General features: G+C 34.3%; 19 protein-coding genes, 1 long non-coding RNA gene, 1 other non-coding gene and 2 pseudogenes across 30 annotated transcripts in view; 10 read left to right on the forward strand and 13 right to left on the reverse strand.

Annotated features, from left to right (window-relative positions):
• The window catches only part of LOC140969196 (transcription factor TGA9-like), a 5,867-nt pseudogene extending 5,182 nt beyond the window's left edge, over positions 1–685 (forward strand).
• Positions 686–4,029: 3,344 nt separating this feature from the next.
• LOC140969211 (uncharacterized) lies at positions 4,030–6,331 on the reverse strand. Of its 2 annotated transcripts, none has more exons than XM_073430483.1 (5): positions 6,140–6,326; positions 5,782–6,046; positions 5,268–5,479; positions 4,933–5,194; positions 4,030–4,627 (listed from the first exon to the last, which is right to left on the reverse strand). In XM_073430483.1, exons 2-5 carry the CDS (start codon positions 6,040–6,042, stop codon positions 4,301–4,303), a joined length of 1,062 nt encoding a protein of 353 aa, XP_073286584.1. In that variant the 5' UTR covers positions 6,043–6,046; positions 6,140–6,326; the 3' UTR covers positions 4,030–4,300. The 2 variants fall into 2 exon arrangements, with proteins under 2 accessions (XP_073286584.1, XP_073286582.1); XM_073430481.1 differs by having other exon boundaries at positions 4,031–4,627; positions 6,135–6,331.
• A 986-nt stretch (positions 6,332–7,317) lies between these two features.
• LOC140969197 (uncharacterized) lies at positions 7,318–11,820 on the reverse strand. Its single transcript, XM_073430471.1, has 4 exons — positions 11,710–11,820; positions 9,554–9,775; positions 8,554–8,786; positions 7,318–8,205 (listed from the first exon to the last, which is right to left on the reverse strand). Exons 1-4 carry the CDS (start codon positions 11,818–11,820, stop codon positions 8,190–8,192), a joined length of 582 nt encoding a protein of 193 aa, XP_073286572.1. The 3' UTR covers positions 7,318–8,189.
• Positions 11,821–14,089: 2,269 nt separating this feature from the next.
• LOC140969267 (CEN-like protein 2) lies at positions 14,090–16,460 on the forward strand. Its single transcript, XM_073430570.1, has 4 exons — positions 14,090–14,421; positions 14,522–14,583; positions 15,981–16,021; positions 16,119–16,460. Exons 1-4 carry the CDS (start codon positions 14,218–14,220, stop codon positions 16,337–16,339), a joined length of 528 nt encoding a protein of 175 aa, XP_073286671.1. The 5' UTR covers positions 14,090–14,217; the 3' UTR covers positions 16,340–16,460.
• A 5,219-nt stretch (positions 16,461–21,679) lies between these two features.
• Positions 21,680–23,138, reverse strand: LOC140969275 (beta-1,6-galactosyltransferase GALT29A-like). The gene has a single exon (XM_073430582.1). It carries the CDS (start codon positions 22,959–22,961, stop codon positions 21,780–21,782), a length of 1,182 nt encoding a protein of 393 aa, XP_073286683.1. The 5' UTR covers positions 22,962–23,138; the 3' UTR covers positions 21,680–21,779.
• Positions 23,139–26,644: 3,506 nt separating this feature from the next.
• Positions 26,645–29,849, reverse strand: LOC140969189 (uncharacterized). The gene is made up of 5 exons (XM_073430458.1): positions 29,522–29,849; positions 29,317–29,423; positions 28,137–28,632; positions 27,202–27,320; positions 26,645–27,084 (listed from the first exon to the last, which is right to left on the reverse strand). The coding sequence occupies exons 1-5, from the start codon at positions 29,768–29,770 to the stop codon at positions 26,886–26,888; spliced, it is 1,170 nt and encodes a 389-aa protein (XP_073286559.1). The 5' UTR covers positions 29,771–29,849; the 3' UTR covers positions 26,645–26,885.
• An 865-nt stretch (positions 29,850–30,714) lies between these two features.
• LOC140969239 (protein SUPPRESSOR OF K(+) TRANSPORT GROWTH DEFECT 1) lies at positions 30,715–35,240 on the forward strand. Its single transcript, XM_073430532.1, has 8 exons — positions 30,715–31,368; positions 31,542–31,647; positions 32,308–32,506; positions 33,395–33,463; positions 33,533–33,607; positions 33,699–33,797; positions 33,891–34,046; positions 34,855–35,240. Exons 1-8 carry the CDS (start codon positions 30,906–30,908, stop codon positions 34,978–34,980), a joined length of 1,293 nt encoding a protein of 430 aa, XP_073286633.1. The 5' UTR covers positions 30,715–30,905; the 3' UTR covers positions 34,981–35,240.
• Positions 35,241–35,938: 698 nt separating this feature from the next.
• Positions 35,939–39,983, reverse strand: LOC140969199 (uncharacterized). Its single transcript, XM_073430472.1, has 8 exons — positions 39,394–39,983; positions 39,034–39,112; positions 37,728–38,528; positions 37,431–37,610; positions 37,259–37,348; positions 36,853–37,104; positions 36,548–36,706; positions 35,939–36,319 (listed from the first exon to the last, which is right to left on the reverse strand). The coding sequence occupies exons 1-8, from the start codon at positions 39,815–39,817 to the stop codon at positions 36,307–36,309; spliced, it is 1,998 nt and encodes a 665-aa protein (XP_073286573.1). The 5' UTR covers positions 39,818–39,983; the 3' UTR covers positions 35,939–36,306.
• Positions 39,984–40,355: 372 nt separating this feature from the next.
• On the reverse strand, positions 40,356–42,889 carry LOC140969200 (pentatricopeptide repeat-containing protein At2g27610-like; annotated as a pseudogene).
• A 10,997-nt stretch (positions 42,890–53,886) lies between these two features.
• LOC140969220 (serine/threonine-protein kinase AGC1-5-like) lies at positions 53,887–57,617 on the reverse strand. Its single transcript, XM_073430496.1, has 2 exons — positions 56,901–57,617; positions 53,887–54,758 (listed from the first exon to the last, which is right to left on the reverse strand). Exons 1-2 carry the CDS (start codon positions 57,509–57,511, stop codon positions 53,960–53,962), a joined length of 1,410 nt encoding a protein of 469 aa, XP_073286597.1. The 5' UTR covers positions 57,512–57,617; the 3' UTR covers positions 53,887–53,959.
• Positions 57,618–60,666: 3,049 nt separating this feature from the next.
• LOC140969252 (histone deacetylase 9) lies at positions 60,667–67,204 on the reverse strand. 3 transcript variants are annotated; one of them, XM_073430551.1, is made up of 14 exons: positions 66,938–67,204; positions 66,731–66,843; positions 66,529–66,646; positions 65,272–65,346; positions 64,973–65,192; positions 64,176–64,239; positions 63,446–63,538; positions 63,255–63,363; positions 63,048–63,097; positions 62,881–62,971; positions 61,830–61,900; positions 61,504–61,602; positions 60,932–60,998; positions 60,667–60,818 (listed from the first exon to the last, which is right to left on the reverse strand). In XM_073430551.1, the coding sequence occupies exons 1-14, from the start codon at positions 66,972–66,974 to the stop codon at positions 60,733–60,735; spliced, it is 1,293 nt and encodes a 430-aa protein (XP_073286652.1). In that variant the 5' UTR covers positions 66,975–67,204; the 3' UTR covers positions 60,667–60,732. The 3 variants fall into 3 exon arrangements, with proteins under 3 accessions (XP_073286652.1, XP_073286654.1, XP_073286653.1); XM_073430553.1 differs by having other exon boundaries at positions 66,787–66,843; positions 66,938–67,203; XM_073430552.1 differs by lacking the exons at positions 60,667–60,818; positions 60,932–60,998; positions 61,504–61,602; positions 61,830–61,900 and adding an exon at positions 61,907–62,341.
• A 513-nt stretch (positions 67,205–67,717) lies between these two features.
• On the forward strand, positions 67,718–69,146 carry LOC140969201 (pleiotropic drug resistance protein 2-like). The gene is made up of 5 exons (XM_073430473.1): positions 67,718–67,771; positions 67,836–68,017; positions 68,172–68,591; positions 68,770–68,930; positions 69,040–69,146. Exons 1-5 carry the CDS (start codon positions 67,718–67,720, stop codon positions 69,144–69,146), a joined length of 924 nt encoding a protein of 307 aa, XP_073286574.1.
• Positions 69,147–71,286: 2,140 nt separating this feature from the next.
• Positions 71,287–71,977, reverse strand: LOC140969202 (ethylene-responsive transcription factor ERF024-like). Its single transcript, XM_073430475.1, has one exon. The coding sequence runs from the start codon at positions 71,975–71,977 to the stop codon at positions 71,324–71,326; it is 654 nt and encodes a 217-aa protein (XP_073286576.1). The 3' UTR covers positions 71,287–71,323.
• Positions 71,978–78,509: 6,532 nt separating this feature from the next.
• Positions 78,510–80,180, forward strand: LOC140969212 (arogenate dehydratase 1-like). Its single transcript, XM_073430484.1, has one exon. The coding sequence runs from the start codon at positions 78,640–78,642 to the stop codon at positions 79,957–79,959; it is 1,320 nt and encodes a 439-aa protein (XP_073286585.1). The 5' UTR covers positions 78,510–78,639; the 3' UTR covers positions 79,960–80,180.
• A 6,224-nt stretch (positions 80,181–86,404) lies between these two features.
• LOC140969264 (uncharacterized) lies at positions 86,405–87,255 on the forward strand. Its single transcript, XR_012173908.1, has 3 exons — positions 86,405–86,640; positions 86,845–86,921; positions 87,026–87,255. It is a non-coding gene; the product is annotated as an uncharacterized lncRNA (long non-coding RNA).
• A 712-nt stretch (positions 87,256–87,967) lies between these two features.
• Positions 87,968–97,192, reverse strand: LOC140969285 (DNA glycosylase/AP lyase ROS1-like). 3 transcript variants are annotated; one of them, XM_073430597.1, is made up of 22 exons: positions 97,144–97,192; positions 96,966–97,045; positions 96,739–96,883; positions 95,710–96,339; positions 94,651–95,625; positions 94,231–94,566; positions 93,183–93,273; positions 91,668–93,096; positions 91,485–91,564; positions 91,282–91,366; positions 91,109–91,200; positions 90,968–91,036; positions 90,816–90,852; positions 90,638–90,720; positions 89,569–90,000; positions 89,436–89,472; positions 89,269–89,326; positions 88,953–89,056; positions 88,784–88,849; positions 88,576–88,690; positions 88,443–88,481; positions 87,968–88,341 (listed from the first exon to the last, which is right to left on the reverse strand). In XM_073430597.1, exons 2-22 carry the CDS (start codon positions 97,026–97,028, stop codon positions 88,241–88,243), a joined length of 5,067 nt encoding a protein of 1,688 aa, XP_073286698.1. In that variant the 5' UTR covers positions 97,029–97,045; positions 97,144–97,192; the 3' UTR covers positions 87,968–88,240. The 3 variants fall into 3 exon arrangements, with proteins under 3 accessions (XP_073286698.1, XP_073286699.1, XP_073286697.1); XM_073430598.1 differs by having other exon boundaries at positions 95,710–96,279; positions 96,966–97,190; XM_073430596.1 differs by having other exon boundaries at positions 96,966–97,190.
• A 957-nt stretch (positions 97,193–98,149) lies between these two features.
• On the forward strand, positions 98,150–99,611 carry LOC140969213 (floral homeotic protein APETALA 2-like). The gene is made up of 4 exons (XM_073430485.1): positions 98,150–98,231; positions 98,347–98,391; positions 98,487–98,590; positions 99,085–99,611. Exons 1-4 carry the CDS (start codon positions 98,209–98,211, stop codon positions 99,216–99,218), a joined length of 306 nt encoding a protein of 101 aa, XP_073286586.1. The 5' UTR covers positions 98,150–98,208; the 3' UTR covers positions 99,219–99,611.
• Positions 99,612–104,369: 4,758 nt separating this feature from the next.
• On the forward strand, positions 104,370–105,429 carry LOC140969288 (uncharacterized). Its single transcript, XM_073430601.1, has 2 exons — positions 104,370–104,935; positions 105,055–105,429. Exons 1-2 carry the CDS (start codon positions 104,533–104,535, stop codon positions 105,243–105,245), a joined length of 594 nt encoding a protein of 197 aa, XP_073286702.1. The 5' UTR covers positions 104,370–104,532; the 3' UTR covers positions 105,246–105,429.
• A 1,661-nt stretch (positions 105,430–107,090) lies between these two features.
• LOC140969233 (splicing factor U2af small subunit B-like) lies at positions 107,091–111,080 on the reverse strand. 4 transcript variants are annotated; one of them, XR_012173905.1, is made up of 6 exons: positions 110,729–111,080; positions 109,433–109,519; positions 109,276–109,357; positions 108,988–109,114; positions 108,441–108,893; positions 107,091–107,367 (listed from the first exon to the last, which is right to left on the reverse strand). XR_012173905.1 is itself a non-coding variant. In XM_073430527.1 (6 exons), the coding sequence occupies exons 1-5, from the start codon at positions 110,963–110,965 to the stop codon at positions 108,506–108,508; spliced, it is 921 nt and encodes a 306-aa protein (XP_073286628.1). In that variant the 5' UTR covers positions 110,966–111,080; the 3' UTR covers positions 107,091–107,383; positions 108,458–108,505. The 4 variants fall into 4 exon arrangements, 3 of the variants coding, with proteins under 3 accessions (XP_073286628.1, XP_073286627.1, XP_073286626.1); XM_073430527.1 differs by having other exon boundaries at positions 107,091–107,383; positions 108,458–108,893; XM_073430526.1 differs by having other exon boundaries at positions 107,091–108,384; positions 108,458–108,893.
• An 87-nt stretch (positions 111,081–111,167) lies between these two features.
• TRNAL-UAA (transfer RNA leucine (anticodon UAA)) lies at positions 111,168–111,250 on the forward strand. Its single transcript has one exon. It is a non-coding gene; the product is annotated as a tRNA-Leu (tRNA).
• Positions 111,251–113,313: 2,063 nt separating this feature from the next.
• LOC140969215 (glucomannan 4-beta-mannosyltransferase 2-like) lies at positions 113,314–117,918 on the reverse strand. The gene is made up of 9 exons (XM_073430490.1): positions 117,361–117,918; positions 117,146–117,244; positions 116,022–116,274; positions 115,034–115,144; positions 114,548–114,684; positions 114,354–114,467; positions 114,058–114,257; positions 113,748–113,951; positions 113,314–113,662 (listed from the first exon to the last, which is right to left on the reverse strand). Exons 1-9 carry the CDS (start codon positions 117,688–117,690, stop codon positions 113,503–113,505), a joined length of 1,608 nt encoding a protein of 535 aa, XP_073286591.1. The 5' UTR covers positions 117,691–117,918; the 3' UTR covers positions 113,314–113,502.
• A 4,202-nt stretch (positions 117,919–122,120) lies between these two features.
• Positions 122,121–132,879, forward strand: LOC140969255 (DDT domain-containing protein PTM-like). 2 transcript variants are annotated; one of them, XM_073430558.1, is made up of 10 exons: positions 122,121–122,280; positions 122,460–123,497; positions 123,881–124,579; positions 124,767–125,943; positions 126,326–126,617; positions 126,770–126,894; positions 127,039–127,490; positions 127,580–127,608; positions 129,494–129,970; positions 130,086–132,879. In XM_073430558.1, the coding sequence occupies exons 2-10, from the start codon at positions 122,674–122,676 to the stop codon at positions 131,126–131,128; spliced, it is 5,118 nt and encodes a 1,705-aa protein (XP_073286659.1). In that variant the 5' UTR covers positions 122,121–122,280; positions 122,460–122,673; the 3' UTR covers positions 131,129–132,879. The 2 variants fall into 2 exon arrangements, with proteins under 2 accessions (XP_073286659.1, XP_073286660.1); XM_073430559.1 differs by having other exon boundaries at positions 122,122–122,280; positions 122,606–123,497.
• A 5,260-nt stretch (positions 132,880–138,139) lies between these two features.
• Positions 138,140–139,212, reverse strand: part of LOC140969221 (uncharacterized) — a 2,905-nt gene continuing 1,832 nt past the window's right edge. Inside the window, exons 3-5 of the mRNA XM_073430497.1 lie at positions 138,880–139,114; positions 138,720–138,777; positions 138,140–138,355 (exon numbers count right to left, since the gene is read on the reverse strand). Of these exons, the coding sequence (XP_073286598.1) occupies positions 138,740–138,777; positions 138,880–139,114 (273 nt within the window). The 3' untranslated portion in view covers positions 138,140–138,355; positions 138,720–138,739. The remainder of the gene's footprint in view (positions 138,356–138,719; positions 138,778–138,879; positions 139,115–139,212) is intronic.

The raw sequence follows: 139,212 nt of genomic DNA on the forward strand, positions 1-139,212 counted from the left end.
TGGACCAACTACACAAATCTTTACTCCAAACCATTGCCAACTCTTCTCTTAATGACAGCATGCATCACATGGTTATCGCGTTGGGCAAACTCTCCAATCTCGAAGGATTCGTTCGCCAGGTACGTAAACATATTTTATTCTATGCCTGATTCCACAGTATCTTATGATATGATAAAAACTTATACAACTTTCATTAATTTTGTTATAGGCTGATAATTTAAGACAACAGTCTCTTCATCAGCTGCGTCGGATATTAACCGTTCGACAAGCAGCGCGATGCTTCCTTGTGATCGGGGAGTACTACGGTCGATTGCGAGCTCTTAGTTCTTTGTGGGCTTCTCGTCCTAGAGAGTATGATTACCTTATACACGTATAACTATTAGTATCATTTTTCATGTATGATTCAAATACTAATTTAGCATATGATACAAAATTAATGATATATTTTCAGGAGTTTGGTCACGGATGCAGATAATTCTTGCCAAATGACCATGGAGTTACAATCTTCACATAACCAATTCTCAAACTTCTGATATATATATTGATGTCTTCCACAGAATATCTAGCTAGGGTTTCTTGTCTTTTACAGGAGAGAGGCCAGGGTTTCTTGCTTTATTTATTATCTGTAGCTTTTGTAATACAATATATATTAATTATGATATTGTAAATTAATTTAATTTAATTTCATTTAATGTGCATTAATTAGTTGAAAGTCTTCCTCTATATGTATAAGGGAAAGATAAAATATTTTTATTAAAAATGCGAATCATCAAAAATTATTTTGAAAGTTTAGAAATGTATATTTGATTANGATTTTTAAGATTCTAAATTTTATCAATACACATTTCTAGATTTTTTTTAATTAGTAACAAAAAAATACCGTACATCATAGAATTAAACTCACACAATTTGTACATTACATGATTACTAGTATGAAACTAATAGCCCAAATAACAATAGTTAAAAGTTCAAACTATTGAACTATTTGATCTCTTTCAATTTTTTTTGAAAGTAGATCATATGCATTATTTCAGAATATTTTGATTTATAATGCTAAGTAATCAAGTTGGTATATCACCAGAACACCATTCAACGTAAGAAAAAGCATTAGAAGCTTCACGAGCCATCCGATGAGCAACCGGTTGGCCGATCTCGGCATATGGTTGATAGATAAGAAATCATCCGACTTCAGTATGTTGAGTATGTCGATTGTGAGTACTCCACTAGGACCCAGGTCAACTAGAGAGCTGTTAATGGCTTGTACAACATGTATCGAATCTGAGAAAACATTAACAACGTAAAAACCTAGATTCAAACAAAACTCCATACCGAACCTGATGACACATAACTCCGCGCCTTTCACCGATCTCGGATGATGAATAACGCGATCCGAAGCACCCAAAACTCTACTTTTATTAACATATACACTTGTGATATCAACATAATTAGAGATATAATTAATAATATATTTTGCTTTCATCAGTGTTACAATTAATTTTCAATTTTTTTAAAATGCTTTTGAGAATAAGTGATACACGTCTTCGCATTTTCAAATCCACAACTTTCTTCTCATTCTCTTAACTCGTTTGTTCACTCAGATTCTGTCAATGATATTTCTTTCTAAATCATAATAAAGTTCAAGTATTGTTCAGCTCGTCCGTGTCAGACTTTGTGCTAAATTATTGCTAGTATCAATGTTGTATCTTGTAAAACAATCCACTACAAGAAAAATGATTTTCCGCAGCACTTCATCAACAGCGTGCATTTAAAGCACGCTGCAAATACTACTTTCCACGGCGTGCACCCATACGTGCGTTGTTAATAGTGTTGCACTTGAAAGAAATAACGGCGTGAAGTAAAAGCACGCTGCGGATAGTATTATTAACGGCGTGCATTAAAAGCACGCTGCGGGTAACCTATGCAATTTTCGCAGCGCACAATAAAGGCACGCCGTAAATAGTATTATTAATAGCGTGCATGTTTATGTGCGCTGTTAAAAGTAAATCATTTTTTTAAAAAAAAAATCGTGTTTAGATATTAACGGAGTACATTAATTGCACGCCGTCAATAGTATTATTCACCGCATGCATATTATTAGCACGCTGCGGAAAATGGGTTCGAATTTTTAAATTAGCAAAACCGTCGCTAATTTAATATTTGCGACGGTTTATAAATAGATCGGCGACGGTTTCTTTTTTACCGTCGCTAATGGCGTAAATCAGCGACATTTTCATATAAAGCCGTCGCTATATGCGACAGTTCTATTTTAACCGTCGCTAATAGCGATGGTCTAAAAGACAACCGTCGCTAATAGTCACAAATTATCTATAAATATCCGATTTCCATTACATTTTCCTCCACACTAGTTTACAATACTTCGAATTTTCTCTTTTATACGATTTTGATTTCGATTTAAGTACCTTTTTTGTTTCAATTTTGATTAATTTTTTAACTGTTGGTTATCAAACTTGTATTATAGTTTTTTTTAAAATTTTTTAAACTATAAAAGTAAATTTTTTTTTTACTAAAATTTTAGCGACGGGTTTTGAACCGTCGCTACATTAGCGACGGTGTTGTAACTGTCGCTACATTTAAACACCGTCGCTAAATTCGCAACGGTTAATATACCGTCGCTAATGTAGCGACGGCTTCTTCGGTTAATAACCGTCGCTAGGTAGCGATGGTTTTATTTGCAACTTTGCAGCGTGCTGCAGAAAGCTATTTTTGTTGTAGTGATCGTACACATTGAACTTCGAAGCACCGTTGGAGAAGACAAATATGTTTTAAGGAAACTGTAAAATATTACAAGCATCAATTTGATTTCAGTTTTCCTTTAATTTTACATCTGCAGGATTCGTGTGCATTAGTTCCAATATCTTATGAAATTTAAGTTATTGTATTATTCACTATGTTGTAATTTACAATTGTAATATCAGTTCATCCAAAACCATTATTTCAAGTATATATCAATTCCTCCAACATGCAGTTGCATAATATCACTGCATGCATAGGCTAGCTAGCACCTCATAAGCATTGGTCTTATGATTATGATGAATGTAACGTCTCAAATTCGACGACTGTCCCCACTGTACCAATTAAGATGAGTCTTTTCAGCGTGCTTATGTTCTTACTCACACACGTCCTAGGAAACTTCTCATGAGATCACCCATATCAGAATTGACCCAAGTCAAGTATGCTTAATTTTGGAGTTCTTATGTGACGAACTCCCGACAAGAAGATGTGTCTTATTGATATGAGTAGTATCTTTCAAATCTTTTAAGCACTCCTCAACTGCACAGTTTCATACTTGAACAATTTTTGGAATCCATCTCATTCCGGTATGGGATCGGTTCAATCATGTTCTCTTCGTCTAGAAGCCTACCAGATGTCGCTAATTGTCCGTGCAACCTCATAGCACCGACGATCACTCCCCTCCCTCATCGGTCCGGAGCGCCACAATGAAGATATGTTGAAAGATGCAACATAAAAGGGAAATCAAAATGAAAAAAAAAACTACGGTTCTTGTATATGTTTTGTTAATAAAGTTTTCATGACATAATATACTAGAAAAATTCTATAGATTATGATACAATGTGTGTATAATAAAATACATTTGCAGCAAAGAAATAATAATACGTTTGACTCCGACTCTCTTGGTTTCTTCTAAAGTCAAGACTTCATTCGTAAGTTAATCAAGCTCGAGTTAAGTTTGTGTTTGATACGAGGTTCGAGCTTTCGACATATCTTGTGTTTGGTTCATTTACAATCAAAAGATTTCATTTTTTAGGTCACGAGTCTCTGGTCTAGTTGCATCTTTGTCCCAAAAAAAGGATTAGATTTCAGGCCTGATATAAACAAACAGACTTCATCTTAAACAACAGTCTCAATATCCTCATTGACATTAGAAACTTCAGTTTCGCCTTGAAATAAAGTATATAAATAAATAAAATTTGAGGTCAACTACCATGGACAACGTACTTGATTGATACATTCAATTCGGTTCATCTTCTCAAAGGACCTACCAAATGAATAAACAAGGGTGATTTCATTCTCAAATTCATAGTTTCTTGAAACAAATGCCAAAATGTCACTCTCTTATTCACACTTGTGGGTCAAACTCGATTACAAGTTCATGAATCTCAATGAACTACAACAAGAACGACCAATAAATTAGCCGAGTGAAACAATTTTACAGTATGGGTGGCGGATAAGAAAAGAATTACAAATTTTAAAAAATTCTATTTACGAGCAACTGCCTTATCTGCCTTCTGAGTGCATCACCGAGCGCGAATGGAAGAACTTAGTCCTCTGTTTGAGGTCTATACAACGGAGGATCTTCGCCAAACACCAGAGACCTTAAAATGGCTTCACAGACTACACCATCATACACCAGTAAATGCCCTCCATCCGGCACTTCATGATACCGAATCCATGACAACTTTTTGGAGACGTATCTTTGCAACTGGTATGGTACGACCTTGTCCTCACGGCCTTGCCAGATATGCACCATGCTTTCCTTTTGAGGGCATGGATTGCGTATGTCCATTGGATCAAACTCCCATTTGCCAAAAGCAACGATAAAGTCACGACGTAGGGAGTCAAATACAACTCGATTCCTCAACTTGTTCTGCATAATGCAAGAAGATATGTCATAATCGATGAATAGTCCTGTTAAGAATGCATAATTTAAGTACTTTAAGTCTGATAGAAGAGTTGAATTCAAAAGATAACAGGGGTGGATCCAGGAATTCAGAAGGGAGAAGGGGCATAGCAGAGGAAGGTGAGGGTCACTAAATATATTTTGAGGGGGAAAATGACGGTTTACTAAAAAATTACAATCAATATTTGAAAAAACTGAGCATAAATTCAACAAGTGATCCATTAGAAACGCAGCTTTCACCCTTAACGAAATCAAATCCAAGAGAAAATTACCCTACTAAGCAATTGGTACCCTGGTGAGTGCTTCAACACCTCTAAATCTTTATTGCTAAAAAATTGTGTGTTGCGGTCAAGGATAGTCGAGGATGGAAAAAGTTTCTGAGTTAGCCACCAATGCAATAATCCAGGAGAGTGTCTCGCAACAAAAACAGCCCATTTCGAAAGACCCTTGCGGTAATCGTCCTTTGTAAGATCACTCGGAAGAGATGGCCACTTATAATTTATGTGCGGAACAACAAGTGCAGCACCTGCTAATCTGGTAAAATTGAAAGAAAGAAAAAGAATGAGAACCCATATTGGAACATAGAAGCGACTTCTCGAAATATTACCGGTCGGGTATTCGTTTGAGGCAACTCCAGGTAGGGTAACATCCAAGGGAGACTCCAAGAACATAGAATTTGGATCCCAATTGTAGCTTATCAGCTAATTCCTCGATGTCAGATGCTTCACTCTTTAATGATCTTTTCGGGTTTGGATCACTTTCACCATATCCGGCTCGGTCAAATAGCAAAAGGCATATGCCCAACTCATCTAAAAGTTCCTGAATACAGAAGCAACACCAGGCATTCGTATTCTCACAAAACCAAGTTCCTTATCAACATATTGTTAGAAACTGTCTTCTGTAACCAACAAAATCAAACTTGAAACTTCGAAAGTCTGGACTATGAAAACCTCTACAAGCCAGCAGGATTAGAATTGAGGATCGAACAAGACTTCGAAATAAACAAGAAATACCATCTTGATGAACCATACTAGGATTGCACAAAGGGTTTAAAATTTTAATTCAAATCACAGAAAAAGAAGAAGAAACAATTAATCAAGAAAGGACTGAAAATTCTTTACTTGGGAAGCCATGAAGTTCATGTCTTTGGAGCTCCCAAAACCATGAATTACAACGATTCTGAAAGTGGACTTGTTCTTGGGCACTCCTCTTTCTTTATAAGCCAAGAATCTCCCATCACTTAATCTAATTCTTTGTGAATTCATGATATGCAAATCAGCTCCCGAGGAATCGTCGGCGACCACAGGAAAATCAGGCCGTGTCGGCCGCTTTGATAACCCCAAACATCCCATCATCAAATTAAACAATTCCCTAAACACCATTCTTCTGCAAAACACAAAAAATAGAGATCTTGAAATAATTCATCTGGGCAATAAAAAAAAAAAACCAACAATCAGATTCGAAATGGGATCACCTTACAAAAGAATATCAGGATAACTGCTGATTGATTTTCAAGTTTGAAGTCTGCAGATATTTGGAAATGTAGTAGAATGAGACTCACTTGCTCTTCTTCTGCTCAACTGGTGCCCCTTTGGAATTATTACAGTCTTGCTTGCTTCTAGCTTCGATGCTGGCACACGGGCCCTGCTGGCACACGGGCAGTGCCCGTATGCCAGCATCAATGGCCCAAATCAATTGCACACCCATCGGGTAGCTACCCGAAGGAGCATCGAATTTTTCGGTTGAAATATTCCTCTTTTGACACAAATAAATTAAGGTAGAAATATTCGGTTAATTAAAATTTCGTATATGTTTTTTATTTTTAAAGTATTTTTCTTTATTCTTTTTTTTTAAATTAATAACATGAGCCGTGCTGTATTTCAATTACAAATTTTGAAAAAAAAAGGTTATATTTTAATAAATAAATTTATTTTATATATTTTTAGATTAAAAAAAATGATAAATCGAATAACATTTAAGTATTGCAATTGTTAATTTATTTTATATGATTTATTTTTTTTATCAAAACGGAAAAAGAAAAAAATTTTGAGATAAAATTTTCAAATCCCTGCCCCATCACTTTAGAGCAAATTTTTGTTTAAAAAAAGTTATTATACTATACTTTGGTAATAAATGAAGTTTTTGTATTATTTAAATAAAAAAATCTTATATTATGCTAGTTAATTATTTGCCCGATTGCTAATTTTTTTATGTATATATTCTTTTCATTTTTTTTAAATCGCTATTTCGAAATGAAGAAACTAAATTGATTATATTTGCACTTTAATCTTCAAATTTATTTTATATTTCTTAAACAGTAATATTTTACATGCAAAACAGTCAATTTTTGCTTAAAGTGTTTTCTTTTTTAATATATTTTTAATTTAAAATCATATTCCCACATGTTGTTTAATAAATATCTTGACGAAAATTTAGAAAGAATTCATTAATTAAGTCTCAATACGACAATTTAAGATAATTTAGATAATCATGTTTAGATAATAATTAGTACGAGTGCAAACTCAACTTCTTGATTCAATTATATAATCATACATATAACAATTAAATTATTTATAATAATTTAGTGGTTAATTAGCTAGATAAATGACATGTCAAAAAGAGTTCAAAATCATCATAATATTTCCTTTTTAATTTTTCCCAACACTTTTTTCCTCCTATACAAAATTCTCTATTTATGGATTAATATGAAAAAAATAGAATATGAAACCAAGCATCATAAGCTACATGTAGACCGTAACAATGTAAGATACTCACCAAGCATTATCTAATGATTAAATAAAGAGTACCAAATGCAAATGTGACTGGCAAAGTTTAGCTTTTTGGATCAATTTTATTTTTATGGCTTATATGTGAATAATTATGTGTGTGGGTTGTCTATTAAGTTAAGCTCAAAATTAAAGTGATCAATTAATGTTTCGGGTTATTGGGCTTTAATGTATCTAATGGGTTGTGGACCTTTAATGTGTAGAGACATAAGTGTAATTTCTGTTTTTATGATGGGCTAAAACAGAAATATTAGAAGATAAAGATAATCATTATCTATATATATGGGTCATGGTCCCCAGATCTCGCGTTATCACTTTCACTATTCTCTCCCCCATTAAGAAAATAGTTCTGAAGAGAAAATTAAAGGATTCTCTCAAGGAAAGAGCTCGTAGATCTGGAAGATCAAGACACGTTCTAAAGAATTCAGGATTATGGCTTCATGTACGCTTCCGCTTAAGTTTTCAAGTCAAATTCTTGATGATTTAGCATCATGGATTCTACGGTTTATGGGTTTTCCCAACATACCTCACCCTCCATTGGAGCTTGGACAACTGTTTTATAATCTCTAAGTCTGAGCGGCTGAAAATGTCCATCTTTTCCTTCCATGATACTGATCGAGGGGAACCATTTTTGAGTCATCCACCAGTACAACATCCATGGAGCATAATGCACAACTCGAAATGTCCATTGATCTTGTATAAGCAACGACCCTAAGCCTTCTTTTGATAAACAAGCAACGACCCTAAGCTCCGAACAACCTACAAATATGGATCTTAAGCACATAGTAATAAGCATTGATAATGTAATATGTATTCTACATCGGTTTGTGGCATTAAATTGATAAGGTTTATATGACTGCATGATGAATGCCTTAGCACCTTGCATTCATCATGTTTGTAAATTAAATAGGAATATGAAATATTTCACATTAGAGTCTATTGAGTGGACATTACTTTCCCGGCCACAACTTGTCCGGGCAAGTCACATATGACATCAGAAGAATACAAAAGGTTGTATTTATGAAAATTATGAATGTGAAATGGACCAAGAATTGGAATTGTAAACGAAGTTAAAGGGATGGAAAACCACTATTTGTACTTGCATACCTATGTGGGATGTATTTTAGGCAGCTGTAAACAGGATACGCTCCAATGGACATGCCAATCAAGTAAAATTTGGGTCCAAGTCGCAAGCCGTCAACAAGTTCTTGAATATCAAATGCTTCACTTCGTATTGACCGTTTAGGATTTGGGTCGCTTTCTCCATAACCCGCACGATCAAATGACAGGATATAAATTCGGAACTCATAGATATAAATTCGGAACTCTTTTATGAGTTCCTGGAAATGAGGAAACAACAAAATTTCTTGATGGTGAGTAAAGTTACACTTGTAACAGCTCAACCTTTCAAAATATTAAGTAAGAATAATGTGGTATGCAGTCATTTTTAGAGGCATTAAAATTTAACGTACCTCGTCTCTACCAGCTTAACATTTTAGATGAGGTAGCGTTAAAAATAGGGAGTTGATATTTACAATCCATTTTGTGTTATCTACACTCCAATTCATATGTAAAATATGTGTCAAATTTATTCACAAATGGAGTCCAAATAACAAAAAATGAAGTGTAAATATCAACTCTCTTAAAAATATTATTGGGAAAATATAGATCAAAAGGATAGATTATTTCAACTTAAGTGTTACGCAAATGAAATACTTCCTTGTCTAACTCTTTCACCAACACTTGTAGATATGTACCAAATGAATTCCATTTTGAAGAGAAAATAATAATGTCAACGAGTAAAAAATAGTTGATACAGGATCCACAAGGATTTCATAAACTCAGGAGGTCCAGTGGTGAAACAAAGGGAAATGGATTGAGTTCAGGGGATAATGTCAAGAAAAAATCATGCTAAATAACAGAAAATGATTCACTTATACTCTCAAGAAAGGATGGTTCAAGAAAGTAAAGAAATTCTGAAGTGTGCCTATCAAGATAATAAAACAGTCTTTTATACAAATAAACACATTCTCTCAGAAAATATTTCAAAAGTTGTCCTGTTAATCAATTCATAAAAGCATTGAAACTTGAGAGAGAATTCTCTAACCTCGGATACGGCTAAACGGAAGTCTTTAGAGTCATCAAAGCCATGAGTAATGACAATCTTGTACTTGGCTTCTTCTTTTGAAACACCCCTCTCCTTATACGCCAAATGTCTCCCATCACTAAGTTTGATCCTTGGTGATGTCACGTAAGGACCACCAGGTGAGCCGCATATTTTGGAGGGGGAGCTCTTAGTGAAAGATAAGCATATCCCAGAAAACACCCCCTACTGCAACTCTCAAGGCAATCATACTGGAAAACATATATGAGCAAGAGGTAAAACAAGTTATAATAACAAGATGTGCACGATAAATCAACAAAATAGAGACATTGGAGAAGGAGGTCGTTTTTCATATTGAAATCAAAATCAGAAACTGTTAACAGCTAATGCAGAACTATTTTACAGCTGCAAAACCATGCTTAGCTCAAGGGATAAGCTCAACAATCTCCCATGGCCGAAAATTACTCATGTAGTTTTCTCACAGTTATTAAAGGCGCAAATGTGCTCCATAGGCCATAGCCCTTGCTTAAGGGCTAAGGCTCAAAGTGAAGCACATTGAGTAATAATATTTAAAATTTAAAAGAACAAAGAAAATTATGTCAAATGCATATAATATATAATTAGAACGCCCTTGAACAAGAACAGAGAAAATATTCTTTTAGAATACAAGCAAACACATATGATTATTACATTAAATTTCAATTAAAATACACAATCGTGGATCATCTAAGGTGCACCAAGCTTGTTCCCCAGTAAAGGGGCCGAGTCTTGGCATGTCATTAGGTGCAACGGCTTGGTCTCACTTCACCTTGAGCCAAGACGCATACCTTGTAGTCTTTTAATAACCATGGCAGCTTGTGTGTTAAACTAGGCAACATAAGCTTGGAACCTCAAACCCAGACACAGAAGGTTTTGATCAGATGTTTTTTGAAGTCCAATGTCTGAATTTTGCGCTTCCAACAAGCATTTCTCAAGAATTTAGCTTGTCGCCATTGTGCAAACTTGTATCTTAAGTGTGATCGAAAGACACACAGGTAAAAGTACAGGGAAATTTAGCGGATTGAAAATTTTCAGACATAATCTACTCAAATTTTAAACATTGTCCTATGCTGAGGGATACATGGTTATACGATTCCTTAGTTTTTAGACTCGTCTTATACTTGGTACCATGTCGAGAAGATCGTGGAAAAATCAAAGTCAAATAACAAAATTTTAACAAAAATTGTGTCACTAAGCACATCTATCTAACTTTTCATAAGGTTCTCGACATAATCAACAGCAAATACACTACATGTTAGAATATATTCACCTACAATTGAGAACAATTTGGCATATTAAGTATTCAAGTCCGTAGAAGTATGAGCATAGTGATTTATGGTCTTAATTCATTTTGCGCAAATAACTATCAGATCGATTCAATTCGGCTGTAAAAAAAGGTTCTTTAAGTAATAAGAGTCCATCACAATAAAAGACGAACCAAAAAACAAACTTGAACTTAAAGGGAACAACAAAGAATCAAACACAACAAAGAAATGATTAAAAAATTTCTCCGAAAACCGAGAAATCAGAAAATCCAGAGAAACCCACTAAAGCGCAGATCGGAGAAACGAAAAGGAAGAAAGAAAACTAACTCGAAGATAATTTAAAAGCTTTCCTTCCCCCTTGATTGGATTTCCTCGTATGGGCCCTAGATGATGCAGCTGATACTCTCTTGGTCTGCTTTCCTGCCATTATTCATAGATAGTACGAGGGAGACGAACTCCCAGTGTTGTTTTCGATGTCGGGCTCCCTACACCGTCAAAAATCAGACGTGGGATAGGATCGAAGCAACCGTTGCTCCGCCGTGGATAAGAGGTGGGACAGACTACAACTTGGTCATCTCCATTGTCGTGGCAGCAAAAATATCAAATTTCGATATTACATCTTTACAACAAAGTGAGAGATAATTTCACATAGGTAATTGTGAAAGGATTATGGCACAGATAAAATGGTTCTAATTGGAAAATCTGTCTTATATATCATACATTTTAGAACACGGGAAATAGAAACTGAAGAGTGATGCTGAAAGAAGAAACAAACGGAGCTATATATAGATGTTCGAATCTTCTGCAGTTTATAAGCAAGATAAAGTTACACGTTTATGTATTATGTCGAATTACCTTAAAGATGGGTTCACACAATGTCGAATTATAGATCATCAAATGGCCAGCATTGGGGACGTCGTGGTAATGAATCCATGGAATTTTTTGAGGTACATAGCGAATATTCATATCGAAATGAATAAACTTATCTTAATATCATCGCCAAATATGAACTGAGCCCTCTTGATTTGGAAAAGGATTAGTGATATCTATGGGATCGAATTCCCAGTTTCCAAAACCGACCATCTATGTCTCGATACAAACACTTGTATACACCTTGTTGTCGTATTTGTGAGGAACCTGAAAATCCACATATTTAGTGGCATAAAAACGTGGTTTAATAGCTAATTAATCATGATTTTATGGCCATAAAAACGTGGCTTAGTGGCTGAATAGTCATTGAGTAATGAATTGTGATACATGAGATCATGACATGTAGTGGGGTATCTTACCAACTCTCTATAAAAAGATACCAATTACCACACATAAATCACATTTCACAAGCTTGAAATATCTCATATTCGGAAAGTAATTCAACAACAAAAACACTCGAGCAACACATGCATTGTTAGGATTCGAATTAAAAGTGGTAAGGAAATTTCTGAAACTTGATAAGAAAAAATAAGGCTCGATCCGCTAGGTTATAATAACCAATATACGGCCTCATCCCCTTAGATGAGTAACAATTAGGGACTGGTCAGTTAATCATAGATAAGAAGATGAATAATATTTCTTTGTATAAGTTGGTACTCCAATTACAATATATTTTGATACCTTTTTTCGAATTTTATTTGTCTCATGTATTGATTCATGTTGCGACATGGAACATTTTGAACTCAAATTGTATGTCACCTTTGAACTCAAATTGTATATATATTTGTCTCATATTTTTGACATTTCACATACTAATTATTTCTCCAAACACTCATCTTCTTACTTCTCTCCCCATATAAGGGCGAAGATCAAGTGGAAGAAGATGAACAACACATGTTTTGAGGTTTGTTATCAAGTTCGAGACATGAAGTTTCAAGCATCGATTTTAGTTTTAATTTTAGTTTTATTTTCCTTTATGTTATTTATCGCTTCCGCAATTGTGCTATGCACTGTAAAGGCAGTTCTGATTATGTAATAGACTGACTTTTGGCTATTTCATATACTACGTGGCTTGTTGTTTTACGATTTTAATTGTTAATAATGCCGATGGCGCGTCTCGATTTCGGGACGTGACAGTACTTTCTCCTGGAAATGACAAATGATAGGTACCATGGTCATCAAATATTCTAAAATATGTCTAAAGGAGGTTTTTCAAACAGAAAATCTATGGAATTTTTATGGAAAATGCAGCATTTTTAATAACGTTGGGACAAGTACTACTAGACCTCGAGCTCTCGTTTTGTTCTCTATATATGCTTTGATGTGAAAAAATAAAATATGAAAACCAAGCATTACAAGGAAGAAATTGAAAAAATAAATGCGATCAAACTTACTTTTTACATAAACCGGATTTACTATATACATCGGTTCGCTAATTTTTATAATATTTTTATTCTTTATGAACATTAGTGAATTTGTACTAATTTTATATCGTCACAGATTTTTAATTTGGTTGTAAAAAAAATTAATAATTAGTGACATAATTTCAAATTCGGTTCCAGTATTTCATTTTAAAAGGGCAATTCATCTTTCAAGATTCCTTACTCGTTATTCCGAGATTGCAGCATTCCTTATATAAAAAAATTTTAAAAAAAGAAAAAAATTTCAAATTCACTTGTTGCACGTTATGCAACTTGAAATACATCAGTCAAATATTTGCAAAATCAAATCTATCAATTCAAATACAATATTGAATTTTGTCTATTCAAACAAGTTATGAAATTTGAAATCCATAATCTCAAATTCAATAATTCATGAAGCTCAACCTACAATTTAATTATCACTTCTAATTCTTGAAATGATCACCTCCCATCATTACATATATTATATTTAAACATATGTAGCAACGCAAATGTAGTCTTGGAACTAAAGGTTGAGAAAACCCATTTTACCTTTAAAAAAAAAGGAAAAGAAAAGGAAAGAAAACCCATTAATTGGAGAATAATCCTTTTTTACCTTAAATACTAAAGATCATAAACCTTTTCTGCAAATTCCCATTTGCCTTTGATTTCCCTTTTAAAATTTTAAGTAAGAAAGGTAGATAAAGCAAGAATCTAGCTCCTCCAATGTCAAATCATCCTTTATTTACATATAAATTTTACTTTTACTTTCAAGAGTTTACTAGCTATCTTAAAGAACATACTTGTTCTCTGGTTACATGCCAGACAATTATTACTAAGCCCATTGTATATACATGGAAACTAATATACTTTATAAATGTGTTCCACTGGCTTAATTTGAAATTACCTAAAAGTTTCTCAATTAGTAGGGTTCTTTCTTGTTGCCACTATAAATACATGGGCTTTGCTATTCCATTCTCCGAAAAGCAAAAATCATCTGAAGTAAGAAATTTTCTCTTGAGATACATATTTTATGGCAAAAATGTCATCAGATCCTCTGGTAATCGGTAGAGTGATCGGAGATGTTGTCGATGATTTCTACCCCAGTGTGAAGATGTCGGTGACGTACAACTCGAACAAGCATGTGTACAACGGGTATGAGCACTACCCTTCCACAGTTACTTCTAAACCTAGGGTTGAAGTTGATGGAGGCGACATGAGATCATTCTTCACCCTGGTAAATATTGGGTTTTTTTTTTTGGCTATTTATAATTATAATTTCAGTTAATCTTGTCAAGCTTGCTTGTTAAATTCTTGATGGTTTATTTTTGTTTCAGATCATGACGGATCCTGATGTTCCAGGACCAAGTGATCCTTATCTCAGAGAACATTTACACTGGTATGCTTAATAATATCATAAATGGATAATATGTTTGAAAATATAATGTTCCCAAACTTAAAAAAATAAAATAAAATATGTAGTACTTATTAGGTCGGGGACACGTAAAAAATTAAATATTCAGTAAGTATAACAGATTTGTAGTAATTCTTTTTTCGATCCGCCGTAAATTGTGGTATATACGATTCTCCGGCCACGAAGTTAACTATGTACTGTTCATCCCAGCTGATATTATGATTTATGAATCAAAGAATCTATTTTTATTCAGGTTATCGATGAGCATAACCTGATTTTGTTAGGGTTATGATCAGTATGCAAAAATATATGGAACATCAAAGATTTAATTTTTGACTTTTCGGATTCCGATATCACGCTTACATCGGTGAACTGGTGAATATAAGATCTAGTCGGTCATGAATTCATCAAGTATTTTGAAATTTAGTAGTTCAATTATTGTTAGAAATTGGGTATTGACTCTGAATTGAAGTTCAGCTATATATTCATTGCATTTCATCTTTACTAGTTAGTGTTTGTGATATATTATTTTAAATTCTTCTCGACTTCTACGTATAATTTCCAAACATTTCATTCGTTAGAATTTTGAAACCACTTAAAATAAGTTATTGCAAACACTACCTTAATTTTTTTCCATATATATTCAACAAACAGATTCTAAAAGTTCACTTGTGCGTGCATATCGATCAACTTAACTTTTAACATATTAATCAACACAAAATAAAATACTAGGTTGCGTTTATTTTCCATGATAAGCTAATATTATGAAAAATAATAATTATTCATCACTTCTTTGGTTCAAAAGAAGCCTATTTATCCAAACCAAGGATGCTCTTTTTATCTTCATACGAATATTATTAATCTCATCGAATCAAAAAATCAATACGAAACATGTAATATGCAAGTCTAACTCTAAAAAATATCATGTTTGAAGGGTTAAATGTAATTACAACATATATTCCAATAACGCCTGATTGTCTTAAGCCAAGGGAGTAAACAAAATATAATACGGGAAAATTGTATTTTTGGTCATATATTTGAGTATTGATAATTTTTGTTTCTCGTATTGTTAAATTTCAATCTTAATATGTTATCTTTGTTTGTTAATAATTTTAACTTTTTTTTTTTGATATGACACCGATACAATACTAACTTGTGTAAATCGCATCAGTATTCCCGTCGACGAATGAAGAATAAAATTAGATATATATCAATTTGTGATCCTATTTAAATAATTTGCAGTATAAGGGCATATTTTGACACACATCCAGATCAACGAACACAGCTTACAACGCCAATTATTCATACCACATTATATGTTCGCACATGTTTATCTTGACCACACCACTGACAGATATAACTTGATTTGACTAAATTCACAGGATAGTTACAGACATCCCAGGAACCACGGATTCCTCGTTTGGTATGCGAAAACCCATTTGATTAATGTTAATATTTATTAATTAGCAATATAAATTAATAATGATCAAGAAAATAATAATTAAAATAATAAAAAACAGGGAAAGAAGCAGTAAGCTACGAAATGCCGAGGCCGAACATCGGAATCCACAGGTTTATATTCCTGCTGTTCAAGCAGAAGAAGAGACAATCGGTGATGAAACCGCCGATCTGTAGGGACGGATTCAATACGAGGAGGTTTGCTGAGGAGAATGAATTGGGTCTTCCTGTTGCCGCTGTCTTCTTCAATTGCCAGCGGGAAACTGCTGCAAGAAAACGTTAGCGGCTTCCTAGGTTTTCACTGGAATATCATTTATTGCAAAATGGGTTTCAAGAATCAATGGCGGATCGTCTTGTACTAAGTGATTTTGAGTTGCAGGATTTTAATGGAGAAAATAAAATAATTCTTCTCTCCATGAGCCGATAATTATTAATATTATGGTGATATCTGTTTGTAAAGTTTTTATAATATATAATAATTGGATTGTACTTATTTTATTTTTTAAATTTAATTTACAAGAAAAAGAGAGATGATAGATTAAAAAAACATATTTGATCAAAATTATAATTAAATCACATTAAACTTAAAACTCGCAATTTTATTGATGATAATCGTCATTGCAAGTTTAATCAACCAAGACAGAAATTCACCATTCATAAATGAAGGGAAAGAAGAAGCAAAACAAATTATCTATGACTGATATAAGGCATGTAACTATCAGGCGATCTAAAAACATGAAAGAAATCTGAAACCACATGTTTCTGCATGATTTTTCAATCAGACCAAACCTTTTTAAATGAATGTTTAATTTCAGCAGTATTAATTTTATATCCTATTATATATATGCTATATATAATGTGATCACTTGGTTTTAAAATACTTAAGTCAAAATTTCAAATACGTGGAACCTAAATTTATGTAATCCAAGAAATCATGTTCATTTAAAACTAAGATTAAAATTTAGGCTATAGGTGAAGAAAATAAACATTTTAAACTACACATGATATACTTTACAGAAGAAAGTTGACCTGGAAATAATAATTGGCACAATGAAGATTATCCTTACAAAAAAGCACTAGTTTAATTTGATTGATTTTTTCGGTACAATAATTATCTCCGAAAACAAATCAATCGAAACATGATGTTTGGACTGATCTATACGGTTTAAAAAATTCGAGTCGCGTTATTATCAACAATTATATATATATAATAAGAAACTATTAAGAAAACCAAAAGACAAAATTTTTTTATTTTTTTGTAAAAAATAGGGGTCAACTAAAAATTATCTATGACTGATATAAGGCATGTAACTACTTTGAAATCACGATTTTTTTTTTAAAAAAAGTAAGTAATCAAGTATACACACATATAGTCATATAGATCTATGCTTCTATGTATAGTATGACATCTCTAACTACTTTAAGCCATGCCTGCCATTTTAATCGAATATTATTCGTACAAAAAATCCCACTTATTAATTACCTTTTATTGTTAGGATTATCTTAGAGTTCCGTTGAATGTGACAGCAGATAGTAGAGTATTTTAGGTAATTTTAATTGTCTGTTATCTACAAGATTACTTGTATAACCAAAGGATAAAAAGTACACAGAAAATGTTGCTATGATCACCCTAAGGTTTCTGTTTGAATTGCATGCATTTTCAATTATCACAGCGGATTCGAAGGCTTTTTTAACGTTAAATTTGCTGTGAGAAGAGGACAATTGATTCGCCAATTAGTGTGGTTGTTTGGCTAAAGGATTTGGATGAGACTGATGTATACATTTTTGTAAGGGTTCGTTGCTTTGAAACGACTGAAACCGAATCTTATTAAGTATATACGGTGTAGTCTCGAGGAGATTTTGCGATTATATATATATATATATATATATACACACAAGACACTCACCCCCGAATTATTTTGTAAATGTTGTTTTATCTAAAATATTTATATATTTGGCCATATTTTTAGGTTCATCCACCGAAATATTTAACAAATATTTCTATTTAAATAATTTTTTTGAAAATTTTTGTTTAAATAATTATATTACCCCTCAATAAAAATTCTTTCATTTTTATATAATTTTACAAATAAGATAAATAAATAAATAAAATAAAAAGATAAAAACAAAATATAAATCGTAACAAATTTACCTAATTATCCTATATTTATCTTCCTTTTTTTTTTCCAAATATATTCTCTCATTGATGCTATCTTTAAATTCATGTCTTTAAGTTTTTTAAGGTGCTAACATTTTATTTTTTAATATCTCCACTTAATTTATTTTTATAAAAACTAGTAAATTACAAATATATATTGAAAACGTTCACGAGTTTGAAATTATAAAAAGTCGAACACAATTTAAAATAGTTAAGCATAATAAATAAATGGATAATTTGTGATTTTATATATACATTTTGTACTCTAATTTTTATATTCTCAATTGGATTGAAATAATTAAAATATTATTATTTTTACTCAAACTTAAATATTGTAAAACCTGTCGTGGATAAAACATCGACAACTTTGATACTATATCTTATAGCTCCTCTGTCTAGGCAATTTATTTAAAAACTAAAGTTTTTTTTATTGTACTAAATAATTTTTTTATAATTAGGTTTTTTGTTCAGAAACATAATAGTAGTTGTTATCAACTTTTATATTTTCTATACATATTTTTTAAAAAAAAAAAAATTTCGCCCCCCATGATCGAATTTTCCGGTTGTTATCAATTAAAAAAAAACATAATAGTAGTTGTTATCAATTAAAGTTTTTTTCTAATAGGAGTGTTGATGTGACATTGTAATACACGTAGGAGCTACGAAAGCACCACGTTAAAACCGTTTCAACATCACATTGAAAAAGAATTAAAAATCAATGTCACATCAAGAAAAAAAGAATAAATTTGCAACAAAAAAAATCAAACGAAGATATCATATTAAGCCTGAAATTTGATTAAAATTGATGTTAAAAAGCATATATGATTAAGAACAACATATACAAATTTCCTTTCATCATAGTTTCAAAGAAATGGTAATTAAACTATTTATAAAAACCATATTATAGAGGCTGACATACTTTTTGAGCCTATCCAGAGGCAAAGACTAGTGTGTGTTATTTTTTCAAACTAGCTTGTATGGGGCTCTAGGACAAACCAATGGTGGAACTTATTTGAAAGTTTCAAGAATATCTAGACTAGGATAAATAATTTGATTTAACTTCCCTGTTGACCAACCATGTTAGGGACCAAATTAAAGTTATCGACCATTTAAAATTCAAACATTGATAATTCAATATGACATGAGTGATCAGCAGAAATCCTAAAATTTTTTTTTTCAATCATTTACTTTATCATGAAATTAAATAGAGAGCCCAATTAAGTCCGAAACAATTCTAAATATGTAGTGTTTGGAAAGTTATAAATTTTTAGTATTGCGAGTTATCGTTGAGTTACACAACAAGTTGTATCATTAGTTCAAAATTAGTAGACTCAGTAACAAAATTAAAAAGAACATAAAACATGCATATTATATTTTAAAAAAAAAGATATAAATTTTTTTATCTTTACTGGAGTGATTATTATTCAGAATGATTCGTTCTCAAATCACACTAGTACTGCTACATTCAATGATTGGAATCTTATCCAACCTTGTTCAAAGCGAACATAAAATGACTCAAACTACAACTGCCGAATTCGAAACAAAACATGCATGCACAGTGTCCTTTCTACGTACGTACACACCTAACACTTGGGAAGATAGAATCACAACAGTTCCAACCGTAGCTGTCGTGTTTGACAGAGAAGTGACCAAGTACAAGACACCCTCCTTCATTTATCGACAAGTATTTAGGGATTAAACAAAGAATTATCCATTGATCTGTCTTTTCTTGGATCGACAGGACTCAACACCAAGACCTAAATGTATAGCTTCAATCAAATGTTCTCAAATATCTACCATGGTGTGAATCTCTTTTTTTAAACAGGGACATTCAACTTTTGCATGCATGCTTTATTCATAAAACTGGGATATGGAGCAGATATATAGCTAGCTAGACTAAACTTATTTCCTTTTTTACAAGAGAATGTGGCTAATATGTATAGAATCATTATATATGATGCCAAGAAGTAGTGGACACAGATGAATTTTCCTTTCCTTCTTCTTCCACCTTTCTGTTTTCAGCTCCTTCATGCTCTTGGAGGATTCGATTTTAAGGCCGAGAATTTTAACGAGTGTGTATAAATGGTGATTATTTTATGATCCGACTGCTATAATAAAGCTAATAAATACAATAATACAATGAGTGACTCGAATTCTGGATATTATTCGTCGCATATATCACTTATCCCCGCCTTCTTGGGACGGATATCAGCACTAGGTGCAACGAGGACTAATTAGAATAATTGACCGAGCCATGAGCTCCTCGATCATGTAAATATCCAATCTCCCGATCCATGGAGAAAGAGGCATCAAGGAAGCTTCTCAAGTAAATCTCCAAGCTCACAAGCAGCTCGGCTCGGCTCGGCTCGGCTCGACTCCTTGCAATACAACTAATCTCCTCAACAAGAACCCCAACCCCCACCCAAATAGAAAACATACCCATGAATTCTTTGGAGTTGGTAACTGCTTTTCAGACTTCTGATTAATAATCTAAACATGCCTTTGCATAATAAGTTCTAGTTCTATCAGGTTAAATTACCCAACAATTTTATGATTGTAACCTAAGTCCCGAACCCAATTGGGCTTAAATAAGATTGGATCCTTTCGTATGAAAGAGCTGGCCTGATCATAATTAGGCCGCTTTCATTGTTCATTTGCACTTCCTTGTATCCTAATTAATATTTCTTCCAATGAACAACTTTCTACCTTCCCTTTATTTTCTGCAAAATATTTTATATTTTGACACATTTAGTTTTTTATTTATTTATTTTTAACCAAATCATTTCATTATTTGACTTCGTCGTATAATATTTATTTAGTGCCACCTCGTTATTTATCAACTTCGTATCAAAATTGATTTTCAAGAATAGAGCGTCCAAACTCTCAAGGGAGAACGAAATAATCTAAAAATGATGTATAGTTTCAACCTTTTGAGTTAACATATCTTGTCTTGTAATAAAGAAGCAGAGAGACACCTTTGATCTTTTGGTACAACAAGTCAACAATAAAACCATATGACCAATTTCACAGCAAAGTTATGAAATATTGTTCTTTAAAACAAGATAAATTAGTGCACTTAACTAAAATAAATCATTCTACTTCAATAATTATTCTACCTTATTAATTATCGCCATTACACTAACTAATTGCAAAAGATCTTACGGAAAAATCAACCCTGATTAAAATAAACAAAATTTTGTCCATACACTCCTCTACTCGAGTCCATACTTAATTATTATTACATGCCAAAAACTATCGTTTAAGTACGCAATGTGTGCACGGAACCGTTAAATAACATAACATCCTCACTATATATCAAAGTTTGTTAGTTTGAGGATGATTTGATCTTCGTAAAGATTAATATTAACAATTCAAGAACATCGAAACAAGCGAAAAGGGCGGCTTCAGGCTTGTAAAGTATATTTCTTCATTTTCAACTTCTTTAGTTACAATGAAACAATATATATTATCGTTACAACTTTAGTTCTTTCCCTATGTACGTAGTTGCACGATCGGAGCTGGCGTAATAATAAAAAAAAAGTAAAGAAATTAATCCTACAAAATTTTAGTGATACATTTCAACAGAAGGAAACTTGAATTCATCGGACATGAAAGGGATAGCCTCTGGTCTTTTCATTAAATCCTCGTAAAAATCATATTCTGCATCGTAATCGTGTAGCGAAAGCTCGGCCTTCTGATTCGTATGGTAATGATGTCTAGATGAATTAGATTTCCCAAACCCAAAAATACTAACCTTCTCACAAGTTCCCACAGCAAGCATGATCGCTTGCATACCCGAAGAGTAGTGGAATTCGAGTGCATCGTGAGCGGCCCCCCATTCACCACAACCCTTTCCGGTTGTCTCCACGAACCGTTTCAACGAGTAATACTTCACAATCCTGGCACACAACATATCAAATCTTGGATCTGTAACAACCAGAGGCGCCTTATGCGAAGCATTGCACACCAAGAAATCGAAACAGTGAACCGGTTGACATATATACATAACTATAGGCACTCTCTCGCCGTAAGGATGGCAAAAACAATCTGCCCAGCTAGCACATGAATGTAATATGTTACTATTGATGAAAGATACACTCGTTTTCACCCCAACGTTACGCTCATAACCCACAGTTCTCGCGTTGTTTAGCCGAATAACAATCTCGTGACTATCGATCAGCTTACCATGATCACTCCTCAACAAAATCCCACTATTTCCCACCACAGCACAACTCTTGTATCTCTTTCTCGAACCCTTTGTTCCACTATACTCCTCAACAGCAACCTTTGCATAATTAGCAAAATCCAACATTGTATCCAAATGAAGCCTTCTATTCCTCCACCAACCACTCAAATACTTCCTAAAAGTTAACCACAGACGATTAAACTCCGGAGAATGGAGCTCCGATGGAGTCCCTCTAGACGATTTATGCCTCAAATCAATACGGTACCTACCAAAAGACAGAAAATTAGACCTCTCTTGGCCACGGTTTCCGAAACTCCCATCCAACAAATCCTCAACCTCTTGTTTCACACGAGCCTCCCCACTTTCAATAGCAGCATATTTCAAAAGGGTTTCGTTAAAGACTGGTTTTTGAGGGATTCTAGCTGGTGAGATTTCATATTTCAGCTGAAAGGCACCGCCATTAAAGTGGAGCACTGCCTGGATGGTGAGAGTGGCGGCCACCACTATCAGCATCAAAGTGATGTAATGAGACCGCAGTCCGGTCTTGGCTGAGCTGTACATTAATGGGTCGTTGAGAAACTATCAACGAAAAAATCAATCTCAAAATCTCTTTACAGATTATGTGCAAGAATTTGGAGGAAATAAGAAGAGTCTTGTTCTGATTCATGTTGAACAAGGATTTAAAGAAGAATAGAAACAAATGCGCATTGGATTTGGATACGAACTGCAAAATTGAAAGTGAAACAACAGAAGGAACTGGTGCAAATGTATATTGGTGGAGTTGGATCCGAGGTCCATAGAGGCATTCAGAAACTACAACGAACATGGGAAATATTAGAAATTAATTATAATTAATGTTTTTAGTCATTAATTACTGTGTTTTGGTGTGTGATTTTGAGTTTCCAACTGATTTCTTTTAATTTGGAACCATACTGAAGAATTAGCGGAAATTTGAATTTTAAAATACATAAATAATTGCAATTTATAGGTGTATTTAGGACAGCATTTGGAATCTACGTACAATATTATTCAATATTCATCTTTCTGACCAGGTCAAATAAAGAAACAGAAACAACATCATCGGCTTTCTCGAAGTGTATGTGACACACCTTGACAAGGAAAATTATTATAATTAGGTCCCTAAAAAAAGGATTATCAGGTAACATAAAAATTAACATCACCGGCATCGAAAGTGATCTAGATCAATTTGGAGATTTTTTTTAGTTAAATGACCCGAGATAATATTTATTTTTGTGAGAAACACAGTCGAAACGTGACGTTTAAACTGCTATATAATTTAAAAAAATTTAAGTTCACAAGTGGGCAGGTGAATATATATTGGAATGAGGCATATAGGGTAGCTAGCGCCTAGCAATCTCTGTTATTAACGCCTCCCTAATGAACATGCATATATGTCCATTTGCACCTCATTTATTTAGGGGTAATTATCTTTTTTCGTCCCCATCGCATCGTTTGTATCAAAAACCATTTTGATTTTTCTTTGTTAAAAAATAATTGGACGGTTTTATTCCGCAATCAAAGTTTATAAATTGAACCTGCAGACAATTTTATTCATTAAATTTTAATTTCTTTATTTAAATAGTATTTTTACTATGAAACACATGTTATATGTGTACATATTTACATTTATATATTATTTCAAGTTTTAAGTCAGTGAATGTTTCCATTGAATCTGAGATTAACCATTTCAATTTAACATTTCTCATCGTTTTACCTAATTTGAAATAAATATATACATAGAATTTACGCTATTGCGTCTTGTCAAAAGTTATACAAGATGGTATAATTGTGTCACTTAAATATTGTAAAAGATAAAGCTTTAGTTTCCTAACCAATATTTCTTTACCTCTCTCCACGGTTTTGATTTCGGTTTTAAATAGTTCCGATCGAGTAAATAAATTTATTTAAATTTTAAATTATGATACCCGCGTCAAAAGAAAACAAAGATCAGCTAGATAAGTAATTATATTTACGTCACAAAAAAAAAATCTTATGTGAGACTGTCTCACGAATCAATTTTGTGAGACAGATCTCTTAGTGAAACAGATCTCATACCCAACCCGACCGATGAAAATCTATTATTTTTAATAGATCTAATGTATAACAGTCTTACAAAACGATGAAGTGAAAATTTATTTTTTTACATACAAAAATAATTTCACATAAGTAAAGTGCGGTAGGAGATCTGTCTCACAAAATTGAGCAGTGAGACGGTCTTATAGTAGTTTTGTGTTTGTTTTTATGTCAAATATTACTTTTCACTCAAAATACGAATCATATTGACTTATTTCACGGATATTGTGAAATCGTCTCGTGAGATCCTCATCTTAGCTTCATAGGGTGGTTGCCGGCTAAGCCTATAAGTGTGGTTGCTTGTGTATTAAAATTACAAAAAATTAATATGTTTATGTCTCACAAGTTACTGGTCTCTAATCCGACCCGATCCATGAAAAATTATTATTCTTATGTCAAAATTATTATTTTTCATAAGTATAAACTGAGTCGATATATCTCAAAATATAAATTCATGAAATATCTCGCATAAGACTTACTAAATTAATTAATGTGTACATCACCACCGTTAATTGTATTCCCATGGTGTATTGATATTTGATAAGACTCATTGTGCATATTTACAATTATTTGACGTATATGTTAGATATTGTGATGTTTTGAAGGGAAATATAGCTTGGTAGGCGGCTGTCGATTAAAATTTATTATATTTGAGATCGAACGTGTGTGGAATTTGAAAAAAAAATTTAAAATAAGTTCTGTGTGGGTCGATGGAAGGCTGATGTTTTTCAGACATGCACCAACCTAGAAAGTTATCCTAATTTGTTTTGTTTTGTTTTGTTTTATCTTCTGAAATCCCTACCTTGAAAGGAGGAATCTTTCTAAAAACTTCACACTTAACATTTGATAAACTCTAACCGAGGTGGAAATATTTGGTGAAGGCTTTGGAAAAATAATATACTCATTTGACCATTACAAAAATAAAGAAATTCTGAGTACATTTTCCCAGCTTAACATTTGATTCTCTCTTTATGAAACGTTGACATCTAAAAACTTATATTCACGTTCCCATTTGATTACGACTAGCCAATCAAATTCAGTAAAGAAAGAGTTGCCAAACGATAGGCAAACTTTTCATAGCCGTATTTGAAAACTCGACCGATGGATGCAAAAGAGAAATCAAAATGAACTTTTGCAAGTATGTCCATCTTTGAGTTTGAGCGAGGCATTTGAATAGTATCATATCAAACAATGGTGTACATTGGATTGGAAGTTTTGGCTGAGTGGAAATTTGTCTAACGAAATTGAAACTAATCGCTGAAGTAGGTCTGATAATGTATCACATAACATCATTTACGTCTGCTACATTATTTCGGAAGCGTCAACATTTCCCACAACTCCAATGTAAAGAAGAGTCGGGCAAAATTTAAAATACAAAAAAGTGTTGCACATGAAAATTTAATCCATATTGTTTGAGAAGGAACGTTTGGTCTCCTTCACCCCGAGGCTCGATTTACCAGGTGTTCCAGTCTCACCAATTGCGAGAATTTTGGTATCTTAATGTCATCCATGTAAGTATAAGTGCATGGGTTGAGACTGGAACCAGAAATGATACACAAGAGGACCACTCCACAACTCTTTCAAGTGTTCAGCATTAATCCCATCATGTGCTCAATGGAGCCAAAATCAAATACATAAGCCAACGTTTTCCAAACATCATGCGCATTCATTGCTTGCAAAGTCAGGCTACAGCAAATCACAATTATTTCCCTTGAGAAACAACTCGAGATAATAATGCTAAATCGGGCATCACTACAAAACAAGCCATAAAAAATACATCTTCAAGCTAGAGTCTTAACACAGCTAGCACACACGCTAAAAGTGTAAGAAAGGGTGTCGCGTCGAGTGTTCAGTAAGGGAACATGATTTCAAGAGTGTTGTTTGGTGGTGAACTGGTGATCACACGAAGTATAACACAGCACAATTTATGTCCAAGTTACAGAATCAAATCTGCACAACAGCCATCAATTAGTGCAAGTAACATAATAACTCTTTTACCCTTTTAGCAACCAATACACCGTAACTGATTAGTATGGTTAGTCAGAGGAACTAAGTTTTCTTGATTACCTAGTTTCTACTCGACTCTACCCCTAGATATCCTGTACACGTACATTCATCTGGGCAAATCAAGTCTTGAAAAACTAAAACAAAAAAAATAAAACAAGGAAATCGTGTTACCAGCTTTCTTTAGTTCAACACTGAAAGAACATCAATATAAGGTGTCATGTGATGAAATTATGCCATAACTAACCAGTACATAAGGTAAACACCCCGGTCTATTAATCCAAAAGGAAATAAAATTCGGTGTATAACAATCTTCAATTAAATTTTCTTTGATGACCAAGACAACGACGGGAATTGCCTGATTTTTGTGCAGGATTTCAGAAGTAACTATGCAACACCCACAATATACGCATTCCATGCATCTTGTTGTTTGAAACTCGTAGCCTCTTCATACTTAACATCTCTTCCAACGGAGAAGCCATCTGAGCATCTAATTTGTTCACTGTCGGGCATATTGCGAATCCATACGTGAACGGCACGAAACCCAGCCTCTTCCAAACAATCCTTCACTTCAGGCAGGGACCATCTAGAAAACATCGTGATTAAATTATGCATGTTTTGTCAAGAAAGTGACTATAAAAAAAGGCATTGAAGATTTATAAGAAAATTTATACAACAGGTGGACAAGGACGGTCGAGCTTACAGTCTCCAGCTATAGCTAAAAGCATGCCGCAGCTTTTTCTGCTGCTTTTGGAGATGGAAGTGGAGACTGATTCTTGTTTTCCTCTGAATGATGTCAAATTCAGCTTGCTCCCAAACATACTGCAAAAATATTTGATAGCATCAACAATCATTACGGAATGGTGGTGAAATGCTGTAAAATATTACAGGATTCAGAACTTGAAATCGTTTGTTTGTCGAGAATATTTATGTGAAGTGGTAAAGTGCAGCAAGATTCAAGAATGCTATAATGGAAAAAACAGCACATAGACGAGTAATTGGTGAGTCTTTAAACAACAAATCCTGGTTTCCCACTGGGACAAAACACAAAAATGTTGATGCTTCAAAATCCAACTACACCACTACAAAACCACGCGATAATAGGTTTTACTGCGGTAAGTGTTTTTTCAAGGTTTAAAATGAATTAAAATGCATTACACGGAGACTTGAGAACTCAAATTTAAGGGAAAAGAGCTACAATCCAAAAATTTTAATCCTTTCGAGTAGATGGATTTCTTTACATCCTCTGAATTTTGGATGCCTTTTGCTCTTTCCTAAAATATCTTCTTGGGCATGCAAGTCATTAGGGAGTACTCATATCTTCTATTTACATGATGGATGATCGAATGAGAAGATATCTACGACAAAAATCAAAACAAATTCCAATTAATTCAGTACCCCAACCACATTTCGGTAGCTCATTGATTATTATTTTGTCTTCAGAGCTTAAAAAGATGCCAAAAGCACTGAAGTTTTCATGTTCTGATAATTCTACAGAGGGAAAGAATATTTCTGACTTTACGATAGTAATTTTAATAACATTAAATATAATGTTGCAATAAATATCACATAAAAGGAATATTCAGCCCATATGCAACGACGTGCCACTAAAATGTAGAACTTTGTAGCATAAGATACCGTAAAATTCGGAAATCTTCTCTGCAGCCTCAGTTCATTTTCTGATGAGGTACCTCCATATAAATCCATCACAAATATTCCACCTTTGTTACTCAGAGCATGAAGTGCATACTTGAAGTACAAAATCAGCTCTTTGCGGCTATGCAGACAGCAGCAACTATAGTTGAAAGCACACACTATATCTCTTCCTGGCAACTGAGTATCTTTCATGGATTGAGTAGCCTCAGGCCTTCCCTCCGACAAAAAATTTTCGGTGCAGATCAATGAATCACTTCCATCACCTTTCGATCTAGTATTCTTGATAATCTCGTCGTGATCAAAGTTGATCAATTTTGAAGCAAGTGGTTGCAAAACGTTTCCATGAAACAGTGTTATCCTAGAGCAGATATCAGCCCCGATTCTATTAACATTGTTCTCCATGCACCAATTCAGCGCTTCGAGATCCAAATCTAATCCTACAGCAGTTCGCCTAGCATCACCGTGAATCCATTCTACACTGTTCAATAAAATAGGTAAAAAGGGTACGTCCTTAAGTAAGTATAACATTGCATTCATAAGCCATAAACAATACTCAAATATGGGCTGACAAAGCTTTGAAGGAATTAATACAAGTTTTTAAGAAGACGGTAACCTGTACTAACCTAAATTGATAATTGTGTGATCTGCTTGCATGGAGACCAGACACCGAAATTAGTTTGTCAAATTATTTTTCATAAGACTGATTGGAGTAATTTCCTATTTTCCAATTCTACATTTTAGCTTCAATAAAAAAATTGTTTCCTATCTTAACCAAATAAAAGGGAAGACAAGGAGTTCGTTTTGTCTTCCACAAAAGTTTCCATAAAAACTACAACCTTAAAGGAAATGGTGGACAATAAACGAGAAATGAAATCAAAGCCCTCTCCATTTATAGAATCGCATCAACCTGACCGATCAAGAGAACAATTTATTGAAACATAACATGTAGACGGACATTGAAGTAAGAAGCATGTCATTGTATTAATCCGGATGACCAAACCAAACGACAGACTCTTTGTTTTCTTGGGATTAAATAAAGAATGCAATTTCCCCCACAATAACAGAATGATAAAATAATAATCAACTACACGCAAGAGCAATTCGGAATTATAAAAAGAAGGAATAAAAAGAAAGAAAGAAAAGGGGCCAGTATTATAAATACCTCAAAAGGGCAGTTCCACAGAAGTCTTCCTGGAGATGGAGGGGAACCCTTCCACCCACATACATCAGAAAGAACTTCTGCAAATAGCTTATATCCCCTTTGGGTGACTGCATTTGCAAGAAATACATATAAAACAATTAGTCCCATTCATATGCAAGATTTCACTAAATAGAAACATAGATAAACACTAAACTAAGTTGTAAACCTGCACAGATTGTTGATAAAGCAAGAACTTTGAAGGCGTGTCATCATTATTTGATGGGATTTCTTCTGTCTCCGTTTGTTTTTCTTGGGATTCTTGATCAGAATCGGAGAGAGTAGTTTTCTGAAGAGTTGAAGTCTGCGGGCTTAGTGGGCAGCCTTGGATTTCTTCATCGTCGTCTTCATTAACAGTGTACGAGGTTCTTCTTCCCCTGCGGTGGTCGTGGCTTTGCTTCTTGCCGTGTTTCCCCATTTCCCGGCAGCCGCGGGCGAACGCAGCTGAGATGAGTAATATAGGAAATTTTGGACCCAACCAGTGGAAATTACACGCAATCAAAGATTTTAACCAATTTCTTTAAAAAAATTATTGTTATTATTAAAATATATCTTAATTATGCGTGTAAATGAATAAATTAAAATAAGGTACAAATTTGTGTGAGACGGTCTCACGAGTCGTATTTTATGAGACAGATCTCTTATTTGGGTCATCCATGAAAAAGTATTTACTTTTTATGCTAAAAGTATTACTTTTTATTGTGAATATCGATAGGATTGACCCGTCTCACAGATAAATATTCGTGAGACCGTCTCACAAGAGACTTATTTTAAAATAGAGGCTATTTTTAAAAATTTCTTCATCAACAAATAAAACATGGATGTTGACTTCGTCTCAATATATTTTTCAAAAGTTTTAAATTAGTTAATGGTTAATTCTTTTGTTTAAACTTATAAGATTATTTTAGATTTCTTATTTCACGATTTGAAAAATACAATTAGTAACACCAAAACGGAGGTAATGATTGCTAAGAACAATCTTTTTCTTTACTTAGTTACTATATAATATTAATATTGTTTCTGAGAAAATTAAAGCACGAAAATAAGATGCAAATGTGTTAGTGTCTTCATCTATTCAACACATGACATGTGTGTTGATTGGTAAATCGTGTTCACTCATCTATATATCATGGTTGAATAAATGATCATTTATTCATTTAGTACATATATTGTATCGAGTGGATATTATCCATAGAAATAACATCAACAAAACCGAATAGTGTACGGTGAGTTGAATTTACATACAAATAAAAGTATAAAACCAAGGAGTCTAAACATGCATTATTTTATGGTCAAGCAACAATTGAGTCTTACGCGGCCAACAAAAGCGTGTTCCATTCCCTGTCTAAAAGCAGAATCGTGTCGATTTAGCATCAATTTCTCTACAATTCAACCCCAAGCAAAAATTGAGATCAACCAATTGATCAAAAATATCAACCCTCAAATTATCGATTTTCTTCCGATCCGCCTATTCCCGCTCCTTCCGATCCACGAAATCGCGCAGGAGAGCGTAAAATCATATGTACATGTATCAATATTCCTGATCGGAGACGATGTATAGCAATTTCAAAGAACAAGCGATCGAGTATGTGCGACAGGCAGTGGCGGAAGACAATGCTGGAAACTATGCCAAAGCCTTCCCTCTGTATATGAACGCTTTAGAGTATTTCAAAACCCATCTCAAGTACGAAAAGAATCCTAAAATCAAGGAAGCCATCACGCAGAAGTTTACCGAGTACTTGCGGCGGGCTGAGGAGATACGGGCCGTGCTCGACGAGGGCGGGTCGGGCCCGGCGTCGAACGGTGATGCTGCGGTGGCTACCCGGCCGAAAACCAAGAAAGATGGGAATGATGGGGAGGATGGGGACAAGGAGAAGCTGCGTGCTGGGTTGAGTTCTGCTATAATTAGGGAGAAGCCGAATGTTAAGTGGAATGATGTCGCGGGATTGGAGAGCGCGAAGCAGGCTTTGCAGGAGGCAGTGATTCTTCCTGTGAAGTTCCCACAATTCTTTACTGGTATAATTTTATCCTTTGTGCACCTTTCTATTTTGTTTTTTGTTTTTTCTCTTTACTGGTCATAGAGTTGAATTTTTGAGCTAATGCAAAGAACTAAAGAAGTTTATCTGGTTAGCATATCATTTCATACTTGAGTTTGAGTTTTTACTGAAATTACTGTCCTGTGCTTTTAGGCAAGAGGCGTCCGTGGAGGGCTTTTCTTTTATATGGTCCACCTGGAACAGGAAAGTCATACTTGGCCAAGGCTGTTGCAACTGAAGCTGATTCAACCTTTTTCAGGTAACTTGTCTATCTTCAATGGCGCAAGAATTTTGTAGATATGTATTTAATAATTTAATTCCGTCAGCTCTACATTTGCATATGGTAAACTCTTTTAGATAAACTTATCATTTATCGATTATTCGCGCTTCCAGTCTTATAAAGTCAAAATGTTAATATACTTTCTGCCTGTTGGATATGTTTTCCCTGTAAAGGGTTCTACTGCTTCATTTTGCAGTTGCTTGATCTGATTCTTATCTTGTTGTGTTTATTGATGTTCTAACTTTGAAAAGATGACACGAATTCATTTGACAAAACTATTATCTTGTTTTTTTATCTTTATCTGTTTGAAATCTCAATATGTATTTAATTCCTTCAACTCTTCTATTGCATATGGTAAACTCTTATAGATAAACCCACCATTTATCGATTGTGAGTTCATCCAGTCTTCTGATGTAAAAATGTTAATGTACTTTCTGCCTGTTGCTGTTGGATATTATTTCCCTGAAAGGATCTACTGCTTCATGTTTGTTTTGTTTGATATGTTTCTTGTATTGTTGTGTTTGTTGCTGTTCTAACTTTGAAGAATATGCCAACTGCTGAGTACATTTATATCACATTATTAACTATTGGGTACTTGGGCCTTAAAATTGGTGCATGCCAACTGCTGTTCTTTCCCAGTGTTTCTTCTTCAGACTTGGTTTCGAAATGGATGGGTGAAAGTGAGAAGCTTGTCTCCAACCTTTTCCAAATGGCTCGTGAAAGTGCTCCCTCTATCATATTCGTTGATGAAATAGATTCCTTGTGTGGCCAGCGTGGAGAAGGAAATGAGAGTGAAGCTTCAAGACGTATTAAAACAGAGTTGTTGGTGCAGATGCAGGTAATATTTGTGACAAACAATGAGAGTCACATCTTAATTTCTCTTGCAACTTGAAGAAAAGATATACGCAGCAATTTCTTCTGTCTATTCTATCTACACTTATTGGATGTTATGCTTGAACTGCTAATTTGTTATTCCTTTTTATTCTATCCTCTTCCAGTTCAAGTGAGTATGTCTGAATTAGCCAATTTGGGTTTCATATATTGAAAGATTTCTTTATTTGTTCTATGCATTTGAAAGTTTTTATATGCTGTTGTTTGAGAGTTGCTGTGCAATTGGATATTCTTTCTTAGTTGGCCCTTTGCATTGGATGATGTTCATGCACACCAACATTTAATGGAACATGAATTTTAAGACTTTTATCAATATTTTGTCTGCTACTTTCAATATCATTTGTGAATTGGGGGTTTTGACCTGCTTTCCAACAGTAGACCAATTTGGTTTGTTTGTTCACGCACAGGATTTGGTTATACCTGCCAAAACTTGATTGAATTTGGTGTTAAAAATCACAAAAGAAGATAGCATGCACTTTTGTAGTGGAATATGCTTGTCTTACGTTTGCCCTCGCTTATTGGGTCAAAGTGTGTTTGTGATGATATCTGTATCATACTATCATTACAAAAATAATCATATAGAAACATTTTCTGTTTGAAAAAAAAGAAAGAAAAGATGATCCCCAACTTGAAAGGCAGTTTAATATTACTTCATTAACTGTTGATTTGAAATCCTGGGACTGCCATTTATATTGAGGTACTGAAACAATTTGTTTTGCCATCCCTGGTCCTTGTTTGTGTTTTTAACCCTGGGCTTGGTGTCACTGATAATTCTTTTTTATGAAGAGAACTTGGATTGCTTACGATTTTATTCCTATCTAATGGCAATCATTAGGGTGTAGGCCACAATGATGATAAAGTTCTTGTTCTTGCTGCCACAAATACTCCTTATGCTCTTGACCAGGTAACATTTAGTGAAAAGTGAGTAGAATTTCTTTATCTAATAAATTTAGGCTAACTATGTATTTTGTAGGCTGTTAGGCGACGATTTGACAAGCGGATATATATACCTCTACCAGATCTGAAGGCACGACAACACATGTTCAAAGTAGGGTATCTCTTTTCATTTGTGCGGAGAAGGAATTGAATAAAAAATTATATGTCAATGTCGTCTCATATGTATTATTGCTGTTATGAAGGTGCATCTAGGAGATACTCCACATAACTTATCTGAAAGTGACTTTGAAGTCCTAGCTCGTAAAACCGAAGGCTTTTCTGGTTCAGATATTTCTGTTTGTGTAAGTGCAAATGGCTTTATCCACTGATTTTAATGATTGAATGGCTCATTTTGTCTTCTCCACACCTGTTGGCTTTTTCATGGCTATGAATAGGTTAAAGATGTTTTATTTGAGCCTGTACGTAAAACACAAGATGCTATGTTCTTTATCAAAGCTTCTAATGGTACCTGGATGCCATGTGGACCCAAGCAACCAGGTGCTGTCCAGATAACCATGCAGGAGCTTGCTGCACAAGGACTTGCTGCGAAGGTATTAATTTGGTCTTATGCAGATTCTTTATATTCTTGACCGAAGTCGATGTTTTTTTACCTGTGGAGTTTCTCTTTCTTTTTATCGTGCATTTCGTGCGAATGTGCTTTGTTAATTACTCTGCTCTGGGTAAATGTTCATAGTGCATGAAACAAGCATTTAGCTCTTGTATGGTCACAAGGAGTTAGTTACTCTAGATTATGTATCTTGTGGAGTCAAATATATGTAACAGAAATAGGACATAGAAATCAATGCACGAGGTGAAAGTAGACAAGGGTGTGATTCTATTGGAGTTTATTGAGTGTAAAATTATGCACAATTGAATATAAGAGAAGCTACTGTCATGTTCATGGCATTGGAGAGTTAAGGATGACATGGAGAATGATTATGCACTGAATTAACCGCCATGGTACTGGTGATTGGGAATAAAAAAATAGCTAGATGATAAGCTCTTATTTTACCGGGGGCTGAGGTATCCCATAAACTTATAACGTATAGTATAACATAGTATAACATGGTGGTAAACTTTTATACCTTGGTCTCAAGTAATCCATGGCTTTTGTATTCAATGCTCAACATTAAAACCTGACTTAATTTTATTACAGGATAGAACAATAACTTATTTCTTCTGCATGCAAGGTAGTCGCAGTAGTGCCTCTACTGAGATTCGTGATTAGCAGCTTAACATGTCTCAACTCTGATTGATACCTGTATAGAGATTAGCAACCAAGTGTGTCTTAATTCCGATTGATTCCTTTGTAGTCATTAGCATCTAATTGCTTCGCAATTCTGGTTCATGCCTTTGTAGATTATCCCTCCTCCCATTTCAAAAACAGACTTTGACAAGGTTCTAGCGAGACAAAGACCAACAGTTAGTAAATCTGATCTTGAAGTGCATGAACGATTCACAAAGGAGTTTGGTGAAGAAGGTTGATGAACTTGATGTGCTTACTATTCAACGTGTTGGTGTAATTCGTATGTTGTGTTTTTCAATGGGCTCTGTCATAAACCCCTTCAAGTGGGATGGAATTTGACACGCTATTGTTTCGTCAATGTTTGGCAGGAAATGAGCCTACACTTACAAATTGCATGTAATTATTAGTGCACGCTACATGAAAATGATATTCGGCACTTGTGTATTCCCATGCAATTCTTATTGCATTTATGAAACATTTGCTTCATTAAGGCTTCTCATACCTCATCTGTTTACATTATACAGTAAAATTCATCTTGTGTCGCATAGAAAAAACTAGGTTCCATGACGACATTCTAGTTTTACCCACAGTTTTAACCGGGATAAATCTTCAAGTGCGATGAAGAAGGAATCATTCCAGGGAAGAAAAAAAAGCTATCCGATAATTTTTCAACGAATATAAGTTTTAACACACGAATATGAAGTTGTAGTCTTTCTGAGTGATAATTTTGATCAACAATCTGTTTCTGACTCTTCCGTTGCTAGGTTTTTTCCTGATGTTTGTGAGGAATTTTGGTAAGGCAGCAGTTACGTTACTTGGTGCACAGTAGTTTGAATGGCAGAAACAAAATTTGTTATTGTTTTGGTCTGGAATATGGGCATTCGGGGTACTACTGATAGAGAAACGAGAACAAATTATATTTGTTATGATTATAAATTTTTTTTACCCAAGTTTTAAACTAAAGTTAACCATCAACTAATTTTAATTTAACTGTTAAAAAAATGAGTTCTTTCTAGATGAGCTCATCTTATTTTCTCTATTCTTTTATGATTTATAACGTTAAAACATTTTTTGTATACCGAAATCAAGTCATTTAAGATTAATCTAACACCATATAAAACCAGCAAAGGAGGTATCGTCTTCGGGGCATTGACATGGACAGATGGAATCCATGTGGTAAGAAGTCCGATTGGTCTCAACGTAGCATCCTTGTAAAAATCATTATATGCAGGAGTACATAACAAATCATGGTACATGAATCACTTCAAACCAAAATTGAATGGATAAAACATCCCGTTAACCTTATTAATTCATGAGCAAATAGCCTCTAATCATTCATTTGTAGTTTGATTTCTTGGAGCCTTAAACTTAAAAAATTGTACTGATGATGACAGGATCAAATCGATGGTAATTGCATTAAACGCAACCTCGTGTGTTGCGAGAGTGGAGCAACTCAGCCCATAATGTGCAGTACCTTCATTTCGTTACACTATCCATAAGATATTCTTCATCTTAACTGCTCAAATTTGTTCGATCGAATGCTCCAGCTGGACTTTTGATTCACTTCAGTTTCGGTCCCTGCTCATGACCAGATCCATTTCTCACAATCGTGACAGATATTTTTTAGAAAATATTTGGTACATTATAGTAACCAGAAATTATTACTGCAGGAGATGCTAAACTAACAATATAATATAGATATTGAGATCACCATTACAATATTTGAATAGATTTCATCTAAAAAATTGTTGCTCCCCCATTCTCAAATTGAGTTATCGTCACAATGATAGTATTACAATTCATTACCTCTTCATGGATGACAATAAAACACCCTGCAGTGACTTGTATGATTGTGGATACCAACTGTTTGAAAGCTCCAAACCTCTAACCAATTCTTGTAGTTGAGATGAAAACATGTATACTTCTTCATCAGCTTCATTCTTGCCCCCCCATCCATCCACACCACTGTGCATGAACACATTATCAGTTTGATTACTTCATGATATACTTGTTTTTATCTCTTACATGTAACATATACATACTTGGACCCTACAAATCGGAGGTGGATTAACTACCTGAGAAAATGCAACACCAGAGGTGGATTAACTTACCTGGAATCAATTTCCATGCCATTACTACAGGTAGAGAACAGTACTTTGATAGTAGGGTACATCAACAGGTTAGCAACTGGTTCCCCCGGGTGCACACAGCATCCAGTACAGCACCACGTATTTGGATTCAGGAGAGTTATTCGCAAAACTGGGGATTTAGTTTGTATGTCTCTAACAATAGTCAGGAATGATAATTCATCTTCTGCACTTTCCAGTAACTGGCGAGCAAACATCTTCTCCAGAGTGTAGTTCCTGTTAGCAGGTTAAGTTTTGCATTAATTACTTATTGATAATTAACCTCAAGACAAGGGTTTTGTTAAAAAAGGATTAAAAAGAAAAGGCAAAGGAAAGTCGATGGAACTACAATCACAAGGTTCAATAAAACTCTAATACTGTCACTGGTCACTTTTCTGTTTTCCATACATAAATTAAACTTTTCCCTCCAATTTGTGCAACCCTCAACCTCCATTTTCGCTCAGGATTACAATGTTGATTGCTGAATTATCCTTCCATATGTCCCAATGACAGGTCTCCATCAACATCCTCAGAGGGTTTAGAGCATGTTCATCGAGCAACATTATATAGGCAGGTAGGTCTTCACAGAATCCAATTGTATCAAAGTCTGAATATGGCCGATCAAGATTATTACACAGTAATTTAGACACCATACTTGGAAAGAGACCGCATGGTAACAACAGATCAAACAAGCAATAAGCTTTTTGGAATGAACCATCACATATGATGTATGATACGTCATGCTGATCCAGGTGATACAATAAAAAATGAGGTTAATTTTGACGTGAAAGCCGAATATAAATTATAAGATGATGATGTGCATCCATAAAAGGAGTAAATTTTTAACCTTTGGTGCTCACCTGAATGTATCATGGAATCCACTTGAGAGCAAGCAAGTTGAAATACAGCATTTGAACAATCGAATACCACCATCCAATGATGCATGATCCTCAAAGCATGGATATGATCCAACAAGAGAGGAGCATCGAGGGCAACAGAAGTTGGTCCACTTTATGTTTTTTGAAAGGGAAGAAGATTTAACAATGAAACCATCCCCAAGAAAACCGTCAAGAAACACTTTCTGATTTTCAAGAAGTTCATCATACACTCCATTTAAAGAGGGACAACATCCTGTATCACAGCTACCCATCTGATATTTTACATCAGCAAAATGTCCATTCATCAGTGCTTCCTTTTCTTTGATCTGCAGTGCAGGAGAGGTGCATGATAAACTATCCTTATTGGATACATTTCTAGAAGGCTTGTGTTTTGAGTCGGTCACATCTATTTCCATGGAATGAAGAAAATTTGTGCTATCATCACTGTTTGAGGCCTCCACATTTTGATTCCCACATTTTGCATGTCCTTGCGTGCTAAACCCATTTATAAAAACTCTATCACAGCCACTATAACCTGTCGAATTTAGCTCAGGCTCACAATGCAGTCTGGCCATCGCATCAGAGAACCCGCATCCCAGAACATCATTTTTGCTTAAAAGAACAGATGTCTCATTCAATAGGCATACACCAGCTGCGCAGGTATACGATTTTGCGTATTCTGTCACGAGTTTCTCACCTACACCGCCAAATGAGCAACAACAAGACCCAAACCAATTGTCAGCAACATCTCGCCAGTTAATAGATGGCATTTCATCAAAGCATCTGTGAAATTACAGGTGTCAACTCAATCTGGACCAAAATCATCACAGTTAAATCGCATTAGTTGAGAATGTGAAAATACAAGCTCAGCAATATATCAAGTTGAATTCATTTTTCATGACCTAAGGCCATCAATCTTGGTCTTTCATGTTCCTGTTTGGAAGATAGTTCTCTAGGGTAGTGAAGAGATCTTGAATGTTTTGGAGCTTCTTTTTTTTTTTTTTGAAAGGTATGTTTTGGATCTTTTAAAAAATGTTTTCAAAATTTATAAAATAAAAAATATTATTTTATAAGATAATCCTCAATTAGTTTAAATAGAATGAGCTCCTGGAGCACTTAAATCGACGCACTACCATCAATTTTTTAGGACAAAAAATATGGTCGATTAACCTTAGATGCCAATTACTTTATTGATTTGTGATGATACGGAATATCAAACTTGAAAATGAAGCATCTTTAAATTAGGAAAACGAATTAATCAATACATCATATTTCAAAGAAAGGCTACCTGATGCCCTTTGTAAGCTTGGTCGAGCAACTTCTGCAGTAGAAATGAACCTCCTCCATGCCCGATAACTTTTTCAAATCTGAAACAAAATAATAAAAAAAATTATTCGTAAATTTTTTTTAAAAAAATATATATATATAATAGTCAGGTCGAAAGAGAGAGATTTTCTTGTTCTTTCTCAACAAATAATTCCTGCACTTGGAATATTTGAGGCAAACCATTACAGATTACATGTAAAAGAAAAGAAGATGTGTGCCGCTGGAACTAACCGAGTTATCAGAAACAAGATCAATAATCACAATACACACACACACACACACACACACACATATTGACGAACCAATTTTGGTAATTACTTGCCAGTATTCACACAAAGCTCACGAGGTTCATCCGTGCTTTCCCCAGAATCAACGATTGCATCAAAATCAGAAACGAGTGGATGGTTCACGGGGAGCAACAAAACGAGCTTAACCTCGATGTGGTCTTCGAATGTCCTGAAATGGATAGGTGATTCCTGGTCAATCAAAACCCGAGGAACAGGAACGTGAACTGAGGTTCCCTTTTCTGCTTCTTGACTTTCGGAAAACGACATCTTTAGTAGTAATTGTTCGGTAAAAAGGTTAAATTTGAGGTTTCTGCAATGAATGGAGGGCTTGGTGTTTGAATTAAACAAAAGTAAACGAAGCGTCGGGGAGTGCGACTGGGATTCCCACGTGAACCGCCAACCACTAGGGTTATCAGAGGCGGCGGTAAGAGGTCCATCGGCCGATGAGGATGGTGGCATTTTCCTAGTTTCGTGTTCCCTACGTTGACCAAGATCGGCGCGGTGTTTAAGGGCATCTCATTCTCAGTCGAAAGGTATGAAGAACGGGTACCATATCCGAACCAACCTGTTTGGGTCGGGTTTGGTTAAGGTTAAATGGGTAATCGGTTTTGTATTCGGAAAGTATGAGTCGAATAACATGTTTTATAATATCCGACCCATTTAGGTTTTTATTATCTATAGCCTTTTTTTATTTTCGGCATCAAACAACCTCTTTTGATTTTGTTTTTTATACGGAAATTTATGGTTTATATATGCATCTTAAGTGATTCCAAAAAATCTTTATAACACTACAACTTCTTTATTTAATTCTCTTATATTCCTAATAATTATTTTCCTCAAATGCGATCATTTTGTTTTTCAACAACTAAAATTTTAATATCTCAAAAAAATTTCATGGTTTTCTTCATATGAAACACAACATCGGACTGATAGATGTTATAATTTGAGACACCGGGTTCAAGATCTTATTGGCAAACAACTTCTGAAGTTTGAAATCTTATTGACAAAGAACCACAGGAAGAGAAGCCGAGTGTGATGCAATAGCCAGTATCTCACTGTGCTGAGAAAGGATGGCTTCTTTTTGTTCCTCTTCAATATATATATCATGGAGAACATAATTTGTGTCTGGCTGATATCCAGCATCCCTCAAAAGAATACTTCATTCTTCCAGCTTCATATAAATGCCATCTGATAAAGGATGTGAAACATTACCAGCCATGAATGCATAGGTCTTGTTCTTCACTTCAATCTGGCCAGCTCAAACCTGTTTCCTTTTTAACTTGTCTATCATCCATCAATTTTTCACTTTCGCCCTGTCTCTCCAGTGACCAGATGCAGCAGATAAATTAGCAAGCAAGACATAAGCGGCTGACTCCTGGGGTTGACGTGAGATTAGCTTTCTGGCGGCAAATTCACCTAGCTCTTAGTTTCGATGAACTCTACATGCAGCCAACAGTGTATGCCAAACAGTTGCACTTGAAGGAAAGAGCATTCTGTTGACAAGAGCCATAGCTTTATCCAGCAACCCAGCTCGGCCATATCGATCGGTCCCATGCACGAATAGATCGATCTCCATTGTTGGAGGGATGTGAAGTTTTTTATATCATCATGTCAAAGAATATTTGACCTTCATGCACTAGTCCTGTGTGATTACTGGCAGAAATAACACCAATAAACGTAATTTCATCCATTTCCAAGTTTCTACTTTGCATTTCCTCAAATACCTTCAATGTTTTTCCCCATAACCATGTTGTAAGTACCCTGAGATTATCGAGTGCCAAGAGACTTAAGTCTCTTTCGTGCTGCCTCTTGAAGACTTCATTAGCACTCTCGATATCTCCCTTTTTTGCAATGGTTACCAGGGCACCACTGACAATCACCGCATTATTACAGCAAAATTTTCATTGAGCTTGAATGAAACTGTTTACCTTGTTGTGGAGCTGCTCTGGGCATAGCACAATATGCATTGATTATGCTAGAGAAGGTAATCCGGACATAACACAATCTTATAATAATTCTAATGTTCGAAAAGTGATTTGAATAACAAAATCTTGTAATAATTCTAATGTTCGAAAAGTGATTCGAATAAACAAAGTTAAAATATAAAAAGTTTCTCTATGCTTGTATACATTGATTTGTTAATTAAAATCAAGTTAAATTTTAGTCTAGTAATTTTATTTCCGAGCTGCACTCAAAAAACCAAAAACTTATACTTAATAATATATTTTAGCATAGACTAAGTTAAATAATAATTATTATTATAATATATATACAAAATTAAATTAAATATATGCATGTTAGGAAAAATGGAGCCGGGCCGGAGCCGTTTGGGTTGGCTCCGTTAGCAGACCAAGCAACAACATCCTTCTTTCCTATTTGTTCAAATATTTTAGTGGCTTCACTGTTCTTTTGCATCTTAACATAAGCATCAAGCAAAGCTGCTCCAACTGAAGGTGAATTTTTTATAATAAACTTGAAACAAAGCGTTATTTGAAAGAGCTGCTAGCTAGCATTAATTGTTGAATAATTGAATGGTTTGGTCTAACACCTTGGCTTCTCATTTGGTGAAGCGGCATTCTGCAAGTATCCTCCAATAATTGCAGTCCATGAAACCATCCTCAGCTGATAATATCTTAAAGGCATCATCCATCCACCTTACTAACTTTCACATAGGAAACCGTAAGAGCAGTTCTGATATAATCATGAAACTCGAAGCCACTCTTGACAAATTGAGAATGGAGCTGTCTCAAAAAATCCAGTTCTTTCAGATTAGCACACAACTTAATAGGTTGATTCTGTAAAATTTACACATGCTAGATGGAGCATCCCAAGAGATTCTAACTCAAAACCCATTCACAAAAAGACATGAAATCATCCCATTCCAAGAAATTGCATCTCTGTACTTCATACCATCAAACACGTGTTTAGCCTCCCTAATTAAACCACATTTATTATAGAGATTGACCAAAGAGTTTTCCACAACTCTGTTTGTATCAAAACTATTGAATTATTGTATTAAAGAAACATGTATTTAAGAATTAATGAGACTGTGTAGGGTTTTGAGTAAATTAAAGGAGGGCAGGATGCTAAAATTATTTTTAAAAAAATAAATATTTCTTAATTAAATAAGTGTAAGGGAAGGAGTTGAAAGGAGCCAGGTGGGGCTCGCACCCACCGCCCCCGGCTCCATTTTCGTGCGTTCGATACAGAAGAAAATGGATGATCGACGAACTTTTGATTGATATATATGGATAAGTCGATGTAGTTTACAATCATGATGGAAAAAAAACGACAAGATTACTTTTGTTACCCACTTGGTGTCATGGGCAGCGTCACCTTTCATAGCACTCTGGATCCGTTTCAATTATCGACATGCAAATTGATTGGATCAATTAACAAGATGTGGAAGTTATTTTTCTTACGAGAATTAAGGGTTAGGGGGATTTTTTTTATAAAAAAAAGTGGATAACTCAGACTCGCAAACCTTAGGAAGCTGGTTAGTCGATGAGGGTGGGGTTGTGCTGTAACCATGGCCGGCTCCAAGGGGAGGCAGGCTAGGCGGCTGCCTATGCCTCCCTTGGTTGGGGCCTCTAATTTTTTTTTTTAAAAAAAATTTTTTTTTTTATCTTTTGGTTTTTGCATTTAAAATTTCATTGGTGCTCTCAATTATTTTGTTGAAATTTTTGTTAACTTTTTTGTATTTTTGTTTCTTTTTTTTTTTCTTCTCGTAAAAAATCAACTTTCTTCTTGAAAATTCTCCATCGTTAAATTGCTTTACTCTTGTGAGTTAAGTTTCTTAGGTCGCGTCAGCTATCATTCTCTTTTTTCATTGAATGTGATATTTCTTGTCTTTTTTATGTAATGTCGTTGGTGTTTTTTTAATTGATTTGGTTTTTTGTTTTCTGGATTCTAGAATTTTGTAATTTGTTTATTCGCCTCTTGGGTTGATTTTTACTCAATTTGATCATATATATTTCTGGCATATGTTAAATTTTAAATTATAATTTATATTTGTTTTGTGACAAAAATCGATTATTTAAACTTCTTTAGTTTGATGATTCTTATTCTATTTGTGATGTACATAATATATTTATATATGACTCGTGAGATTAGGCCTAAAAAATTCATTGAGTTATTTTTTAGTTTTAGTTTTTTGTTCTCTTTCAAGACAATTGTTTATGTCATTCTTTTTAATTGCAAGAATTTTGAATTTTGATTATTAAATGAATTTATTGTGTCGATCATTTTTTTGTTGGGAGGTTTGCCAATAAATAAAAGAAATGTTTAATCTTATAGTGTGTTTATATCTAAATCTCGCATCAGCAATCAATCTTTGTTAGTATTTAAATTATATTTTGTATTGATGATAATATGTATAATTAATTATCAGCTCGTACATAATATTTTTATTTTTAATAAAAAAAATTATACAAGACATTATATTCTCTTAAAAATTAGCCTAGGGAAATGGCAGAGCCATGATTATTAATATACTCGGGTTAATATTTTAAACCCTTAAATCTCTTAATTTTTTAAATTAAGTTAGCCAAGAAAATGTCACATTAATTCAAAATTAATATATATAAAAAATTAAAAAATTGGGCCACACGGGATATCTAGCTCCGCCACTAACCTAGAGAATCCAATTTTCTGAAGACGACACTGGTTGTAACAATCTGTATTCTCATAAATCATAAATCTGAGTCAATTTTTTCCTGCTAAGTGTGTATTCGATTTGAGTCTAGCTCAATTAGTATAGCTTGGGTAAAATGGTACCCAAGCTCAACAGAGTAAAAAAAAATTTCATCTCGAGCTCGATTTAAATAACTTCGGAATAATTTGCGCTTGAACTCGAAGGCTCAAATATCAAGATCAACATCAATGAAGATTGAGATATTCCTTTTTCTTGGAGCATCAATCAAAATAAAGTTCAAACTTTGTTGTCTTCATGCTCGATCGAGTAATATTTTTTTCTTATTTATTATTTTTAAATATTAACTATTATTCCGAATAATATTATACTCATAATTCATCATTATTCATATATTTAACGATTAAATTTATAGAAATTGTTGACTATTTACAAACGCAAAACAACAAAATAGGACGAATTAGTATTTAGTAAAGAGTTGACATGTCACGCCCCGAAATCGAGACGTGTCATCGGCGTTGTTTAACAATTTAAAACCGTATAACAACAAGCCACGTAGTACATCAAATAGCCAAAAGCCAGTCTATTACATAAATCAATAATCGTCTTTACAATGCGATTAAAACGAAATGCGGAAGCGTATAACACGATAATATAACTAAGAGACAATGATAAGACTGGTCTTGAATTGGATTGACTTCATCACCATCCCCAAAAGTATTCTTGTTCTTTATCTTCGATTTGTTTCTCGTTCTTATCTGGAGGTGGGAATGTAAGGGGTGAGTACTTGGGAAATACTCAGTAAATGGGGGCCGATCGGGCATAACGAATATCAAGGTTATAATTATACGAATACATTATTATAATCTCAATCTTAAGCATGTTGAATCGAATATGAACAAGATACAAACATAGCACTGAAAATCATCTCCTTTTTCATGGTTTACTGATCAGTCCCCTATATGTTACTCCTCTAAGGGGCGAGGCCAAAAGAACGGTTATTATAACCCACCGCATCAGGGCCTTAAACAAAACATATCAAATATCGGAATTTCCTTGCCATTTCTAATTCGAATCATTACAGTGCATTTCAAAGATTTCAAACATGCTTTCAAATATTATAACGAATATCAATCAACAAATTGTTCAAAGATTTTCATAACAAATAGGAACGAATATATCATGCCGATCGAATTTCAAGAAACATACTTAATTTATTTTTTGAGCAAATGTGGACATACTTACGAAGAACAAGTATGTCGATATATATATCAAGTAGTACACTCATGAAATGCAAGTGTACGTAAAAGTATAACAAAAACCCACTTACAAAGAAATATATATAGCAAAAGCCCACTTACTTGATGATAATCTTCAAAGATTTGAGGGAAAGACAACTAAAATTCGAACACGAAAGCTGCTGGACTGCGTCGAACCGGACAAGAATTATGCTACTGCGATGCTTCGAAAATGGACAAGAATGAGTTGCTGAAATTTTCAGAATGTTGTGAATGTTTTGTGCCTTCTTTTTGGTCATCATGCATGGTATTTATAGGCTCATGGAAGGGAGGTGAAAAAGCTCTCATTCAAGGCCATTACATCCATGTTTATGGCCTTCTTGATGGCCTTAAACACCATTAACATGTTGTTATGTCTCTTCAAATTCCTCCTTGAATTCATGGCTTGAAAATGTGGTTTAAAGGCTTGGCTTTGTGGCTCTTCAAATGTGGCTCTTCAAATTCTTAATGTGGCTCTTCAAATTCTTTGGTCTTCACATCCTTCCCACCTTATGAGGAGTTTCGTCCTCGAAACTTGGCTATACTCGATCTTCAAAGAGATTCGGATATTGTTCTCGCATCATTCCTTCCAACTCCCAAGTAGCTTCTTTTTCGGTGTGATTGGACCATTGTACTTTGACATATGGAATAGTTCGTCGTCTCAATACTTGTTCTTTGTTACCCACAATTCGGATTGGAATTTCTTCGTACTTCAGCTCCTCATTTAGCTTGCCCTCAACCAGAAGTGGTCCAGCCTCCAGAATATGACTTGGATCGGAAATATATTTCCTTAGCTGCGAAACGTGGAAAACATTGTGGATTCTTGACATATCAGGTGGAAGTGCTATTTTATAAGCAAGTGTTCCCACTTTCTCTAAGATTTCAAAAGGTCCGACGTATCTAGGATTCAATTTCCCAGTTTTATTGAACCGCATCACACCCTTCATGGGTGACACTTTCACATATGCTTTTTCACCCACTTCAAATTCCACGGGTCTTCTTTTCAGGTCAGCCCAGCTTTTCTGTCGATCCTGTGCAGTTTTCAGTCTCTCTTTGATCATAGCAACTTTATCCACTGTTTCTTGGATCAGTTCGGGTCCAACCATGGCTTTTTCCCCTACTTCATCCCAATATAGTGGCGATCGACACTTTCGTCCATACAGAGCTTCGTACGGTGCCATTCCAATACTGCTGTGATAACTATTATTGTATGCGAACTCGATTAAGGACAGATGTTCGCTCCAATTACCATTGAAGTCTAGAGCACACGCTCTCAGCATGTCCTCCAAAGTTTGTATTGTCCTCTCAGTTTGGCCGTCCGTTTGAGGGTGATATGCCGTACTAAGAGTAACTTTTGTCCCCATAGCTTTTTGAAAGCTCTTCCAAAAACGGGATGCAAACCTCGGATCTCTGTCTGATAGTATGCTAACTGGAACTCCGTGTAACCGTACGATATTATTCATGTACAAGGTGGCCAGTTTATCCAGATTATAGTTCATGCAGACAGGTAAGAAATGCGCAGATTTTGTGAGTCTATCTACGATTACCCATATACCATCATAGCTTTGTCTAGACCTTGGTAAACCGACTACAAAGTCCATGGAAATATGTTCCCATTTCCATTCCGGGATTTCCAAAGGTTGAAGAAGTCCACCAGGTCTCTGGTGTTCTGCCTTGACTTGTTGGCACACGTGACACTTGGAGACAAACATTGCAACGTCCTTTTTCATTCCACTCCACCAGAAGTTTTTCTTCAAATCTTTATACATTTTGGTACTGCCGGGGTGGACTGAAAATTTTGACTTGTGTGCTTCAGACATTACTTCCTGTCGAAGATTTTCAATGTCAGGTACACACAATCGTCCTTTCATCCACACAACTCCTTTGTCATCTGTCTGAATATCTGGTGATTTTCCTTCTTCAGCTTGTTGTTTCAGTTTCATCAAAGTGGGGTCTCGATCTTGACTTATTTTGATTGTTTCCCGGAGGCACGGTTGTGCTGAAAGTGACGCTAGTATTACCTTGCCCATATTCTTCCGACTCAAAGCGTCAGCTACCTTGTTTGCCTTGCCCGGATGATAGCTTATTGTCAAATCGTAATCCTTCAGGAGTTCAATCCATCGTCTCTGCCGCATATTTAGTTCTTTTTGAGTGAACAAATACTTGAGACTTTGGTGATCAGTGAAAATCTCACACTTGGCTCCATAGAGATAATGTCTCCATATTTTTAGTGCGAACACCACTGCAGCTAGTTCGAGGTCATGCGTCGGATAGTTGTGCTCATATGGTTTCAGTTGCCTTGAAGCGTAGGCGATCACCCTTCCATCTTGCATGAGCACACATCCTAAACCTCCTTTAGAAGCATCACTGTAGATGGTGAAGTTTTTTCCTTCAGATGGCAATACCAATACCGGAGTAGAGGCAAGTTTCTTCTTCAAGGTCTCGAAACTTTGCTCACATTCTTCACTCCATTGAAACTTAGAGTTCTTTTGTGTGAGTTTAGTGAGGGGTATGGCTATTGAAGAGAATCCTTCAACAAATTTTCGATAATAGCCCGCTAATCCCAAGAAGCTTCGAATTTCTGCCACATTCTTTGGTCTCGACCAATCCATGATTGCTTCTACCTTCTTAGGGTCCACAGACACTCCTGCTGCTGATATTATGTGTCCCAAGAATGTGACGCTCTTTAGCCAGAATTCGCATTTCCTGAACTTGGCGTACAGTTCCTTTTCTCTAAGCGTCTGGAGGGTGAGACGAAGATGTTCTTTGTGGTCCTCCTCACTTGACGAATATACAAGAATATCGTCGATGAATACCACAACGAACTTGTCAAGAAACGGTTTGAACACCCTATTCATGAGATCCATGAATGCTGCCGGAGCGTTTGTCAACCCGAACGGCATTACGATGAACTCATAGTGCCCATACCTTGTTCTGAAGGCTGTCTTCGGAATATCGTCTGTTTTGACCTTTAGTTGGTGGTAGCCTGACCTTAAGTCGAGCTTGGAAAAGACTGTAGCTCCTTTGAGTTGGTCAAACAAGTCATCTATCCTTGGAAGCGGGTACTTATTCTTGATTGTGATCTTATTCAGTTCCCTGTAATCAATACACAATCTCATGCTTCCGTCTTTTTTCTTCACAAATAGGACAGGAGCTCCCCATGGTGATGCGCTTGGTCGGATTTGCTTCTTATCCAACAATTCTTGAAGTTGTTTTTTGAGTTCTTTCAACTCTGCTGGAGCCATTCGGTACGGTGCTTTTGAGATTGGTGTAGCATTGGGTACTAAATTAATCTCAAATTCCACTTCGCGGTCAGGGATTGTGCCAGGGAGTTCTTCAGGAAAGACATCCGGAAACTCTTGTACTACCGGAATCTTTTCTAGTGCAAGTGTGGTTCCTTCCTTTACCTCGCTTAACATAGCCAGGTAAACTTCTTCTCCACTTTTCATGGCTTTCCAAGTCTGGGAAGCAGATAGTAAGGATTCATGTTTCTTGACTTTGCCATAGTAAACGATTTCTTCTTGGTTCGGAGCCCTTAGTTTGACGTTCTTCAGGCGGCAGTCTACAATTGCGTGATTCTTTGATAGCCAATTCATTCCCAGAATGGCGTCGAACTCCACCATGTTTAGTTGAATCAATTCAGCTTGAAATATGTGCTCATTGATACCGATATTACAATCTTTGTGCACCCTATGAGTTTCAATTGTCTTACTTGTGGGAGTTGCTACTCTAAATGGTTCAACAAGTACCTCAGGTATAAGCCTTAATTTCTTAGTGAACCTCTTAGATATGAACGAATGAGTGGCACCACAATCAAACAATACATAAGCTGGCATTTCATTGATTAGAATGGTACCTGCCACGACATCGTTTGAGTCATCTGCCTCTTTATGAGTCATTGCAAACACACGAGCGTTGGGCTTATTTTCCTTCGGCTTGTTGGAGGTAGTATCACTATTTGACCATGTCCCTTTCTTCGGCTCGGGACAATCAGCAATTCGATGTCCCAATTTCCCACAATTGAAGCATGCACCAGTTTTTCTACGGCATTCCCCAGAATGGCGGTTATTGCAGATAGGACACATCTTGGCCTCTTGATATGTTGGACTGGACGAAGCGCCCTTGAAAGTCCCACTGGACTGATTTGGTCTTTTGAACGGTTGTTTCCCTTGAAAAGATTGTCCAGAATGAGGTCGCTTATTCTTGTTCTCATCCTCCCGGCGTTTGATGTCTGTCTCTGCTCTTATTGCTGCGCCCATTAGATCAGCAAAGCTCGTAGGTTGATAAACTGCTAAAGCTGACTGAATACGGCTGCTCAAACCACGCTTGAACCGATGCATTTTCAAAGTATCATCAGCCATGATAGTGGGTGCATAGGTTCCAAGGGAGTTGAACTTTGAAGTATACTCCATCACAGACATATCCATAGTTTGAGCGAAATTTTCAAATTCACTCAACTTCTGTAATCTCACTTCAGCCGGATAGTACTGTTTCAGGAATACCTCTCGGAATTGTTGCCATGTGATTGGTCCATTTGCTGTCACAGCTGGTGAGACTGTCTCCCACCATTTGGCTGCTTTTTCTTCTAAAAATGGTGTCACCACATCCACCTTGAACTCGTTGGGAATCTCGAGTAGGCGGAGTTGGGTCTCAATATTTTTGATCCAGTTTTGGGCAACTTCAGGGTCCGGGTCTCCTTTGAATGTTTGAGCTCGATTCTTTCGGAGAGACTCGTAGTGGTACTTGACCCCCTGTGCTGGAGGTCCTGGTGGTGGCGGATTGCCATTGGCGTTTGTGTTTCCCAACCCTTGGATGGTGGTGGCCACAATAGTTGCTATGGCCATTAAATCAGCTTGACTTAGGCCCAATCCTGGTGGTGGTGGCGGAGGTAGGTTCTCTTCATTGTCGGTGTTATTACGGTTGTTATTGCGATTTCCGTAGCGTGGGTTGCGGTTGTTTCGTACTGGTCTCCCGTCCATGTCCTACAAGTGTACAAGTTTCTAAGATATTCGTTTGCTAACATATATCAATGAGTCAAACATGAAATGAAATCGACCACTGATAAAACCAAATAAACTCTTTATTGATTCAAATGAAAAGGGAAAACAATACAAATCCAAGTTTTAGGAAGCACAAAAGAAGAGAAAATTCATGAGAAATCAAATGGATTATAAATCCTTATTACAACCAGTCGTGACACTAATTCCTCAATCATCTAAAATCTCGCCATCTCCTACTGCTTCGTCTTCCATTGGCTCTTCTATTGGTTCCATTTCAGGTTCCAAGTCGATAAGGGCATCCTGAAGTTGTTGAATCTGATTTTGTAAGTGTTCGTTATGCATAGTCAGATGCTGCACCGAATCTTGTAGTTCTTGAATGACCAATGCATCTTGCTGATGTCGTTGGACTGCTATAAAAGAGGTCTGTTCCAAGAGAGCCTGGAGATGAGCTTTCTGTTCCTCTAGCTCGTTCTTTTCTTCTTGTAGAGTATGTAAAGTTGCAATCAGTTTCCCGTTGTCTTTCTGTTCTCGGGCGAGAGATGCTCGAAGATCCTTAATGATGGTATCCTTGTCAGGGACGGGTATAACACTCATGCGAGCCGTGGTCCGAATGCGAGGCATAGAAGAATTTGAAGCCATTTCCTGAAATAAAACAAATGGAAAGGCTTACAAAATGATAAGGTCGTGAATAAACATCAAACGGTAACTTTAATAGTCATCTCATTCGAGATTTGATTCAGAAAGGGTTCAAAGATGGAAAATTCGAGAATTGACGTATGGTTTGAAGACTATACGTCGAGCTCAATACAGAATAATTAATGGAATCGAATTCTTGAGTTTCGGAAGTCACAATTTTCAAATATAAGATTGGGGTGGACATGAATGACTAAGTTTTTGCCAAAATCTAACTTCGTCAAACTTTGTCCTTCGAAATCTCCAGCCGGATTATGAACCTGGCGGCTCTGATACCACTTAAATGTCACGCCCCGAAATCGAGACGTGTCATCGGCGTTGTTTAACAATTTAAAACCGTATAACAACAAGCCACGTAGTACATCAAATAGCCAAAAGCCAGTCTATTACATAAATCAATAATCGTCTTTACAATGCGATTAAAACGAAATGCGGAAGCGTATAACACGATAATATAACTAAGAGACAATGATAAGACTGGTCTTGAATTGGATTGACTTCATCACCATCCCCAAAAGTATTCTTGTTCTTTATCTTCGATTTGTTTCTCGTTCTTATCTGGAGGTGGGAATGTAAGGGGTGAGTACTTGGGAAATACTCAGTAAATGGGGGCCGATCGGGCATAACGAATATCAAGGTTATAATTATACGAATACATTATTATAATCTCAATCTTAAGTATGTTGAATCGAATATGAACAATATACAAACATAGCACTGAAAATCATCTCCTTTTTCATGGTTTACTGATCAGTCCCCTATATGTTACTCCTCTAAGGGGCGAGGCCAAAAGAACGGTTATTATATCCCACCGCATCAGGGCCTTAAACAAAGCATATCAAATATCGGAATTTCCTTGCCATTTCTAATTCGAATCATTACAGTGCATTTCAAATATTTCAAACATGCTTTCAAATATTATAACGAATATCAATCAACAAAATGTTCAAGGATTTTCATAACAATTAGGAACGAATATATCATGCCGATCGAATTTCAAGAAACATACTTAATTTATTTTTGAGCAAATGTGGACATACTTACGAAGAACAAGTATGTCGATATATATATCAAGTAGTACACTCATGAAATGCAAGTGTACGTAAAAGTATAACAAAAACCCACTTACAAAGAAATATATATAGCAAAAGCCCACTTACTTGATGATAATCTTCAAAGATTTGAGGGAAAGACAACTAAAATTCGAACACGAAAGCTGCTGGACTGCGTCGAACCGGACAAGAATTATGCTACTGCGATGCTTCGAAAATGGACAAGAATGAGTTGCTGAAATTTTCAGAATGTTGTGAATGTTTTGTGCCTTCTTTTTGGTCATCATGCATGGTATTTATAGGCTCATGGAAGGGAGGTGAAAAAGCTCTCATTCAAGGCCATTACATCCATGTTTATGGCCTTCTTGATGGCCTTAAACACCATTAACATGTTGTTATGTCTCTTCAAATTCCTCCTTGAATTCATGGCTTGAAAATGTGGTTTAAAGGCTTGGCTTTGTGGCTCTTCAAATGTGGCTCTTCAAATTCTTAATGTGGCTCTTCAAATTCTTTGGTCTTGACTTGACACCTTAGGCAGGGCCCTCGGACATACCCTCATTGACAAAGTGCATACTTGATGGGACCCCAAAGCCCAACTCTCTTAGTTATAGAGAACTCGTAATTATTGTTTATTCAATAGAAATCTATCATTAAAAAGAATCGTTAAATCGCTAGAATGGATACCTTATTTGAAGTTTATTAGGAAACATGTGAGTGAAAATATAAACACGTTGGAATAATTTGTATTGATACAGTCAAGACCGTCGTCAAATTCGAGTCTTACATATTCAATATCGTTTTTGGTATATGTATTGCATTAAAACAATATATAATTTTTTATTACACTAAAAAATTATATATAAATCTGATGTTGATGGTTCCACTAAATCCTCTATTGCATCAAACCCCATCTACCATATCATCGAGAATAAACAATAAAGCAAAAGAGGAATCTTGAAATCCAAACAAAAACCAACATATCCCAATTGCTATTATTGCAAAATCTTTAGAAGAATGGAGTTGATGAAATCAAATGATAACATTGTGATGAACTCAACCCCACATTCTTCCTCCAAATGTACACAAAATCACGTGGGGAGGGATAGCTTTGCTTGTTTGCTTTCCACCAAAAGATCTTAGCTTATGCCATAGATGTTGGCTTTGATTATTTACATGTGTATTGTCGAGATCTCTCAAATAAATTGTAAGGCATTGACTTTTAAGGGATAAGAAACTAAAACTTGAGGCCTTAAATCAATTCCATTAGGAAACTTTCTCGTCGATCCCCCCCCCAAACCCTTTCACTATTATTGCAAGAAAGCAATGGCTACAAAACAATTTCATACAATCTGTGTGGAATTTCGACTGTATATATATATATATATATATTTCGATCGTCAAGTTAAAGCCATGCATTAAAGATTTGGTAAAAAATAATATAATGAAAGCGATTGTTTTTTGTTTTCTTTCATTTTGATCCACGCTTGAGTTTCGCAATTTACTTAATGGGATAGATGTTTAGGTTCACTTTTGTTGTTGGCTTGACATATTTGTCCACAAATATTTGTGAAAGCACTCTTGTGAATTTCATTTTGATAGTCTATCCACAAGAAAATGGTGGAGCCATGGACCTTATCAATTGGCTTGACATATAATATGTATGTAAGTATATATGAAGTGATGAGAAAATACATTAATATACAATCTTAAAACAATTTCAAATGTTTCCAACAATCAATGGTCTTAGGAGGCTAATTTTCAACATGTTTTGTTCCTCTAGAAATCATATTATATTTGAAAACATGATTTTTTTTTTTAAAAAAAAAAAATCAAATTTACATATATATATGATGAAAAAACATCTCCCACTGGAGTATAATAAATTATAAATAAAATCTTCTCAACAATCATAATTACATTTAATTTGACTAGTAATAGTCCACAGGAGGTTCAGGGCAACATTCATCAGATAGAAAATCTTTGCTAAATGGAGGAGGAACAAAAGGTGGACTTGTGCATCTCAACAATGCCCAATTCACTCCTTGGAAAAATGGGTGGTGTTTGATGGCTGATGCACCCATGGTCGATCCCATCCGTCGCACCGGATCCTTTACGAGCAATTGCGATATCAGTTCCTTGGCTGCAGCCGGAATAGCAACCTCTTTTGGGAACTCAAGCGCTCTAGCGATTATATTAGCCAGCGTTATCTCGTGGTCCATCCCACGAAAAGGCGTCACACCGTAAAACAACTCGAATATGAATACCCCCAGTGTCCACCAGTCCACTGGACTACCATGCCCTTCTCCCGACACTATCTCCGGTGCCAGGTACTCGTGCGTCCCGACAAACGACATCGAACGAACATCGATGGGCTCAGCCACAAACTCGGGACCCATGTGGCGGGTGGACTTCTTTTTGCGCTTGCGCTTGAGATGGAAGCATGATGCGGCGGGAACTATACAACTGGGAAGAATACATGAGGTCGAGCTGAAGGAAGGTGGGTCGATGGTGTACTCATTTGATGGTGCGGCATTTGGAATATTTTGGCCGGAAAATACTTGAGCAGGGGTGGATGTTGAGTCGTCGCATCTTAGCGAGAGGTCGAAATCGGTAAGCATTATATGGCCGTCGGATCGAACTAACACGTTTTCGGGCTTAAGATCGCGATATACAATCCCCATCATGTGTAGGTACTCTAGAGCTACCACAACCTCAGATGCATAAAACCTGTCAACAACATAAGATTTGATCATACATATAACTTGTATTTTAAACTAAACTCGCTGCTCTTTCCGTGGACCAAAAGTCGGCACGCTTGAAAAGGGGTGTCATTTCGGGTGAGTTGGGTCTGGTTGAGCAATAATACTATTCAAAAATTTCTCAACCGAACCCGAACAAACCCAAAAACGCTTAACCCGATCAACCCGATTAACCCAATTTTGAATTTTTTAAAATTGTTTTTAAAGAAAATTAAATAAAATTCAAAAAAAATTATTTTAATTTAAACACATAATAACAAAATCTCTCTCATATATATGATTTAAATTTGAAATTTTAATTGTAAAAAAATAAAGTATATTCATTAAATCAAATAAACAATTGTTTAAAAAATAAAATGTTCAAAATAAATATTAAATTATGAAAATTTATGATATAAATATACAATTAATATTTTTTCAGACATACAATATATAAAAATGTAGGCAATATTTATTAATTATATTTTTAAAAAAAACAAAATTTAAAATGACCCGGGTTGATCCGAACTCAACCCAACACGATCATTTTTTTGGGTCAGCTATCAGGTACAATCCGATCTGACCCGAATCCGAAAACCTCACACTCAAACCTGATTTTTTTCTAGTTGGAACCATGATTTTGACCCTCTTATTTTTTAACCTTAACTTAATTCTTGGTGTCGAAACAAAGACTGATCGAGTAAAGAGTGAGAACTAAGTCCAAAATTACGTTCAATCATCCTCCTTTAATTAATGTAGTTAAATTCCTATATTTTGTCATTGTTTTTCAAGTTCTATGGGCTATATTGACACTACTTCCCCTTGCCAAACTTGGCATCAACCAGGCTTAAATAGCTATCAAGAAATCAAATCGAGTAGGGACACAAGGAGAATGGTGAAAATGCTGAGTCAATTTCAAGGAATCCCCAAATTCCGCATAAGTTAGCGGAACACATTTCATGTGGTATATATATATGACTTCGCCTTTGTGATGGGTAAAAATGAGCGAGAAATAATCACAGGCCACGTGCATTAGATGATGAATCCGAAAATGTCAACCATAATATATTATAGTAATAATAATATTTTCGCCTTTTCATAATATAATCATAATTACATTATTATTAATAATATGATAACAATAATCGTCAAAACTCTAGAAAACAAGGGAAGTCCTTAAATGAAGCTATTTTATGCTTATATTTACTATTTTATATATAGTAGTAATTTCAATAGGGAAGTTTTAAAATTCTTTAGATGTATAATCTTAGTCAAAAATTTATATCTAAAGGATCATAGAAATCTCTCATAACATAGATCGGGCTTTAGCCCAATGATCTCTCCCAGATTAGCTGGCTCCCTCATCAGGTTTGATTAAAAAAAAAAAAGAAATTTCTCATAATAATTACAAATTTTTTTCATAATGAATTGCTCATTACTCTTATGTTGAATTAGTATATTAATATGAACTAAATGCACGTAACGTGTGCTTTTAATGCACAATGTGGTTGCACGAAGAAATTCTACTTAAATATAATTAACTTCGGGAAAAAATGGTTTACGGTATTTGTTCATATTTCGATATATATTTTTACGTTGTTTAATCATTAATTTTCTCTTAAAAATTGAAACAGAAAGCAAAAAAATGTTTATATATTAAAATTAGAGAAAAAATTTGAAATTATATAGTATAATAATAATATTTCTAATAAAAAAAATATTTATTGAATTTTTAATAATAATATGAAGATGGATAGAGAAGCCAGAGAGCTTGAGCGTCTCTCACCAACCGAACAGAAAATACAGTAAATTTCAGTTTCTCCATTAATTTAAAAACTGTGAACCCATCAATGGAAAATGGAAGGAAAGGTCCCCCATTAATGGGCAACGCCTCCGCCAGGTGTTGGCCCCACATCTCAACCATCACCCGTCACTCTCCCAACTTTCAATTTCAAAGTCGAACTCGAATTTTTTTGAAACATTCCACTTATTAATGGCGATTGGATGGACAAATCTTGATGGGTTTTTAGTGTAATTAACGATCGGACTTAGATTTTTACTCCTCGGATCAATCTATGATCAGTGCATGCTTGCTGGAATTGATAAAGTAATGGAGGATATGGTGGCGTACCTTACGGCGGATTCGGGGAAGCGTTTACACGGTTGGAGCTGGCGGAGGACATGGAGATCTCCGCCGGGGCAGAATTCCGTCATGAGGCACGACCATTTCGGAGAATCGAGGGAGGAATAGAGCGTCGGCAGAAACGGATGGTCCAACATTTCGAGGATTTCCTTCTCCGTTCTCGCTCGGCCCTCCTTGTTACGGCTCGCAATCTCCCTCTTGTCCATCACTTTCGCCGCGAAGAGAGCCGTGGATTTGGATTTAGTAGGCTCCGCCCCGGATGATGCCAGGGCCGTCGGAGTAGGAGGAGGAGGTGGAGATTTAAGCTCGGCTAAGTAGACTGAGCCGATATCTCCCGCGCCGAGGCGGTGGAGGAAGCGTAGGTCGACGAGGGAGAGACAAGGGAAGCGGCGGATGGAGTCCCAGCAAGGGTCCCCGGAGGGTGCTATGGAGGAGGAATGGAGCTTGAGGGCGGTGGAGAGAGGGAAATGGGAGGATGCGGAGGTCCAGTCGGAGCCGGAGCTGGTGGAGCGGTGAATATCGGTGGCGGTGGTGGTTGTGGTGGAGTTGAAGCTCATGCTCTGGAGGTCGTCGGCGATATCGTCCACCCATGGCTCCATTAACAATGGGTTCTTGGGTAACGTGGGGCTGTGTGAGTGAGGAGGATTGAGTTGGAAATATAAAAGGGTGCATCGAGCCCGGGATTCATGTTTTTGTCTCCAATTTTCTGAATTTTTTTATTTTAATATATCTTGGTAATTGATATTTTTATTTTATTTAAATTAATAAACTTAACTAGTTACAAAATGTCCCTATTTATTTTTCTAAAAAAAATTAAAACAAAAAATGTCCCTATTGATACATGATGTATTGCATTATTGAAGCAAATCTTCTTTTTTATGAGACGATCTCAATTTTGTTAGATGAATCTTTTATTCAGGTTATCAATGAAAAAACATTACATTTTATGTCAAAAATATTATTTTTTATTGTAAATATAGATATGATTGACACGTATTATAAATAAAGATCTGTCAGACCGTCTCACAAGATACCTACTCTATTACCTATGAGTGAGTTAAAAATTTACTGAATCATCTATATTTTCTCCTTGCTTGATTGGTACTAGATTGAGCAATGTGGATGCTTTCGGTTGAGAAAATTTTGGAAATTAAAGCTATAGAAAACCCCATACATTTGGTGTGTATCAACAAGAAAATATGTTTTGGTGAGTATCAACAAGAATAGATTACTGCATCCTTCTTTTCCAAATCTTCCGTCCCTCAATTGACCATAAAATCATTTATTTGTTAATTCCCCAAATTTGAGTTTCCTAATCTAAACATACAATTTTCGGGGTGTAACGTTCGTTCTACGTCAAAGACAAAATAAGCGCATAACAAGGAGAATCAGTTCAAATCATCATCTCCACACACACGCAGTCTCCTTAGATGATTTGCATAAAGATGCATGCTTTTATAGACAATAATAAGCAGCAAACATTACTTTCTAAGCCGGCGGAAAAAGCAGCAGCGGCCACAAATCCATCTTCAATTCTCATCCTGCATGTATTTCTCGGCTAACAGCTTTAATCCAAACAACCCAGAGTCCACCAGTTGCAGCACATATCAACCCTTTACTTCCGGTTATCTTCCACGCGGTAATCGAAACAGGAGAAACAACTATCCTTCCAACAATGAGGCTCCACGTGAGCATCTGCAGCAAAGGTACCCCCATATCATGCTAGGAATTAGATCGACGGTAGTCCCCTCCATCATTCTCATCATAAAAGTCTGTTCATCATCCGTTTGCCTATACGCCGTAAGATCCATAACAAAGTAAAGCCTTTCTAAAATTTCACACAGCAACTCGGAGATACCATTCTGCGACGCGGAGAAATTCTTCATAAACCGTGGTTACAATTTACAAATAGAAAAACATTCCACAACACAGAGTATGGGCATCATATGTTAAATAAACATCTCCAGAACTTTGATCCGTTCCGGCAAACCATTAATTTCACATGGTAGAAAAAGGAAGGAAGCTTACCAGTTCATAATAGTGAAAGCGGGAGATTTGACAAAAAAAAATATGAGGCCTTTCGGAGCACGGATCGGGGGACTATTTGGTGTATGGGCTTGTTTGTCTTGTAAGTTTGGAAGCAATTTGGGCCTTACCTTAAAATGGGCGTGGATTGTTTTGATTTTGGGCCATACTATACGTGATATTGATATTCAAATTCCTCGCAAAAATTAAATATTAAATAATAATAATAATAATAATAATAATAATAAATAAATAAATAAATAAATAAATAAAATTTGTTCACAACATGTGACAAAATCGTGGCTTTAATTTTTTTATAATAATCCGGGATTTGAAACCTCGAAAGAAGGCTAGAATCCGAGGTTAGAATTTTCAGATTCTATTTTAAGAGTATTTACGTTTAAAAAAACATATTTCTTAATAAAACCATACAAAAAATCTACGCAAACGACTTTTTTTTTTAAAATATATTTCCTGACCCAGTAAAGAAAAATGTATAGCAACAACTGCGAAATTAAGTTTATATGAATCACTTGAATTGAGAGAAAAATGATTTGCCAATTTTTTTAAAAAAACATTTGACAAATTAATCAATCATCGAAATGAAATAATAATGGGTATTTTCATATTTCATGATTGAAGGGTGGATATATGTTTTATTTTCCAAACATCTTCGGAAGGCAAATTTTCATTTCAAAGCATCGTTTTCTTTAATTTTCAAATTTATGATTATATGTATTGAAAACTCCGAATATCGGTGGATTGACTGATGANGGGGAAGTTGGTCATTTAGATACAAAAATGAGTGGAAGTGAAACACAATTGATTTTGGCTTTAAAAAAATATAATAATAACAATAATAATCACGTTAATTATTATTAATCTATTTGAAATCGTTACTTTACATTTCCACTACTTAATTCAAACATATTCCATTCTGATATCTTTTAGAATTTTGCAAAATTAAGCCATTTACTATGGTTTGGGAAAATATTGGAAATATGTTTTACGTATATACACATAGGAGGTCGAAAAGAAAATTCAACACATATCGAAATTTAAATTTAAGATTGTGTTTGGATGATGGTTTTGTTTCTTTGTAATTTTCATGTTTTAAATACTTATATTTTAGTTTTATTAGCTAGCTTCAACTGTTTGTTTGTTTTTTTTTATTTTAGCCATTTTTCATATTAATGTTGACACGATGTTACTTATTGAAAACATATATTAAGCATGTAAACACTTTCACCGGAAAAAAAAACTAACATTGCAAAATAATTAATAATAATCTATAATTGAAATTTGGTTAATTAAAATATTAAAATCGAAAAGAAACTATTATAATTTATACATTACAAAATGTCCATGCATGCTCAGCACATAAATTAATAACACGTGAACATTAATATATTTTGAAATCAAAACGTCAATAATGATGAAAAAAACATCGACACTGAAATGTGGAGTGGTTGGGGGCAAATTTAGCCTTAATGTAACTCCAATCATTCTCAAGACTCAGATGCTAATTCTAAATACTAATTTTAATTAATAATTTATCTATATAATATGATATTATTATGAAAGAGACCAACGTAAAAACTAATTTGGTCTATAAAATATATAATTTTTTTTAAAAAAAAATATCCTTCTCCATAGTGATCATATTTTTATGAAAATTACTCAAACAAAAAAAATTGATGGGAAACAATTATCCAACATTACCGTGCATGGTTTATCCAAAAATAAGACAGCACTCTCGATGCATAAAAATAATCAGAACAAGCAATAGGCCTTCTCACGCATCATCCATTATCTGATCATTGTCATTGTCGCCTTCATAATATTCATCGTCTCGCTGGATTTGCTTGTCTCGTGTTTGTCCTAGAATGACATTACAGTCCAGTACAACGTTGCCACATTTAGTATGTTGATAAAATTATATTAATAAACGAATGATCAAACTCTATTTTCCAACAGTACAGGCAATTACTTACGGTGAATACGTTTGTCGGGATTCTGCGCATCTTCATCGATATCAGGGATGTAAAAATCAGGCGGCACCTACAACAAGTTATACAGATTTGAGGAAACCCTCGAATGATTAAACAGTCATAACAAATACCATCCATCTATTAAATGGTTCAAAATGCAGTTTTATCCATCAGGTATCAAGTGCTTCTATGATCTGAAAAAAAATGAAGATGGTTTGGAAACTGCAACTAGAGATAAACTATGCTTTGTCAGATAAAGATAGATCACATTGAATATTAAAATCTATCACTCTTTCGCAGTAGGCAGACTATGTGATACCTCACCCTAGTTGATAAATAATTACTTACAAAATGTGGTTATTAAATACAAAAAAATTGTCTAATAAAAGTAATGAGGTAGTCAAAGAAATAAATCACATACTCCAGTTCAGAAAGAAATAGCAAAAGCTACGAGCATAGTGTGCTCTTCAACACATTAAGAATAAGAAGTTACTAACACCGGTAAAATCATTAATAAATTTAACTTGAAAAAATAACAGTAGTATTGAGTTCTAAGAAATTGTCAGTCTGCTTACCTCATGCATTTGTACACCAGGTGCGTGTTGGATAGAGCTAAGATTTTCACAAACTTGCTGTCTGATTGAGTTGAGATACGATTTAGTATTCATATTCTCCTGTTCGATCAAAAAATTTTCATATAAGATATGAAAAACCACAACGCCATTGCTTCCTTATTCGAACCACAATGCACATTTCTTGGATCAACAAAAACGTGGTTGAGACAGTACATAACACAAACTTAAAAGTTATATTTATTAAAGCTTCATGTATTAGCTAGTACAAGTCGATCAAGCAAGTAGCATGTGATGTATGAATAAATTAGAACAGTCAGTTTACTCACCATGTGCCCACTTGGAGATTTCAATGAGTAATCTGGTGCAAAATATTTGATATAATCATTTTCTGGGATCTCTGTGAAATTGAAAATACAGTTATTTGGAAAAGATAGCGAAGTTCTGCCCAGCAGTAAAAAGACAAGATGATGATGGCTCAGTGAACTGTGTCTCGCAAAAGCGTACGCATTTCAGAGGCTAGGCATAGGCATAGGCATGCTACAATAACATATGTTAGCATAAAGCAACAGAATAAAGAAGAAATAGGTATGAAGTCGCTAAAAATGAGAAGGGACGGTTAGTGCTATAAAAGTGAACAAAGTTCATCAAAAGATGACTAAATGATGTTTCTACAAAATAATCAAGCTCAACCAATAATAATTTCCATGTGGTAAAGAGCAAGTAGGTTGCATCTGTGAGATCAGCAAGTCAAATTTACGGAACTCCAAGTATAGCACGGCTACTTGTCTGCGGACCAAGACATTGTCAAGAATCAAGATACAACTAGGGAGAAACCATTCTGCATATGCCCAGCAGAGGAAGAGAAAGAATGAATACATTTGACATGTCAGTTTCAGCAAAAGAAACATGAACGTGAATAAATTAGGTCCTTGCGTTATATGATGCCACAGAAGAATATGATGGCATTTGGTTGCACTTTCAACTCGATTTAACTACATTCAATTTCAAAGTGATGTATCACTTTTTCTCAGTACTTAGATATACAGTTTAGAAGTCAATATGATATGTGATCAAGTAATATTGTTTTAACGATTGAGTGATAAAGGCTAAATAAAAGAATCATTGTTTGGAAATCATATGTGATTATGTATCAACTGTATTTTGAATATTTGATTTATCGTTTGCCACTCAGAAAAAAGAATTCGATAGAATATTTTGAAAAAAAAAATTTGAGTGAAACATTTTGAATAATTGGTCAAACTTTTAATTGAATTCATTTGAGCTGGACGACCGTGAGGATCTAAGAGGTCATCCGCACTTCAAAAATACAAGTAAACAAATACAAGAATTAAAATAAAGCAAAATCCATAGACATACCATTAGGGAGCTCCACGCCTAGAAGAACTCCAGTCTCCACTGTCCAACATCTAGCAACATTCTCTTTAGTGTATCCTCCACCTCCAGTTACCTGTAAGAAGAAAACATTTTATAATCAACCTGAAGTCCCTATAGAACCACAAAATTTATTCTAAGCACAAACCTACCAGCAAAGGCAAATTAAGCTGCTTCACAAACTTAACACAAGCGGCATGGCCTGTTGAAATAATTCAATACAACTAGTAAATACCGAAATAAATTGCCAATTTGGCGAGGAAAATGTAACCCATAAGATAGAACACAAAACAAAATCATAATTGAAAATAAACAAAACAGGGTAAGAACAAAAACTGTTTCAATTACAAGCAGAGCACCATCAATCGAAAGGTTGAAGCAGCCCAATCGATCCCCAGCAAGTGAATCTGCTCCACATTGAAGAACAATTGCTCCAGGAACATAGCAGTCCGTAACCTTCGTTATAACCTGTAGCATTACATATTAGAAACCTCAAATTTATCAATTCCTAAAAAGGAACTTCTCATGACTAAAGTTTATAAAATGTCACCGTCTTGAAGAGACGTAAAAAGCTGCCATCATCTATTCCATCCTTGAGAGGGACATTTATAGCATAAAATTTGCCTTCTCTCTCCCCTACATCCTTCAAAATTATTTCAACAAATGCATTAAACTTCTTTAATAACAGCATACAAATCTTAAATTGGCTAAAGGAATCACTGAAAGTATCCTAAAATCTTTAAAATCCCTCTATGGACTACTAAGCCAATGGATACACACACACACACACACACAGTCTACAAGCTTCCACGAGTCACATTGGGGCAATTAATTTGATACTCGGAATTAATATTCCAATTCAAACCTAAGGATAATACACATTCAGGTATACACAAAATGACATAAATATTTTTATTTTATACCATTACAGATTCTGCAGACAAGCCTTGAAAACACCCATTTTACATTTAATCTGCAAGAGTGTGGGTGTGTTTTAAATATAGAAGGCATATTTCATTTTATCTACGCTGGTCAGGCTCGCACCCAAGATTTAATCGTGGTAGACAACAGATGAAAATGTGAGCAATGACCGAACATAGCCAGGTATTTAGAGTACCAGAGACACTAACTAGATGAAGAACAAATGGAAATATCTTCTGTGGAACTAAATTATCTAATTTTTTAAAATACATCGCATTCAGTGCATTGCGTATATTTCGCTGAACAAAATGTCTGCGCATTAAAGGGAACACCCAAAGCTCAAACCCTAGAGGAAGTACCTTAACATCACCTGTTCCAGGAAAGAACAAATCTCCGTATTTGTGAAAACTAACGGTCATTACCCTGCATGTCGCAAGTTTAATTGAAATACCAAAAAAGGCAATGAGACAAATAACAGGTCATAGCTAAATTGGAGCATTAAGTTTCCCAAAGATGCCAACTGTTATCCTAGAGAGCCTAAACAGTAAACAAAAATGTTTGAAGCAACTCAAGTAACAGATATCTAAGGTTTACATCAAATTTGGACACGCATCATGTTATGGCAATAGTAGTTTTCAAAAGCACAAGTGTGCCCGAACAGAAATCAATGCCAGGCCCTTGTAACATTTCCAGAAACACCCAAAAACAAAGGTAACTGAAAAGATATACAGAGGCGCTAGGAGTATAAAGTATCAACTGCAACTATTGTATACTGCCACTTCATTGTTGATTATTCTTCTCTGAATTGTTGGGTTATACATATTTACTAAAGAATAACAAATCATAGCAGAAGCAGAGAAAATAGAACTCATCAGGAGAATGTCTTCATTCTCAATTCTTTACTTATCTTGTTAGCTCATCTTCCCTCAATTCACAAGGCATTTACTATTCATAAAAAAATCATACTATTTCACATGGCCAACATGCTACATTGGCACCAACAGCGTTAATGGCATGGCACTCGTCCGTCAATAAAAAAATCGCCTGACGAGGCCATCTTCTCTTCAACTGTATTATGCATGAAACATTCAACATTCATAAGGTATACATGTTGTCAGCATCTTCATTTGTAATGTTTACATGACTGTCTTAATACCTGTCAGTAAAATAAAAGGCTTCTTCAACCCCGTCACCATGATGCACATCAATATCAATATACAGCACGCGGGCATGATACTTCAACAGCTCCAAAATTCCCAAAACCAAGTCATTGATGTAACAAAATCCAGATGCCTCACACTTTTTGGCATGGTGCAAGCCACCAGCCCAATTTATGGCAACGTCACAGAGCTTATTATTTAATCTTCGGGCAGCATCTGCCACAAAAATCAACCAGGATCAGTGAGGTTTGTTCAACCTCAAACTCTGGGTGGAGGACAATTACCATAGGATTACCTATAGTTCCACCAGCATAAATTTGGCAAAACTCAAAAAGGTTGTCAAAGACTGGACAATCTTCTCCAAGATTATCTACGGGAGAAAAAACTAGTAAGTGGACAAATTAACACTAAGCAAAGCTATTTTATGAATTAAAATCAGGCAGAAAACTTGTAATGTGAAAGGTAAGCAATTATTCAGAAGTTTTTGTACCATGAATTAGGAAATCAAAGAGCGTGTTGACTTGTGTAAGCTAATATTAGTTTTCTGTTGCATCCCCCAATTATAAGAACAATCAGTAATATCTCATTTTTATTTCCTTGAATAAACTTTCCCTTCTTTTAACATTTTTAGTATCATCATTACTTTTGACTAAATTTTTCATCACTTTAAAAATATTTTATTATTTATCAAATAAGGTCTGACATGATTTGATACAAATAACAAATTTATTCCCCCGAAACAATGAAACATTCATTTTATTTACCCCAAATATTTCCCCAACGCTAATGAAACAAACCTGTTATGTCCTAACCTCAAAAACCAGCTAAGTAAATAATAATTATGCAGTAGTCATCCAACTATGATAGTATGAAAAATTCCGGCTGTGGACATTAAGAATTCTAGATAGAGGATGTGAAATCAAAAACTCAACTTTTCAGCAGCTGCTTAAAATATTAATCTAATTGTTGATTTCAGAAGTTTTTTCATTGAAGATAAATGATATGAATCCAATATAGGTGTTCCTAAACACTGATTATAACACTTCTCCAATGGGACCTTATCTCAAATTCTCCCTAAAAAAGAAAACCCACGACTCTTAATGCAATTTACTTACTCCATTGTTTTTAACCTCTGTCGATTAACTTGGTCACTCACAAATGCTAAGTAGAAGATGACAATAAAATTAAGGGGAACATTTTGTTAATATGACTTGTAGAAGTGCGCATCAGTTCCAAATATATGATGGAGAAATTAGAAAAATAATGCATTAAAATAACAAAACATTAAAACACGAGAAATATTGTCTGTGTAAAATCCAAAAGCTATGACACAGACAAAATGCACATGTAAGTTATATTTCTCAAAGTCATGAATATTATGTGAATGTAACTCAATCTGGAATATGTATATGTAAATCCCACTTCCTAAGGTTTCCTCAAAAACAAATAAGACAGCATAGTTTTCATAACCACAAAATGACGATGCCTTTCGATTATTTCAAGGTCTGCTACATTTGAATACAATAAAACCAATACAAATCTAAATACTCACATTTTGTCATTTCATTCAAGAACAAATTTTGAGTGTCCGGAGTGATTCGCTGCAGAAACTCCACATAATCAGGAGAATGAAACTGAGCTAGCTCTACTGGGTATCCTTTGTGAGGCCTCTGAATATTAAGACAAAATTTGAGCAGCATAAACCAAGAAAATAACATATACAAGCTAAAATTAGTTGAAATGTTGCAACGAACATAAATTTCCATCTTCTTATGGAGCTCATAAGCGAGAACCAAATGGTGAGTCATACATAACCGGTGCGGCTTCATAGGGTGATTCGGCCCAAAGTACACGTTGCCCACATCCCCTGCAGTTCAAATGATTGGGTAAGTCCATTTCATGTCTTCAAAACAAATACACATCAACGCATGAAAGAAGAAAATGAGAAAAGAAGCAGAAACCGTCATAGAAATAGGAGATTCTGTCCTTGCTGCGCATGCTAGAGTGACGCCTGGTCCGTGGAGCACACTGATTAGAGAGTGATGCCTTTATTCACCAATATTTCTTCGACAAAAAGTAGAATTTCGCTACTTCTCAGGCAGAAAATTGAAGAGACATTAAAAAATCATTTCTCTTGCAAAAACAAAAACCCTAGTCGATTTAGGAATGAGGGTTTCGGCAAGTGTATCCATGATTTCTCATACAGTTTAATTCCTAACTTATTAGAGAGGAAATAAATAAACTAGTGCTATATAAACAAAGTTAAAATACCATAAAACCTTTTATGAAAAATAAATAATGATGTGCAATCTTATGTTTTTCAAATTTCAGCAAAATTTATTTTTAAAAATAAAAATTTTCAATAAAAAAAATCAAATATATATATATATATATTTTTTGTGTAAAAAATTATATCGTTAAATAAAAACAATAGTATTAGCGAATTGATATTTATATTTATTGTAATTTATTTGTTTGTTATGTTCGAGAAACTTAATTATTTTAAATTAAGTAAATGACACGAAGATAAATAATTACATTTTTAAGAAATTATTAAATTTAGTGTAAGGGATTTAACTTTAACAATTAATAGTATAGACATGTATAAAAACTGAGTTAGTCTGCCCAAAAAATATTCTATAAAGATAGGATATGTGCTGACTTTATGGTAGGAGACGAAATGAGAAGGGGGAATTTCAGGCGGACAGAAGAAACGTGTTTCCACAACAAATTTAGGTGAAATGTTGGTACGACTGGCAAAAGCGTTCTTCATGGATGAAATATCAACAGGATTGGTTAGCTCCACGACTTTCCAAATCGTCAAGTTTATGAAACAAATGGTTCATATCTTTACTGCAGCCGGCTCCTGAAACATACGAACTGTTCGATGATGTAATCCTTCTTTCAGATGGTCAGATTGTTTATGAGGGTGCTCGTGAAGATGTGCACCATTTTTTCGTGTACATGGGATTCAAATGTCCTGAAAGAAAGGGAATTGTATATTTTCTTCAAGAAGTTACTTCGAAGAACGATCAAAATCAGTACTGGTGCAGAAACAGTCAACCTTATCATTATATATCCATACCTGAGTTTTCCCAGGCTTTCACTTCTTTTCGAACGGGGCAACAGCTTGTTGAAGAGCTTAGAACCCCTTATGATAAATCAACGGCTCATCCTGCGGCTTTGGTAAAACAGAAATACGGAATCTCGAACTTGGAGCTTTTTCAGGGCTTGTTTCGCCAGGGAATGGCTTTTGATGAAGCGTAGCTCATTTGTATATATATTTAAAACTACGCAAATAACGATTATGGCGACCATAGCCTTGACGGTGTTCTTAAGAATGGAGATGAAAGCTGGAACAATGGCGGATTCTTCTAAATTTTTGGGAGCATTGTTCTTTAGTCTTATTAATGCGATGTTTAATGTGATGAAAGAGCTCGCAATGACTGTTTTTAGGCTCCATGTATTTTTCAAACAAAGGGATTCGTTATTTTATCCGGCTTGGGCTTTTTCCTTGCCAATTGGGGTCCTTCGAGTTCCGATTTCAGTAATGGAGTCTGGTTTGTGGATCGTCTTGACATACTACAGTATTGGCTTTGCACCCTCGCCGGCAAGGTAATCACAAGTTCACAAATGATTGACTTAAGTCTCTATTAAAAAATTTGCATCGCATCTTTACTATCAGAGAGATTTGATGGTGTGGCTCACTCTGTCCTACAGTATACATTGAAAATAATATATCTTTTTGAGTGATATATATTGTGAATAATTTTTTATCCTTTTTTTCCTTCAGATTTTTCAAGCAATTCCAGGCATTTATCGGGGTACACCAGATGGCGCTTTCTTTGTTCCGTTTCATTGCAGCAGCTGGAAGAACTCAAGTTATTGCAAACACGCTCGGATCCTTCACTTTACTATTGGTATTTGTGCAAGGAGGCTTTGTTGTTGCGAAAGGTCGGTGATTCATTATTCCATCAATGATTCACATGTGTTTTCGAATAATATATCTTGGCCGTCAAATCAAGAATCTAGTGATAAAATGCAATGTTTTCATGTCATATAGATGGCATTCAAGATTGGATGATATGGGGATACTACATTTCTCCGATGATGTACGGCCAAAACGCCATTGCCATCGACGAGTTCCTCTCTGAGAGATGGAATACATGAGTAAGTTCTCCACGATGTTCAGTTGCAATTCTTGCACATTATGTAACCTTTGATGATGGTTTTTATGATCATTTTGTCTCAGCCTACAAATGGAACTGAACCAACTTTTGTGAGATATATATATGTACGGCAGACAAAGAAACGTGCATGTGCTTTTGGAAAGTATAGTCTCTAGTTGAATAAAATGCGCCAATATGCATCACCGACCAAATCGAAAAACACTTTCTGCTTCAAGAGAGAGATTATCAAGTTAATATTCCAAAAATTGTTCTATAATATCTCCTGGATATATTTTTAGTCCTTTATGAGCCATATTAAATTTGATCTTGATGCAGAAATTTATTTTCATTTTCTACATTTAGTTTTATTTTCATCGGAGTACTAAAAGATATCTGGTGTTGCTGACATGCTTAGTGCTATGGTAATATTGTAGCGAAAGCTACGGTAAAAATGAAAATTCAATATAACAAAACCAAAAATGAAAAAAAAAAGAAATACAACTTAACTAAAAATGCAAACTCATTGTTAACATTACCAAAAGTAGAAAAAAATTTCGAAATTAAAATTTTAATTTCACATGTAGTAATATATGTGCTACAATGTTCATTCATCTTTATACACACACAGACACACATATATAAAATTATGAAGTATGTAATACTTGCAAATTCATTTATTATGCTTGTAAAGTAAAACGAGAAGATCTACAAAGTTTTAACTTTTTTGTAAGTAAATATTGCACGTTATTTAGTTCAAAGTGTTGCCATGCATGCTTTATATATGTAAGACACCCAAAAAAATAAAATAAAACTCAGTACATTAAATTTCAATCAATCAGGATATCAAATGCCATTTTAGACCAACTGACGAGATAAATTTTATAATTTTTCTTTTTATATCTGTAGATATATGGATTTTGGTTTAAAATTTATTTTGAAAATATGGTTTTAATTTATTTTATTTCCTTAAGAATTTGAACTCCTCTTTGTCATTTTGTTTTATATAGTTTTCCTTTTTATAGGGGTAAACAACTCACATTATTTAGACAAAAAGACAGCTAAAATTTCTTTTAAAAAATAATTAATCCTAAAACCAATTTGTAGTTAAAGACTTTAACGGGACCGGACATTTTTTGTAAACTAATAATGCAAACTTCAAGAGACCGAAAACCGTCGTCTAATGTGATGTTAATTATATGACATATAGTTTAGGGAAATATTATTTCCTAATTTAATTGATATAATTTCTTAACTTAAATGATTTCCCTAAAATTATATTTTCCTTGTTGATTTGATTGTGATATAATGAGATTTTGTCTTTATAAGATAATGAGATATGTATGCAAATATTATCATGATATGATATCAATGTTTAAAAAGAGTTTGTTATTAATTAAACTCTTATTTTCTTTGTACAATAGGTTTCTTTGCGGAGATAAACTCTAGGAGAAAGAAGGTCTATATATAAGAGAAACAAGGACATTGTTGCCCCCGCTCTCTTCTTCGATCAATAATACACGCACTTGTGCACGTTGTGAATTTCAGAGAAATACTTCTTCAAGGGACGTGCTGTTTTGAAGAGTGCTAGTGCATGTGTTGCCTTGAATGTTGGAAACATATACAGACAGCATCCGTGATGAAGTTACCTGAAGATCATTTTCGTGGCCCCTATTTTTGGCATCACGTGTTTTGCTTTCTTGTTTATGTTTTAGTATTCTTGGTTGTTTTAGAAAACTATTTATTTTTTCTCAACGTGTTGAGGAAATTGATTTTCATTGAAATCACTAGTGATTGATTTTTGTAAACGATTTGGTTTTCTAATGATTAATATTTGCCCTGAGGCACCACACAAATATTTATACTTGTGCATATTTAATGTTGTGCATCGTATTTATTTAAAGTCAATTTGTGTTACAAACTTTAATATTCTGTTGTATGTTGTCTTAAATGTTGTAACATTTGACACAACACTTAATTCTGATAAAACATAAATTTATAATATTACACAACTGGTATCGTATCTGTCAAGCAATATTCCTTACATATTGTGTTCAACGTTTTTTTTTTTTTTGGTTTCCGAAACCAATTTTAGAAACATATATATCCAATAATTAGTGGTAATTTATAATTTTCACAATCAATAAATTAAAATATAATGTGTTAAAAGAGAACAAGGGTTTATGAATTTTCCCACAGATTAAAGTAAACGTAATCATCACGATCATCAATATCATCCCATTTGAATCCACTTTTCATAGCTGGTGGAGTCAGCAGCATTCCCTCCGCCATGCTATTCACCAAACCCGGCATGTTAAACACCGCCTCCTCGTCCATGAATCCGATATTCCCGTCATGATCATAACAAACATTCTTTCCCCACAAATCCATCGCTGGAGCATTTGAAACCATTTCTACGGGAGTTTTTTCTGCAGGTAATTCACTCATAATACCACTAGAAGAGCTCGAACATGAAGAGAAATATCTAGCAGCATTTTGGATATCATCATTGGCGTTCGACTCGGCCCAAGGAGGGCAGACAAGAGAAGCAGAGAAATCCAGCTGCGGGATCTTACCACTCACCTTGACGGCTGCCACGTCGTCATACGCGGCGGCCACCACCAACTCAGGGTTACCGAGAGATGATCTTGTTGATTTCTTGTTGGGATCACGCACTTCAGACAGCCTCCTGTTTATTTTCCGGCCACCCCTTTTTCTTTGCGCGAATGCAATGCTCGATTTTTCATCAGGGTTTGCTTCTGCAACAAGCTGTGCATCGTGATCAAAGGATGAAGAAGATGGATTCCACCACTGGTTTGATTGATCAAAATCCATGTTTAGTTAGTTCTGCATGGACAATGCATGCAACTATATATATATATATATATATATATATATATACACATATAAAAATTTATATATTCATGCACACATCAATTATGCTGATAAAATGATGGAGAAATAGAATATGTCGTCGTACGAGAACCCTACTTTGACAAGGCATAAACAACCAACAAGTGCTCGTGTCTCTAGGAAATGGATTATGGGCACGTGGGAATTAGATTAGTTAGTGACGGTGGCAGCTTGACAATTCAAAGCGGGCCGGGGTTTGTTTTTCCGTTGAAAAAATCCAAGCACAGAACGTTGACTTTGTCAAAGCATTTGGATTTTGACTCATTCCAAATTTAGATGGTGGATATATGAAAAATGGACGTATTTTCGGTTATTTTAGAAAATTATAGATTATATTCGAATTATAGTTTAAAGGTTGGTATGGTTTAATTTGGAAGTACTTGTGGTGGCGAATTGGGATAATATTTACATAATTTCAAATGAATAAAAACCATAGTTTTATAAGTTTTTAGTTTCAACTCCTAATTAAATATGTATCCAATTAACAGATCAAGTATGGTTTAGAATCGATCGACTTTAATTTAGCCAATTTCTTAGTTTTCCCATCCAATTATTAAGTTAACTTGACATCTGAGTACACATGTTTCATGGCATTATATAATATAATAATTGTTAAAAAAAATTTAATAGTTTGTATCTAGGTTTAATTTTGTTTGTGCATTACATAATTTAAAAAAAATCGTAAATATAGAAAAAATCATGTGCATGATTTTTGTTCACTTATGGCACAAAGATAAATACTTAAATAAATATATAAAATAAATAAATTTATAAAATTTTAAAAATATAAGGTTTTTCAGTATAAAACACTAGTATATACTGATATTGTACCGAAATTTCGATATAATCGGTATGATAGTTACATATACCGAAAATCTTCGGTACGGTATCGATAAAAAATTTGTTTATACCGTAATTTCGATACGATCTATGGTATATAATTTTAGATATGATACGATACGATATACCACCCCTATAAAAAAACACCTAGTCCTGAATGAATGTGAAAGAAATTAACGAAGAACGACTATATATTAACTTTATTGCACGTTTTGATTAAGATTCATTCAATATAATAAACCCGTCATTTTTTTATTATTATTTATTTATTTATTTATTTATTTATTTATTATTATTATTATTCTTTTTTTTTGATAGATATTATTATTATGTTTCAATATCAAGTGACATACAGACTCGTCCTTGTGAGCTAGCTGTCGAGAAAATTTTAAAAAATACAATATGCAAAATTTCCGAAATTCAAGTCTTGTTTTTCTTAAATTATATTAATTTTATCCCCGAAATCAAGAGTGTTCTTGATGAATTTTTATGCATTCGATTCGAATCTGGAAAAAAAAATATTTACCTAGAATGATAAAGAGATACATATGGCATGCAGTAGCTTAACTCCATCCGAAATCAAGTGTTAATTCATATTTCTTATCGAATTAACTGATCGTCATGCCATTAAGCATTTGACTATGATATACTCAACTGTATACATTGTTTTGATATGTGTCATGATCAAATCCAATATATGAGTGTCATCTCAATGGTAGACACGGTAGGTGAACATCATATCAAAACTCTGTGTGAATATATATGTGTACAATCAAGTATACTTTTATTTAAACTAGTTGACAAAGACCCGAATTGATAAAAATGTCACCATTTCTATCTCAACTTAAATTTAAAAACAAAATCGAGACGGTTCATCGAGCCCAAAATAAAGAAGTTACCTATAAGTTAGTTATATTTGGTATCACAAATTTATTTATTTTTCTTTACAATTATATGTTTGTGGGCTCAAATGACAAGTTGGGCTCACTAGGTTCATGACTTTTACGTGTAGATTTTAAATATAAAAAAAAACTTTTATGTTCACCCAAAAAAGTCAATTGCCCTAGCTACTTGCTTTAATCCTTTTCACTGCTGAAATAATAATTTATTTGAGTCACTGAGCTTTCAAATAATAAACAAAAGGCACACACATTGTGTTATATAAATTTTGGCTTTTGGAAAATCAAATTTCAAAACTTATACAACGATCTTACAAATAAGTTTGTGGGATATAATTGTCAATTTTCCATCATTCTTGTTAATAAATATGTAAATTTAGTTTTCTTTTTATATTAAATCGATTATTATACACGAATTAAGTTTAATAACAGTATTAGATTTTATGTTATCGCTCCATTTTTATATTAATTAATAAATTAAAATATAATTTATTTTTCTGCCTTTAATGATATATGATCAGAAGCCAAAACAAATAGTCTAAAAGTGTGAGCTGAATTAAAAGCGCCACTCCCACTTTTGCTACTTCAGTAGGACTTTAATTAATTACTTGTTAAATATTTTATTAAATTAAAAACAATTAATTATATCGAAAAAGTCTTGGAGAGATCAGAGATGGGATTTAAAAAAATAATAGTCCCATTGAATTTCAGTGTTTTGTGCTAGAAGCTGTCTGTCCATATATATATATAAACGCGATTGTATAAATTTTTAATTTTTGAAAATTTTCTGTGAAAATTAATAAGTTTTTTTATAATTAATTTGATTTATGTTATAAAATAAGAGTAATATATTTACCAAAATGGCCATACCATCAGACAAATTGTTGGTCTGATATTACGGTATTAAAAAAAAGTGATATTCTGATTATGAAAATTGATGTATAGGGTCATTATAGGAATTTGCCAAATTGCTCATACCATTATACAGTGATAATGGTCTTAGTTTTATAAAATAGAGGTAATATTATATTTTTGAAAATTGATATCGTTGTTATATCACGTGGCTCCTTCACATTTTTATAGAATTCAATATATATTTCAATGATTCAAAGACTAACATTTTGATCACATAATAGAAAGAAAAATAATTCAAATGTAACATAAAATAATCTCGTTAATGTCAGAGTCTATCTTGCTTTAGTTTATATACATGGCATACATTTGTCACGTTCTGTCCAAATTTCTCGAACTCAAGTTGGCAAGTGAACTTTTTACAAAGAGAACCAAAAAAAAGGATTTTAAATTTCCCATAAATGCACTAAATATTTTGCTTCATTGACTGCAGCTTTTAGTATATCCTCAGTTTGGGATACACGAGAAAATTACAATTTTAATTATGTAAGTTACATTGTTTTAAGTTTTAGTTATGTAATTTGTCAAAGTTTTGTTTTCATACAATAACTTGTATTTTTTTGGATTTCAATAATTTTTTTGTCAGAAACACTAAATCGATCGAATATAATTTATTTGACATTAACTTTCTCCTACATGGAACATATAACGAGAATTAAGTCCATATTACTCAAAATAAAATTCATTTCATCAAAAAGAAAAGGAAAATAAAGTAAAACAACCTCATTACTTCAAAACAAGATAAAAAAAAAATTTTTGTCGTTTCTCATTATTTTTATTTATATATAGTTAATGTTTGTAGTATAAGATTTATTCTTGTCATATGAGCCACGTAAGAAAGTGTCGGTGCCAAATAAAAATATTCCGATGGATTTATTAGTTTAGACAAAAAAAGGCTAAAAACCCGAGTTACTTGATGAAAACTAAAATTTGACAAGTTAAATTACTAATACAAAAATAGTCCAACTTACATTACTAAAATTATAATTTTCCAGCTATACATCTAACTGTCTCGTGTAAGAACTTTGAATGTATTCCACCTCAAATATAAATAACACATTTGACTTTTCATATCCCAGATATGTAGTCCATTATTTATATGTTTAGTATTATTTTCATAATTATTTTACTAGTTTATCTATATTCACTAAATATATTATATTAGTTACTTCCAACGTATTTTTATATCATATTAAATCATTCATTAAATAATGATAAAATAAATTTTCTCTGTAAAAAACACAACAAAAATCGCACCTACAAAAATTCACATATTATTTCTACAAATTACGTATTTAATATAATTACATTACCATTATTCAAATAATAATTAAAATTTATAATAATTCACTCGATCTATTCATTATCATGATCATAATTCATATAGGATCATAATTTTACACGTGCATGGTAGTCGGTTAATATATGTAAAATATGTTGGAAGTCAATTCATCAAAACCCATTGGTGTCTTAAATTAAATATTACAACCAGTCAAATCCGGGCAGCTGATTGACAAAACATGTTATCATATAAGTAAGCTTCGTATATTTACGAAAACTAACTTTGTAATTATAATTAAACGAACGAAAAATACTAGTTTTTTATTCAATATAAAGGTAACACAAACCAATTTTAATAAAGTTGTAATCCATCATACTAAATATATATTATATTTTTACCTTTCGATTAACATAATAGTCTGAAAAATAATAATAAAAATAACCGTAAATATTACTTGAATTGTAAGTGGATAATGTTTCTTTTTGACTATGTTTTGCATTTATATAATTCAAAAATTTTAGACACATTCATGGTGCAATTTTCCCTGAAGTCAGCCTGAAAATAACAAGAAATTGAGTAATTTGGCATTATCGTCAGAATTGTTGAGGCGTCGTCCATTTCTTTATACGCATTTGTTGACTCAAAAAGTCTCAAGAGTATCGCGTGATAAATAGTTGTGTGTGTATAATTTGAAACAAATATATGAAGTTACACAACTATTTGACAAAAAACTTGTGTGAGACGATCTCATGGGTCGTATTTTGTGAGACAAATCTCTTATTTGGATCATCCATGAAAAATTATTATTTTTTATTATGAATATCGGTAGGGTTGACAAGTCTCACAGATAAAGATTCGTGAGACCGTCTCAGAAGATACCTACTCCAACTATTTAATTTTTGGGAATAAAGAGAAACAGAGGGGAAACTACCCATAAATAATTCACAACACAACTTGCCAAGATATGAATTGAACATCTTGCTTCTAACATTGTGCTCAATTGAATGACATATATATATTCATTAACTTTTAGACTCTTAACTTAAAGTTGGTATTTTGATTCGCTTTTGAAGCATCAAAACAAGGCTAGATATTTTATCGTTATAATCTACATCATCGTCATCTTCATCGTCGAAATACTCGGGAATAGTTGACAATAATTGATAAGATCATTGAGAAAATTAAATGGAAGAATTACAAAGAATTTGTTGTAGAGTTATTGAAGCCTCGTTTAACACATTTTATGGCCATGAATGAATGTTAGCATTAACCTCTGTTCTTACAATTAAAATATGTCATAATTCTCGAATCAACTATTAAATTAATAATGATATATTTCATTTTGAACAGAAAATATTTTAAAAATTTACATTGTTCCAGCATAATAATAATAATAATAACAACACATTTGTTTGATGAATTCAAGTATTAATAAGTTCAAAAACAAGACAAGTTACAAAGTTAAGCGGCCGGGAATCCTTCGAATCCAATACCCAATCGAACTAAAAATCAAAAAACTTGGCCTCAATTTCCGCCATTCAAATGATGCTACATATTATAATTAATTAAGATCACATTACTTATTATTAAAGATAATTTAATCTTAGCATTTTTATGAAATTAAGCGACGTGAGTCATGTTTATGGCCACAAATTCGAATAATTATCCAAAGTTGACATTCAATTGAAATCTTGATTTATATGGTAACCAGCTGCGAGCCACAAAAAACTTGTATGTTCATTGATTAGTACTAGACCCCAAAATCTATCTGGCACTACGTTAATTAATTCGATTTAATGCATTTTTCTTTGAGTTGTCTCCTCTAATTTAAAAGTAAGGTTGGTACTGACTATCAGTACAGATGTCATTAAGGATATAATGGTAAGTTTCAATATTATTTTGAAAAAAATTTATACGATCTTAAAATATAATTAAGTGGTTATGAGCGTGTAGCTCATCTGACACTTAGACTCTAAATTTGAGACGAGATCTTGAAATTGTAAAAATCTGATTCAATATATGTAAGTCGACATATTATTTGTGATGCAATGTCATAAACATTGACTGCTAGAAAATATATTTGAGTTTGACATCATGTGATAGTGTTGTAGCAAAAAACCTCACCCACCATGTAATCAACATTTATGACTTTTTGGACATATAATTGTAAAATATAAATTTCAAATTATATTTTTTTTGAAGAATAACTTGAAATTTTCCCATGTTTTGGATACTGAAATTATCTTGACTAACATGAAAAGTGGTGAAATCTTGTGTATGACCAACAAATCGAATAATATATTAACTAATAATCGAATTGACAACAAGAAAATTATGTATTTTTATATTATATTCGACGACAAATCATATAATATATTATATTAATTAATATTTTATGGTGGTATAAAGATTTGAAATGAAATATAAAAAAATAAAATAAGGAGGAAAAAAAATTGACTGGCGGTCGGTAGAAGCAATTTCTCGGACTTTGAACAATATATACCCCGACCTATCTTTCTTTTCTTCTCAGCTTAAACGTTCCCATCTTTCGGAGAACTATAAGCTTTCTTGAAACAAGTTTTCTCCTTCTTTTCTTTCATCTCTCTCCCAATTTTTCTTTTCTTTTTTTATTTTCCTGAATCTTGATTGCCATGGTGTCCCTGAATTCTCCCTGTTCACGTCCGGATCTGAATTCTTTGTTCCGGACGGCGGAAACTGGTCTGAAACGCCACCGAGTCGGATGGGATAGATCCGTCATCCAGTGTGTTTCGAGGTTCGATTCTTCGAATCCGAATTCGACTGCGGCTTCGATTCAGACCGGCTCAAGCTTTGGCGCTGGGTTGGTTGGAAGGAGCCGGTTTGAGTGGCAGAGTTATTGCGCTATTCTTGCAAGCAAAGTGATGTCACTGGACCCAGATACCGAGAAAAGTAATGGGAGCGGAGATAGTATCGCAGCCGTAAATGGTCACCCGACATTAGACCTCGTACCGATCAAGAATCAGCCTTTTTCACCGGCGTTACTCCCTCGTCCGTTGAGTATCGCCGACCTGTCTCCGTCTCCGATGCACGGTTCTCAGCTCCGGGTAGCGTATCAGGGTATTCCTGGAGCTTATAGCGAAGCTGCTGCAGGAAAGGCGTATCCCAATTGCGAAGCTATTCCCTGTGACCAATTTGAAGTGGCATTCCAGGCGGTTGAGCTTTGGATCGCCGACAGAGCCGTCCTCCCCGTGGAAAACTCCCTCGGCGGATCCATCCACCGCAACTACGATCTGCTCCTCCGCCACCGCCTCCACATCGTCGGAGAAGTCCAGCTCCCCGTCCACCACTGCCTCCTGGCACTCCCCGGAGTCTGTAAAGAGTTCCTCACCCGCGTGATCAGCCACCCACAGGCCTTGTCCCAATGCGAGCTCACGCTAACCGAAATGGACCTCAACCTCATCCGGGAAGCGGTCGATGATACGGCCGGAGCTGCGGAATACATCTCCACCAACAACCTCCACAACACCGCGGCAATCGCCTCGGCACGAGCAGCCGAGCTGTACGGGCTGAACATACTAGCAGACGGGATCCAGGACGACTCGAGCAATGTAACACGATTCGTCATGCTGGCGAGGGAACCGATCATCCCTCGCACGGATAGGCCATTCAAAACAAGCATCGTATTCGCGCACGAAAAGGGAACCAGCGTCCTATTCAAAGTCTTATCGGCCTTTGCTTTCAGGAACATCAGTTTGACAAAAATCGAGTCCCGGCCTCGCCGGAACTGCCCGATCAGATTAGTGGACGACGCGGAGACCGGGACGGCCAAACATTTCGAGTACATGTTTTACATAGATTTCGAGGCGTCGTTGGCGGAGGTGCGGGCGCAAAATGCCTTAGTGGAGGTGCAAGAATATACATCTTTCTTGAGGGTCTTAGGAAGCTACCCCATGGATATGACTCCATGGGCTCCATCTTCCTCCCAAGATTAAACTGCCTCTAAAGTTTTAAATTCTACATTTTCAACCATTTAAATTTAATTTCAATATCATGTATATTTTAATCAAATAACATATTTAGAATACATGTTACTTATGAATCCATGTATCACAGTATGAAACCAGGGATCAAGTGCGTAAATAGTTCACATTCCCTGTTTTTTTATATATAAAATGTAAATATGTATTTGATGTTATTATAATATAATCACAAAAATTCTCTATTTTATTCAAGTAATCAATGAAAAAATATTATTTTTTATTGTTAATTTTGTTATACATATATTTTATTTAAGTAATCAATGAAAAAATATTATTTTTTATTGTAAATATTTGTGATAGAGATATTTTATTTAGATATGTGAGACTGTAATAGACATATATAAGAATTTATTGGTGTTTAATTGTAATATCGAGAGGAATTTATAGTTGGGAATCAAATGTGCGTGTATATATTGCGGCATGGAAACCTTTGAACAATTTCTGTTTTCTATGATAAATAAATGAATTTGACCATTTCTACATCACATTTTTGGTACAAAATTGACTAGCATCTAGATTATTGATTATCGAGATTTCTTGCCTTCTACCAAAATAGACTCTGAATTTGTTTTTCTTAGAACAAATAAATTGTATTTTAGTGAATGTATATGACTTTTATTTTATTTTCAATAATTTGTTTTCTAATATTTTCACCAAAATTTTTTTTTTTTCCAAATAGATGCTTCGTTCATGTCAACATACCAATTTGCTTTTCAATTAAGCAAGGAGACCATCTGCAGTGATCTAATTTAATTTAAACTTCAAGGCATGCCCAATCACGTATTTACATATAATTATTAATCTAATTTTGATTTAATACTTATTAATTACGACTAAATCTTGATTAGGCCAATATGGCAGAAAAAGATTCATATGTGTGATGCATGCCGACAAATATAAATATTTAAATCAGACAGTGCCCCTTATTCAAACTTTTTTTTCTGAAAAATTGACAAACTTCGTGTATGCGTAATCATTTCATGTATGCGTGATCATTCTGAAATTTTTCAAACATTTTTTTATGACACATACTACATACATTAAAAAAAAAAAAAAAAGACCCCCGATTAAGCGATTTCTAAACCTTTTGTAATAGTATATATATCTATGTCTATATTATATTAAGTTTGAAACAGTTAGAGTAATTAATTTTTGATGTCATGATCTATTTTAATAATTATATGTATTAATAAAGTGTTAAAACTTTAACATAAGTCACATGTATATTAGCGGACAGAGAGCGGATAGAGTCTCTGTTTTCTAAGCATTAAGTTGTGTAGAATCAATTCTTACTTTGGTCTTTTTTTTCTTTTTTTTATATTTATTTTTTAATTCATATATCAAAATTACAGTATAGTCTGTTGGTCCCAATTGCGGCAATTTGAGATAATAAACCCGAAAATAAAGAATAAACTGGACACCAAGATTTACGTGGAAAACCCCTAAAAATTATTAGGGTAAAAACCACGGACAAGATGAAAATAATTCCACTATAATATTTTGTGGTGTACAATTTATTTACTGTGTTTCCAAAGAGAACACACATTCTCTTAATATAAACAGAATGAATTATAAAAAATATAGTACAAGCATGTAACGCGTGCGTCAGTGCACTAATATATATAAAATATGTACTATATACAAAAGTTCATTGTAATATCTTATAAATTATTTCAAACATCGATTTGAATCCCATAAAAAGAAGGGTACTACCGTATTAGAATCACATGTCTATTTGTGTCAAAGTCGGCGCGTGTCACGATTAACATGGATTGAGTGACATATAATATGTCACATTATAATAAATTTGTAACGCAAAAGACATGTATTAAATCGCCAAATTTATTTTTCATAATATAAAGTTTATAAATATGTTACGCAAACTATTTGTTTACTCGTTTAATTTGTGAAAACTTACAAAATATACAGACAAAACACTGCATGTGCTCAATTATTATTATTACGATAAATGAAATCTTAATAAATAATAATATACAAACTGGGAAAAAAAAGAGAAAATTGAAAGATTTAATAATTTTAAAAATCGTGAATATTGTTTGTAGAAGGATAAGGACACCATTAACATTTTAGCTTCTAACAACAACAATTGTAATGATTAATTAAGGAAAAAAAAGGGTTTGGGAGGGCTGAGAAAAAGGGGTGACGGTCGAACCGGTTTTTTGGGGTAGGTGAAGGTGGGTCGGTCTGGTTTGTTGGTGATTGAAAGCAACTCACCCCCCACAAATGTTGCAAACCTTATGTGTCACCACTTTATTATTATTATTATTATATCTTTGTTGTTTTCATGCATCAAATTACCAATTTCTAAAAAAAGAGTATTACAATTGACGTGACTCTAATCCACATTATCTTAAAGATAACTTGTTTGTTTACATAACTAAATAATTAATAATATACCAAAAATAAGCATACAATTAGTTTGGCTCAAAATTCGGGGGTCGAAGCGGGGATGCGAATATAGATAGCCTACTCGGATATTCCTGCTTGTAGTTCAAGATTTTGAATGGGGCAAATGTTTTTATTGTGAAGACTCTGAAAATCTATATATTTAGTGACATAAAAATGTGACTTAGTAACTAATTAAACGTGGCTTTATGACCATAAAAATACGATTTTAATGGCTGAATAATCAATGAGTAATGACTTATGAGACATGAGATTTTGGTATGTAGTGGAGTGTCTTACCAACTCTTTATAAAAATTTATCAATTGTCGCACATAAATAATATTTCACAATCTTGAAATCTCTCATATTCGGAGCAATACTCTACTCATTTTCAAGCAAAAGTTTCGTTCAAGAAGCAATCCAAGCAGTACCGAATTCTGAATAACACTCGACCCTTGTTTGAGCCAAGTTCGAGCTTCAAGAGAATATCATTTCGAGCAGTAAGTCATACACACTTTATTTCGAGAAAAGAACAAGTCACTAAGCTTATAAGTATGTTTTAAAATAATTATGTTTCTGATATTTTTGAAAACTCAATCGTACACTACACGTTTCATGACCTTTGAAATATTGAAAATGGACTGTTAGGAGTCTAATTAAAAGTGGAAAGAAAATTTCCGAAACATGACAAGATAAGACATTGATACGGTGGATTATAATAACCGATATACGGGCTCGTTTCCTTAGAGGAGTAAAAATTAAGGATTGATCAGTATATCATGGATAAAGAGATGAATAACAGTGTTTTGTATAAGTCGATGTTCCAATTACGATACGTTTTGATACCTTGTTTCGAATTCTATTTGTCTCATGTATTTTTTCATGTTGCGACATGTCACCCTTGAACTCAAATTGTATTGTACAATTGGCCCCCCACATACTGAGTGTTTCTTCAAACACTCACCCCTTACTTCCCTCCCCAGATAAGGGTGAAGTTCAAGTGGAAAAAGATGGATAACACATATTTTGGGGTTTGTGATCAAATTCTAGACATGAAGTTTCAAGTATCTGTTTTAATTTTATTTTCCTTTACGCTATCGTTTCTGAAATTTTGTTATGCACAGTAAAAAACAGTTCTGATTATGTAATAGACCGACTTTTGGCTATTTTATGTTCTATGTGGCTGTTTGTTTTGCGGTTTTAATTATTACACAACGTCGATGACGTATCTCAGTTTCGGGACGTGATAGTTATGTTATAATATTTATTTATTTATTTTGAAAGTATAAGGCCTAGAATTCGTACCTATAAGATGGATGGCTTTGAACTTGATATGTGGTGTCTAAGCGCCCATAATTGACCAGGATTTGGTCCTTTTCTTCCAGCATATGCTTAATGTTGGAAGCACGAGATTTTGGAGTTTGTTCTGTTATTTGGACCCTCACCCTCAGGTTTTATAGTAGCCACTCATATGGCTTGCCAGCAGAAAGTTTAAATACATACACAATCTATGGATAAGCAGCAAAAATAAAACCATTAGGCATTAGGACTCTGTTACACTCCCAAAACTTTCAACATTAGTAGATTCAATAGTCAAACACCATAAAAATTTAACCAGTGAAATCAACAAAGCGAGACATATTTTTGTACTGAAAATTTCAGTCGCATATAAATCGACATAGCGAATTTCCAGGCAAGATCATGTACAACCCGTTCAAGAAAATCGGATATTCCTCACCTAAGTTGGCTCAAATAGGATTAATTGAATTAAAAGAATAATTTTAATTGTTTCAAGGATCTGGTTATCGAAAATGAATAAACTGCGGTTTTCATGAAAAGAAATACTCTAAAAAACCGTTATAGATATTTGTACATTTTTGAAAAGGAAAGAGAGTAGGATGAAATGAGATGAGAGGAGAGAAAAGAGAGTTGCGAGACATAGTAAGAGAGATTACAATTGCATTTGAGGCTAACCGGCCCAAGTGCGATGTCAAAATCTAACCTGTTTATACAGTGCATTGGGCCATGGCCCACTTCTTTCGATTTCTAATCGGGCTTTACCCTGGGCCAAATTTTAATTCTTTGATACCATTACAACTTAATTTTAGTTTACTTTATCCAAAAAATTCATCGTACGTATATTACATGGATTATTCTCTATTTTTCCATAAATCGTATAATATCAAGTGATCACTTTCTAAGGCTGTTTTACTAGTACTCGTATGGACAGAGTCGACTAATTAGTCCGCGAGCTATCTAGTGCCGATCAAATGGAAAGAAACCATTGTATTTCAGTTGATGGATAAAAAGATAAACACTTGATCTCGCAGTATAAATCTCTATTCAGCTTGCATGCTGTTTTGAATTTAGCATACAGAATTCTACTACTCATGCATAAGTTGTAGTACTACATATAATAAGATGTTCAAGTGGAATCTGGTGCTGCATTTTGTGGCTGTGAGACATTGTTCCAAAAGCCAACATTGTTCCAAAAGCCATGCACGATGAATTAACTAAAATATGCAACAACTTTAGCATAAGTTGAAGAGGTACAGCTTCTTTACTATGATTTCTTTATGTACGATAATAAACAGTGGGTGTGTCTGAAACTGGCAGACATATACATAATATAATATATACAAGATTAAATTATATGGGACGACTCTGTTATTCTTAGGTGTCAATTTAAATAGTACTATTATGAGAACAAATCCTGCAAAAAGAGTGGGAAATCTCTCCACTTGGATTGGGTGGAGTCGCCACCATATATTATACGTTGCTTGCATGTGGGAACCAATATCTCGTATGTTGCCTCATTTAAGTGCTTCGAGTTATTCAATTTTTTATGCCATCTTTTTAAACTAATCAACTTTTGGAGAGTTAGGTACTTTGTGATCGATAATTTATTTGTTTGCGATTTTAATTCACGTCCGCGAAATATGTGTATGCATTATTTTTTTTTAATAAAAAATAATTATCGTGTTTTGTAATATTTTATTGAGTTCTTATTCAAGTAATATGGTTATTTTGTGAACACACCATGAAACCAAGATGAATTTACGTATGTTTTCATTCAATTGAAAGAGATGGGGATGATTAAATTTAATATTGAAGGGGGGAAATATGTCCAAAAGGTTGACTTTAATTTAGTATCGATAGTGTAAATTAAAGTGTGCATAGATTTTTGGTGTGAGTTGGACGTTTAGCTGGACCATTTACATTGACAACGACAAAAGCAAATTAAAGCTTTTGTTTCCCCATCTCATCAGATGCATAAAAGATGAGATGCATAAAAGTGGGTGCAGCCGTGCCGATGAAGTCTTATTCCAATAGTGTTAAAGTTGAGATCCCTAGATTTGTTCTGCCTTATGATCAAATCTCTTTAATTGCGAGTAGTTTTTTCAATTTATTTATATAAATTTAATTGTTTTTTTTGTACTTTCTTTATCTGAGATAAGTAATAAACATGTCACACACCCATATTTGAGTATGGTTACATCTTTATGATATGAAATGATATCATACACATACTTTAATAAAATAGTGGGTGGAGCCCTAACATGAGCATAGGGAATACAAAAAGATTCTGGTCATTTTAGGGCCCTTTTCATAATTTTTGCAATCAATTTTCAGAAGCTTTTCATAATTTTTGCAATCAATTTTCAGCCTTCTGCATATATANAATAAATTTTTTTATTTTTTATTTTTACATCATTTTCATTGAAAGGCTGACATGATATCCAAAATACCATCAATCTCATACAACCATGACGACCATCATATCAGCAATATTAGACGTCATGTTGGCATTCATCGAATTATTTAAAACATGATTTTGATTAATTGTTGGATTAAAATCTGATCAACTTATTGGATCAATTTTATTATCTTCTCATCTCATGATCATTATCAACAACTTTTAATTATAACCACACACAAATAGAATATAAATAATGAACCTAACTCCCAACTCCTGCTTGCATGTATTTATAGTAGGCATATGTGCACTTCTAACCCCTAAACTCCCAACAAGAACCATTTCTCTCCTTCACACGCCCTCTACTTCACGAATGCCCTGATTTATTGGAGCTAATAAATCTCTAGAATACAACCAAGAACTAAAACCATGAATCGACATTTTCATATGATGATTGCTCTTATTTTCCTCCTCGTTTCCTTTACCACCATCCCCAAGTATTCTGCAAGAGAATTGGCACCCGAACAAGGTAAAATTGTTCTACAGTTCATTTACATGCCTAGCAAGAGCCAGTATAGACTATAATCTTTTAAAATTTTCAACATTTTTTGTTTCAGATTTAAAAAGTTATCTTTCGTTTAAAATATTCGTGGGTTCACTGAGGATTCTAGCTTAGGTTCATTTCCTCTTAGAATATTCGTAAAAATGACAGAAAAATCTGTATCTTTTACAGGAGAAGTGAATGTGAAGATGAACAACGTCGAGAGCCAAGAATCTGTCACAAAAATGAAAGGCTTCGATTCTTTTGATGTAATCTTCTCTCCTCGCTCTCTCTTCTCGGACTCCCTTTCAATTTCCTCACAAATGTTTCATAAAATTTGCCTTCTTTGCTTTCATATATATATATGTAGCAGATATTGATGGGTCTTGAAGAAATCAACTCATGTGAAGGAGGATCAGATGAAGAAGACTGTTCGAGGAGAAGGGACATGCTTGAGGCGCACCTTGACTACATCTACACTCAGCAACATAAACCTTGAAAATAAATTTTCCTTTTTTTTTTTGTTAGATATTTTTTAAATGAATAAGGTTCGGTGTAAGAAAGTTGTAATAATTAATAATTGTTCTTTAACTACTGTTCTTACTGAGCTGTGCCCCACACACACAAATCTATTACGTTCATAAATATATTAGGAGTAATTCAGTATTAATATCAGAGAGTTTGATGTTTTGTAAGTCAACTATTAGTTCATTGTAATATTTATTTCTAACATTTTTATTTCCTGTATTAGTATAATTATTTTGGCACCTTTACCTATATATTCACTCCCACTCAAAAATAAACATGTCAAGATTGCTATAATTCATGCAAAATGTGATCATTCTGTTGTAATGAAATACATTATTTTTTACTTCGTAAAAAAATCAGATGCATTTATATTTCCTAGTGTAATTTTGAAATTCAACTCACTATTTCTTGAAAGAGAGCCAGAGTACCCGCACATAACAAAAAGATCCTAATAAACCTGGTTAGGGAAAAGGCATATTGATTTTCCAGCATAATTAATAAGATCATAATAATTAGTCGAATATCATAATAATTAGTCGAATTTATAACGTAGTCGGATTGATCAAGATTTAAGTTACTGGGTAAAAATTAAGATAAATTGTAGAAAATCTACGTGATGTATGGATTCTACGTTATGATTTCTGTATCAAGTGGGAATCAAAGAGAGAAAATTTTACACAATGATTTCTATTTCTAAACTGTCTCATTGAGTCCGCCTCCAAATTATAGTTGACAGAAGTGTGGAAATAATCAAAAACAAGCTGAAAATACCAAAGGCCTATGTATAAAAAAAGATATAAATAAAACTTGATATTCGAAGTAATACTTTACATTTCTTCTGTTTTCAATGTTAGATGATAATATTAACAAGAAAAAAATCATCCTTGATAAAGACGCTGCTTTTCTACAAAGTTTCCCACGAAGCCTGCAACTTAAGTTTCGAGAAAAGCGACTGGATATGTACACTAATGATCCCTCGTCTTGTGTTATTCGCAAGTACAATAATAGGTGTCAATGTGCAAAGATTACGATTTATGTTAGAGAATGCTTCAAAATTTTGTTACTCGTCGCCAACTACCCTTGTTTTGCAGATATGAAATCTCCTTGCAAGTGGTTTTGGTGCCCGAGTCACCCTATCAGTTGCTCTTACACAGATAAAACCTGCCGGGAGTTTCAAAGACTCATTAACAGCACTAAACAATCAAACAACCCAGTGGTAGAATACCAAGCACAAAGTTAAGAGACTTAGATATGATTGTTACCTCTCCAGAAACAATATTGTATCTCATCTGTTGTCATGCCTATACATCAAAGAGCAATCCATAAATCAGATGTAAAACTAAGTTTCAGCAGTTACTCAACATGGAACAAAAAAAACAAATTTGTCTATTTTACCTCTAAATATTGATGTTGTGGATGTTCCACAATACAATGACCTTCTCCGAAAGTTCCAAATCCATTTTCTTGGAACAGATATTGGCTGAAGGCTGGATTCATGATCTGCAAAAACCTGAAACAAATACGAGAGCCATTGCCTGAGGCACCCCATTTCTGCAGCAGAAAATATGTCATAATAGAATGGTGACATACAATCTTCTTTTACCTCGTTGACCTGAAAATATGTCCCATTTAGAGGGAAGGACCCCCTATTTGCTGTCCGGCATGGTATCTGTTTGTGGTAGTTAATTGTCAATTTTCAGGTGAATCATTTCATTTGAAAGCTATTAGTGAAACAATTACAGCACGTAACCAAAGCTGAAATTTTTACACACCAACATTGTCCCTTGAATTAACTCCTCATTTTGTTTTTGAACCTCATCTCTCAAACAGCATGTACCAACATCACATGTTATCGACTCCTGACAACTGCATGCACCTTTTGGAGGTTGGGAAAATTTCAGTAGAAAAATAACAAAAGTTATCGGGATTTGCATCTTCAGATTTAGAAAGAAATTGATAACACACAAATATAGTTTTGCAATTTGCCATCAATTCCAAGTTACGAGAAACTAGAGATCCTTTATAGGTGCACTAGTTCTTCAAAAGACTTCATTTGCACAACATCAAGAGCGCTAGATATTCATTTACCGTTTGTCCATATTGCAAGAAGGTATGGGCATGGATCATCAGGTTCTCGTTTTTCAAACTGTTACAGAGCATATGAAAACTCAGACCAATTTTCCGATGCATTTAAATGGATTTAACACAATGCTGAAATTTACACTAGTCAATAAGAACAAAAACATGAGGCTAACCCCTGCCAAAAGAGGGTGTGAATCTGGAACTTCATAGCTGCAATAAAACGAAAGCACGACAGATAAAAACCAAATTTGTATTGGGGGTATTAAATCTTTGTCCAGAACACGCAATGGGTAATACATCACTTACACTTGGTGTACTGTCCTTAACCGGCCCACGGATTTTAGCTTAGGCATGGGAATTGATGCAGCTTCAGGGCTCAAGGCAACCAGCTCTTTTGACATGGTACCTTCTCCATTTAAGAAATTTGTTTTCTCCATGAAATCCAGTAAATTCTTAGTGAACTCTACTTGATTGAGTTTAATGGTGGGGATCTCGTCTTCAGATTCATATCCAAAATCTTCAATGTCACGCTCTGCCATTTCTATAGATGCAGGTTCGGGTGATGGGGGGAATTCTACAATAGGTTCTGAATTAAAGCATATATCCCCTACTCTAGATACATCATCATCAGAATGAACCAACAGAGGCGGATTTGTATCCATAACTTTTTGACTAGATTTAACTTGTGGCTCATCCTCGTTACTCCCTCCCTGCACTCCTGGAAGGCGAAGCCTGGCACTGCATTGAATTTACACAAATCCGCACATATAAATTATGTTTTCTATATGTTACTACTTACTTCCAAATAGTGTGTTCGGCATACTTTACTGGATGAGGTATAAAGTCTTTGCAAACCTATGATGATCTTTTTGCCACATTTTCTTTTTTATACTTCACTTTCCTTCAGCCATTGGTCCTTCTAAACGTTACTAATACACCATTTACTTCCACAAAAAAGTTCGAAAATTTCTAATTACCAAGTGAGGGTGAGTTTTTATACATAAACAAATAAAACACTTCATTAAGCAAACTAATTCAAATTATTTTTTAAAATAAAAGGGTGTATAGTTTTTTATTTGATAAGACAGTAAAAATACAAACAGTAAGAGCTACATTTTCAGGCTTCTTAGTTTCAACTTTAGGTGCTTTCAAAAGTTTAAAAGGTCAAATTGAACATCAGTATTCACATCAAAAGCAATTTTCAAATTGGCTTGTCTACCCAAACACACTCTAAGTTGGCTCACCAAAAATAATTCGATTAGATTTAAAATAATTCGATTAGATTTTAAATAACATCACATACAACGGATTAACTGCAAATCTTAATCTATAATAAATTTATTGGGATAACATGCGCAGCTAATCTGCCACTAACCTAGCATATGCACTTGCAAAATGCCTGCATTGTCCTCTCATTGGACATGCATTGCAATTGGGATGTCTCTTCGTACAAAACACCTGCAACATTCAAGATCATGTTCTCATTATCACAGTTTATTATACACAAAAGCAATAGAGATTAATGTATAAACGTAGAAAATAAAAACTCCAACCTTTCCAAAGGTGATCATCTGGTAATGGCATTCATACCTATTAAATGAAACAATTGATTTAGGAAAAGCACCAAAAACTCGAAATAATATGTGGGCTGCTTAAACAAATTTTGTCCCAAGATGTGAAAGAAGTTGACTTCCTTTTCACTTACAGTGTTTCATTTGAAATTTTGCACAAACGTGGCCAGATGTACTTCTGGATGGTATCCACTAAAGGGTAACTGTAGAGGATCGGTCATCAAAATCATTTACAATAAAGACACGCGTAAGGAATGTAATTCAGTAACACTCACTTGTTTAAAAGATGTATCTGAACATCCTCCGGAAGTGGAAGAAGAGGGACCCATCCAAGACGCACCAAAATCCGACCAACGTTGGTATCAACCTTGTGCAATATCAAAGCCCATTAATGAGGAAGTCATACTTGATTACCGGAAAATTAATCCAATCCTCAATAAAATCTTACTGGGAAGGCATGGTGACGAAGCGTCAAGAGTCTCACACACTCAGTACTCTTCAAGCCAAGTCCAGGTATGCTCAATAAGTAATTCCTAAACAAAAAAGAAAACAAGTACACCATAAATACAGCTGAGATAAACAATAATGATATCATCATATGATTGCAATACTAAAAAACACATTGCTAGTTAAATTGTTTATGGATCTTACTTTGCTTTATCAGGTGGAACATCTCTTAGCCACTCTAGATCAATAGTTCCATGATCTTCAATCATTCGATCAAGGAAATCCTACAGATACAAGTAAAAAAAGAATTTTTAAACCGACAGATGAAGTTTAATTCTTTCGTTTCCCCAAAACCACACATTTTCATGATTTGAAATTATATATGACCTTGATTCTACCAGCAAGAATGTTGTTCATCCCCCGGTCCATGATCACTTTAGCAACCTCTTGAACTGAAGCTTGTCTAACTGCTTCCCAGTCGGCAGAATCAATGTTATCATTCACTGAATCGTTTGATTTGCCACAAGAATATTGTTTCCTCAAGTCATCCCAGTTAACAGGGCTTTCTTGATTCTCTTTCACTTTGCGTTTGTTTCTTCCTCCTGCAGATTCACGGCTCTTGCCTACATTGGGTAGACCGTTGATATTTATGTTTCCAAGATCTGTCACAAGATTTTGAGATCTAGTCAAACAGCTTGACGCATTAAAATCCAAATTGGGTGTCGTGTCTGATCTTAAAGCACAAGTATTGCTTTGAGAAGCTCCAAATTTCAAAATACTTGTGCTTTTATCAGTCAAACAATCCAAATCAGATGTCTTGTCTGGTCTTAAAGCACTAGTGTTGCTATGTGAAGGTCCAAAATTCAAAATAGCTATGCTTTTATCACACGACCTTGTATTATCTTCATGACTGTAATATTGCTGGAGAAATGTATCTTCTTCAACCAGTAAAGTCTCTCTAAATATAGAAGAATTTTCACCGGAACAAGGTATAGCAATGGTGGTCGAACTTTTACGTGCAGACGAATCTGGAATACCCATAGCTGTGTCTCCATATTTCACATCAGTTATGCATCTATCACAAGAACTTATATGCTCCCCACGATTGTAAAATGCATAATTCTCACCGGTACAAGGTCTAGAAATGGTAGTTGAACTTTCATGAGAAGAGGAATACGGAATGCTTGAAACTGCACCACCAAATTTTGTATCACTCGTGCCTTGACCACTTGATATTTTATTCTCTTCGTAACCGTGAGTGCGCTGGAGCGATACATTTTCTTCCACCTTGAAAACCTTCTCCCTGATTATAGCAGAATTCTCACTAGTACAAGTTATAGAAATGGTATCTGGACTTCTACAAGAAATGGAACCTGCAGATGCATCTCCAAATTCCGTATCAACTATGCTTTGATCACATGAGATATTATTCTCTTCCTGATTGTTAATATGCTGGTGCGATGCATTTTCCTCCCCATGTAAAACCTCCCTAAGTACAGCAGAGTTCTCACTAGTACTTAGTTGAGAAAAGGTAGTTGAACTTTTAGAGGAAGGGGAATCTTGAATTCCCTGAACTGCATCTTTATAACTTCTTTCATCCACACTAAGAGTCTTAGTTTTGGCACAAGAGCAAATTTGTCTCATATCTTGCTCAGTTGAACATAAGCATGGTTTCTCGTTATTCCTATCAGTAGATTGATCACAAGCAATCTTAATACTATCAACAGATTCTTGATGGCCCACATTATTCTTGCTGGAATTACTCCGTTTATTCACAGATGGAGGAAATTTTGCAGCAAGAGACATAAAGGCAGAACTGCATCGCAACAAATTCAAAACAGGTTGCACTTTTTTAAAACATGTGAATTTTCTTGCAACAATTTATATAAAATTCTCCTTTACCTCGAAAGATGGTCACTGACGTTCTGAGTTAGGAAAACTCCAATCACCGAGTCAACAACTGACCCTTTCCATGGAGAGAATCGTCTGTCCCCTGGAACGATACACAGTAAAAATAATATTATAACAAAATCAATCAGAGGTATAACAACATCAAAAGTGAATCAACATAATAGTTCATAAATGATGCATCACATTCTCCTTAGTTTAATGATCATTGTCTAGATAAAAGACAGAAAGAATGGAGTCAAGAGAAAACAAATAAATTTAAATAACTTTTTCTTTTCAATTATTAGATGCCGGCCACTCTTTCTTCATCCTGATCAATGGCCTTTTAAAACTCCAGAAACATTCTTTCAAAGATATCTCCAATCACGGGACCACTTCTGAATGTTATATACAGACATCAATCTCATGCTTCATGTTTTCTTTTCTAAACTATTTGTGTGTATTTTTAATTAATCAAACCAATAAAATCAGAATTCATTAATCTAATTCTATCCAAACAGGTTTACTTTGAACATATGTCAAAAGTAAAATTCAAAATTATATTAACTTTTGAGTTTAAAATACTAAATGTTATTGAGTCTGAACCATCACTTGGCGATGATGAAAAATACTGACAGTCTTTATGTCATCTGAAGAAGCCACTAAAATAATTTTTATAATTTTGGCCTCGGTCTATTAATCGCACCTTAAATTGAATTATAGAATTCTTTGATAATAAAAGTTTGAAAGAAAATAAGAAGACGACGTTTATCATATAGTAAAGTCATTAAAAAAATATAAAAAATTCAACATAAACAAAACAAGAGAAATACTCATTTTATATTTAAGTGGCACTCACTTAATCATAAAGTGATATAGTTTAATTCAAGTGTTTTTCCCCAAATTATGAGCTAAAAATATCAACTATTTCTCAATTGAGAGAAAACAAATAATCACTGTCATCATAACATTCTTATTTAGTATAACACAGAAGCAAAGAACATCAAGCTAGACTTTTGCACTGTGCTTTATCAATAAAGTGTAATAACGAGGTCCATGATACCTTGTATATGATGCATGCAAGAAATAAACGATTCAATTCGTCCACTAATCATTTCTCTGACACTATCCCAATTTTTTTTGGTTTCATCGTCTCCTTCTCCAATGTCTTCACTCCCATCAGTTTCCATCAGCAATTTCCAGACCCTCAATGTCTCAGCATCAAGATCAACTTTTGGCAGTAGTTTCCGTCTCTTTGAAGGATCAAACTTCCGTTCGTAAGGAAGAATTGCACCACTGACTTTTTGATCCCGCACCACAAGTTGGTTGTTGACTTCTGATATACATAGTCTCTCAAACATCTGGCTAATAAAATCAGTCATACCTTGGACTTCATCCGCTGAAAGAAGAACCAAACACAAAAAATCAGTTTGTCAATCCTTGTAAAGAAATATGTTGAGCCAAAATAAACATTGATACTAACCATTTAGGTTCGAAAACATATGTTTTAGGTCAAGATGTTGTCCCACAAGAATTGGAGTCTCGATTAAACTATTTGCATCCAAATATGGAATGTGCTTGCCAGAAATCTCTGCACAATCTTCAACATTTTCCTGTGCAGTATCTTGGGTTACGACACTAAGGGCTTTTGAAGGAAAAGCTGTTGGAACCAGACACGTGGATGATAAATCACGCCTTCGAGCAGACATATTCGATCGCTTCCTTTTGTATTCCGACCAACTTAAAGGAGAAATACATCCTTGTGGTTCTCGATGTTTCACTTCCTCATGCATACCCAAAAATTTAGTCTTCCGACTACGATTACAAGATCTCTTTTTTCTAAATTTTGCCATAGGACACAAGCTCCATACACAGTTAAAAGACTTGGGATCAGTCATTGCATCCATTATCTGTTTTGGGCTGGGCTGATTCACCCTTAAATTATACTCTTTCATTACGAAATCGGACGACAATTCGTTGCCCATGACCCTTTTCTGATGCATCCCATCAGCTAATTTCGTAGACGGACATCTTTTTACGACTTTTTCGACAGTTCTATCAAATTTACTTCTTTTCGTGGAAGTTACTTTACGTTTAATACATGGATCCATTTTTTCCAGGAATTTAGGTGCTCTTTGTTGTTGCGTTCTTTTTTTCTTGAATATACTTGGAAAGTTTGGTCCAAGTTTCCTGCTGTTCTTTAGACACTCGTTTGGTCGGAGCATCCTTTTATAGACTTTCAAGCCAGAAAATCTAGCACCATACCGCATCTTTGACCCTTCTTCTGGTGTATTTATCTTTTCCTCGAATTTCAAACCTTCCTTGTACAAAGGGTTGCTTCTAGTCTTCTTTCTGCGTTGATATCGCTGGACAATTGCTCCGATTTCAGGGCAGGAGTCGAAATCTTGCACTTCCAAATTGAAGTTGACGTCCTGCTTTGGGGTATCTTCTAAAGAATCTGCCGACAGAATGAAAGTGTTATTGTAGATAGAATCTTACTTTGGATATAAATCACCTTAGAATTGGTAGTTTTCAATATTACCTCTTAATGAGCTTCTTTCAGTACAAGCATTCATTGAATCTGTGAAACCTTCTACTGCACAATAAGAAGTTTGATCAACTGCATCCCCATGAGCACTTGAGGAATTCTCTGGGCGTTGAAATCCATCCACCATTTGGACATGCTCGTCTTTTGCAAATGGAGTTTTCATGACTTTGGCATTGGTCGCCCCATCAATCAAACCACAACTATCATGCCCATGCTGATCCCTGGCATGGTTTTCAAGATCGAAATCCAGTTCTTGTCTGCAAGATTTTGTAGCACTTCCTAAGTTTCCATCAAAAACTTCCTGTGGATTCCCTTTTCTCAGGCACTTCCTCTTATCGAGTGGACTTGTTCTAGGGATAGATCGCCTTGGAGTTTTTTGTTTAGGTGTTAAAGGATTAACAGTCTGTGATTTCAGAGTTTTTCTGGGTTTGGTTTCGTCGAATACTTTTGGTCTGTGTTTTTTCATCTTTGGTCTCTTTTTTTTACTCCAGCTAACTCCACAACTGCCAAATTTTTCAGAATTTGGACGACCCGGTATATCTGAAGCTTTGGAAGTTGTAGAATCTGACCCAAAATTGTGATGTACCTGTTCATCCTTCCTGGTTTCTTCGTACTCCACTTTGTCTACACCAAAATATCACAATATCGCAAAAAAGAATCCTAACTATCAAATGAGATACGGTATTTCAAAGAACGTTGATTTTTTAGCCTTAGCAGCTCTGTGAATTTCATGATTTCAAATAGAAGTTAGAATCGTGGGAAATATTTTCTTGATGTGTTACTATGTTAGTCGTGTGAGAAAAGCCATGTTATTTTTCCCCCCTCGAGTCCATATTCTCCATGTATAGTGGATTTTCTACCAAAAGCTTTCACTTTTATCCTATTGAACAGCATCACAATTAAATATAAAACTTGAGAGAGAAAATTCATCACTGATCAAGCAGATGAATTACCAAGGCGAGCACTGTTTCTTAATATACAATTTTGCAAAAAAATTATAGATACGATAAAATTTTGCAGTACCTGATATACCACCATTCAAACCCAAAGAAGCATTGCAGCCTGAATTCCCAGAAACATTAGCAAAACATGCATCACTAGCACTCAAATTCCCAAGTATGCGATCACCGCTGTCCCTCTCTTTCCCCGAATCAACTGCTGAATAATCCTGTTTCCCGAATTATCAAAAAATTAAGGGCTTTGGGGAGAACCCACACGTAATTCAAGCAAAAATTACTTCAAAACCTTACCTGCACCGTTTTCGCCGGTGTTACTGGCACCCAATCACCATCATCCTTCCACTCCCCGGCCATCACAAACTCCGCGCGAGCTTCAACCACAGGTAGAGTTTGTATTAGTAGAGAACCAAAGGAACCCAAAAAGAATATAGAAAAGATTCGTAAAACTTGTGGAAAGCTTTCGGTAAACTTTTCGTGATGAAGTTTGGGGAGTTGCACGTGATCGGGAGACTAGTGAGTTTAACTTGGTCAGCGTCCTGATTAAGTTAAAAAAATGGTATATATTCATAAAAAATTATATATGTATATATTTTCATACTTATATATATTTATAAATAGTTTATTTATGAACATAACAAAATCATATAAACCCAGCCATAAAAAAATCATATAACTCAAATATTTGTTGAAAAACAATTTTTTTATTAATATATATATATATATCATCTATAAATATATCTACATATATGAAAGCACCAAAAAGTTAAAATGGGCCTGTTTTTGTTCCGTTCCCAGTAACAAAAATTTTACGTGTGTTGTTGTGAGCCCTCCACCGCAACAGACAAAATAAAGAAACCTGTGGGCCCGGTTGAAAAAGAACAGGTCAGTATCTTTCTCCCCTTCTTTCCTTTCCTTCTTTCTAACATTCTCTTCACTTGTTTATTATTTCCTGAGCTCAGCATCAAGGCCAAAATCGATCTACTCGCAACCGTGAGGAATTCATCTGCCATTTCTGTCGACTTTAGGCTTCATTCGACTTACTTCACGCTCTAACATATACACAGAAAAACTCCGCATACGCACCTGCTATGGCGGCGGCGGCGGCAACTGCTATCAAAATCGAAAACCCTAGAAACCTCTTGAATCTGGATTCGGATCCGACGACGAAAGATGCCTCCTCTAACATCACAGCGACGTCCTCCGAATCAGATGCTGATAAATCGACGGGTAAGTTCGAGGAGGCCGAAGCGAAAACGAGCGGTCGAAATTAGAAAATTGAATTATTTTTTCCTTGAATTGAAGTTCTTATTCGATTAAGGTTCATGTTATCGAGTGATATCGAGCAAATGCTCTACTTGAGGTCATTAGTTTATTTAAGAAGCACAAGGTGGCACACAGGTTATCAACCACCATAATTTGAGCTCAACTTAGATTCTTGATGTATTCGAACATCTGTACTCATAGTCGAGTCTCCAGAGGGAGCTCAAAGTATCGGGGAGTTACATTGCACAAATGTGGACGATGGGAAGCACGGATGGGGCAGTTTCTAGGCAAGAAGTAAAACGGCATCACAAAAACTGAGACTACTTATAAAAAGATTGATATGTTATTAATCATAATGATATACAAGAAATGGTGTGATATTCATCGTTTTTGGTATGTTGCATTGAAGGTATATCTATCTTGGATTGTTTGACAGTGAGATAGAGGCTGCAAGGTGAATGTTCAAGAAACATCACTTAGTAAAGCCTTCTTCATGTCTAAATTTGTCTGAGGATGCTGGTTTGATCTGCATCTGTTGATGTTGATTAGGGCATATGACAAGGCTGCTATCAAGTGTAATGGAAGGGAAGCAGTCACCAATTTTGAGCCGCGCACATACAATGAGGAGATGAACTCCGAGACGAACAATGGAGGTAACCACGTTGAGTAACGTAATTCATTTTTAATCCTACACGCTCGAAATATTGTCCAACTCTTCGCTTTAGACCTTTGAAAAATTTCTTGTTTTGATTCACATGCTGTCCTTGATTTCTCTTAGCTGGAAAAGCCTATGATCTAGATTTGAACTTGGGCATAGCTCCCCCTCATGTCACCAATAGACAAACTCGTAACCTCGAGACGGGAAGTTTTATGCTCGACCTTGGGTAAGAGAAACTGCCTCAAGATGAGGCAATGGCAATTGTTTAGATTCAAATACAGAGTTTGCTTTCTCATGATTTTGTTCTGTAAGCTTGAATGTGATCTCTCATTCGGTTTCTCATTTCTTGCTGCAGAACGCTGAACACCTTTTAGTCTGGAGTGAAGCAGATTCCAATTTTCATCCCATATACAAAGTAGTCCATTTTTGCTGTACCTATCCTTCATTGTGTTATAACTTCACTTCATTCTCAACATCTGTTTTGTGCAGGGAACGATTATAGGAATGAAGGTCATGGAAATGAATTCTTTAGCCAATTGGACTGTTTGGACATCCCCCGATCATTTTCATGGCTATCCTCCCATACCTTTCTTATGTACCGCAGCATCATCAGGATTCGCTAACGCAAGTTTCGCAGCTTCCAATTCACGTAACTCATCCCATCACAACTACTCGATGATATGAAAGCAGCCGCAACATTTTGAGCTTGTCTTCCTCGTCACACCGACTCGCAGAGGATATCCAGAGTTTGTGTACTAAAAATACAAATCCATACACATATGCTGGTAAAAACGCTTTTAGTTTCTGTCCTAAATAGCAAAGCGTTTCACAAATCTGAATATGAATCATCAAGTCTTCCCACTTGAAATTTGCATTTCCAGTCTCAGCACACTGCTGCATTTGGCGATTTTATGGTAAAACTAATGCAGATGTAATCCATTTCTTGTTTCATTGTACTCAAAAGATTTTTGCTAACACCAGTAAATCCATGTATTGAATTAATGTATTGGGTTGAGACAAAACTCGAAATTTAGAGAAATTAGTACAATATCTTAAAAACAAAAGGTATGTTGTCCAACGTTTTCATTGAGTTTAGTATAAATTGTGTAGAATTTACCGCATATACCCCACGTTATCAATGGACTTAGTTAACATTATTAGATAAAACAAACATTTATTTCTCAAAAATATAAATCAAGCATTGGTCCTTTTGTGTATAAACTAATATACTTTTGGTGTTGAAATCATATAAACTAATATACTATTGGGCACGTGCGATGCTTGTAATTTCCAAGTGTAAAAACCATAGTCTAAAAAAGGGTAGGGGCCAATGCCATCGCAATTGATTCATGGGTACTTGCAATGGAACAGTTCAAACTGAAGGCTGTTTCTCCCTCCTTTTCCTTATAACATAATCATATTATTTTTTGATGTGACAATTCTTACTGTACATTTTTTTGGGTACAACAATTGTCATTTCCTTTAAAAATATAAATGTAAATTTTATCAATATACCATACGTTCATGGGAAGCCTGTCTCACTCAAATAAGGTTTTTAAAATTATGTATTTTTTGTATCCACTTTGACATCGCATTTAAATGAGAATGTTATTTCCAAACTTCTCATTCTTATATTTCTACCAAAAGTTTCTCATATTTAATTTAACAAGTAATATAAAAATAGGCATAGGCTACCGCTTAGACGCCGGTCGACCGCTTCAAAACAGTGCTAATTGACCACTTAGGCATCTACACGGACTTAGGCGGCTGAAAATAAAAAAAAATATTTTCATTTGAAAAGTTTGTTGGGTTTTTAGATTTAAAGCTCAATTAAAATTTAAAATAAGTTTTTCAGCTGTTTTAAATCAAAGTCCAACGAAAAATTATTATTATTGTATAAATTTATATTAATTAAAAAAATAACAATAATTTTATAATAATTAAAAGAGTATCAATAATTATTATTTTATTTTTAATAAATAATAATAATAATAACAATAACAATAACAATAACATTTTTTTAGCTATTATTTTGAATTTAGTTAAAAATAATGATTTGATTATTAAAAATGATTTCATTTCATTTCATTCTCACGTCTCCATTTTATTGAGAAAAAAAATTGGGTGAATTACAGTCAAATTTAGTGCACGTTGACGAACTAGGGGTCAGCTAAAACAAAGGTCTGATCATTTTTTAAAAATAAAAAAAATATAGCTCAGAGGGTATGTATGATTTCTATTATGCAAACAAGGCAAATGAACTAAGAAATTTGTGACAGATGGCAGGATTATCTTTGTATACTTTTTCAATACTGAGTGACTTATTGTGGGAATTTAATGCAATTTATTTTTTCTCTCAGTCATGAAGAAAATTTAATTAAGAAGATGAAAGCTCAAAGAAAGTGGTTGTCTTGTGTTGTGTTGTGTACATTAGCAACTGACAAAAAACACATGGAAGTACAGACTGAATTTTATACTGAACAAGTTTATTTTTTGAATTATCTAACATTAACCAATGAAATCAAACATGATTTTAACCATTTTTAAAACTTATTATTTTTGGAAAAAATAAACCCTCCTCATTTACATCAGTGTAACTAACAAGTAGTTTACTTCAAATATTTAAAAATGAAGCACAAATTTACGGTCTTTTTTCTCTTGTTTCTATTGTGTAGAAGCATAGCAATATATGATTTTTTTTATATTAAAAAATCATTTTTCTTATTTTCAAAAGCATCCACTGTAAAATGGTAAAAACTGAACTAAGTGTCGGCGATCCAATTATTTTCTGACTTTACCGAATGTATATAATATTGATCACTATTTATTAAATTCAACAAATCCAAATATACATATGTATCTATTATCAAATATTAAATAGGATAAGAAGACGAGTATATAAAAACTCTTTAGATAAAAAAAATATATGATACTGAAAGTACCTTAAATCTGAGCTTATGCTCAAATGACAAATATTCAAATAGATACAATTAATATTTACACTTGTTATATTGTATATATTTTGTCGTCGTCAGTATTTATCGGTGTTACGATAACATTTCAGTAAAATTATTAAAATTGAAACTATATTTAAATTAAAGACTAAAATCGCAAATTCATCGATTACAAAATAAAAAAGAAAACAAAAAATAAAAACTGTGTACATTACGATATTGAAAATATAATTTTCCGCGTAATGAGAAGACTGAACTTGATCATAATACGCGTTGAAATTTATGTTAGCAAACAACACAATAATATTTTGGTGGAGTTACTATTACCATTTACTAACCCAGACAGAACTAAGATTTAATAATTAACTATTTTAAATTGTGATTATATATAGCGAGTCATTTTAGGTTGAGGTGTAAACATTTACAATATTATTTAAAATTTTATAAAAAAAAATTTCCAAGATTGTCATTTTCGTGAAAGTTATAATGAAAGAAAAATTAGGAGCTCGATCAAGTGATGTGTTTTTTTTCCTTGGATACAAAGGAAAAAAAATACTTGCTATGTTATAGTTTCTTAATACCCATCATTTGCTAATTATATGTTCAATATATCAACTAAATTCATTGGAAAACAATCTTTACTGTACATGTATCGACTGTGGACATTTCAATACAACTATCTATTTCAAAAAGAAGTTGAAGAACTAATAAGAAGATTTTACTCCAACTCAGTATGTACAATCATCTTACGAAGAATACTTAACATGGAATCAAAGCGCCTGCTCCTGCTAAACTGTGCGACAGACATTGAGACAACTCTAAATATCAACGAGCTCCATCAAAACAACAATGTACATTAAATGAATAATAAAACATTTATCTCATAGTATCGAAAATGCTTAGTAATAGTCCATGTGTGTGGACATATTATAAGTTTTTGATTACGCTTGATCAAATAAACGTATATGAAAATTGCTCCTCCACTTCGTTACTTTATTTTCTTTATAATACATCAACCACCTCCATGTTAATTTCTTTTGCTTACATGTTACTGACTTGCGTTTTCTTCTTAATACGAGTTCCAAACAATTTCTATTCAGATACTTTGATTTCTTTTATTAGTCTCTCGTTGTAATCATCTATTCAGCTGTCCTGTGTATTAAATTGATTATCATGTTTAAATATCTTAAAAACTCGAAATTACAAAATTCATAAATACATCAACTAAATTATCAAGTAAAAAATGTTATATCTATTGAAATCCTATCTACATTAACGAGTTTTCAAAACTCTTTGATTACACTAAGATTTTAAATGTTCTTATCGATTATTTAATTGTTCATATTACAACTAATATTTAAGTTAAAGTTGTCACATTCGTAAATCCATTAACATTAACCATGTCATTAATTGTGGCACCCTTACAACCACTACCCTGATTTAAATATGGATGCTCTATTTTCGAATTTATAATTACCTATTTATGGAGTAGATCTATGATTAAATTTTAAGATGAACAAATATTTTATGTCCAGTTTGAGACTTGTTATTAAAATTCTCTTATTTTAATACCAACTCAATCTTTTTCCTAACTATTTTCGATTTTATAAATTCTTTGTTTTTCATATTTTTTTACTTTGTTAAGCACAATGCCAACTCGAAATACTAATCGTGTGACTATGGATATAAAAGAAAATAAAAAATTACAATAATCAAAATACTTATGACTTTTAAAATTAAATTATTAAATAAGACCTACACAAATATGAACACATGATTAGTTTGTCTAGAGACAAATATAAATGCTCATATATTTAACTATAAACCTGAGTAAGACACCTCAATTTTTGAGGTGCCCCTTACCTAGTTGAATAAGAATGTGTGAATAAAATTGAATTTGATATATTCAGACAAGATATGAAAACTAACCTTTAAAATAATGATAAAACTTTTTTTAAATGAACTATTAGGGAATGTTGGATCAGGTGTATATTATGTTGGATCATATATACATCATGTGAGGTTCACACATGATTCACTGACTCTATAATACGCAATACTGTAACGAATACTTGTTAAACTATTAGGATGAAGTGATCAAGTGCGGATTGTTTCGTTGTGTCCAAGTGCTAGTGTGTTTCGAGTATATACAATATATCTTGTTTTTTTATTAACACTGTAACGGATACTTGTTCAACTATTAGGATGAAGTGATCAAGTGCGGATTGTTTCGTTGTATCCAACTGTTAGTGTGTTTCGAGTATATACAATATATCTTGCTATTTTATTAAGGTAAAAACCATTTTTGATATGAAGATGAATTTTTTTGTTTTTTCCTTTTTTATACTCACCCCTCTCTCCTTTGATGTGTTTATGAATAAAAAAAAATCTACCATATGCTAGANATTCTTCCGATCTAATTCTTTACCCACTCACAAGGCAAAATATCTTAGATAACATTTTTTATTACTTTTTTTCCACGGATGTATAGTTAAGATTATACGCAAGTTTATATATTAATTACAAAAATATCATTGAATATAATTAAATCTCTTTTTAATGTTATCTGTCAATTTAAATATATAAATAATTAGAGAAAAATTATTGCAACGAGAACATTATCTATTGCATCATTGTTTTGTATCAAATTTAATATGTTTAAAAAAATTTCATACCAATAAAAACTCGAGGAGGATCTTCCTTGAAACTCAATCCTAAAATTTTTCCATATAATATTTGATATGTTTATCCACGTCTGAATGAATCTTCCTTGATACCCAATCCTGAAAATCTTCCCTTTATATATATACTCCCCCGGCCCCCTCCACCACTCTAGACACCACTCTCTCTAGAACGACCAGCACACTGCTATTAAGCTTATGTTCGCCGCCGCTCACCGGAAAACCTATTGCCCCGTTTCCCCTTATTATAGGCGGCGGCGCCTTTGTTCAACTACTCACTAATAGGTGTATAGATATTTCGAATGGGGTCACCGAAGAGTCAGCGTGAAGTAGGCCACAAGAAGAACAAGAAAGGGAGGTTGGCGGAGAAAGCGTCGTCTTTTCATGGCAGAGCTGCCGGGGTGGCGTCGGAGATGCTTCCCAGGCCGAGGACCGTGCCGGACTTGTTTCCCGGTGCGAGGATCAGTGGAAACGAGGCGGAGGATATGGTGCTTAGAGGGAGGCCAGCGAAGCTGACGAAATTTCTGTGTAAAGTGACGGTGCAGAGGAGTATCGGTCCGGTGCAGATGTTGATCTCGCTGGAGGCCACGGTGGAGGATTTGATCGCGGCTGCAATGCGCCAGTATGCGCAAGAAGCACGGCGGCCGATTCTTTCGTCCGATGCTTCAGCCTTTGACCTCCATTTCTCACAATTCAACTTAGAAAGTAAGATTTATTCCTTGAATATAAATTATATATATATATATATTCCACAGAGAGATTCAAGAATGAACTTATCAATCAGTAAATCGAAAAAAGGATAATTAAATCGTGTCGTCCAACAGGTTTAGATCGCTCGGCGAAGATACAGGAATTGGGATCAAGAAACTTCTTCCTCTGTCCAAAAACAGCGGCCGCGGTGGATAATACTGCATGCGGCGCTGTAACGACGTCGAATTCGCGCTGTTCAAGTGAAGCTGATGCGGGTAGCAAGAAGGTGATGCCTTGGCTCGATTTCATGGATTTTTTGCTGTAAAAATCCACAATTTATTACAAATATCTTAGACCTGTAAATCGGTTAGATTCAGTTTGTAGTTTAGAATATTTTTACAACTCAGTTTCATAGTATAAAAATATAAGAAACTGGGTTCGATTTTATTTCAGTCCAATACATATAATGTGTTGAATCATGTATAAATACATTTTAAAAAAAAGATCCAAGTTACAGGTGGAAAATAGTTGAATGATTTATTTATAGTTATTTTAATTGGAATTAATATTTATATACTTTGAATTTACTTCTAATTTGATTTTTTAAAAAAATTTTAAGACTATTTGAACAACTGATTCGTCAATATATTTACAAACAAAGAATTATATAAATTCTCTTAGTAAATACTCTAATAATACCGGTATAACCTGCATAAATTAACAATCTCGACTACTTATACAATTTTCTCCCCCCAATTCGGCCTAAAAGGATAATTTTATATTTTTTGATAATGTTTAGGGTAATATTCCAAAAATCCATCATATATACAAGTCTATGGCTCAATAGTCAATTCATATAATAATAAATAATGTACAAAAATATATTTTCGAATTATTTTTAAAAAATCCATCATATATATAAATATATGGCTCAATTCATATAATAATAAATAATGTACAAAAATAATTTTGTCAAAATATAAATCTGTCGATTTTTTTTTTCTTGAAATTTTGTTCTAAACTATTTTTATTATATTAAAAATTCTAAAAGAACTTCGCTGAAATAAAGCTAAGAAGTGTTATTAAAATGCAAGTAAATAATATTTTTATATTTTTGTGATCTTATATGAAAACAAAACATTTTCTAAATGTATAAAATAAAGTATCAAAAAATAACTCAAGAGTCGCATAATAAATTAGAGTAGATAATAAATAAGAAATAATATTAATTAATTAATTCTTCCATCTATATTTCTTTTTGGCATCTGTCGCATGTTACTTGTGGGCTCTGAATTCACGGTCGAACATGCACGTTTATTTGCTTGTATAACAACAAAGGCATTTAAATCATAGAATACAAGCGTGTAGCATTAGATTTTAAAGATTAGATTAGAGGAAAGAAAAAAATTCAATAAATTTTAAACAATTATACTAAAGATTAGATTAGAGGAAAGAAAAAAATTCAATAAATTTTAAACAATTATACACAAAATTATATATATTATTCTTCGTTAAAATAATTTTTTATTTTCATTTGCAGTATATGTGCGTCTATATACAATATTTGGGCTCGAGAAGGTTCCCTGTTAGGGCGTGATACGCAACTCACCTGATAAGTGTTGTGGATTATCAAATTCGACAGTAAAAGGGATCAAAATATGTCCTAATCCATAAAATCCCATATGGTTAGAAAACACAAATTCACGACAACCATCTTCCACGAAGCCTCCGTTTTGCAGCTCAAATATGACAAACCTTGGTATCTATCTATCTAGCTCGAATATGACCAACCTTGGTATCTAATTGTTCTTACATTTTCTTAAACCATCTAAGATTTGATAATGCTTTACATTTTCTCCAAACACGAAGCCTGGGGATTAGAAACCTAGTGGATTGCACGGTTGAACTTGCCCCAACTTTGTATATAATTGGACGTGGAGCAAGTTTCAAAAAGGTTAAGCTGTGGAAGTAATAGATGAAGACCATGTTCAGCCTTCCGACCTGCATGCATAGAACTTTCACCCCAACCTAAAAAGATACAAAACAATGTGACACCACACAACGGTACGGTCTCGTGCTCAACAGCTCTTTCCTTGATTCAAGATCAAAACCGGTATTGTCATACCCCTCCATTAAGATACCATATTCTATAACAAGATACGAAAGAGGGTTTTACCCAACAACATTATGCTTCCAAAGAAGAACTTAACTATCTAGAATTCATACCAAAGTTTAACATACTAAGTATCATCCTGACCGTCTCACCAAGTTGACAGCATACAACCACCATAGTAAAAAAATACCCAGTTTTGAAATATAATTTCACTAAATTAAACATAGTTGGACGACTCTAGAATCAAGATTTCAGCCTTCCATAAAATCCTTGATTCACTCACCCCTGGACCTGCCAATTCCAGCCCGATCAGAAGTGTTGAGCCAAACTTCAGCTACAACAGAAAGTACCTGTGAAAATTGCATCATAAGCTTTGGTTAAAATAAATTGTCATTCTTTATAATCAGGAACCTAACCTGCACCTGCAAAACTAGTTAACAGAGTAAGTTTTGGAGAACCTTTTGAAATTTATGGAAAAGATATTGGAAAGGTAAGTGAAAACTCACAATGTATGTTATGTGGTTACTAAGGATACCTGACTGCATATACAAAAACACAAGCACTAGCAGATAAAAAGAAAACAATCAAACATGCATTTGAAAATTATTTACAATAACCTGCTAACAGTTTGCTCTTTAATCATTATGCTAGGTGCAGAAAAGAGATTTAGCATGATAGGAAGCTCAAAGTACATATAGCAAGTTGAAAGTCATATAGTGAGCCTACTACAGTCAACAGAAGTCAGGAACCCAAGATCATTGCATCCTAAGCGGTGGGCAAAATTATATTCACATGCCTTACAGACAATAGGCTGCAATTTCATATTTCTCAGATCAAGTCTGCACCTGATGATTGATACTTGGTATAGTTGAGTCATAAATCCTTGAAGCATATGTCCAGAAAAACTACTAAATAATGATGAACATAATACTAATACAAATTGTGTGCACAAGATAAAACTGCACTATGAATTTCTCCTCACAAAAAAATTTACGAAACCGCCTGACAGAAAAAGAAGTATCTTGAAAGGAAGAGAGACAGGGCGTGTCAAGGAGCCTGGAATTTAGAAAATATCAATGCATCAGTAAGGAGAAAAGTTCCGCAGAGGAAAACGCAGGGAGGCAGAAGGAAAAGGAGAGGAATACAGAAAGGGAAGAGTAACCCATTAAGATTGGTTACCAGAACATGCAAAATTGGAAGAATGTAGCGAATATGCAAAAAAATTAACTACTCAACAGCCAATTCGCAAAATCATGCACACAAGACAAGCATGTTGATCCGAAGTTGAAGAAATACGAAATAAATATGTTTATCATATTCCACATGACAGGATGGTAAGCCTGCACACCACCTGCACAGTGGAAAATGCGCAGTAAGCTTTATTTCAGGACGGGTGTGATGTTTGACTGAGAAAAAGCACAAACCTTGGTGAAATAATCAATACCCATATGCATTTTTACCAGCTCCTGGCCTTAATAAGCTCCAATTTTTTCATTGCCATGGTGGTTGTTGGCTTTTCGATCATCAGCAATTCCATCATTAGCCTTGTTGGCACGTTCTGCTTCTTCTCTTTCCCTGTTCCACAGCTGTATTTTAGCTCGCCTCTCTTCACTTCCTTCCCTAATAGGACTGTGATCCCTCCTGCGATCTGGGATCCTGTTTCTACCACTCCTATGGCTGGGACTAGTGCTTCTGTGCCTCCTGCTATGACTTTCAAAGTAATCTCGATCATCATCCCTTCTACTGTCACTGCGACCTCCATGAGAGCGCTCTTCATGGCTACGGTGCCTGTAGGGGCTTCTGCTGCGGCTCCGGCTACGCCTTCTCCGAGATCTCCCAAACAATCGACGTCTCAACTCCCTACAAATTATCATGTGTGACACAACTAAACAATCCTGCCAAGCTTAACTATGCTTTACTTGGTTCTGCTTGATGAAAAAACTCAGAGACTTACCTGCCTATCCTCTTCAGATGCATAAAATTACAGTAACCACCACGGTTGCAGATATTTTCCTCATACTGCCTACATGTTGCCTCACGAAAATCAGTCACTGGAGAGAAATCGACAATTATGGGCCGTCCTGCAAATGTGGTCATTCAGAAACAAATTCATATTCAGTGAACAATCACGATCAATGTAGTACTATGATTTGATAAGTCAATAGGAACAATCAGAAGTCTGAAGAGCACAATTAAGTAAAATGACTGGGGATATGGGAAAAAAATACAAAATTAATATGACCAGCATAAAATCTTCCTGTCAGACTGTTCAAAGCATTTGCAGCTTGCTCTTCCTCTCTAAACTGGACATAAACATTGCCAACCTGCCACAAGCTTGCTATTAACACAAGGGATTCAAGGGAAAAGATGACAGATTTCAAATGAATCAGAAGAAATACCATATGGTCAGCCAGATTGTCACAAATGTTCAGGCTTTCAATTTCTCCATGCTTGTTCAGTTCCTCAAAAAGGTCTTCATAGAAATCCTGCAGCACAACATGATAGGGAATATGTTTTCCAATAACTCAGAAGTAAGATGCTACGGCACAATCAATAAATATGCAGGTGTAGCAAATCCAATTTTAATAACTCATAAGAGGCTAAGACACGATCAATCTAAATCATAATTATCAAACACCCATAAGTGGTGCGCCAAGGCTCAAGGCTCAGCAATGCTCAAGCCTTTGAGCCCAGCCAAAAGCTAAGGTGCAGCCATTCAATAACCCGTGCCTTAACATTAAAGCCCCGTCCTTGGTGTGCTTTTCAGGCTCAAGATGCTTTATAACCAACCACACTTAAAAAGGAAAAATAGTAAATCTGAAATGTAAGACGATAGCAATTTATTATCGCTCACAGATAATGACTATTTGTTCTCTTCTTGTATAATAACTAGTGAAGTTTATATATTTAAACAAAAATTGCGAGATTTTCAGATCCTAGCATATCATTCCTTTGGCCACATAGATTTTATAAGTGTGTGTGTCCTCGTCCCTTGCATTTAGGTTATACGTATGCACCTAAAAACACTTCTAATAACTATTGCATAAATATTTTGCAATTTGATAGCATTTATAGTTTAAAAATATATTAAAAAAAGAAAATAACGATTTCTCAAAATAAAAATTAAGCTCCAAACAATCATATTTGGAAGCTCCATCACCATATAATTAATATAAAAGAATATAAAAATATGTACGCGTCCCCTTAAAAAATTATTTGGCCAGTAAAAACTTCTTATCCCTTGGTAGCAAAAAATACATATTTATTCAACCTTTAACTTGAAACTGTTTCATCTCTTAAAGCCTTATATAGGATACAAATAACGGGTTCAATTCATAATGTGAAATCCCAAATTTATTCCCTCGCGCATAAGAAGTGAAAAACCTAGTCATCAATAGATTGGTCACGGAAGATAGTCTGCCATCATATCTACCATCCCGATAGCGGCAATGCATCACAAGCATATCATTAATTACAAATAAGCAAAATAAAAAACAAATGGAACGTAAGATCAGTAGAATTATTGATCAAGTTTTCTTCAGAAACAAGCCCCCAATTAAATCTAAAAATACAAAAAAGAACATGCATCCGGCCAATATTAAAATCCAAAACCGAAGTTTTCACGCATAACTCATCTATGAATCCATTCCCAGATATAGTTATCAATTGTGAAGAAAACATGAAAAACGGGCTACCTCGAAATGTTCTTGCATCTTTTCAGGGTCGATGAGTTGACCCTGAGCATCAACTCCAGGGGTAATCATATCGGGACGCTGGTACATGTTGGAGAGCAACAGCGTGGGGCTTATGCTGGGTTTCGTGTGTAGACGCGAGCAACGGTCTCCGTGCCTGCAAGCTCCGATTTTGAAGTAAAAAGGGCAGTTCACCCTGTCCTTCTCCGTCCCAAATATAGACGCCAAGTGTTCCGCCATCAATGTTAAATTCGAACAAATCTAATGATAATTCAGGAAGCTTGGATTTAGGGTTTTTGGTAGTGGCGACTTGGAATTGAAACTGGGGAATTTGATTCGAGGACGGTCCATCGACAGAAGCTTCTCGACTGATCTAAAACGACAACGTTTTAATAAAATATACGTTAAAATAATAAATAATCGGACGAAGTGGCACACACGTGGTGGTTTGCCCGAGAGGTTAAGGGGGAAGACTTAAGATCTTCTGCACACAAGTGCGCGTGGGTTCGAACCCCACAGCCACCATTTCGGTAAAATAAAATTTTAAAATATTTTACTTCTAATTCTTTTCATATTCTGTTAATCCCTAAATTGAGTGTATAAGATTGAACTCCCGACACTTTTTCAGGGCTAAAAAAAAATTGATTCTAACCACTCAAAAAAAAAATTTTTGATTCTAAATAAAAAAAAAAAAAATCTCCTATAGAATTTACTTTTCTCGTACAAAAGTCGATAACCATCGGCCCATTCGACTTCATGCAAGCCCTTTCGCCCAGGTTCCAATTGTAATGTGATAATATCTACAAGAAAAAAAACAGTGACAATCATAGATACACAAACAAATATTATTTTCTAAAAGATAATTTTCATCGTTGGGGTTTTGAAATCTTATCTTAAATATCTAGAAAATCTTCGATTTCCAGCTCCAAAAGTTCAACCATCAATATGAAATGATTTTTGTTGGCAATCAACTAGCTCGCATAGCTGTTACGAGTGGTCTCACATGAAACATTAGATTAACAATTAGAGTAATATTCCTCGCTTTAGCATGGAACAAATCCAACTGGTCTACGGCAATGCCTATACTTGAAGTTGCACATAAAAGCAAACTCCGTCTACATATACTAAACACAGAGTCGTAGTTCATTTGTGACTACTCAAATCTAAAGATTTTACCCAAAAGGTCTAAACTCCGACTCTAACCCAAGAACTACAAACTGTTAAAAATTGTACGTCGAAAACAGACAATGACACTAAGTTCTAACTCGTACCCATAAAAAATTATTGAAAATTATAACCATATTGATAAAACGTCCACCAAGATTCAGAATATTCCAAGATGGTGATGCAAAATAATGAATGTTGCCAGACATGTACATCATGGGTTGAGATGTTCTCTAACTTTTTTATTTTACAATTGAATTGAGCTGTCACTCATTGATTGAGTTGTTGCATTTATTTATCAGCTAATTAAATTGCATTTTTTTCCCCTTCTTTTTTACTATTAATTAATAGAACAAAAAAGAAGAGACAGGTTTCCAGTGGCAATTATTAATCAACAGCCGATTCGAGAGGACACTTCAACCAACCTAATTTCGTGCGTGACACTGATATTTCGTGTGTCCACTGTTGGGGCAATGTAAATTCGGTAGGTCCATTTCTCGTGTTCGATTCTCATTAATCGTATATCCATAAAAAATTATATCAAAAGAGCGGTTAAATTGAAACATCATTTTCTGGAAACAAGTTTAAAATATTTAAATAACAATGTTATTACTACCTCGTCGCAATTCGTAATTCTTGTTTTCATATGTAAAGAGAGACGGTTATCTTTCTAACTTCTAAGCAACCAACACGAAAAAATTATCATTCTTGAATCTTATAATATTTGAGTAAGTTTTACAGAAGTGATGAAATTTTATTTTGAGAAGCTGATTACTTAGAAGAAATATTAATATTTACTTAAAATATTTGTATGTATTTATACCAAATGGCTTTTGTTTCTTCTGTATAAATGCTAATGTCCCGGTCAAAAAGTTTGGTCAAGATGATCTAAAGTCATTGTCTCCTAAGTGATTGCGACAAGATAGAAAAAATAAAATCGATTAAAATAATCATAGGATTAGACCCACCACAAGTATATCTCTAATCAAAATTAATTGAAGTATTATTTCATGAGTCTTGGGTACACAAAAAGTCTTCTAAAACCGTATGACGAATCAATCATGTGAGACATTTATTTAATCCAAAAATATTGATATAAGTTTATTATCATTATATGATAATATAGGAAATCATCAATATCAAATAAGCAATATTTGATAGTTTTAGTGTCTTCTGAAGAAAAATATAACAAAAATTTTTTTCAAGTGACTTGATGAAAATCAATCATTAACAAATTGTATAACTAAAACTTAAACATAAGTCAACTAACATAACCAAAGTTTGCAATTTTCCTTGTAATAAATAATATATTTTATATCACGCTATAATTCATTAAAAAAAATGCTTAAATTAAATGTATATTATATTAATATATGATAATGATATACAATGTCACACAAACTACAGGCCCCAATAATAAATTATATTATTTTTCCTAACTCTGGTCTCCAACTCTTTCTTGATACATCGATGCTTTTTACCCATTTCGCTGGCGGTAAGCAAGAGGTTTTCAGATCAATTGAACTCAAGTTCCCTTTTCAGTATATAATTTTTTAATGGATCAATATCTAATGGGGATCCATGTTCACTCAAACTAAGAGAGGACAAATTAATTAACTCGGGACTATGGTGCCGACATAGCCGAATCCGGCGATGGTGAAGGTGATGACTTGAAGGAATAGGTATATGAAATAGCAGTTCTTTCCATAGAGGAAGTCGTAACACCCGCAGATGAAAAGAAACACGGCGAACCCGAGCTCGTGCACTTGTATTCTGGATAAACCAAGTAACTTGACATTTATGGTACAAAATAGGTATGAATAATTAATTACAAGTCATCGGTTATTGGATATATTACCGGTCTCCGAGAAACTTGAATAGTTGCTTCTTTGGGGAAACATTCTTGGTGTTGGTTTTGTTCTTAAGAGCATCTCCAAGTTTTTCAGTCACCACCCATTCATTAACCCTCTTCGCCTCGAGCAAACCGATGAACGTAGCCTTTGTGCGGTGGAACGACATCACGTTCTCGAATAGAACCCAGTAGAACAGTAGATGGAATGACCTGAAAATTTAAAATCGACACAAGATTGCATCAAAACTTCTTAGAACAAGACTTGACAAAAATATCGAAAGAAAGATTCGTATCATTGTGTCGTATATGTATATACCTCGGAGTCCCGACTGAATTAAGAGCAGTGATGATGCAAGGAATGTAAATGGCTCCCCATTTGGGCACATCAACTTCCGGGACCAGTATCGAAAATGGCAGGACGACGCAGTAAAAGAAGAAAGTGAACATATGGGCTATGATCTTTCGGACGAAGAAGAAGCTGTATATCACATAGAACTTCTTGTACAGTGATACTTTCTGCACACGAAAATTGTAAAGATTCAGCAAAGTTGTAGTACAGTAACATGAAATTTAAACTGTAAAATTTAAAGTTAATATTCTTCCTAAAAAAACCTTGTTTCGAACTATATCTAGGAACATTTTTCTGAATAAATTGGCAGGTCCGCAAGACCACCGGTGTTGCTGGAATCGGAAGGCTTTAAAAGTACTAGGAAGTTCACTCTTCACCTGTCAAAAAACAGATTTCTTGATCAAATTCATCTGCTGGCAATTGACTAAATAATATATGTATGTATGTATGTATGTACCTGGAGGTCACCTAAGTACACAAATTTCCAACCCTTGAGACCAGCTCGGATAGCGAGATCCATGTCCTCTACCGTGGTTCTGTCATTCCACCCTCCGGCCTCGTTGATGGCTGAGATTCTCCATATCCCACCAGTTCCTGGAGATCATGCTACTAAGTGAATTATATTGCATGCATGGCTAATGTTCCAAGACAGAGCAAAGTTAAAATCTTCGACCAAACACAATGGTAGCACGCATAAGATTCATCAAGCAACTCGGGTTTAATTAATCATTTTCGCTAGACGATAGACTGCACTAGGGAATTGCTGCCCGTCTCATGTGGTTGTGTTTACTTTACTCGGATCCATGATCCTCGAATGTGTCTCTGCTGACTTTATATATAAATTTTCATAGATTTCAGAATAAATTTGTCACACCACAAGCGTCGATTGGCACAGAATTCCATCAGTCACATTGATCGTATCATTTAGCTATTGTTGATTTACCGTTAAAGCCGAAGAAGGCATGAGTGGACGATCCAACTTCTTGTTCAACTTTGAAATGGTAGTCTAGTGACATCTCTTGCATTCTTGTCAGCAAGCATTCATCCGAATTCACTGAAAAATCATAATATGTATCAAAAAAATTTTATTTTATTTGTCGTCAAAAATCACGTAAGAAAATAATCGAAACTTGACGATTGGACTACCTACGATTTAAAAAATTTTGATATTAGCACCTGAAAATGTCGATAGGATGCCGAACGCTCGGTTATAACGGTCACAACATTTCTTTGAAAGTTGGAAAATTACCAAAGTTTTAGTACCCAAAAACAAGAATCATATTCCTATCAGGATGGGAGCTCACATGCACTGATTAAAAAAGAATAAAGGAAGTTCACATGAATTTTTTAAAGACAACATATGTTTTAGGGTAACATTGGTAACCAAAATCTAACAATATTTGATGTACGTTTGGAAATAAAAAGGAGGCATCAAGGTGGTCCAATTCATATATTTCAGATGCCACGTGACTTAACAATTTAAAGTAGGTCGCGAAAGAACAACCTGTAAATTATTACCACTTTAAAAAATTTAATTTATTTTCTCGAATGTTAAATCTATCGAAGTTTACCGTACCAAACACTCTACGAGCCAAACGACGTTAAATTGCCAATAATTATGATGATTCCATCAATTTTTGTCCCGGTACTCATATATGCACAAACCCTTAAAGCATCAATATTCATTGATGAGTAGTGGATATTAAAAGCCATTTTTTTATTAAAAAAAATCTCTAATTATAGAATATGGGGATCAATAATTATTCACGATGAAATCAAGAGTTATTTAAATATAGCATCCAATTGTTATATGATTTGCTTTATTATATTGTTTTCAATCTCTAATTTCTTTGAAGAAAAAAAATATTAACTGATATATCCAAATATACTCCCTCGTTATTTATAGTTAAAGTCAATATTTGGACACTTACCGAACCTCCAACGGGATTGCACTAGGGCGACATCCGAGTTGTGGATCAAAAACGGAACGGCTCTACGGAGAAAGTCCGGTTCGGGTCGGAAATCGGCATCGAAGATGACGACATAGTCGCATGCCTTGACATAATCGTGTTTCAAACCCTCCTTCAGCGCACCAGCTTTGTATCCACCCCTAGTTTCTCGAATTTGGTAGACTGCGTTAATGCCCTTACTTGCCCACCTTAAACACTCCTTTTCGACCATGTCCTACAACGTTAACGCACGTATTTAGTGACCAAATCAATCCCAACCAATTCATTTACTTCTTATTTTTTATTACCAATTTGACAATTTGTTTACTAATTATTTTTTCGTCAAAAATATTTTGTGATTTAGGGGAGAAAAGAAAAAGAAAATGCAATGTTTAATATGTAGATGGACGTTTTTTGACATAAATAAATAGACCAATACGGTTTAAAATAGGGGAAGTTGGTGAAAAATCCCCAATCAAAACATTTCTTTGGGTTCACTCCCTACCCACAAAATTGTGGTACACTTCATGTGGAAATGTGGTACACTTCATGTGGAAATGTGGTACTAAAAAAGTACCCAGGGACTGAATACAAAAAAAACGACGGCTGAGGACTGCAGATCAATTTCCCGTTTAAATAAAGGAAAGGAAGAGTATGAACCAACTTTTCAGATAAATTATTTTTGCTTTTTTTTTTGTGGGAAAAATCTATAGTAATATTTAAATGGGGATTATGGTCATAAAATCCCAGTTGGCCATCCTTTGATTCTCATTGCATGCTATAATAAATGTACTGAATTTGAAAGTGAGAAAATAGTGAAAAGAACTTCCACTATTTATGGCAGTTCTGGTGACTGGTGAGTAGTAAATATGGGTCATTATTATATGTAAAAGGGAAGAAATTATAAACCAATGATTGGGAAAAAGTGTGGAAAACTTGAAGCAAAAAACAATCTTGACTTATGCTGATTGCATATTATAAGACAACTTAAAAGTACATTCACCCTTGAATAATTTTTTTTTTCAAAATAAAAGAGGTTCTTTTGAGAAATTAAAACAGTGTGGATTCTTAATCTAATTTCAAGAAACTGATAGCACCAAATGTACCTTAACGACAAGATCAGTAGAATCATCCAGCACTTGAATCACCAGCCTATCAGACGGCCATGAAAGATTACAAGCTGCACCAATGGAGATCTTGTAAACCTGCCAAAACCCACAAAATACGAACAAAAATCAACCATTTTTATCCAATCATAAATACAAATGGAGCCAGAGAGCGAAAACAGAAAAAACAGAGCAAAAACAATGAAAATACACACCTCCTTTTCATTGAACATAGGGATCTGAACGAGAACCATTGGAAAAGCACCGTTTCCCATCTCCAAATCGTCCTTCATCGGCTCCCATTTGTACCTTTTCTCAGGCTTTTTCCAGAAGAGCTTCACCAGAATGATAACGACTCCCATGTAAAGCCTTTCCATGAACACCATAATTGACATTGCCAAGCAAATGTACACGCAGATTCTCAACAGCGGAACGATCAATGGCGCCTTGATTAGCTCCCATAGGAGACCAATCTGCCCCGCTACATCTGCCGTGTACCCCGGAAATGACTCGGGTATAAACGTCTGCGCAGAAACTTCAGCCATTTTCCTCTATAGCTTTATCAAGAAACAGCGTAAAGATTGAGCAGAAAAACTGCTCAAAAAATTGCAATATCCTTCGTTTTACACCCCGTTTTCTGCTGTTTCTAGGATCAGTTCGGGCCAATCAGTGATTCTTATCTCGTCCCATTTGGTGTGAACGGGGGAGAGAGATCGAAGTACAGTGGCATTGTGATTGTGAACAGGGAAGAAAAGATGTGACACGATGAGCAATGGGGAAAAGAAATTAAGGGAGATTTTATAATCATTATTTGGTCAAGTTTTGACTTCTACTATTGCCGGTAACTTTTTCAAGGCAAATTTCTACTTAGGTCCTACAAATTTAGTTATAGATGTTCAATTAATATGACGTTTATGGTATTTTTTAAAAAAATATTAATAGCACCTTTGCCATCACAATATCGAATTTTGGTAATTAAAAAAAGTCAATATTATATATATATACGAATAATTTTATATAAGAACTACATGTATATATTAAATATTAATATATAATCTAATTCCATATGTAATAATTTTTTTTATAAAATATAATCATGTTGGTTTGATTTTACTTTGTTATGATCAGAAAAACAAAATAATGTGGAGATGGGATACTTTGAAAAATAAAATTCAATATACTTTTCGAAACCAAAATTTATTGCGATTTGCTTTTATTGGTTAATAATATCTTCAATAAAGATAATTAATTTAAAATCATTGTGTTACATATTCAATTAGATGAAATATGTATTTTAGAAAATCGAATAAAACAACCAAAAAATATGAAAGGTAGTTAATTCTATAAGGTATTCTGGGAAAAATACATAAAACACACCAGAATATCAAATTGGTTGTTCTGTGTTGTATTTTCTTAATAAAATAATAAATTGCATATTCGACATTTATTTATGCATATTTACATTAAGTATCGTGTAAATAATCTGATTGGTGTAACACGTAAAATATATTTTTATATTTAATATATTGTATATTACCTTTTCTAATTTCCAAAAATTATGTCAAATTTAATCAGAGGATTGGGTGTAAACAAGGGATTGACATATATCCCACTTCATTAGCCGTCAAATATTGTACATTTTAACATGTTATCTCGCGATTGAAATTTGTCGAATGTTCTAAATATTATATTTATGTTTAGAATTCTAAATTTTGAATAGATCGAGGTTCAATTTTTAGTCATGTAAATCTCTGACATTCATGTTATGCTTGAAATTCTAATTTTCGGACTTGTGAGTTTTAAATCTTTCCATCCGAAAACAAATATATATATATATGTAAGAATGTGCCACGATAGGATATGATGACATTTATTAATATCACCATAAGCATTTATTCTTGTAGTGTGTGGCGATGATGATAGGCCTCGACAGTTCCAACAACTATCGTGATTTGCCTTTAATTTTATTCAAATGAAGGCAGCCTACCAAAAAGTGTCCTAGAGTTCCGGCCACCGGATTTGGTTTTCGGGCACGGGAAATGGGATAATAAAAAAAATGAAGTTATGTCCAGCCAAAAGGCGAAGTGACAAAAAAAAACTTGACATTGTCGTGTATTGATGATTGAAATAAACTGATAGACAAGAGTGGAGGTTCATGTGAATTTGACTTGTTTATGTGAATTTGATTTAGGCGTCGATAACTAGGTTGTTTTTTGATCAATGAATTTCAAATTTATTTTTATGATTTAAATAAATAAGACCATCAATTTAGAAGTCACTCTCGTTTATTTATATAGTATTTCTTAAAATAAATTAATTTCAAATTTATCTAATAATGATATCATTTGAAATTCATTCCGTTTGTATTAATAATATGTAAAAAAATAAAATGTGAATTTAATATTTAATCTATTGTCTCATCGTAAATAATAAAAGTAATTGAAATCTTTGGATTTCAATTATTGAAGTGAGAAATTCAATATTTTATTTCGTCAACAAATTAATTTTAAACAATTTTTTAGATTCATTCAATTAAAAAACGAAAAAAAAGAAAAAATAAAATCATGTTGGCAAATAATAAAACTATTTATTGGTTGTTTATTATTCAAATAAAATTATTTCTTCAAAATTTTCATGTAATGTGGCTTTCCTGATTAATATTATTCGACTTATTTGCAAAAAACAGCTTCTTTTTTATTTGTAGTTCTCTTTTGTTTATTTTTAATATCATTTTGGTTTTTATCATCTGAATAATACATAATTTTTTAAAATTTGAGATGCAAACAAATATAAGATTACATAAATTAAAATCAAAACTAGTTTAAGAACAAAACTATATCGATTATTATTATTGTATTTTTGTTAAATATTAACATTAATTTTAAATGGATACTGTAAATTTTAATTTTAATAGAGATACTTGATTAGTATTTTTTTAGTGAAATTATTAATCGATTTCAATTATCTATTTATGGTATATACTATTAGTGGTTTAATAATTTAAAGAAATAATTAAGGGGTAATTTTGTCAACTTGTAAAATATGATGGTGAAATATGGACGGTAGAATATGAAGTGTAAATACTGCTATCCAAATTCCAATGCACCAATGTCGAATTATAAACGACACGTACTCTATTGCCCCTAGCCATTTTTGTTCTTAAATGATATTTTGGGCTTGTGGTCAAAACGTAGTATAGTTTTAAATGAGGCCCAGTGGTAATATATCTGGAACAATCATCGATATTTTATGTTCTTATATATAAAGTTTTGATATGCGGGACACTTGAAGTTTACATTTATATGTGTATCAATGATATGTCACTTATCTATCAAGTATGTCGATAAGTGTACAACATATTAAAANTATGTTCATCCTAACATTCACATGTATATAAGATATTTTGATAACCCCAAATTAATTAAAATCCAATGTAAAAACACAAAAAAATTTATGAGATCATCTCACGTGTCAATTTTATGAGACGAATTTTATACTCGACCTGATTCATGAAACATATTACTCTCTGTGTACAAAGTATTACTTTTTACTCAAATATGGATCTAGTCGATCCGTCTTAAGAATATAAATCTCCCAACCGTCTCACATGAGACCTGCTCATATAAAAAAGAACTATTTTAATTGAAATCGCTTGTAAACTCTCATCATCGTCAGAAAAATATAATATATCACCACTTATTTGTTTCATCCCTATAATTCAATATTTAAATGCAAATTTAAAACATAAAATGTGAACAAAATAAACACATGACTCATCTTTTACAACATCTATTTTACATTGTCACACACACACACACATATGGTGACTAAAAAACTAGCTCGAAATTTGTTCAGCTGAAAATATATACAAAATAATTTATAATAATATATATATATATGTGAATATTTAACATTTTTAAATCAATTTATTTTAAATAAACGAGGCGCGAAAATAATTAAAACCCATTCGCGCCAATTCCTCCAAACAACGCTTGGGGTTAACTTTTTTGTTTAAATAAATATACTAATTTACAACGATAAAACGGAAATCGGGTTGGATAGTTCCGGATCCCACCCAAATCGAGTCGACCCACGAATAAACCAGCAACCCATTTCCTTGGTTCAATTTGCAATTAAAATAGATAGCCTGCTGTATATTTAATTTTCTACAAACATAAAATTTACAGCTTTCAGCATTTCACTATATATATTCGTGACGAGAAACATTATAAAAAAAATATTTAAATTTTATATATCATCATTTTAATTATATACCATAAAATTTCAACTTTTTAATTTTGGAATAAGATTTTACTTCTAAAGTATAATTGACATACAATTTATGTATAAATACATGGAAGTTAAATGTAGTTTAATGTAGACCACAAATTTTTATTATGTTTTTTGTGAGACAGTCTTGCAGATCTTTATCCGTGAGACGAGTAATCTCTGTCCATATTTAAAATAATAAGTAATATTTTTGACATTAAAAATAATATTTTTCATGAGTGGCTCAAATAAGATATTCGTTTCACAAAATTGACTCGTGAGACCATCTCACAAAAATTTTGGTCAAATTTAAGGAGATTAATTTTTTATTAAAAATATAATTGTGTTTTAATCATTTTTTATGATAATTTATATTTTTATAGTAATAATTGATTGACATTTGATTCCGATTATTTGGGACTAATATTTATTTATGCCGTTGAAAGTATTCCATAAAGTTGAGAGGACGATTTTATTTCGAGTAATATATAAATGTTAAATTTTAAAAATAATAATACTTTTTTTTAATATATAAAACCATTCAACTAATTGAGAATTAATTCCCACTCTCTCCCACCAAACGCAATTGATCAAACATTTAATTTAAGCAAAACTAAATTTACGGGGATGGGCCGCCCCGATTTTCTGAAGTTGGGTCGAATAATATGGGTCAAAACGGGTCAAGTATAATGATGGTCCAATCCGGTTTGACACGAAGTACAGAAGAGTGACGAAGCCCCTTATGGTTAGGGCTCCTTTACCATTGTCCCCCATCCACATCAACGCGTCCCTCACCCACTAGATTTTAATTTTTCTCTTCGTTTTCTTCTTCAATGGCGGTTTTCCATTAGCTTGAGGAGGAAAAGGTACCGTAAACTAATTGCGTATCTGTTTTTATCCTTTTTTTGGTCGTGTCTCGCAGAGAACATTCAGTTGTAAATTTTTTGTTTTTCATATGTATCGGAATAAATCGATTAACTGAATGGTTCGTTTTTTGTTATTTTTTCCATTCTTATGCAATTTACGTTCTGATGTTAATTTGCAGCCTTTTTTGTTCGCGAATCTTAAAAAGTTCTATAATTGGGCATTTGGTTTGCCTGTTGTTAACATTATTTTGTGTAGCGTGTGTCGATGGAATCTGATAGGTTTGCTGAGAGCGGCTACTGTTTACTGATGATGATGTAATTGCAGGAAGCAAATCCCGCAATTTCGGAGAATATTTAGGGTTTTTTGGTATTGAATTACCGACGGTGATTGGAATGGAGTTCGAGTTGGTTGCGCCTCCGCCTCCAAAGCGGAGGGGAAGAAAAAGGAAGATAATTGATGTACAGGATGTGACCGTGGATTGTGAGGGCAAGAAGCTGTTGCAGACTAGGTCACTAAAATTTGTTGGTAGATATGTTCTGAAAGAGTTTCAGGGCAGTGGGTTGTTTTTGGGGAAAATTGTGTCGTATGCTTCAGGTTTGTATAGGATAAGCTACGAGGATGGGGATTGTGAAGATTTGAATAGTGGTGAACTTAGGTCTTGTTTGGTTGACGATGGTGATTTGATTGGTAAATGGCCCGAGAGGAAAGAGAAGTTGGACAGTTTGCTAAGTAAAGAAGTAAATCCAAAGTCTTTGAAAGTTGAAAGTATGGTGACAGAATGTGCTGATCAGGTTGATTTATTGTTGCCAGTTGAATCAAGAAATGATGAAGCTGGTAATTATGAAGTAGAAGAGGTTCTCCCTGACGCCGACGCAGATTCATCGAGTGATTCTTGTGAGAATGCTCGAGATCAGGATTCTATTCTAGACATGGAACTGCCACTTGTTCCACCACCTGAATTGCCTCCTTCTTCTGGGCACATTGGTGTTCCAGAGGAGTATGTTTCACAACTTCTCTCTGTGTACGCTTTACTTCGTTCCTTTAGTGTGCAGCTGTTTCTTTACCCCTTTGGATTAGACGAATTTGTGGGGGCACTTAATTGTTCTGTTACAAATACATTGTTGGATTCTGTTCATGTTGCTCTAATCCATATCCTGAAGCGCCATTTCGAGAGGCTCTCATCAGAGGGTTCAGAGCTTGCGCTAAAATGTCTCAGGTACGTTTCAAAAATGTTCTATACGAGTTTATCTCTTTTTGGGTAGTAATATGGAATGATGGAAAATCTTTGACGCTACTAAATTTTTCATAGCTTTGCATACGATACCCTTAGACAGTCGGTGAGGCAAGTTATCCCTCTTTGCCTATGATTGTTGTTCTCCTGTTTCGTTAAATCTAAAATGTTCGAGTTTGTTCTGGTTTGTGTTATCATGAAAACAAGTCTGTAATGAAAGACAATTTAGGCGAGACAACCCGTTTTTTTCCTAATTGACAATCATTTACTGTAAATGGTCATCCGTGCTTATCTTTCAGCATCCTCCAATTTTTAGCATCAATTTTTGTTTGTAGCAATATAAAACTTTATCATCCTTCTGCATTTAGGTGCCTGGACTGGAGCTTGCTTGATGCGTTGACTTGGCCTGTTTATGTGGTCCATTATCTGTTGGTGATGGGTTATACAAATGGACCTGACTGGAAAGATTTTCATACCCATTCACTGGAGAGAGATTATTACACGTTGTCAGCTGGAAGGAAGTTAAAAGTTTTGCAGATATTATGTGACGATGTTTTGGATTCTGAAGAGCTAAGATCAGAAATGGATGCGCGTGAGGAAGCTGAAGTTGGAATAGACGTGGATAGAAGTGCGGTATTTGCTTCTACTGGCGTTCCTAGAAGAGTGCATCCTAGATACTCTAAAACCTCTTCCTGTAACGACAGACTAGTAACACAAGGCATTACAGAGCATCACGAGATACAGTCTTTTATCAGCCATTCGACGGGATCTCAAGTAGGTGAACCAGGGGGAAGTTCTACTGAAAAGGATGGTAATGGTGATGAATGCCGTCTTTGTGGAATGGATGGATTTCTGCTCTGCTGTGATGGCTGCCCGTCATCTTACCACTCAAGATGCTTAGGACTGAACAAGATGCATATAGCAGAGGGCTCCTGGTACTGTCCTGAGTGTAAAATAAACTCAACTGAACCTAAACTTTCACGCGGAGTGGATTTGAGAGGAGGAAATATTTGTGGTATCGATCCATACAAACAGGTTTTTGTTGCTACGTGCGATCATTTGCTCGTGTATGTTTCTAATTTCTTTTCACCTTTGTATTATAATATAATATTAGTTCTTTCCTTGACTAAGATGTACCTGCCAGTTGGCCTTCATTCTCTCCTGCTTAACATTGAGTTGTTTTTCCTGATGTCATTGTGTAAGTTAGATGTTTCTGAACTTCTTGCTGTTTCTTTGTTGCCTGTAATTTTGCAGATTGAACGCCTCAATTAACTCTTGGACCTGCCTTAGATACTACAGTAGACATGACATTCCTAGAGTCCTCCATGCACTTTATTCAAAAGCAGAACATGTCAATTTGTATTCAGAAATATGCAGGGAGATAATGCATTGTTGGGAACTGCCAGAAATCATTTTACCACATTATGAGGTTTCTGAAACTGGCTTGCAGTTAGCAAATGGGGAAAGTAGTGGTGAATGTACTGCTCAATCCCTTAATTTGTTGTATAAGTCAGTCCAGGACATGAATGTGGTTGATAATGTTGGAAGCTGCGTTACTGGTATTAGTTCAGCAGATATGGCTAACTCAGAACATATGATTTGTGTTAAAAAACCTGGTTTATGTGATAATTTTTTGTATGTGCCTAAGTATGACCAGCCAGAGACAACTGACCCGACTTTGTTCAGTGGTTTAACCGTCCAGCCTGCTGATCCTTGTGAGTTTAGTCAACAAAGCACTTCAAGTGTGACAGAAACTTTTACACTCGCAACAAAAAATAATAATGGCTCTGTGATTGGTAATTCTTTGATTGGAATGTCTCGTACTTTCCGGGAACCTGGTAACATTGTTGACGGAAACATGTATGGAAGACATGGTGGTTGCTTATACACGGGATCTTCATTCAACCCAGCTGATTATATAAATTATTATTTACATGGAGATTTTGCTGCTTCTGCAGCTGCCAATTTGGCCATTCTTTCCTCCGAGGAAAATCAAGTTCCCGAGTCTCGCCACTTACATAACCGTCGAAAGGGTTTGACTGACAGTGTTTCGCTTCAGCTGAAAGCATTCTCCTTGGCAGCTACGCGATTCTTCTGGCCAAACACCGAGAAAAAGCTTGTTGAAATCCCAAGAGAAAGGTGCAGCTGGTGCTTTTCTTGTAAGGCTCCAGTTTCAAGCAGGAGAGGATGCTTGTTAAATGCAGCCGTTTCAAATTCCATTAAAGGGTCTATCAAGGTGTTTTCTGGTGTTTGTCCTATGAACAACGGGGATGGGAGGCTTCCTCGTATGGCAACATATATATTGTTTATAGAGGAGAGCTTAAGAGGTCTTTTAGTTGGTCCCTTCCTTAATGATGCTTTTAGAATGCGATGGCGGAAACAAGTTGAACGGGCTTCCACTTGCAATGCAATAAAGATCATTTTACTTGAAGTAAGTCTTCTAGTTACTGTTGGTTGTCTGGTTGGCAGTTGATTATAAATCTAAGTGGTTGTTTATATAGCTAATATAGTTCATCAGTGTTTGGTGTTTTTTTGTGGTGGATGGCTCTCTCTTCTACCTATCCACAATTTATTTTGTACTACCATGCATGCATTTTCTCACTTTTCATTATGAACGCACTGTTGCATTTAGACTACAATAATGCAGGATAGTGTGATACATGTACTTTATCTTGTGTGCGGCTTTTGGTTAAATCTCTAACTTGTGCCATCTGTGCCAGTTTAGATTATTTGTGTTATTTGTAATTCTTTGTGCTTGAGAGTTGTGATATTATGTGTGCACAGCGTTATATGAACGTGGTTTGTATTTGCAGCTTGAGGAAAATATACGTAAAATTGCACTTTCAGAAGATTGGATAAGGCTCTTTGATGGTATTTCGAACCAACCTTCCACTTTAAAAGTGGCAGTGATTGTTACTGGATCAACTCAGAAGCGCAGGCCAGGTAGGCGTGGTCGGAAACCCTCTACTGTGGTCGATGTTGCAGTTGATGATTGTCAGGATGAGCCATCTGACTTCACCTGGTGGCGAGGTAGTTCATTGTCGAAGCTTGTACTCCAGAGAGGGTTTCTTCCACGTTCAGTGATTAGAAAAGCAGCTCGGAAAGGTGAGAGGGACTCACACACACCTTTTCTTGTTCTTCAGTGAAGCTGAAAGCTTATTGACTTCTTTGTCTATTGAACAATTGTTATACTCTTTTTTTGTGGTTATAATTTTGCGGAAATTCAGATGTATTTTTCTGACAAGTAAACATAGCAGGTTGTTCAAAGAAAATACCTGGAATATATTATCTAGAAGGTCAAGAAACTCCTAAAAGAACCCGGCAGCTTGTTTGGCGGTCAGCGGTTGAAATGAGCAGAAGCACAGCACAGCTTGCACATCAGGTGCTTGTTATTTATTGATCATAATAATAGATATATATGATGCTATATGCCTGTACCTTGGTATTTTTGACAAAAAAAAAATCAAGTAGCAATCAGTTTTTTTTTAGGGTATTCTTCTAATTTGTACACATGGGTTTGCATCAGGTCAGATGCATGGATTTTCATGTGAGGTGGAGTGATCTTGTTCGTCCAGAACAGGTTGCCTATGATGGAAAAGGGCCTGAGACAGAAGCTTCTGCTTTCAGAAATGCTTCCGTTAGTGATAAGAAAATTTTAGAGCATGAAATTAGATATTGTGTTGCTTTTGGTAATCAGAAGCACCTTCCATCTCGCGTCATGAAGAACATTGCAGAAATCGAGCGAACGACAAATGATGGTAAGGAAAGATATTGGTTTTCAGAGACACGAATTCCGTTATATCTTATCAAAGAATATGAAGAAAAAACACAGAAAGACAAGCCTGTGGATGAGTTATCCAAACTTCAGAGGAAGCAGTTGAAAGCTTTGCATAAAAATATATTTGCATATCTCTCTCTGAAACGAGATAACATGGAAAAGGATTATTGTTGTTCTTGCAATCTAGACCTCTTGTATAGGTATTTTACACTACACATTTTCCAATCATCTCTTTGAGTTCACTCAACTTTTTTCCCATTCATTAATATTTTGGATGTTTTGATGTCAGGAATGCTGTCCAATGCAATGCATGCCAAGGTATTGTGATAATGAACCATATTCTTGTTTTGCTTTAATTTTTTTTAGCTCAACTCCTTATATATGTTGAAATGTACGTGTTCCATTGTTTTACCAAAAATTATTGTCAAACAAGAAGGAACATTGGTGTAGTTTCAGAGGTTAGAACTTATGGAGTCTTTCTAATAATTACGGATCTTCATTATATGATTTAGTGTACAGTGTACTAATTATCTCACAGCTTCGCCAATTATTTTTTCTTTAGCTTTTCATATTTCGAAGTCAACTGTCTTTGGTAATACGACAATTAACCCCCTTGTGTTATTGATGAAATGTAAACCCCAACTGAGCTATTTATGTTGTCAAAATTTTTAAAAAATACTTGTGTTCTTTTTTGTGAACTCAACCGAGTTCTCACTTTCACCACAAAAGGGGTTATATTCTGAGCCTGAACAAATTTGTCATTCATGTGAGACAGGTGCAAATTGCTATCGACAAATTATACTGGAATGGGGGGTTGGTGGTGGTGGTTTTGACTTGCTAATTTCCCCTGATATTTTTGTCGCTTCCTATTAATTTCTTAAAGCAACGTTTTAGTTGTGCAAGTTTACCTTCCATGCAATTTTTTTACCAAACATCATTATTGTCCTTTGGGTTTTGTAGGCTATGAGCTTCCATGTTTATGGATAGAACATTGAAGTAAATCTTTGTAGCGCAGCATGTTTTGCTGGTGTGTAAATTATCATGTGTTCAAATTAAATCATGGTCTTTCCTTTTTAAGAAAGGAAAAATCGCGGAGTTATCGAGGCTTAGTCATTAAAGTACAGGACATTCTTAAGGCTTATTGGTATGGTAAAGTCTGTGCCCGAGGTGCTATGTAGCCACATACTTTGATGAAAGAAAGTGTCCCAAAAGAGATCATTTAATCAAAACATTTGAAAACATTTGAAAATAGTTTCATCTGGTATAATCTAATGTATAATTATTAATTACAAACTATTAAATAACAATAAAAGTAAAATAAGTACTCAGTCTTCATTAGCCTATACGCGAAACTATTTTTTCACATCATAATAACCCAGGATAGGGGTGCGGGCGCATAATTATTTGAAGTGTTGCGAACAGATGTGCCTAGTAATAGTAGTCTTGATGTAAAATGCTACGTGAAGCATGCGGTTCATTGAAGTGAAGCTCCCAAAGGATATTCTATGTTCTAAATATTCGAAAGGAATTTTTTCACATCATAATCATCGTCGTCATCATTATTATAAGAATATACATTACGAGCTATTAAATGACAAAAAAACAAGTGGTTGTTATTCTATAAGCGAGCATGAAATGTTACTTTCCTGCATTTTATTTTGTATTTGCTGTCTCTACACAGAGACTTAAAAGTGCGGGTGGGTTCTATTGTTAAGGGGCACACATTATCAAAGAGGCTGTGTTTTAGTTTGTGTTGAGGCACACAGGTTGAGCTTTATTTATTTATTTTAACTGCAACATGTTTTGAGCTTCATTGGGTGCATTCCTTATGGACTGACATGGACCCCAACTTGGTACAAACCCGTGAGACAACAAATGTGTGAAGATTGAATCTTACCTTTAAGAAGTATTTGGAAAATCGAGAAGACATGGTATAATTGTCAGTTTGCATATTCACCACTTCCAACCCATATATCTATCTGTACAATATTGGACACCAAAGACTCGACTCAAATTAGTCTAATGGAAATTAATCGTTATCGATGAAATGAGCGGTGGGTTTTTTTTTCACCTTTCACATCGTAGTTATGCCATGATCTGGTTCTTGTGTGTAACCGGATGTAATATTTGCATTTCATCAACGTGTCTAAATTTATGGCTTGTATTAATGAATAATTTAACTTATCAAGGTTTCTCTGGCCAGGTTTTTGTCACGATCAATGTGCTTCCAGTTCAACAGTTAATGTGAACGAGGAGGTTGAGTTTTTTATCACATGCAAGCGATGCTGTGAGACTCAGGTGCGCACACAAGTTGAAAGTAGCAATGGGTCGCCTACAAGTCCTTTGCTCCTTCATGGACAAGACATTAGAAAAGCTGGTACCGCCAAAAAAGGTGGAAATTTAGCAGGATATAAAGGATCATCAGCACCTGTGAGAACTGTGGAGCATTCTTCTGAGGTTAAATCTGTCAATCGCTCTTCACTTGCCAAGAACAGTAAAATTAAAAACTGGGGTTTGATATGGGGGAAGAGGAATTGTGAAACTGCGAGCATCGATTTCAGGTTGAAAAACATTCTTTTGAGAGGCAATCCACATCTGGATTTGATACAACCTTCCTGCCGGCTTTGCAATCAGCCATGTAACAGTGACCTAATGTACATTCGCTGTGAAACATGCGAATGTATGTGTTTTTTCAGGACCACATCTTAAATTTGATCTTATGCTTATAGTTTGAACTGTTTTTTTATTTGCATCTGTGCAAGAGTGATCAATTTTTTTCTTTGTGCCTATTGCAGGTTGGTTTCACGCTGATGCCTTAGGACTGCACGAGTCTAAGATTTTTTCTTTGATCGGATTCAAATGCTGCAAGTGTCGGAGGATAAGATCTCCCATGTGTCCATACATGGATACTGAAAAAAAGAAGGCTTTGGAAGACAAAATAGAGCAAAAACAGCCTTCAAAGGAGGAGATTTCGGAGATGGAATCCGACTTTGGTGTGATAGGCAAGCAGTACGAGGAAGATCTGCCGGCTTATTCTACATTACCCACTAAGGCTGAAATTAGCCACTCAACAGCTGATGATCCTCTTCTCTTTTCTCTTTCTGATGTTGAGCAATTTACTGAGGACAAGGCAGATGTGGAATACAGATGGAGTAATGCCTCTGTATCTGTGCCTGAGACTCGAAAACTACCAGTCAGAAGACTTGTCAGACAAGAAAATCAAGTAGATTATCCTTGCCCTGGAGATCTGTTTCAGGTCAAATCAAATGTCGCAAACTCTACAGAAAAACTACCCTTCAGGAGACGAATAATGCAAGAAAACAACTTGGACTGTAACTCGTCTACCAATTCCTTTCAGTTTGAAGCATCCGAAAAATTGGAAGCAAATGGTAAGAGCTATATGCAGGAATCATCACCCCCTCAAGTTGAATGGATTGTTTCTCATGATAACTTCGATGATGGTATAACTTTGGACTACGATTCCCTTGGATGTGACGATATGGACTTCGAACCTCAGACCTACTTCTCTTTCAATGAGTTGCTTGCATCTGATGACGTTGATCACACAAATGGCAATGAATCCCTGGAAAAAGCTACAGAAAATTGGGATAGGTCTTTCCTTCCAGAAAATGGATTGCTCGAAATATCTTGTGATCAGGAAGAACCAACCTTGTCCGTAGAAACACTTCCTTGTAAGATTTGTTCTCATTCCGAACCATACCCTGATCTTTCTTGCCAGGAATGTGGTATGTGGATACACAGCCATTGTTCGCCATGGGTTGAGTCGTCATCTTGGGAGAACGGCTGGAAATGTGGCCATTGCCGTGAGTGGAGGTAGTATAAATTTTTACTTATGTCTTGAATAATATGCTCCGAACGAACTGGGGATGAATGGCATATGCGTGAAGCCTGCTTTGAGTAGAAAATGGCCAGTCACTCGTTACACATGTCTGAGATTGGACAAGTCTGGTGGCACACTGAAGGCCAAAACTTTGAGCTTCAGTTGATGGATGCATAATAGTATTTGCAACCATTTGTTCGAGTCGCATCACGTATGTGCATGGAAAAGTATTTTTTTTAAAAAAAATCAAAAGTACAGCTTTAATCCCCTTTATTTCTGGGAGCAATTGTGATCGCCGTGGATTACGCTCCAGTCTTGGATAAGCTAGATTTTTTTGTTGCTTATCAAATTGCATTGCTTGTAGGAAGTATTGCATTCTGCACAATGGGTACACCTTCATTTTCCTGGGATGAGCGACATTGTTCAGCCTTTTATTTCCCTGAATTTGTTCTTTCTATGCCCTTCCAATTTAAAACATTGAGAATATATGAAATTCTGATAGCATGTTTTGTTTGGAGAATGGAAAGACAAACACCGGGGTGATCTTTGCTTATACTATCGTTGATTGATATTTTTGAGTTTATCCTCTTGCTTTTAGTCCAATTTTCAATTAGTTGTAATTGGTTACTTGTATCTGTCTCTCATTTTTATTAGTGTAATTATAATTTAAGTTTCGGTTTTAAATAAGTTTCGCCAATTACTTAAATGTTCTCACAAGCTTCTTGTACTGGGACCACTCAGGCTTTTGGCATAAGAAATAAAAAGTCCCCTGTTTCAAGAGCTTGAATTTTTTTGAGGTTGCATGATAGATTTCAAATCTCCCAATGTTTATCACAATCCAACTACGACTTCAGAACATTCAAACTGAGATTGTAGTCTTTTTAATAAGCTTTTGAGATATCTAAGTTACTAACAATAACTTATTTAAAACCAAATTTCAATAAACCATACACCAATAAAAATTAAATAGATAAACATAGAAATTCAATTAACCAAATACAACTAGTTGTGAATTGGTTAGGTGTTTGTCTTTCCTTTCTTCAGACAAACCATGTATCATAACTCGGTATATTTCAATGTTTCAAATTGGAAGGGCATAAAAAGAACAATCATCGGATAATAGATAGATTGTTAGAGCTAAATAATTATTCTTACTGATTCGACACGTGATCATCGTAAAGATTTGAGTTGCACGTCAGATCATACATTATAACTTTTGGGGTAGCAACTAATTGATCTATTTATTTAAAATACGAGTATTATAATCCTGGTCATTTTCCACAATGTTGTTTGACCATTCAATTAATTCCCCCGTATCTGAACACCGAGCCGTTGTTGGTAGATCACAAGTGTCCGTGCAAAATGTCATCATAGCATGCGTCTCCTCAAACACCGTGCCCAGAAACAATTATGCGCATGCCCTGCTTCTTTTAATAACTACTAAATATTACAAGTAACCGATATTTTCTTAATCGGATCGATGATTCGAGTGGAGGGGCGTACAGACGGTGCGCATGTCGATATAATGGGAAATGCCTCCTTGTTCGAGGACGTACTCCGTATGGCAGCCGGGACATCCGGTGTGGAGCTGGGAGGGGATAGGATCTACTAAGATATTATGAAAATGTCGGAGAGAATGAATATTCGGGTTTGATTCGGAACAAAACTAGTGGATGATGGAGAAGTTGAGGAATCTAACAGTTGCCATGTAGATGATGCTCGAGGAATCTTGAATAATATGCAATTTGACAAAAGAAAGTTTGGCAAAGAGACATGAAACCATTTTTAAGCATGAGTTGATGGGGTTGATCTTTGACCTTGAAGAGAAATTACAAAAAAAAAAAAAAAAATAGTTTGACAAAGAGATTTCAATTCTCGATATTTATATACGAAACAGAATGAGTCAAATTCAGATTCAACAGTTTAGGGTGGAACGAATCGAACTGATCAGAGTCGGTGGTGGAGAACTGGGTGGCAAATGAGTCAGCCCAATATAATGGGACCAAATAAACTAATACATACCCATCCATGCAAGGCCGAGAGAGTGGCCAAGGACCTGCAATATCTTAGAAAAAGAACAAAATGAATGCAACTATATACAAGAGGACAAGAGCTCAATGTTAAATAAAGTCGAAGAGTAGTAACACATTCCGTGAATCAAAATTAACAGAATTCGACCTGTGTCCTTATTTAGAATCTGTTTTAAAACAGTTTAAACTCAAATGAGTTAAAGGTCCACACCAGGCACCAACCATCCTCGTATATATCCGAGCCGACCAGCCGGTCAATGATGCTCAAGTAAGAACATGGCCAGAAATCGACAGAAGATAAAATTATGCGGCATTTCTTCATCGGGACTTGGTTCTATTCATGATAAATTAATTTAAGTCTTGAACGATTGTAAATCCTCACGTATAGGTATAACAGTCTCGCTCAGCTACCGCACTAAATTCATATCAATTCAAGAATCACAATATTCATACCACATTACCACGTATAAAATATGAGAATCTAAACGGCTAAATCCAAGAATATCGAAGCTGTGATTCAATAAACTCGACGCTACACCACAATAGTTCGAGCCCCATAACTAAAATTTCACACGGCTAATCGGCGAAAAATAGGAAAACATTCCCCAACGCAGAGAAATGGGCGTCACATGCTAAAATTTCACACGGCTAATCGGCGAAAAATAGAAAAGCATTCCGCAATGCGGAGAAATGGGCGTCACATGTTAAAGAGACGTCGCAAGAACTTTGATATGTGATACCGTACCTACTCTTAAAGAAAAAGTAGGAAGTACACCTATTTTGTACAAAAATCCCTTGAATCCAATTAGTTTTTTATAAAAAAAATTATTATCTATTATCTTTGAAAATAAAAAATATCATAATGTGTGTAACATGACTCATTAATTTTAAATTCCTCAAGTTTCTTTGACTATAATTAAGTGTGTATTCGTAGCATCATTAATTTATTGTTATCATTTTGAAAATTGGATAAAAATTCTATGCAAGTTTCCTAGTAATTATAATTATAATTATAAAAAACGAATGCTAGTTCCAATTCCAGCATTAAAATTACTAAATTAGGCAGATGTGATGGGCTTAAATTGAGATTTTGGCTCAGTGTACTTTGTTGTCCACCGAACCCTATTTTCTTTTATATATATATTTCGTCAATAGGCAAACATCCGAATTCTTGGTTTGTGAATTAAGTTCTTTGTGTACGTACGTAGTTCCGTTGTCTTGCTGTAGATCTGGTTTATTCAATTGCGAAGGAATCTGTTTGATTGTCAGAATTATGATTTCTAAGGACTTTTTGACATTTGCAACATCAATAGGCAAACATCGAATCCACCTCTTAAACAAGCAACCCTTGGTTTGTGAAGTTCTCTGTATGTACAAAAGTAGTTCCGTTTTGCTGCTTTTAACCTAATGTTATACAAGTATGGTTGATGATAAGAATATTATATGAACTAGATTGGGTCTCGTCAATTGAAAATTTTGAAATTAGCATCTAGTTTGAATTTTAAGAACTTATTATAAGCAGAAAACAAAGAAGAAGATGCCGAACATGATTCGAGCTATCAACCTGCAGCATGGAAAGTCCTCGCCCTTCACTTATATATACTAGTTAAATAAATTGAGGTTGGACGGATGCACTTCCTGCTAGGTTTATGCATTTTATTTTGGTTACAGGTAACACAATTCTTGCACATACAAGTGGTTGTAAAAACATGACTAATGACTTATTACATGTAATAATTCAGCCCATAATTAGAAGGTTTAAATTCTTAAAGATCGTAGGGTTTGATTTTGGTTTGGAGACTACAAATTAGTACATAGAGATACAAGTCTACCTCAAAACTATATCTTTTTTATCCTTTTGATATATCTCATTTTATTTAGTTAAATATTCATTCATAGCTTAAGTTAATTAATAACTTTATTTACCCAGAAAATTCCTCAGCTTTCCCTTATCTCCTACTCTCTCCACTTCTAAATTTGCATTAATTTTATTGATGTAAATGAAATTATTTCGCGATTTGTGATTCTAGAGCTTTTTTTTTATGTAAATATTTATGGTATTGATTAGAATTGAAATTCATTTTGCCTTTTATTGGTGAGCAAAAAAGAGGAAGCACCAGATTGGGTCTTAGCTTTTTTACATGAAACAAAAAGAGATGGAGTTGGCCGAACGACGCTCTAAAGGATATGCTACTAAAGCTCAAACACAAGCGAAATACGGTTGGTGAGATGCTGGTTTGTTCTTTTTCATGTTGTGATGTATCAGAAATTGAAGAGCACCGGAAGCTGAGAAACAAGAGGAGTGAAAAAATTTCATTCACTAAAAATGAATCCAATGTCTTACAATAACCGTCAACGGTGTATCCTTTTATATCAATACAAAAATGCACGCTTATAAGAAACACGCTTAACAAATACAAAATAGAAGAAACGTGTTTCACTTTATTTAATATGACATGATGATAACATAACACTGAGCCACTTTTCTATTGCAAGATGCTCTCCTTCACATTGTATTAGATTGAAACCAATAGCGGTGTTTTCTGATATTGGAACACTGTTGTTTTGTATGATCGATCATGTCCTTCATTTCCAGTTTCCACAACGGGAACATGTACAAATGGTTGGCAATTTATACGAAGATAACGGTATAAAAGTTTTAGGCCATTTTTGGATTCACTTCCAGGAGGTATTTTCCTTCTCAGGAAACAAAATTAATGATTACAAACTTTAAAAATGTCATATATATCTTTACAAAATTTAGATGTGTAGATGATATTATATATTATCTAAAAAAGTGGATAAATGAAACTGTTTTTAGATAAAATAATAAATACAAAAAATGCCGTAAAGCGGCAGCACATGTTAATGCTTTGTTGGGGCTACGTTGCAAATAAATCAATAATGGAATACTTGAGTCTGGTTTGATATTGTGTTGAAAAGGAAATCTTATTCGTAGAACCCATAAAAAATTCGATAAAAAAAGAAAATACGATCTCCGATTCAGATAATCAGTTTTTTAGTATATGATGATTGATTATAAAATGTTAAAAGTAAAAATCTCAAACTCACAAAATTTATCAAACAACACACTTTATAAAATTTTCTCTATGCTCAATTGTGTTTTTCTTCACAAATTGAGAGGCTTATTTATTGAATTTTTTTTGGAAATAATCTAAAAATAAAGAAATCATTACATACATCATCACACACTAATTTTCAATATTTACAACTCTTATTTTCAACATTCAAATATTCAACTCTTATTTTTCAACATTCAAATATATATTATTATTTTCAACATAAAGTATATAATATTAAGAAAGTAACGTAATAAAGCACGATAAATGAAGTATACAGTATATAATAAACTTTTTTTATCAATAAAGTATATAACATTAAGAAAACTAAAATGTAACTGGCCGATATATCTCATAATATGATTCAAAAAGGAAATATTTGATAAGAATGATTTCTTTTATCATTAGTTATTATTTTCAGAAATAAAAAAGCAAGATGTCAATTTTAGTGTGATATTTTTAGTTTTGTATTTTTTATTGAATCAATTATGAGTCAATAATTAATAGCAAAGTTAATTAATAACTTTATTTACCCAGATATGATTTTTTTACTCGTATTTGAATTTAAACATCAATAAATAAATATTTATTTTATTATAATTTTATCAATATATTAAAAATATTTTATTATCATATATGGATTATTTATTGAATGTGATTTTATTAATATATAATATTCATTTCTAAAAAAAAAATTTAATATAGACAGAAAAAATACAATTTTATTATATACTTATTAATATTTGAATAAATAATTTTTAATGAGTAAAATATCAATATATTTTGAAAATGATAGATACTTATTTATTATATAATTTTTAAATAAATATAAATTTTTTTAACTTTTAATCAACAAAATAAATTTTGAAAAATAAAATGTATATGTAGTCGACTTTGTTAAAAATAATTGAATTTAAAAACAATTTTTTTAAAAAGTAAAATTGAATTTTAGCTTAATCATGTATTAATTAAACGTCTTTGGTTTAGATCCATTGGGAACCTAATGACTTGATAAATAACCATTAACGTTTACAATAATAAAATTAGAGAAAAATGTAATAAATTATATATTATTATCAAAAAAATATAATAAATTTTATATACAATATATTTTGAATTTCATTTGAGAATTTAATAAATTTAGATTTTAGAGTAATAGGAATTGAAATTTGTGTTTTTTCCAACTCTTATAATTTATTTTGATCCAACAACGAATAAATTATCAAAATTAACATTAAATATTCATTATTCAAGAATTTCGATGCTTAATCTCCTAATCATGAAAAGTCCCACTTTTTAAACATTCACATCACACAACGATTACGATATCTAAAAATTAATCTGAAACAAAAAGGAATTCATGTGTGTGCATGTACTTGAGACAAAAGTCATGAGACTGCATTTTACAGATATATTTCAGTTAAACAACGCATATATATAAATATAAGAATTTTACAACACTATTAATTCTATTGGGTATCTACGTACGTAAAAAAAATTGGGATACCAAAGTCCTAAAGTAAATTTGTCATTGGATTCGTGATTTACATCATTTGCTTCAGAATTGTGTGCTGGAAAGTGTACATATACATATTGTATAAGAGAAGACATAGTGATATATTGATATTTCAAACCCACAAAATTATCAAATTACAGAAAACCCATAAAAATTTCTAATTGCTGGAACAATTCTCCTAAAATACCTAGTTTTTACTTTTTACCCTCTATTTTTCAATGAAATTAACTTTATGAAAAAACCTAATAAATTTATTAAAAATCAGAAAATTTAGATTTCATTTTAATTTTTTTTAACAAAAATATTTTTAAAAAATCGAGCACACAACGCGTGAACCCTGAGAATAAGTATATATTAAGGACCACAGACCACAACCTCAAAATTCACAAGGCTTCACATAACGTTATCCTTCAAACAACGCCCGGTTTAGTTGCGCATAGGATTAGTCAAGACTACCTACCCCACGTGTATATCTCTCATGCATAACCAGTATTTGATTTCTCACACAGACAAGATAAACCAAAATAGAACATTACGAGAGTCGCAAAATCCTTCGATTCTTTGACAAAATTCCTCCAGCTTGTCAAATGCTTGTTACCTGCTTCAACAGAAGCAACACCTCACGAGGTAAGTATAACAATAGCAACATAAACATCATCCAAAATCAACAAAAATATAAGCATCACTACATTTCGTCATTCCAGTTTTTTGCAAATGAGACTACTATGCTGTTTCTAGTTATTCTTCACCATGCTTACTACGACGATGCTCACACTATGGCACACAACACGACGTACAACACACATTATCAAACACTTCTCATAAGAACAATTTACCCAACCATAATCACCATAATGGTTGGCTACTCACTCGCTGGATTGTCACACATGCAATACTCACACCATCATGGCGCTACTCACTTGAAACACCACAAGTTAAAATATTTGCATGTGATGAAATACCTGATGAGCGTAAAGTGTGGCTAGGAACAGTCTCGCCTTGTTGCAGCCCCCGAAGTATCTAACATGACAACATCAATCACATAAGCACTTTACATATTTGTTCGAGATTATCTCCCAAGGGATTCTTGTATTTTTCCTGTTGTTATCAAACGTTACGTACCTCCGTGTGACATTACACGTGCATATTTCTCAGCATCTAGTCTCGACTCTTTCGCAAGAGTCTCTGTAGCCAAACGGTGATTAACACAATACGATATGCTGGCAACTCCAAATGCCCAGTAAAAGATACGAATAAACTGTAGATCCTGTTGATCACTCGAAGTACATCCAGTGGGAGGAACAACCAGATTTATAGTCGAACGACTGCGAAAACCTGATGATCTTCTATTGTACGACTTCAAAATTAATCAAAATTCTAGTATCAGTACACGTAAGAATGAGAGTTTGGCACACTGAACTCAAATTCTCCTCAATCTAGGGTTGTAAGATAACC

Source organism: Primulina huaijiensis, unplaced genomic scaffold, assembly GCF_012295235.1.
Source record: "Primulina huaijiensis isolate GDHJ02 unplaced genomic scaffold, ASM1229523v2 scaffold40277, whole genome shotgun sequence".
In the NCBI taxonomy this organism is placed as follows: Eukaryota; Viridiplantae; Streptophyta; class Magnoliopsida; order Lamiales; family Gesneriaceae; genus Primulina; species Primulina huaijiensis.

What these genes read in the sequence shown, in the direction of transcription:
- LOC140969211 (XM_073430483.1), bottom strand. Translation starts at nt 6,042, where the DNA reads ATGGTGTTTAGGGAATTGTTTAATTTGATGATGGGATGTTTGGGGTTA. An exon ending in TGAACTTCATGGCTTCCCAA is followed by an intron (nt 5,480 to 5,781) that starts GTAAAGAATTTT and finishes TTCTGTATTCAG; the next exon opens with GAACTTTTAGATGAGTTGGG. An exon ending in CTCAAACGAATACCCGACCG is followed by an intron (nt 5,195 to 5,267) that starts GTAATATTTCGA and finishes CAATTTTACCAG; the next exon opens with ATTAGCAGGTGCTGCACTTG.
- LOC140969197 (XM_073430471.1), bottom strand. Translation starts at nt 11,820, where the DNA reads ATGAATATTCGCTATGTACCTCAAAAAATTCCATGGATTCATTACCAC. An exon ending in TGTGTGAACCCATCTTTAAG is followed by an intron (nt 9,776 to 11,709) that starts GTAATTCGACAT and finishes GAGTTGCAGTAG; the next exon opens with GGGGTGTTTTCTGGGATATG. An exon ending in TCCGTTTAGCCGTATCCGAG is followed by an intron (nt 8,787 to 9,553) that starts GTTAGAGAATTC and finishes CCTCATTTCCAG; the next exon opens with GAACTCATAAAAGAGTTCCG.
- LOC140969267 (XM_073430570.1), top strand. Translation starts at nt 14,218, where the DNA reads ATGGCAAAAATGTCATCAGATCCTCTGGTAATCGGTAGAGTGATCGGA. An exon ending in TGAGATCATTCTTCACCCTG is followed by an intron (nt 14,422 to 14,521) that starts GTAAATATTGGG and finishes TTTTTGTTTCAG; the next exon opens with ATCATGACGGATCCTGATGT. An exon ending in CTCAGAGAACATTTACACTG is followed by an intron (nt 14,584 to 15,980) that starts GTATGCTTAATA and finishes CTAAATTCACAG; the next exon opens with GATAGTTACAGACATCCCAG.
- LOC140969275 (XM_073430582.1), bottom strand. Translation starts at nt 22,961, where the DNA reads ATGTACAGCTCAGCCAAGACCGGACTGCGGTCTCATTACATCACTTTG.
- LOC140969189 (XM_073430458.1), bottom strand. Translation starts at nt 29,770, where the DNA reads ATGGGGAAACACGGCAAGAAGCAAAGCCACGACCACCGCAGGGGAAGA. An exon ending in TTTATCAACAATCTGTGCAG is followed by an intron (nt 29,424 to 29,521) that starts GTTTACAACTTA and finishes TTGCAAATGCAG; the next exon opens with TCACCCAAAGGGGATATAAG. An exon ending in GAAGATTTCCGAATTTTACG is followed by an intron (nt 27,321 to 28,136) that starts GTATCTTATGCT and finishes ATATTTTTGCAG; the next exon opens with TATGTTTGGGAGCAAGCTGA.
- LOC140969239 (XM_073430532.1), top strand. Translation starts at nt 30,906, where the DNA reads ATGTATAGCAATTTCAAAGAACAAGCGATCGAGTATGTGCGACAGGCA. An exon ending in CACGACAACACATGTTCAAA is followed by an intron (nt 33,608 to 33,698) that starts GTAGGGTATCTC and finishes GCTGTTATGAAG; the next exon opens with GTGCATCTAGGAGATACTCC. An exon ending in CACAAGGACTTGCTGCGAAG is followed by an intron (nt 34,047 to 34,854) that starts GTATTAATTTGG and finishes ATGCCTTTGTAG; the next exon opens with ATTATCCCTCCTCCCATTTC.
- LOC140969199 (XM_073430472.1), bottom strand. Translation starts at nt 39,817, where the DNA reads ATGCCACCATCCTCATCGGCCGATGGACCTCTTACCGCCGCCTCTGAT. An exon ending in AAGCTTACAAAGGGCATCAG is followed by an intron (nt 38,529 to 39,033) that starts GTAGCCTTTCTT and finishes GTAATTTCACAG; the next exon opens with ATGCTTTGATGAAATGCCAT. An exon ending in GGCATGGAAATTGATTCCAG is followed by an intron (nt 36,707 to 36,852) that starts GTAAGTTAATCC and finishes GTTCATGCACAG; the next exon opens with TGGTGTGGATGGATGGGGGG.
- LOC140969220 (XM_073430496.1), bottom strand. Translation starts at nt 57,511, where the DNA reads ATGGAGCCATGGGTGGACGATATCGCCGACGACCTCCAGAGCATGAGC. An exon ending in TTCCCCGAATCCGCCGTAAG is followed by an intron (nt 54,759 to 56,900) that starts GTACGCCACCAT and finishes TGTTGTTGACAG; the next exon opens with GTTTTATGCATCTGAGGTTG.
- LOC140969252 (XM_073430551.1), bottom strand. Translation starts at nt 66,974, where the DNA reads ATGCGCAGCAAGGACAGAATCTCCTATTTCTATGACG. An exon ending in TTATGCTGGTGGAACTATAG is followed by an intron (nt 65,193 to 65,271) that starts GTAATCCTATGG and finishes TTTTTGTGGCAG; the next exon opens with ATGCTGCCCGAAGATTAAAT. An exon ending in AGCTTAATTTGCCTTTGCTG is followed by an intron (nt 62,972 to 63,047) that starts GTAGGTTTGTGC and finishes TTCTTCTTACAG; the next exon opens with GTAACTGGAGGTGGAGGATA.
- LOC140969201 (XM_073430473.1), top strand. Translation starts at nt 67,718, where the DNA reads ATGTTGGTACGACTGGCAAAAGCGTTCTTCATGGATGAAATATCAACA. An exon ending in TTTGCACCCTCGCCGGCAAG is followed by an intron (nt 68,592 to 68,769) that starts GTAATCACAAGT and finishes TTTTTCCTTCAG; the next exon opens with ATTTTTCAAGCAATTCCAGG. An exon ending in AGGCTTTGTTGTTGCGAAAG is followed by an intron (nt 68,931 to 69,039) that starts GTCGGTGATTCA and finishes CATGTCATATAG; the next exon opens with ATGGCATTCAAGATTGGATG.
- LOC140969202 (XM_073430475.1), bottom strand. Translation starts at nt 71,977, where the DNA reads ATGGATTTTGATCAATCAAACCAGTGGTGGAATCCATCTTCTTCATCC.
- LOC140969212 (XM_073430484.1), top strand. Translation starts at nt 78,640, where the DNA reads ATGGTGTCCCTGAATTCTCCCTGTTCACGTCCGGATCTGAATTCTTTG.
- LOC140969285 (XM_073430597.1), bottom strand. Translation starts at nt 97,028, where the DNA reads ATGGCCGGGGAGTGGAAGGATGATGGTGATTGGGTGCCAGTAACACCG. An exon ending in CACCGGCGAAAACGGTGCAG is followed by an intron (nt 96,884 to 96,965) that starts GTAAGGTTTTGA and finishes TTCGGGAAACAG; the next exon opens with GATTATTCAGCAGTTGATTC. An exon ending in TCTTGCAATATGGACAAACG is followed by an intron (nt 89,057 to 89,268) that starts GTAAATGAATAT and finishes AACCTCCAAAAG; the next exon opens with GTGCATGCAGTTGTCAGGAG.
- LOC140969213 (XM_073430485.1), top strand. Translation starts at nt 98,209, where the DNA reads ATGGGGCAGTTTCTAGGCAAGAA. An exon ending in GGGCAGTTTCTAGGCAAGAA is followed by an intron (nt 98,232 to 98,346) that starts GTAAAACGGCAT and finishes GTTGCATTGAAG; the next exon opens with GTATATCTATCTTGGATTGT. An exon ending in CTCCGAGACGAACAATGGAG is followed by an intron (nt 98,591 to 99,084) that starts GTAACCACGTTG and finishes TGTTTTGTGCAG; the next exon opens with GGAACGATTATAGGAATGAA.
- LOC140969288 (XM_073430601.1), top strand. Translation starts at nt 104,533, where the DNA reads ATGGGGTCACCGAAGAGTCAGCGTGAAGTAGGCCACAAGAAGAACAAG. An exon ending in CTCACAATTCAACTTAGAAA is followed by an intron (nt 104,936 to 105,054) that starts GTAAGATTTATT and finishes GTCGTCCAACAG; the next exon opens with GTTTAGATCGCTCGGCGAAG.
- LOC140969233 (XM_073430527.1), bottom strand. Translation starts at nt 110,965, where the DNA reads ATGGCGGAACACTTGGCGTCTATATTTGGGACGGAGAAGGACAGGGTG. An exon ending in AGATGCAAGAACATTTCGAG is followed by an intron (nt 109,520 to 110,728) that starts GTAGCCCGTTTT and finishes GTTGTGCTGCAG; the next exon opens with GATTTCTATGAAGACCTTTT. An exon ending in ACAATCTGGCTGACCATATG is followed by an intron (nt 109,358 to 109,432) that starts GTATTTCTTCTG and finishes AGCTTGTGGCAG; the next exon opens with GTTGGCAATGTTTATGTCCA.
- LOC140969215 (XM_073430490.1), bottom strand. Translation starts at nt 117,690, where the DNA reads ATGGCTGAAGTTTCTGCGCAGACGTTTATACCCGAGTCATTTCCGGGG. An exon ending in CTACTGATCTTGTCGTTAAG is followed by an intron (nt 116,275 to 117,145) that starts GTACATTTGGTG and finishes TTAACGTTGTAG; the next exon opens with GACATGGTCGAAAAGGAGTG. An exon ending in TGTACTTAGGTGACCTCCAG is followed by an intron (nt 114,468 to 114,547) that starts GTACATACATAC and finishes GTTTTTTGACAG; the next exon opens with GTGAAGAGTGAACTTCCTAG.
- LOC140969255 (XM_073430558.1), top strand. Translation starts at nt 122,674, where the DNA reads ATGGAGTTCGAGTTGGTTGCGCCTCCGCCTCCAAAGCGGAGGGGAAGA. An exon ending in ACGTGCGATCATTTGCTCGT is followed by an intron (nt 124,580 to 124,766) that starts GTATGTTTCTAA and finishes GTAATTTTGCAG; the next exon opens with ATTGAACGCCTCAATTAACT. An exon ending in AATCTAGACCTCTTGTATAG is followed by an intron (nt 127,491 to 127,579) that starts GTATTTTACACT and finishes TTTTGATGTCAG; the next exon opens with GAATGCTGTCCAATGCAATG.